We start from the raw sequence: 107,861 nt of genomic DNA, 5'->3' as shown, positions 1-107,861 counted from the left end.
ATTATTATTATTATTATTATTATTATTATTATTATTATTATTATTATTATTATTATTATTATTATTATTATTATTATTATTATTATTATTATTATTATTATTATTATTATTATTATTATTATTATTATTATTATTATTATTATTATTATTATTATTATTATTATTATTATTATTATTTTATTTTCCAGTACTATTGTATACTGCTATATTGCACAGGCTATTTGACTAGTGAGTGTCTTGACTGTACCTCGTCATTACTCCACCGAGGTTAGTCTTGATACTTACTGGGTACCGACCGTAGTGTACTCATACTACACTTCTGCATATTTTTGTGCAGAGCCAGGTATTGGAGATATCGTATTCGGACAAAGTTAAAGTATGATTGCAAGGATTCAAGGTAGAGCTGCTTGGTCGTCGCAGTCCCTTGAAGTCTTTTCATTTTATTGTACTATTAATTATTAATCAAACAGTATTGAGTATTCGATCCTTGAGATCATTTCATGTATTCAGTTAGAGTTTGTGACTCAGTACTACCAGTCTTGGGAGCTTGTTATATTCATGTTTGTTCCGCTGTTAGTTTTGATTATCTATTTAATTCAGTTTCATTAAAAAAAGAAAGGCTTCGAAATGTAATGGAAATCGGCTTACCTAGTCTTAGAGACTAGGTGTCATCACGACGCCTGTGGTGGGATTTTGGGTCATGGCAGTGCCTTGCCTTAGCCTCGTCACTACTTCGTCGAGGTTAGGCTTGACACTTACCAGTACATGGGGTAGGTTGTACTGATGTTGCACTCTGCACTTTCTGTGCAGATTTTGATACCGACTCATGTTGATTGAGATTTTGTTATTGATCCGCTGTCCGGAGACTCAAGGTAGATCTATTGGCGTTCACAGACCTTGAAGTCCCCGTCTATTTTTTATGCCCTACTATTTTCTTTCATTAAGACAGTTGTATTTCTTTCAAACTATTACTTGTAGTAAATTCTAGAATGCTTGTGAATTGTGACTCCAGATCAGGGTGGCAGTAATTAATATAGTTTTATGATATTACGCACTTATTATATTTCATCTTAGTTAATTATTATTAATTACTGAATGAGAATAAGGAATTGGTTTAATAATTCTCTAACGTTGGCTTGCCTAGCGAGTGAAATGTTAGGCGCTATCACAGTCCCGTCGGTGGGAAATTTCGGGTTGTGACAGTTGGTATCAGAGCACTAGGTTGCCTAGGTCTCACGATTCACGAGCAAGCTTAGTAGAGTCTGGAGGATTAGTACAGAGACGTCTGTGCTTATCTTCCAGAGGCTATGAAGTTTAGGAACAAGTTTCACTTCAATTCTTCTCTGTCGTGCGAATTTTCTTTCTCAATACTGATTGAAATCTTCTACTCTTATTCTCTCGCAGATGGCGAGAACACGTACCGCTTCCTCAGTTGAGCAGCATCCAAAGCCTCCAGTGACAGCTCCTACGCGGGGCAGAGGTCGAAGCCGAGGCCGAGGCAGGGGCAGGGCTCAGCCTAGGGCCCGAGCAGCAGCCCCAATAGTGGAGCCTCAGATAGAGCTTGACGAGGAGGTTCCAGCCAGACTGTTCCTGCCGGACCAGCTCAGGTTTCGGAGGGGTTCATTGTTACCGTAGTACTTCAGGATGCTTTGGTCCGTTTGGTGGGCCTTATGGAGAGTGTGGCCCAGACTGGCGCATTTCCCATGGCACCGGCAGTCTCCCAGGCTGGAGGAGGAGCCCAGACTCCCACCACTCCCGCTCCAGAGCAGATAGCTCCCCAGTATCAGGCTCCAGCAGCTCAGCCAGTCGGATTAGTTCAACCGGTTATTGCGGTACAGGCGGAGATGGGCCAGCTATGTCTTCTGAGGCTTTATGGAGATTGGACAGGTTTACCAAGATCTTTCCTGTTCACTTCAGTGGTGCTCCTTTAGAGGATCCCCATGAGTATCTTGACAGATTTCACGAGATTCTACGGAACATGGGTGTAGTAGATACCAATAGGGTCGATTTTGCTGCATTTCAGATGACTGGTTCCGCCAAGAAATGGTGGAGAGATTACTTGTTGACCAGACCAGCTGGGTCGCTTGCTCTTACTTGGGACCAGTTCTATCAGCTCTTTATAGAGAAGTTTTTTCTTATCACATTGAGAGAGGAGCGTCGCCGTTAGTTTGAGCGTCTCCAGCAGGGCAGTATGACTGTTACTCAGTATGAGACCTGTTTTGTGGATTTGGCATTCCTCTGCTTCCCACCGAGAGAGAGAGAGGGTGAGGAGGTTTATTGATGGACTTGCTCAGCCTATCAGATTGTAGATGGATAAGGAGACTGGGAGTGAGATTTCTTTTCAGGCGGCTGCTAATGTCGCCAGACGAGTCGAAATGGTTCTTACTCAGGGAGGTCAAGGGTCTAACAAGAGACCTCGTCATTCTGGTGAGTTCAGCGGTGCCTCATCTACAGGCAGGAGTACTTTTGGTAGAGGCCATCCTCCCAGGCCATTTCATTCAGCGCTCCAGGCATCCCATGGTGCCTCAGGTGGTCGTGGCCCTCAGATGCATTATTCCGACCACCTAGCCTACAGTGCACCACCAGCTCCTATTAGTGCACCTCCACTCCAGAGTTATCAGGGTGGTTATTCAGGTTTTCAGGGTCAGTTTTAGGGTCAGCAGTCACAGCAGCGGGGGTTACATTATACTTGTGGTGATCCGAGGCACATTGCTAGATTTTTCCCTCGGGCAACGGGCAGCTCACAACATCAAAGTTCTCGTGCCATGGTTCCGGCACCAGTTGCTGCACCACCTGCTCAGCTAGCCAGAGGCATGGGTCAGGCATCCAGAGGTAGAGGCCAGACTGTTAGAGGTGGAGGTTAGGCCGTTAGAGGTGGAGACCAGCCAGTTAGAAGCCGTCCCAGGGACGTAGTTCAGGTTATTGCGGCACAGGTCGGAGATGGGCCAGCTATGTCTTCTGAGGCTTTATGGAGATTGGACAAGTTTACCAAGATCTTTCCTGTTCACTTCAGTGGTGCTCCTTCAGAGGATCCCCAGGAGTATCTTGACAGCTGTCACGAGGTTCTACAGAACATGGGTATAGTAGAGACCAATAGGGTCAATTTTGCTGCATTTCAGATGACTGGTTCCGCCAAGAAATGGTGGAGAGATTACTTGTTGACCAGACCAGCTGGGTCACCTGCTCTTACTTGGGACCAGTTCTCTCAGCTCTTCATAGAGAATTTTCTGCCTATCACATTGAGAGAGGAGCGTCGCCATTAGTTTGAGCGTCTCCAGCAAGGCAGTATGACTGTTACTTAGTATGAGACCCATTTTGTGGATTTGGCATTCCTCTGCTTCCCACCGAGAGAGAGAGAGGGTGAGAGGTTTATTGATGGACTTGCTCAGCCTATCATATTGCAGATGGATAAGGAGACTAGGAGTGAGATTTCTTTTCAGGCAGCTGCTAATGCCGCCAGACGAGTCGAAATGGTTCTTACTCAGGGAGGTCAAGGGTCTAACAAGAGACCTCGTCATTCTGGTGAGTTCAGCGGTGCCTCATCTAGAGGCAGGAGTACTTTTGGTAGAGGCCATCCTCCTAGGCCATTTCATTCAGCGCTCCAGGCATCCCATGGTGCCTCAGGTGGTCGTGGCCCTCAGATGCATTATTCCGACCACCTAGCCTACAGTGCACCACCAGCTCCTATTAGTGCACTTCCACTCCAGAGTTATCAGGGTGGTTATTCAGGTTTACAGGGTAAGTTTCAGGGTCAGCAGTTATAGCAGCCGGGGTTATATTATACTTGTGGTGATCCGAGGCACATTGCTAGATTTTTCCCTCGGGCAACGGGCAGCTCACAGCATCAGAGTTCTCGTGCCATGGTTCTGGCACCAGTTGTTGCACCACCTACTCAGCTAGCCAGAGGCACGGGTCAGGCATCCAGAGGTAGAGACCAGACTGTTAGAGGTGGAGGCTAGGGCGTTAGAGGTGGAGACCAGCCAGTTAGAGGCCATCCCAGGAATGTAGTTCAGGGTAGTGGGGCCCAACCCCGGTGTTATGCTTTCCCAGCCAAGCCTGAGGATGATCATCTGATGCTGTTATCATAGGTATTGTTTCAGTTTGCAGTAGAGATGTTTCATTTCTATTTGATCCGGGATCTACTTACTCCTATGTGTCATCCTATTTTGCTTCCTATTTGGTTGTGCCCCGTGATTCTTTGAGTGCTCCTGTGTATATGACCACACCAGTGGGAGATGCTATTGTTATAGATCATGTTTATCGTTCGTGTGTGGTCACCATTGGGAGTCTTGAGACTCGTGTAGATCTTCTACTTCTCGACATGGTTGATTTTGATGTCATACTGGGTATGGATTGGTTGTCACCTTATCATGCTATATTAGATTGACACGCCAAGATGGTGACCTTAGCCTTGCAGGGGTTGCCTCGATTAGATGGAGAGGGAATCTTGGCCATTCTGCCAGTAGAGTTATCTCTTATGTGAAGGCTCGGCATATGGTCGAGAAGGGGTGTCTAGCTTATTTGGCTTATGTCCGCGATTCTAGTGCGGAGGTTCCTTCCATAGATTCAGTGCCGATTGTTCGTGAGTTTACAGAGGTATTTCCTGTAGACCTGCCGGGGATGCCACCCGACAGGGATATTGATTTCTGCATTGATTTGGCTCCAGGCACTCAGCCTATTTCCATTCCGCCATATCGCATGGCCCTGCCAGGGTTAAAAGAATTGAAGGAGCAGTTGCAGATTGCTTGATAAGGGCTTCATTAGACCTAGTGTCTCGCCCTGGGGTGCACCTATGTTGTTTTTTAAGAAGAAAGATGGATCGATGAAGATGTGTATAGATTATCCGCAGTTGAACAAAGTCACCATCAAGAACAAATATCCATTGTCGAGGATTGATGATTTATTTGATCAGCTTCAGGGTGCCAAGGTGTTTTCAAAGATTGATTTGAGATCTAACTACCATCAGTTAAGGATTAGGGCATCCGATGTGCCTAAGACAGCTTTTCGGACTCGGTATGGGCATTTTGAGTTTCTAGTGATGTCATTTGGGCTGACAAATACCCCAGCAGCATTCATGGATTTGATGAACCGAGTGTTCAAACCCTACTTGGATTCCTTTGTGGTTGTATTTATTGATGATATCTTGATCTACTCCCACAGTCGAGAGGAACATGAGCAGCACCTTCGGATCGTTCTTCAGACTCTGAAAGACAGCCAACTATATGTTAAGTTCTCAAAATGAGAGTTTTGGTTGAGTTCAGTTGCTTTCTTGGGTCACATTATATCAGCAGAGGGTATTCAGGTGGATCCTAAGAAAATTGAGGCAGTCCAAAACTGGCCTAGACCCACATCAGCTACAGAGATCCGTAGTTTTCTGGGTTTGGCGGGTTATTACCGTCGATTTGTGGAGGGGTTTTCATCCATAGCAGCCCCATTGATCAGATTGACCCAGAAGGGTGCCCCGTTTAGGTGGTCAGACGAGTGTGAAGCAAGCTTTCAGAAGCTCAAGACTGCTTTGACCACGACAACGGTATTGGTGATACCCACAGGTTCAGGATCTTATACAGTATATTGTGATGCATCTCGTATTGGTCTGGGTGCGGTATTGATATAGGGTGGGAGGTTATTGCATATGCTTCGCGGTAGCTAAAGGTTCACGAGAAGAATTACCCTGTTCATGATCTAGAGCTGGCAGCCATTGTTCACGCGCTGAAGATTTGGAGGCACTATCTTTACGGCGTGCCATGTGAGGTATTCACTGATCATCGAAGTTTGCAGTATTTGTTCAAGCAGAAGGAACTCAATTTGAGGCAGAGTAGGTGGCTGGAGCTATTGAAAGACTATGATATCACCATATTGTATCATCCCGGGAAGGCCAATGTGGTGGCTGATGCTTTGAGTAGAAAGTCAGTCAGTATGGGTAGCCTTACATATATTCCAGTTGGTGAGAAACCGCTTGCATTGGATGTTTAGGCCTTGGCCAACCAATTCGTGAGGTTAGATGTTTCTGAGCCCAGCAGTGTTCTAGATTGTATAGTTACTCGGTCTTCTTTGTTTGAGCGCATCAGAGATCGGTAGGATGACGATCCTCATTTACTTGTCCTTAGAGATACAGTGCAGCACGGTTGTGCCAAGCAGGTTACTATTGGAGATGACGGAGTTTTGAGGATGCAGGGTCGTATTTGTGTGCCTAATGTGGATGGACTTCGTGAGTTGATCCTTGAGGAGACCCACAGTTCCCGATATTCTATTCATCCGGGCGCCGCCAAGATGTATCAGGACTTGAGGCAGCATTATTGGTAGAGGCAAATGAAGAAGGACATAGTTGCCTATGTAGCTCGGTGCCTAAATTGCCAGCAGGTAAAGTGTGAGCATTAGAGACCTGGTGGTTTACTTCAGAGGTTAGATATTCCTGAGTGGAAGTGGGAGCGTATCACTATGGATTTTGTTGTTTGACTCCCACGGACTCAGAGGAAGTTCGATGCAGTTTGGGTTATTGTGGACAGGCTGACTAAGTCAGCGCATTTCATTCCTGTAGCAGTTACCTATTCCTCGGAGCGGTTGGCAGAGATTTACATTCGTGATATCGTTTGTCTTCCCGGTGTGCCAGTGTCTATCATTTCTGATCGAGATACGCAGTTTACCTCGCACTTTTGGAGGGCAGTTCAACGTGATTTGGGTACGCGGGTTGAGTTGAGCACATCATTTCATCCTCAGACGGACGGGCAGTCCGAGCATACTATTCAGATCTTGGAGGATATGCTCCACGCTTGTGTTATAGACTTCAGAGGATCGTAGGATTAGTTCTTGCCCCTTGCAGAGTTCGCCTACAACAATAACTACCACTCGAGCATTTAGATGGCTCCCTATGAGGCATTATATGGTAGGTGATGTCGGTCGCCAGTTGGGTGGTTCGAGCCGGGAAAGGCTCGGTTTTTGGGCACAGACTTAGTACAAGATGCCTTGGATAAGGTCAAGATTATTCAGGATCGACTTCGCATAGCTCAGTCCAGTCAGAAGAGTTATGCCGGCCGTAGAGTTCATGATATTGCATTCATGGTCAGAGAGAGAGTGTTACTTCGGGTATCACCCATGAAGGGTGTAATGAGGTTCGGAAAGAAGGGCAAGTTGAGCCCTAGGTATATCAGAACTTTTGAGATTCTAGAGAGAGTGGGAGAGGTGGCTTACAGGCTTGCGTTTTCACCTAGTTTAGTAGTTGTTCATCCGATATTCCATGTGTCCATGCTTCAAAAGTATCACGGTGATCCGTCCCATGTGTTAGATTTCATATCTGTCCAGTTGGACAAGGATTTGACTTACGAGAAGGAGCCGGTGGCAATTCTATCCCGGCAAGTTCGCCAGTTGAGATCAAAGAATTACCCTTCAGTTCGAGTGCAGTGGGGAGGTCAGCCTATTGAGGCAGCTACTTGGGAGTCCGAGTCGGATATGCGGAGTAGATATCCCCACCTTTTCACCAGCCTAGGTACTTTTCTATGTTCGTTCGAGGACGAACGATTGTTTTATAGGTGGAGAATGTGATGACCCAAAAGGTCATCTTATGTTTTAGAACTCGAATCTGCGCTCTTAAGCCTTAAAAATCTCATTTTTACCCTCCTCGATTTGCGTGTGCCGTCCGGGTAGGTTTTTCGAAAACCTTTTTGGTAAACAGGCTCAGATCTGTATTTTGATGTTCTCGGTGGGTCCGTATTGAATTATGGGACCTGGGCGTATGCCCGGAATCAAATTCGGAGGTCCCTAGCTCAAGTTATGAATTGTTTATGAAAATTAATAGTCTGGAAATTATTTGTTTTTAAGAATTGATTGATGTTTGGCATTGTTAGTACCGGGTCCGTATTTTTGTTCTGGATTCCGGTACAGGTTCATTATGATATTTAAGACTTGTCTGTGAAATTTGGTGAGAAACGGAGTTGATTTGACGTGATTCAGACCTTCGGTTGAGAAAATAGTAACTTTAAAGTGTTCTTGAGGATTTCATTTGATTTGGTGCTAAATTTAGAGTTCTAGGTATTTTTTTGGCGATTTGATCACGCAAGCAGATCCGTATGATGTTTTTAGACTTGTGTGCATGTTTGGTTTGGAGCCCCGAGGGCTCGGGTGAGTTTTAGATAGGCCACGGGATGTTTTGGACTTTGGAAATCTAGTTTTTTCTGCAAAGTCTGGGTTCTGGCATGTCCTTCTTCGCGTTCGCGAAGGTCCTCTCGCGAACGCGAAGAGTAAACGGATGAGGCAGGGATTTCTTCTTCGCGAACGCAAAGGCTTGGTCGCGAACGCGAAACGATAGGGGCATTAGCCTTCGCGAACGCGACAATCCCATCACGAACGGGTAGTGTTAGGCACTGGGGAGGGGGAGTCAGCCTTTACTTCATCTCGAACGCGAACACTGTCTCACGAACGCGAAGACCAGGGAAGTGTAGCCTACGTGAATTCGAGCACTGTCTCGCGAACGCGAAGGCTTGGCAGCCTATACTCTTCGCGAATGCGACAGTGCTCTCGCGAACGCGATGAACACTGTCGCCCAACACTTAACAAAATCCAAACACGGGATTTAGCCAAAAATTTATTTTTCTCAAAAACCAAATGGTGTGAGGCGATTTTTCAAGAGTCATTTCTTCCCCAAAGTGTTGGTAAGTGATTCTAAACCATTTTCTTTCAATTACCCATTACATTTCTTGAACTTTCAACCTAAAATCTAGAGTTTTTATGGTAGAATTAGGGGTTAGGATAGAAACTAGGGATTTCGGGAATTTGGGGATTTAGACCTCAATTTGAGGTTGGATTCCAAAACCAATTATATACTCGGGCTCGGGGATGAATGGGTAAATAAATTTTGGTCAAAACCTCGAGTTTTGACCAAGCGAGCCCGGGGTCGATTTTTCGACTAATATTTTGAGGAAAATTTGGGAAATTTAAATTATGCAATATAATTGATTCCTTTAGCAATATATGATATTATTGAGTCATTTTTGAATAGATACGAGCAGTTTGGAGGTGAATTCCAAAGGAAAAGCTGTGATTGAGAATTAAGTGGCCTTCGGAGCGAGGTAAGTGTTGTGTCTAACCCTGACTTGAGGGAATTAGGAACCTTAGATTACTTTATAAGTGAAATCCATGTGAGCGGCGTATATGTGAGGTGACGAGTACTTATGCGCAGCCAATTTACCTGTTTTTCATGTTTCTCTGTTTTTCTTATATTGTCTCTTTCCTATGCCAAATTGCTATGAGTTATACTAGTGTTGTTCAATTTATTGTTCTTATCATGTTTACGGATTTTTTGGTGACAATTGAGTTTTTATTTCAAAGTTAGGATTGATATTATGGAATCAAATGTTGAAGTAAGGTTTGTACTTGTTATTCTATCTCCTTATTGTTATTTATGCATTGCATTATGGTAAGGGAGAGTGTTAATGCACGAAGGGTGATACCGTGCCATATTGTAAATGTTAATGCACGAAGGGTGATGCCGTGCCATATTGTGAGTGTTGATGCACGAAGGGTGATGACGTGCCATGATATGAGAGTTAATGCACGAAGGGTGATGTCGTGCCGTTTCTATTAATTTTATGGTGAGATTGAGAGTAAAAGCACGAAGGGTGATGCCGTGTATTTTTCCTTACTGTATTTACTAATCCTGTTGATTCATGGTATATTGACTGATCCGGTGATCATTCTGTTGTAGTTATTTATCTTTTATTCCCCTCAGTATGTTCCCCTCCCGACAATTCTTGTTTAGTTCTTCATTTCTGTTATTTGTATATACACTGTTAAATTATACAGGTTGATTTGTAGGTGCCTGTAACGACTCGACTTGTCATTTTAAGAACTAATGCATCGTTCAGTGACTTAGGTCTCGAGCAACTTCGTAATAAGTATTATGACCCGCGGGTGTGGTCGAGTTTGATTTTTCGGAAGATTCGAATTATTAAAATAAACAATCCTTAATTTGAAGCTTAAATAGAAAGAGTTGACCAGAAAGTTAACTTTTGAGCAAACGACTCCGGAATGGAATTTTAATGATGTCAATAGCTCCGTATGGTGATTTTGGACTTAGTAGCGTATCCGGAAAATTATTTGGAGGTTCGTAGTGAAATTAGGCTTGAAATGCTAAAAGTTGATTTTTTGGGAAGTTTGACCGGGTGGTTAACTTTTTGATATCGAGGTCGGAATCTGATTCTGAAATTGGAATAGGCCTGTTATGTCATTTATGATTTGTGTGCAAAATTTGAAGTCATTCCGAATTGATTTGATGTGTTTCGGCACAAGATATAGAATTTGAAAGTTCAAAATTCATAGATTTTGATTTGAGGTGCGATTCGCCGTTTTGATGTTGTTTGATATGGTTTGAAGCCTCGACTAAGTTTGTATTGTATTTTGGGATATGTTGGTATAATTGGTTAAGGTCCCGAGGGCGTCGGGTGAATTTCGGAAGGTTAACGGAATGGATTCAGACAAAAAGGAGCTGTTGGAATTTTTCTGCTACAGAAGCTGTTTTGGACAGCAACTGGTACAATCGAAGAGTCGATTTTGGAAGCTTATATCTAGAAATGTATAAGAAATCAGAAAATTATCAAAACATGAAAGTTGTAGTATTTTGATTCTAGTTTCCAGAATGTTAAGCCACTTATCATTTGGACATTTGTACAGAAAGTTATGATAGATTGAATAAAGGCTGGTAGGGCAGTTTTGCCAGAAATTTCTGATGGGTGGAGCCGACTTTGGAAGCTTATATCTCGCAATTCATAAGGAATCAAAAATATTATCGAAACATGAAAGTTGTAGTATTTTAATTCGAGTTTCCAGAATGTTAAACCACTCATCGTTTGGATATTTGTACAGAAAGTTATGATGGATTGAATGAAGGCTGGTAGGGCAATTTTGTCAGAAATTTCTGATGCGTGGAGCTGACTTTGGAAGCTTATATCTCGCAATTCATTAGGAATCAGAACATTATCAATACATAAAAGTTGTAGTATTTTGATTCTAGTTTTCAGAAAGTTAAACCATTCATCATTTAGACGTTTGTACAGAAAGCTATGATCGATTGAAAGAAGGCTGGTGCAAGCAAGTTCTGGTGTGGACTTTTAGTGATGGAAAATAGACTTTTAGTGACAGATGGGCAGAAACTTAAGGAGCAAAAATGGTCGTTTCCTTCATTTTGTTTTGGATTTTTGGAGCACGGTTCTTGGGCGATTTTTGGGCGATTTTCACGGGAAAATATTGGGGTAAGTGTTCCTTATCCTATATTGATTATATTTCATGATTTCATACTCATTTACATCATGATCATGTGGATCTTATATACATTGATATTATTGGCACGTGAGTTATCCATGCAGTTGTGATAGAAATATGAGCACGAGGTGCCATGAAAATATGGAAGTGGGTTGAGACACGTATTATTCATAATTATGAAATGAGGTGTCACACGATGACTTTTATTTGAAGGAATTATATTCCAAAAATATTATTTGAAAGAATTATAGTTGAAAGAAATTTATTTGAAGGGAGTATATTCGAAATATATATTTATTTGACAAGGTTATATTCTAAGGATTTTTATTGAAAAACTTATATTTGAAAGATTTATACTTGAAGTACTTACATTGGAAAGACGTATATTTGAGGGACTTGGATTGATTAGTTGTATTTGTGTTCCTTATTCGTTTGAGAAATATTTATGGTGTTCTTGTTGACTTGTGGTTTACATCATTTATTTATTCTTGTTATCATCATTGCCATTTGTTTCTATTATTATTATTATATACTGCTACATTGCACAAGTTAATTGATTAGTGAGTGTCTTGACTGTACCTCATCACTACTCCACCGAGGTTAGTCTTGATACTTACTGGGTACCGACCGTGGTGTACTCATACTACACTTCTACACATTTTTTATGCAAAGCTAGGTATTGAAGCTATCAGACTCGGACAGAGTTAAAGTGTGATCGCAAGGATTCAAGATAGAGTTGCTTGGTCGTCGCAGTCCCTTGAAATCTTTTTATTTTATTGTACTGTTAATTATTAATCAAACAGTATTGAGTATTCGATCCTTGAGATCATTTCATGTATTCAGTTAGAGTTTGTGACTCAGTACTACCAGTCTTGGGAGGTTTCTATATTCATGTTTGTTCCGCTGTTGGTTTTGATTATCTATTTAATTCATGTTTGTTCCGCTGTTGGTTTTGATTATCTATTTAATTCAGTTTCGTTAAAAAAAGAAAGGCTTCGAAATGTAATGGAAATCAGCTTACCTAGTCTTAGAGACTAGGTGCCATCACGACGCCTGTGGTGGAATTTTGGGTCGTGACAGTTCCTTGTCATAGCCTCGTCACTACTTCGTCGAGGTTAGGCTCGACACTTACCAGTACATGGGGTCGGTTGTACTGATGCTGCACTCTGCACTTTCTGTGCAGATTTTGATATCGGCTCAGGTTGATCGAGATTTTGTTATTGGTCCGATGTCGGGAGACTCAAGGTAGATCTGTCGGCGTTCACAGACCTTGAAATCCCCGTCTATCTTTTATGCCCTACTATTTTCTTTCGGCGTTCACAGACCTTGAAATCCCTGTCTATCTTTTATGCCCTACTATTTTCTTTCATTCAAACAGTTATATTTCTTTGAGACTATTACTTGTAGTAAATTCTAGAATGCTTGTGAATTGTGACTCCAGATCCGGGTGGCTGTAATTAATACAGTTTTATGATATTTTGCACTTATTATATTTCATCTTAGTTAATTATTGCTAATTACTGAATGGGAATAAGGAATTGGTTTAATGATTCTCTAACGTTGGCTTGCCTAGCGAGTGAAATATTAGGCGCCATCACGGTCCCGTCGGTGGGAAATTTCGGGTCATGACACTCAACCTCAACATCTGAAATAAATAAGAACTGTGATTCAAAATAGTTACAACTCCCAAAATCCGGTAGAAATAAGCCACAAGCTCCAAAGAGAAAAAAATACTAAATATCTATATACATTAGAGAACACATCAAATAGAGATAAACAATAGGGGCACTCCCAAGGTATCGCCTCATAGTCCTAAAAGTAAATACACGACAAGGGCACTCCCGAGGTACCGCCTCATAGTCCCAGAAGTAAATATGCAACAGGGACGCTCCCAAGGTACCGCCTCGTTGTCCCAAAAGTAAATATGCAACAGGGGCACTTCCAAAGTACCGCCTCGTAGTCCCAAAGTAAATATACAACAGGGTCGCTCCAGAGGTATCGTCTCATAGTCCCAAAAGTAAATATGCAACAGGGCCACTCCCTAGATACCGCCTCGTAGTCCCAAAAGTAAATATGCAACAGGGGCACTCCTGAGGTACCACCTCGTAGTCCCAAAAGTAAATACACAACAAGGGCACTCCCGAGGTAACGCCTCAGAGTCCCAAAAGTAGATATGCAACAGAGGCGCTCCCGAGGTACCGCCTCGTAGTCCCAAAAGTAAATACACAACAGGGGCGCTCCCGAGGTACCGCCTCGTAGTCCCAAAAGTAAATACACAATATGTGACCAATGGGACAATAAAATTACAACAAGGAATCCTAGAGTTAAAGCCTGAATACAAAATCAAGGAAGCAGGTAATTCAACTAAGCATATTGCACAAATTGCAAATAAGAGATAAGACACATAGACATGTGACATTAGGCTAAACATGACGACTACACGTACTAGAGTAACTCAATTAAAGGAATAAAAGGAACTATTTAGCAAAAATCAGATTTTTCAACATTTAGCCCGAGTACGCACTCGTCACCTCGCGTACACGGCCTTCACATATTGCAAATACCATAATAGTACCAAATCCTAAGGTGAATTTCCCACCACACAAGGTTAGATAAGTCACTTACCTCAAACCTCACTCAATCAATCAATAAGAAGACCTTGCCTCCATTTTCCAACTCCGATCGGCTCGAATCTAGCCAAAACAATTACATACTATAAATATAACTATAAAAAATTAATTTAAATATGAATCTACGAATATAGAAAGAATTGAAAAATCGCCCCAAAAAGTCGACCTGACCCCACATCTCGGAGCCCGACGAAAATTTACGAAATCCAAACACCCATTCCGATACAAGTTCAACCATACCAAAATTATTATATTCCAACAACGAATCGTCCTCCAAATCTCCAATTTACACTTTAGGAAGATTTCACAAATTTTTCACAATTCTTTCCATTAAATTCAAAATAAATGATGAATATAACCGTGGATTTATGAGATATAATTACTTTTGGATATAGAACACTTACCCAAGTCGAGGATGTGAAGAACTCCTCCAAAATCGCCCAAACCCGAGCTCCAAAAGTCCAAAACGAAATGAGGAAAGTGACCAAGTTCGATCTCTCTATAATCTACCCAGTTTCGCTTTTGCGGACGAATTAGCGCACCCGCGACATCGCTTCTGCGACTCCATCTCCGCTTCTGCAAAGCCCACTGCCCAGTCGCACTCTCACACATGCGGAAATAATTTCTCTTCTGCGCCATCATAGGTGCGAGTCCCATTTGCACATCTGTGAAGCCAGCTGCTTCTGAGCTTCCCGACTCCGCAGGTGCGGTCCTGCTTCTGCGGCGACACGACCTCTTCTGCGGTCCCAGCACTAAAGAACCAGAATCGCTCCTACGCTTGCCTGGCCGCTTTTGCGGCATCACATATGCGACACTTTTTTCGCTGGTACGATTGCACCAGTACCCGGGCTCTTTAGCAATACAACAAAGCTCCAAAGTGATTAGCGACTCGTCCGAAACACATCTGAGGCCCCCGGGACCCCATCTGAAATTACCAACAAGTTCCATAACATAATACGGACCTTTTCGGGGTCTCAAATCACACCAAACAACATCAAAATTGCGAACCGACGATCGAAACCTTTCTTTAAACTTTTAAACTTCGACGAACGCGTCCAAATCATACCAAAATATTCCGGATTGACGCCAAATTTTGTGTACAAGTCATAAATCACAATGCGAACCTATTCCAAGGCTGAAATCTCGAACGAACATCAATAACACCTGAATCCATTTCAAACCAAACTTAGGAAATTCAAAAACTTTCAAAATGCCAACTTTTCACAATAAGCGTTGAAATGCTTCCGGCCACCCGATACTCAACTCGAACACACGCCCATGTTCGAAATCATCATACGAATCTACTGGAATATTCGAATTCCGATTCTGGGGTTGTTTACTCAAAAGTCAAACCTTAGTAAATTCTTCCAACTTAAAGCTTCCGAAATTAAAATTTTCTTTCCAAATCAACTCTGAACTTCCCGAAATTCAATTTCGACCACACGTATAAGTCATAATACCTGAAGTGATGCTACTCAAGGTCTCAAACCGCTGATCGACATGGTAGAGCTCAAAATGACCGGTCAGATCGTTACAGGTAGTTGCGTAAAGTAAGAAGAAAGTCCTCTTTCAGACTAAATAGTAGTAAATCCTATTTTTCAGGATTAAAAATGGTTATTTGAATATGTACAAAGTCTTATTTCGATCAATTTTAAAATATAAGTTGTTATAGAATACTGAGTAAAGAAGGATTTAAATACTAACCTAGATCAAAGGAAGGATTTGAGTTAGCAAGTCTTATTTGAATATTAAGTAAGGAATGATTTTAAATTAATTTTCAATTAGAAATTTCTTATTTGAATACGTAGAATGTCCGATTTTCAATTAATTTTAAAATTGAGTAAAATTTTATTTAAAAATTCAAAAGTGAGATATCAAATTGACTTTTTTTACCATTTCAAAATAGAATTCTTAATGAATAATATTTTAATTACAATTAAACATTTAAAGCATATGATGAACTAATATTAATAATTTGAATCAATAAAAGATAATTTATTTCCTTTAATATTGAGAATAAATAATTAAGTATTTGAATTAACTGATTAGCAAAAATTCATTCAATTCTTTTTCAAATTAATCATATAAGAAAAAATTATTTTTTAAGTTGAAAAAACTCTTAGAATATATAAATATGTTCTCATTAGAAGAGCACTGCAGTGAGAGAAATAAAAAAAAAACAAAGCAAAAATTAGTTGTATTATTGTATAAAAAGTCAAATTGATAAAAATTCAAATTTGAAGCACTGGGGATCAAATAGTAGAATACAAAAGGTTTCTAAATGAGTTATTATTAATTATTATTATTTTTACATTCATTTAAATAAATGACAACTTTTTATTTTTTAATGTATTAAAAATTGATTGTAAAATATTAACTAAAGATCATTGGTTATGTTTTTTTTTACATTCATTTCAATAAATGACAAATTCCTATTTCTTAAATACATTAAGCTATTTATTGTAAAATATTAACTAGATATTAGTTATTTTTAGAGTTAACATTGTTGCTTAGCAATTTTTTTCTAGGAACAACGTAGCCAACCTCTCATCCCCAATCTCTAATAGCCCACAAGACTCAGTTTTTCAATTAGTATTACTTGATAAATCAATGAAGAATTTTGATAAATGTATTTTTTTTGTGTTACTTATTTATTTTTAGTATTAAGTCATAAAATAACAATTTTCATAAGATATTCACATAGAAACTCTCACAAATCACAATAAGGCAGCAGAGAACTTTCATGGGACATGATTTCTTCAGTTATTGAACTTGTTAAATTGGGATCTAACATTCATAATTTTCAAGAACTTATATTTCTTTTATTTAATTGGTACTTTCTAACTTAAAATTAAGTAAATTTATTATTTAAAATTATTGATGTAATTTTTAAAAATTATGTACACATTAATGTAGGTACCCGCGCAAAGTGTGTGCCCTAAGTTTATTGTAATGATAAACAAAGGTGATAATATATATTAAGCTATATGTATACTATATTAAAAGCATGAATCCCTTAGCGAAAAATCGTTCTCCCTTTTCTACCCTTCGTAAGTATATTCTACTTTGGATAAAATTATAACTATAAACTCAAAAAAAAAATCCTATGGAATAAAACTAAAAATAGCCGTTTGTTTCCGTTTTAGTTGCATACGGCCTTTTATTTATTTAGGTTTAGGTTTCACTTTAAGTTTAGAATTCTTTTACCAATATATATTTACTTATGTCTCTTCTTTGTTTAGGTTTAGGATTTACTTTAGATTTAGGATCCTTTATCAAAATTTCCTTATGCTACAGATCTTTTGTAACAACTTTGTTTTCGTTTTAATTATTGTATGTAGCTTTATTTTGTTAACGACTTTTATTTTCATTTTAACTGTTGTAGGTATCTTACAATTGATCATTGGAAGAAGTTCTTAAAATTCGTGGGTTTGGATACGCCAGTAACAACGTCTCTAGAGGCAAAATTTATTTATATTTGAAGTAAACCTTTTAATCTTTAGTGTATTTTTGAAGTTAAGTAACAATAACGGCTCATGTATTCTTGACATACTATTACAAATTTAAAAGTTGTTAGTTTTGTGTTTTTTTTTTTACAATTTTTCATATATGATTATCAGTTTAATGACCTATTTACAGATTTTGTACAAGTTGTTTAGACTTTAGATCATTGCATTCCGTAACAAAAAAATAGTTGGGCATTCTAACTCATAATATAAATTCAAGATCTTATTATTTCAAGATTATTTTACCTTATGTTTTATAATTAAAATTATTAATTATTGTGTCAGCTCAAGTTGCTCAGTATATCAAATTCGAAACACGTGACTTGAGTATATTCAGGTGGACCAATTAAACTTTATAAGGAAAATATTACAAGATATAACTGGTAGTATCATGACTAGAAAATATAGAAGAGATAAAGTTGGTTAGATAAAGTAATACTTTCATCTTCCAAAGTAAGTTGTGCGAAGGATAACTAGGAAGATATAACGGATAAAAGTTTCAAGAGACAAATATTTCAGTTGTTGTTAATCAATCATAGTAATAATTATCATGAATTATATGTTCTTTATTCAAGTTCCATAACAAGGAACAAAGTTTGTTAAAGTGATTTGAATAGTATTTGTACTGAGTTGGCTGGACTTGGTAACCAAAATGTCCTAAATGACATAACTATGGTCTGTAATATTCCTAAACAATGTATATTTTAATATACGTAATTTCCTTTTTTCCGCTAAAAATAGTGCCATATAAAGATAGAACGACATTCTTTCAACACTATCCCCCTTATAATATTTTGATATAATGAAATAGGTACTGGAAGAAACTATAAAAATACAAGACTAGACTCAATTAAACCCCTAAATATATTTTATATTTATCTTCTTTTTTTAAAAAAAAAACTTGCAATTTTGTCTTAATTTTTATTATTTTATAATACAGACACATATTTTGAATATTACTTACATATTTTAAAAAACATTTCTCATTGACACGAAATACACGTGCAACGCGCGTACCGATAGACTAGTTATAATTAATAATAATGTGATGACCCAATATGTCATATTGAATTTTAAACATTCATTTCTGTGTTCTGAGACCTCGAATAACACCTTTCAACATTTATCGACTTGCGTGCGTAGTCCGTAAATTTTTTCGAAAAGTTTCTATGTGAAAAATTTATTAAAATGTAAAATGAAGCTTTAAAACTCACTTGAGCTGACTTCGGTCAACATTTTGAGTAAACGGACTCGAATCAGTATTTTAACGGTTTCGGTGGGTATGTATGATAATTTTGGACTTAGGAGCGTGTCCGAAGAATTATTTGGAGGTCTGTAGTTAAATTAGGCTTGAAATAGCAAAAATAAAAATTTAAGTGTGGAAGTTTGATCGAGGAGTTGACTTTTAGATATCGGGGTCGGAATCCGATTTTGAAAATTTGAATAGGTCTGTTATGTGAATTATGACTTGTGTGCAAAATTTGAGATCAATCGGACTTGATTTGATAGGTTTCGGCATCGAATGTAGAAGTTGAAAATTCTTAAGTTTCCTTAAGCTTGAATTGGGGTATGATTCGTGGTTCTAGCATTGTTTAATGTAATTTGAGGTTTCGACTAAGTTCATATGATGTTTTAGGACTTGGTGGTGTATTTGGTTGAGGTCCCGGGGGTTTCGGGTGGATTCCGGATGGTTAACGGATCAAAATTTGGACTTAAGGAAAATCTAAAATTTTGGCCTTCTGGTGCAATCGCACCTGCAGATTTCTGACCGCAGGTGCGAGCTCGCTAGGGGCAGGGGTCAGACAACTAGTGGTGGAGGTCATGTCGTTAGAGGTGGAGGCCATCCAGCTAGAGGTCGTCCCAGGGACGCGATTCAGAGTGGTGGGGCCCAACCTCGATTTTACGCTTTTCTAGCTAGGCTTGAGGCAGAATCATCTGATGCCATGGCCGAATCATCTGATGTCGTGATCATAGGTATTGTTCCAGTTTGCCATAAAGATGTTTCAGTTCTATTTGATCCAGGATCTACTTATTCCTATGTGTCATCTTATTTTGCTTTATATCTGGTGATGCCTCGTGATTCTCTGAGTGCTCCTGTGTGTGTGTCCACTCCGGTGGGAGATTCTATCGTGGTAGATCATGTCTATCATTCATGTGTGGTTACTATTTGGAGTCTTGAGACTAGTGTAGATCTTCTACTACTTGATATGGTAGATTTTGATGTCATATTGGGTATGGATTAGCTGTCACTTTATCATGCTATATTGGATTATCATGCCAAAACGGTGACCTTAGCCATGCCGAGATTGCCTCAGTTAGAGTGGAAAGGGATTCTTGGCCATTCTACCAGCAGGGTTATCTCTTATGTGAAGGCTCGACGTGGTCGAGAAGGGCTGTCTAGCTTATTTGGCTCATATTCGCGATTCTAGTGCGGATGTTCCTTCTATGGATTCAGTCTAGTTGTCCGTGAGTTTCCTGATGTATTTCCTGCAGATTTGCCGGGATGCCACCCGATAGAGATATTGACTTCTGTATTGATTTGGCTCCGGGAACCATGCCCATTTTTATTCCACCATACCGTATGGCCCCGCCGGAGGTAAATGAATTGAAGGATCAGTTACAAGACTTGCTTGATCAGGGATTTATTAGACCTAGCGTCTCGCCCTGAGGTGCACCAGTATTATTTGTAAAGAAGAAAGATGGTTCAATGCTGATGTTTATAGATTATCGGCAGTTGAACATAGCTACTATCAAGAACAAGTATCCGTTTCCAAGAATTGACGACTTATTCGATCAGCTTCAGGGTGCCAAGGTATTTTCAAAGATTGATTTGAAGTCTGGTTACTATCAGTTGAAGATCATGGCATCTGATGTCCCTAAGACAACTTTTCGGACTCGGTATGGGCATTACGAATTCCTATTGATGTCATTTGGGCTGACAAATGCCCCAGCAGCATTTATGGATTTGATGAACCGGGTATTCAAACCCTATTTGGATTCTTTTATAGTTGTATTTATTTATGATATCTTGATTTACTCCAGCAGTCGAGAGGAGCATGAGCAACATAATTGTGCTTCAGACTTTGAAAAATAATCAGTTATATGCCAAATTTTTAAAATGCAAATTTTGGTTAGACTCAGTTGCCTTTTGGGGGCATGTTGTATCGGTAGAAGGCATAAAATGGATCCTAAGAAGATTGAGGCTGTTCAGAATTGGCCTAGACCTACTTCAGCTACAGAGATTCGTAGTTTCCTCGGTTTGGCAGGTTATTATCGCCGATTTGTGGAGGGTTTTCATCTATAGCATCTCCATTGACCAAATTGACCCAGAAGTGTGACCCATTCAGATGGTCAGACGAGTGTGAGTTAAGATTTCAGAGGCTCAAGACTGCTTTGACTACGACGCCAGTGTTGGTATTGCCCATAGGTTCAGGATCTTATACGGTGTATTGTGATACATCTTGCATTGGGCTTAGTGCAGTATTAATGCAAGATGGCAGAGTGATTGCATATGCGTCATGGCAGTTGAAGGTTCATGAAAAGAATTACCCTATCCATGACTTACAATTGGCAACCATTGTTCATGCACTGAAGATTTGGAGGCACTGCCTTTACGGTGTCTCGTGTGAGGTATTCACTAATCATCGTAGTCTATAGTATCTTTTCAAACAAAAATATCTCAATTTGAGGCAGCGAAGATAGTTGGAGTTGTTGAAAGACTATGATATCACCATTTTGTATCACCCCGGAAAGGCCAATATGGTGGCCGATGCCTTGAGTAGAAAGATTGTGAGTATGGGAAGCTTTACGTATATTCCGGTTGGTGAAAGGCCATTAGCTGCAGATGTTCAGACTTTGGCTAATCAGTTCTTGAAGTTAGATGTTTCAGAGTCCAATCGGATTCTAGCTTGCACAGTCGCCCGGTCTTCCTTGTATGAACGTATCAGAGAGCGACACTATGATGATCCTCATTTGCTTGTCCTTAAGGACACGGTGTAGAACGGTGGTGCCAAGCAGGTTGTTGTGGGGGAAGATGGAGTTTTGCGGATGCAGGGTCGTATATGTGTTCCTAATGTGGATGGGTTTCGTGAAATAATTCTTGAGGAGGCCCACAGTTCCCGGTATTCTATTCATCCGGGTGCCGCCAAAATGTATCAAGATTTGCGGCAATATTATTGGTGGAGGAGAATGAAGAAAGATATAGTTGCATATGTAGCTCGGTGTCTAAATTGTCGGCAAGTCGAGTACGAGCATCAGAGGCCTAGAGGTTAGATATTCCTGAGTGGAAGTAGGAGCGTATCACTATAGATTTTGTTGCTGGGCTCCCATGGACTCAGAGAAAGTTTGATGCAGTAGGGATCATCGTGGACAGGTTGACCAAGTCAACACATTTCATTCCAGTAGCAGTTACATATTCTTCAAAGCGGTTAGCTGATATTTACATCTGCGATATTGTCCGCCTTCACGGTGTGCCCGTGTCTATCATTTCTTATCGAGGTACACAGTTCACCTCGCACTTCTGGAGGGCTGTACAGTTGAGTTAGGCACACGGGTTGAGTTGAGTACAATATTTCACCCACATACAGACGGACAGTCAGAGCGCACTATTCAGATATTGGAAGATATGTTTTGCGCTTGTGTTATAGACTTTGGAGGTTCTTGGGATCAGTTTTTGCCCCTTGGGGAGTTTGCCTATAATAACAGCTACCAGTCTAGCATTCACATGGCTCCGTATGAAGCATTATACGGGAGGCGATGTCGTTCGCTAGTTGGCTGGTTTGAACCGGGAGAGGCTCGGTTATTGGGTACCGATTTGGTACAAGATGCCTTGGATAAGGTCAATGTTATTCAAGATTGACTTCGCACAGCTCAGTCTAGGAAAAAGAGTTATGCCGACCGTAAAGTTTGTGATGTTGCATTCATGGTTGGAGAAAGAGTATTGCTCCGGGTTTCACCTATGAAGGGTGTAATGAGGTTCGGAAAGAAGGGCAAGTTGAGTCCTAGGTATATCGGACCCTTTGAAATTCTTGAAAGGGTAGGTGAAGTAGCCTACAAACTTGCATTATCACCTAGTTTATCAGTAGTTCATCAGGTGTTCCATGTGTCTAATATCATGGTGATGCGTCCCATGTGTTAGATTTCAACTCAGTCCAATTGGACAAGGATTTGACTTATGAAGAGGAGTCGGTAGCTATTCTAGCCTGGCAGGTCCAACAGTTGAGGTCTAAGAGTTATCCATCAGTTCGAGTGCAATGGAGAGGTCAGCCAGTAGAAGCAGCTACTTGGGAGTCCAAGTCGGACATGCGGAGTAGATACCCATACCTTTTCACCAGCACATGTACTTTTTCTAATTCCGATCGAGGACGAACGTTTGTTTTAGAGGTGGAGAATGTGATGACCCAATATGTCATTTTAATTTTAAACATTCATTTCTGTGTTCTAAGACCTCGAATAGTACCTTTCAGGATTCCTCAACTTGCGTGCGCAGTCCGTAAATTTTTTCGAAAAGTTTTTATGTGAAAAATTGATTAAAATGTGAAATAGAGCTTTAAAACTCACTTGAGTTGACTTCGGTCATCATTTTGAGCAAACGGACCCGGATCAGTATTTTAACGGTTCCGGTGGGTACGTATAGTAATTTTAGACTTAGGAGTGTGTCCGAAATATTATTTGGAGGTCCGTAGTTAAATTAGGATTGAAATGGCTAAAATAAAAATTTAAGTTTGTAAGTTTGACCGGGGAGTTGACTTTTTGATATCGGGGTCAGAATCCGATTCTGGAAATTTGAATAGGTCTGTTATGTGAGTTATGACTTGTGTGCAAAATTTGAGGTCAATCAGACTTGATTTGATAGGTTTCGGCATCGAATGTAGAAGTTGAAAATTCTTAAGTTTTCTTAAGCTTGAATTGGGGTATGATTCATGGTTCTAGCATTGTTTAATGTGATTTGAGGTTTCGACTAAGTTCGTATGATGTTTTAGGACTTGTTGGTGTATTTGGTTGAGGTTCCGGGGGCCTCAGGTGGATTCCGGATGGTTAACGGATCAAAATTTGGACTTAAGAAAAATCTAAAATTTTGGCCTTCTGGTGCAATCGCACCTGCGGATTTCTGACCGCATGTGCGAGCTCGCAGAAGCGGATGGACCGCATAAGTGGAAGGCACATCGCAGAAGCGCGACCACAGAAGCGACGCAATAGTCGCAGATGCGGCATGGGCTAAGGGGGCCTTGGACCGCAGAAGCGGATGCTTCTTCGCATAAGCGGACTATTGTCCGCAAAAGCGAGCCAACCGCAGAAACGACCTCCACCCTTGCATCTGCGAGACAGCTGATGCGGCCAAGTGCATCGCAGATGCGGAAACAGTGGCAGTGTTAAAAAACAAAAGGGTTCTGAGATTTTTCTCATTTTTGGAAATTTTAAGTATGGGTTGGGGCAATTTTTGAGCAAGAATTCACAGAAAAACTTGAAGTAAGTCACTTGTGGTCATTGTTAGTCAATAATATTGAATTACCATCAATTATTCCAACTAGATTACGTGTTTTTGAGGTGATATTCGAGGATTTGGGAGGGATTAGAAAATAAGATTTGGGGATTTGAAGGTCGAGTTGATGTCGGAATTTGATAAAATTTATATGATTAGACTAGTGTTTGAGTGGACTTTCGTATTTTGTAACTTGTATCGGGTTCCGAGACGTGGGCCCCACGAGCGATTTTTGAGTACAATTTCATATTTTTGTTGGAAAATTAATATTTTCATATGGAATTAATTCCTATAATTTGTATTGACTAGATAGAATTAATTGTGACTAGATTTGAGGCGTTCGGGCACTAATTCATGAGGCAAAAGTGTATTGGAATCTAAAGTTGGTTGCAAATCGAGGTAAGTGTCGTGGTTAACCTTGACTTGAGGGAATAAGACTTGTTTGTCTATTTGCTACTTGATTTAATGTGCGGGTATAACATATATATGAGGTGACGAGTACTTATACATTGTGGTTGAGGCAAAGCATGCGGGTGGAATTTGTTTATTGTGAATAATTACCTATTTAATTAAGATATTCCTGTTTAAGTTATTATTGTTTATTTGATCATTTTTCATGAAATTATTGCCAATTTAATTATTGTTGAATATTTTGGAAGGTGAGGTCGGTATTCTGGTATTGAATTGATTGATAAGTATATATCCCCGCATTTTAATACTCTTCCGAATTTATATCATTATTTTCATGGTAAGGAAGAGTGTAAAAGCACGAAGGGTAATGCCGTGTCATTTATATTATTTATATTATCCTTAACATGGTGAGAAAGAGTGTAAAAGCACGAAGGGTGATGCCGTTCCATAAGAGAGTTAAAGCACGAATGGTTATACCGTGCCAGAAGAGAGTTAAAGCACAAAGGGTGATCCTCTGCCAATCTTATTATTTATTTATAAATTTATGGGAAGAATGAGAGTAAAAGCACGAAGGGGTGGTGCCGTGCCATTTTCATATTATCAGCTGCTCATTTTATTATTGATGAATTAATTGGTTGCTACGTGACACTTTTCCTACTGAAATTTCTATATCAATCTCCTTCGCATGTTCCCTCCCAAATTTATAAATTGTTAATTATTGTGTTATTGTTGCTTCGTATTTATATATGCTTGTACATGTTGTTTACGTACGTGTCTCGTCATAGCCTCGTCACTACTTCGTCGAGGTTAGGCTCGACACTTACAGAGTACATGTGGTCGGTTGTACTCATACTACAATATGCTCTTCTTGTGCAGATTTTGGAGTTGGTCCCAATGGCGTACCATAGACTTGCTCGGATTCAGCTACCCAGATGAGACTTGAGGTATAACTGCACAGCGTCCGCAGTTCTGAAGTCCCCTTCTATCTTATCTTAGCTGTGTATTATCTTTCAAATAACTTGAATTTTATTCAGACCTATATTTGTATTTTTCTAGTAGCTCGTGCACTCGTGACACCAGATTCGAGATGTATTTTGATGATTCGGTAGTTATGGTCTTCCGCACTTTATTTCAGTAATTAACTTCCGTTTAATTTAATTTTTTTTAAAATAATTAAGATTATTCTAACGTTGGCTTGCCTAGCAAGTGAAATGTTAGGCGCCATTACCGTCCTGAAGGTGAGAATTTCAGATCGGGACAAATAAGAATGCATACATTATGTGTTCATTAATTTGTTATAAATACTTTTGTTTCATCGTGGTTTGATATAAATACATAATATGGATAATTTTTATTTTTTTATTTTTTTATTTTTTATAATCTCCTCTTCTTTGATTTTCCTTTGATCCCGTTGTTAGAGCTATTGCTCCTTTGAAGATTCATACACACGACCTGGAATTATAAATGGGGGATGCTGACCATCTAAGTAACTCCTCTCGTCAATATGGACAATTGATATCCATAGACTTTCGCTCTTATCCTATCCATTCTCTTTTTGATTACTGAAATGAAAGCTTTGCCCTATCGTTTTATGCTCTTAACATGGCAACATTCGACGCACAATTTGATTACCGAAAGCTATTCGTTTTTAATGGAATTAATTTAGAGATTAGGGGAAATAATAAAAAATATTGAAGTTTATCATTTAAGGATTCAACCTTCGGCAAAAAATAGGAGTTTTAAAGGAGGCGTATACACTAGACACGTCATATTAGAAGCTTGCTCAAAATCTAAAAAGGATATACGTAATTAGTTGAGATGTACGCAAGCCGGTTCGGATATCAACTTTATAAATGAAAAAAGGAATATTTTCTAATTTTGACGTGATTGCGCTCGTCAAATGTCGACAATTAGTTGGATTGTAGTCAGTACCACCGAAAGATGATGAAATTCAAAGTGCCTGACCTCAAATTAAGTCTAAGCTTGTTTACCCTTAAAAATAGATAATAATTGAATTTATATGCTATTTTGAGGATACGTGGACTAATTAAATAGAAGTGATCAATGATGTTAGATAAGCAAATAAAAGATAGAGTAAATAGCCAAACCAATGATGATAATAAGTCCGAGTTCGGTTAAAGGCTTAACAAGAAATCTGCCATCTGTCCGAGCCAACACTTATGAAGAACTTATGAACGAAAGCAAGAACTTTGAATAACTTTTAGAAATAGAGAGAACAAATATATATTGCCTTGGTATGCGTGTTATAAAAGTGTTTAATGAATAGTCAGCTGCCCCTTTATATAGAATGAAAGTTTTACCCTAAGTACAATTCTAAAAAAGGTAAAAATCCTTTTTTTCGCTAATTACTGATATACTGCTGATACGGACCGAGATTCACGTTGTGATATCCGGTTGGCACAGATATCACGGCCCTTTGTTAATCGTGTGCGGTTGTTTGGCAATGCTTTCTGAGGTCTCATTATTCGAATCAGGTCCTGGGACATGATCTCGATGGCTCCGGGGGCAGGTGTTTTGTCCGGGCTATGATACGGGCGACTCCCGGCTTCGATCTCGACTACACACAGTTATGTCCTCTCTTCATTCGCCCCACCGGAAAATCGGGGTGCTCATTACCTCTAGTTTTACCCGTATACATCCCCTCATTTCTCACAGGGTAGATTTGCCAAAACGATGAGAAACGACATATGTTTTCCGGTTCCTTCTTCCGTATGTTATAACGAAAACGACAAAGAAGCCGAAATGTCCCGTTAATCGCATCATTCTGACTTTGGACACGTGTCAACCATCGGCTGGTTGCCTCCGAATGCGAAGCAACATGAATTTTTTCTATAAAAGCTCATATCCTTTGTTTTTTTCCTACTTTCCGACCAAGCTTCTACCTTCGATCTTTTAAGTTATTACCAACTTTCTTTAAACTTTCACATCTTCATCCTTCTTCTTCAAGTTTTCCTAGCAATTTCTAGGTTTTTACCCAGATTTTCCCAAATCATTACACTCAACTCTTTATCTATCCATTTTTCTTCAAATCCTCAAACATTTCCAGATAGAAATGGCAAAAACATCTAAATCAGTTCCTCAACAGGCTGCTTCTTCTTCCCACCGACTGCTGATATCGAGGTGGTCACTCTCGAAATAGTTACCCTCGAGACGGCTGCTCCTGATGTTCCTATCGACAAACCGGCCCCTGAGCCCCCCATGAAAATGTTTATTCACGGGGGCAACTCGACTGTAGACGACTTTAAGGTCGAAGAACCCTCATGCAAACAAGACCGGGGTGAATGGGCATCAAGGTACATATGCTCCTTGACCGAAGATGTCCTTCCCATAGTCTGAAGGGACTGTAATTGGGAAGGTAAGGATGTAGTAGTCCCCGGGACCGAGGATGCCATTACTACCCACGTAGAGGGGTACTTAAGTGTTTACACTTACCCTTTCACACTCGATCCGGTGGACCCGATTGTTTTGGATTTTTACAGGAGGTGAGAAGTATGCCTCGGGCAAATCCATCCGTCTCTGTGGAGGATCGTGATCCTCCTTCGTTACTTCGTGAACAAGACTAAATCTCGTCGATTCACCATCGATCATCTGCTCCATTTATACATTCCCCAAATTTTCCGAGGGGAACTGAAAAAGCTTGCTCGTCGGGCCAGCAAGGCCCCATTTTCGAGCATTGTTGAAGACTGGGGCTGGCAGGGACGCTTCGTTTGAGTGAAGACCGAAGACTTGATCCCTCCTGAGTCCATGCCATTCCCTGAGAAATGGAATGTATGTCGTAAGTACAGTCTCTTCTTAAGCATTAATTTTTTATTCATTTCCTTTCTTCCCATTTGCACTTGTGGTTGTGCAGCCGTTGATCGGGTTCCAAATGCTATCCCCCGGTTCAAGGATGGATCGAGGGTATCTGCACACATATGACGTACTCCGAGCGTGCATGGCGCAAACTCTCGAAGGGCCGATGGGAGGTCCGTTCTCATGATAAGATCTCTCTCTCAATAGTTAATACCATGCTCCTAACTTTCGTCATACTGATTTTCCTTCCCCATTTGTTTTTGTAGGTTTTCCTAATACCACTGAACTTAGGCCTTTGGAAGGGGACGAGGGCGTGTCTTTGTCCGTTGATCCCTCCTTTACGGGATATCCCGGGGCTTCTGTGGACGAAAAGTAGAAGAAGAAAAGAAAGGCTTCGAGCTCCCTGACCTCCGTGGTAAAGCCAAAGAAAAGAGTGGCCCGTAAGCCCAAGAAGAGCTCCAATTCTTGGGTGTTGGATTCTGATTCGCTTATTCAGATCAGGGACGAACCCGAAGAAGACGACATTTTCATTGCCCATGGATCGACTCCACATGGGGAGGAGGCGACAGCCGAGGGGGAGATTCGTGAGGTCGACCTCCCTCAGATGTGAGAGGTCGATGTGAAGACAGGGGATGAGACCCCACGGGACGCTGGCTCCGCTCGAAAGGAAGCTCCCGGTATAATAAAGATTGCGGGGATGCCCTCCTACACTGAGTCCATGCTCGAGGAGGCTCAAGCAGGAAAGGAGAAGTCCAATGAAGGTTTTCATAGCGCGGACGATCCCCTTCATTCCTTTTTTGATGGTGTGGACTCGCCCGCTTTAGAAGCTTTTTTCCGGCTGGTCGACCTGGAAGTTCTGAAGAAGGACACACCCTTGGAAATCGGTGGGCCAAGTTCGAACCCGAAATTGATCAATCAGTTTCCTGCTTCGAGTGTGGACCCCGGTCGCAAGAGATCGGTTAATTTTTACCATCCCGGGTTCTTTCTGCTCATGTGGGGATAGCCAGCTACCTCCAATGCCTGGTGACTAAGGAGGACTATGCAAAAATGAATGAGTTGAACATTTCGTGCCTTTTCAACGAGGCGCAACAGGCGCTGAATTGGGTAAGGCATCACTACATTCTTTGAATTTCACTAGGTTTTGATATTTCTCACGTTTTTCACTGTTTGGTAGGCTTCGGTACTTCACCATGAGAGCTCCTCTGGTTATGGGTCGAGGTCAATCAGAGTGTGGGAACATTGGTCACATCAGGAGTTATTGCCCTAGATTAGCGAGTAACAGATCTCGGCAAGATTCCCGTGCCATCATACCGGCACCGGTTGCTTCATCGCCTGCTCAGCCAGCTAGAGGTAGGGGTCAGGCAGCTAGAGGTGGAGGTCAAGCCATTAGAGGTGGAGGTCAGCCATTAGAGGTGGAGGTCAGACCGTTAGAGGTGGAGGCCAGCCTGTTAGAGGCCGTCCCAGAGACGCAGTTTAGAGTAGTGGGGCCTAGCCCCGGTTTTATGCTTTTACAGCTAGGCCTGAGGCCGAGTCATCTGATGCTGTGATCACAGGTATTATTCTAGTTTGCCATAGAGATGCTTCAGTTCTATTTGATTCAGGATCTACTTATTCCTATGTGTCCTCCTATTTTTCTTCATATTTGGTTGTGCCTTGACATTCTCTAAGTGCTTCTGTGTGTGTATCTACACCGGTGGGAGACTCTGTTGTAGTAGATCATGTCTATCATTCGTGTATGGTTACTATTGGTAATCTTGAGACTAGTGTGGATCTTCTACTTCTTGATATGGTAGATTTTGATGTCATCTTGAGTATGGATTGGCTGTCTCCTTATCATGCTATATTGGACTGTTATGCCAAGACAGTGACCCTAGCTATGCCGGGGTTACCTCGGTTAGAGTGGAAAGGAACTCCTGGCCATTCTGCCAGCAGGGTTATTTCTTATATGAAAGCTCGGTGTATGGTAGAGAAAGGGTGTCTAGCCTATTTGGCTTATATTCGCGATCCCAATGCGAATGTCCCTTCTATGGACTCAATACCAGTTGTTCGTGAATTTTCAGAAGTATTTCCTGCAGATCTGCTAGGGATGCCACCCGATAGAGATATTGACATTTGTATTGATTTGGCTCCGGGCACTCAGCCCATTTCTATTCCACCATACCGTATGGCCCCGCCAGAGTTGAAAGAATTGAAAGAGCAGTTACAAGCCTTGCTTGATCAGGGATTCATTAGACCCAGTGTCTCGCCCTGGGGTGCACCAGTATTATTTGTAAAGAAGAAAGATGGCTCGATGCGGATGTGTATAGATTATCGGCAGTTGAACAAGGCCACTATCAAAAACAAATATCCGCTGCCAAGAATTGATGACTTATTTGATCAGCTTCAGGGCGCCAAGGTATTTTCGAAGATTGATTTGAGATCTGTTTACCATCAGTTGAAGATTAGGGTATCTGATGTCCCTAAGAAAGCTTTTCGAACTCGGTATGGGCATTACGAATTCCTAGTGATGTCATTTGGGTTGACAAATGATCTAGCAACATTTATGGATTTAATGAATCGGGTATTCAGGCCTTATTTGGATTCTTTTGTGGTTGTATTCATTGATGATATCTTGATTTACTCTAGCAGTCGAGAGGAGCATGAGCAGCATCTTCGAAGTGTGCTCCACACCTTGAAGAATAATCAGTTATATGCCAAATTTTCAAAATGCGAGTTTTGGTTAGACTCAGTTGCTTTTTTGGGGCATGTTGTATCGGCAGAAGGCATAAAGGTGGATCCTAAGAAGATTGAGGCTGTTCAGAATTGGCCTAGACCTACTTCAGTTACAGAGATCGGAGTTTTCTGGGTTTAGCATGTTATTATCGTCGGTTCGTGGAAGGGTTTTCATCTATAGAAAGCACATTGACCAGACTAACCTAGAAGGGTGTTCCATTCAGATGGTTAGACGAATGTGAGTTGAGCTTTCAGAAGCTCAAGCCCGCTTTGACTACGGCGCCAGTATTGGTATTACCCACAGGCTCAGGATCATATACGGTATATTATGATGCATCTCACATTGGGCTTGGTGCAGTATTAATGCTAAATGGCAAGGTAATTGCATATGTGTCGCGTCAGTTAAAAGTTCACGAGAAGAATTATCCTGTTCATGACTTAGAATTGGCAGCCATTGTTCATGCACTGAAGATTTGGAGGCATTACCTCTACGGTGTCTCGTGTGAGGTATTTACTGATCATCATAGCCTCCAGTATCTGTTCAAACAAAAGGATCTTAATTTGAGGCAAAAAAGATGGATGGAGTTGTTGAAAGACTATGATATTACCATTTTGCATCACCCCGGAAAGGCCAATGTAGTGGCCGATGCTTTGAGTAGAAAGACTATGAGTATGGGCAGTCTTGCGTATATTCCGGTTGGTGAGAGACCATTAGCTGCAGATGTTCATACTTTGGCTAATCAGTTCGTGAGGTTAGATGTTTCAGAACCCAGTCGGGTTCTAGCTTGTACAGTCGCTCGGTCTTCTTTATATGAGTGCATCAGAGAGAGGCAGTATGATGATCCTCATTTACTTGTCCTTAAGGACATGGTGCGGCACGGTGATGCCAAACAGGTTGCTATGGGGGAAGATGGGGTTCTGCGAATGCAGGGCCATATTTGTGTGCTTAATGTGGATGGGCTCCGTGAATTAATTCTTGAGGAAGCACACAGTTCCAGGTATTCTATTCATCCAGGTACCGCTAAAATGTATCAAGATTTGCGGCAACATTATTGGTGGAGGAGAATGAAAAAGGATATAGTTGCACATGTAGCTCGGTGTCTGAATTGTCAGCAAGTTAAGTACGAGCATCAGAGACCTGGTGGTTTGCTTCAGAAGTTAGAAATTCCTGAGTGGAAGTGGGAGCGTATCACTATGGATTTTGTTGTTGGGCTCCCACAGACTCAGAGAAAATTTGACGCAGTTTAGGTCATTGTGGACAGGTTGACCAAGTCAGCCCATTTCATTCCAGTGGCAATTACCTATTCTTCAGAGAGGTTAGCTGAAATTTACATTCGTGAGATTGTCCGCCTTCACGGTATGCCCGTGTCTATTATTTCAAATCGAGGTACGCAGTTTACCTCACATTTCTGGAGGGCTGTACAGCATGAGTTAGGCACGCGGGGTGGAGTTGAGTACAACATTTCATCCACAAACAGACGGACAATCAGAGCGCACTATTCAGATATTGGAAGATATGCTTCGCGCTTGTGTTATAGACTTTGGAGGTTTTTGGGATCATTTCTTGCCACTTGCGGAGTTTGCTTATAATAATAGCTACCAGTCGAGCATTCAGATGGCTCCATATGAGGCATTATACGGAAGGCGATGCCGATCGCCAGTTCGTTGGTTTGAACTGGGAGAGTCTCAGTTGTTGGGTACCGATTTGATATGGGATGCCTTGGAAAAGGTCAAGATTATTCAGGATCGACTTCGCACAACTCAGTCTAGGCAAAAGAGTTATGTCGACCATAAAGTTCGTGATATTGCATTCATGGTTGGAGAAAGAATATTGCTCCAGGTTTCACCAATGAAAGGTGTAATGAGATTCGGAAAGAAGGGCAAGTTAAGCCCTAGGTATATCGGACCCTTTGAAATTCTTGAAAGGCTGGGTGAAGTAGCCTACACGCTTGCATTACCACCTAGTTTATCAGCGGTTCATCTGGTGTTCCATGTGTCTATGCTCCGGAAATATCATGGTGATCCGTCCCATGTGTTAGATTTCAGCTCACTCCAATTGGACAAAGATTTGACTTATGAGGAGGAGCCGGTGGCTATTCTAGCCTGGCAGGTCCGACAGTTGAGGTCAAAGAATTATTCTTCAGTTCGGGTGCAATGGAGAGGTCAGCCGGTAGAGGCATCTACCTGGGAGTCCGAGTCGGACATGCAGAGTAAATATCCACACCTTTTCTCCAACTCAGGTACTTTTTCTAACTCCGTTCGAGGACGAACATTTGTTTTAGAGGTGGAGAATGTGATGACCCAAAATGTCATCTTTAAATTTAATAAGTAATTCTGTTTTCTAAAACCTCGAAAAGCACCATTTATCATTTCTCGACTTGCGTGTGCAGTCCGTACATTTTTCCGAAAAGTTTTTATGTGAAAAATAGATTAAAATTGGAAATAGAGCTTTAAAACTCAACTAAGTTGACTTTGGTCAACATTTTGAGCAAACAGATCCGGATCAGTGTTTTGAAAATTCCCGTAGGTCCGTATCATGATTTGAGACTTGGGCGTATGTCCGGAATCTAATTCCGAGGTCCCTAGCTCGAGATATAGAATTTTGATGAAAAATTAAAAGCTTGAAAGCTTAATGATTTTTAAGAAATTACTGATATTGAATTTATTGACATCGGGTCCATATTTTAGTTCTGGAGCCCGATATAGGTCCACTATAATATTTATGACTTGTATGCCGAATTTGGTGAGAATCGGAGTTGATTTGACATCATTCGGACGTCCGGTAGTAAAAATATAAGTTTTAAAGTTTTCTTAAAAATTTCCTTTGATTTGGTGTCTGATTCGTAGTTCTAGGTATTATTTTGGCGATTCGATCGCGCGAGCAAGTTCGTATGATGTTTTAGAACTTGTGTACATGTTTGGTTTGGAGCCCCGAGGGATCGGGTGAGTTTCAGATAGGCTACGGGATGATTTCGGACTTAGGAAATCTGGTTTTCTGCAAACTTCAGATTTTTGGTGTGTTCTTCTTCGCGTTCGCGAAGGTACTCTCGCGAACGCGAAGAGCGAATTGGGCTGGCACGTTTTGTGCTTCGCGTTCGCAACATAGTAATCGCGTTCGTGAAGGTTTGAGGTCCAAAGCTTCGCCTTCGTGATAGAAGCCTCGCGTTCGCGAAGGGAAAGAGACTGGCCAGGAAACATTAGCCTTCGCGTTCGCGTAGGGCATCTCGCATTCGCGAAGGCCAAGCCAGGCATGCATCGCGTTCGCGAGGTAGCCCTCGCGTTCGCGAAGAGTAAAATTTGACAGCACATAATTGTGCTTCGTGAACGCGAGGCACTGACCACGTTCGCGAAGGGTAAAAATCCCAGAAACAGAACTTAAGTTCTCGAAATGGGGTTTCGATCCATTTTCAATTCTTTCCCATTTTTGAGCTCGGGTAAGGCGATTTTTGGACGATTTTCACGGAAAAATATTGGGGTAAGTGTTCCTTATCCTATATTGATTATATTTCATGATTTCATACTCATTTATATCATGAATCCGTGAATTTATGGAAGAAAAATCAGATTTTTATAAAATCTTCCAAAAATAAAAAATTAAGATTTGAAGGTCCATTTGATATCGGAATTGGACAAATTTGGTATGGTTGAACTCGTATCGGAACGGGTGTTCGGATTTCGTGAGTTTTTCCGGGATGTGAGACATGAGTCCCACTGCCGAATATTTTAATGAATTTTCGATTTTTATCCGAAAAATTTGTAAATTCATATGGAATTAATTTCTATGATTAGTATTGAATATATTGAATTGTTTGTAAATAGATTTGAAGCTTTCGGAGGCAAATTTAAAAGGAAAAGTTGTGGTTAAATAATTGATTGGAATTTGCAAAGCGAGATAAGTGTCGGGGTTAACCTTGACTTGAGGGAATAGAACCCTTACATTGTTTGTTATGTGAATTGCATGTAAACGACGTATAAGCGAGGTAACGAGTGTCTATACGTCGTCAAATTAATTGTTTGTCTACTTACTTGAAAAATCATAAATTATTTGTAATCATAAATTAATTATTATAATAATTATTTCTCTCTTATTCTTTGCAAATATAAATTCTTGAATTCCTGCATTAATTGTTACATGCTATTTGAATTATGTGCCTTAATTGTTATTTGACATTTACCATAATAAATATTAAACTACCTATTTGCTCCCTGATTTCCATAATAATTTGCTATTTGTCATTGTTTGCTTCATAATTAAACCATAATTATTGTATGCTTGTTGTCTTGTAATTTTATATTAATTGTTACATTTATTGGGAAAATTTCTTCTATAAGAATTGGTAAATGAAAATGTTGGAGGAGCGGGTTGCACGCCGCATCATGATTGATTATAATGAATATATTGGAGGATCGGGTTGCACGCCGCAACAGACTTATTAAAAGTCTATATTGGAGGATCGGGTTGCACGCCGCAACAGACTTATTAAAAGTCAATATTGGAGGATCGAGTTGCACGCCGCAACAGACTTGTTAAAAAATTAATATTGGAGGATCGGGTTGCACGCTGCAACAGACTTGATTAAAATGAATATGTTGGAGGAGCGGATTGCATGCCGCAACAGAATTGAATGTGAATATATTGTGAGAGCGAGTTGCACGTTGCAACAGAATTAGTGAAAATGATAATTGGTTATGACTGCTGAGTTGCCTTCAATTATTGTAAATGAATTACCTGATTTATTTCTATTATTGTTGTTGTTACTAATATTGCGTACAGGTTAATATAAGTGAACCGCCTTAGCCTCGTCACTACTTCGTCGAGGTTAGGCTCAGCACTTACTAGTACATGGGGCCGGTTGTACTGATACTACACTCTGCACTTCTTGTGCAGATTTTGGAGTTGGTCCCAGTGGTGTACCATAGACTTGCTCGGATTTCAGCTACCAGAGGAGACTTGAGGTATAACTGCATGGCGTCCGCAGTTCTGAAATCCCCGTCTATTGTACTTTAGCTGTGTGTTTATTTCCAGACAGCTTTATTTTATTCAGACTTTTATTTGTATTTACTCTAGAAGCTCGTGCACTTGTGACACTAATTCTGGGATGGTATTTAGACACTGTTATTATTATGGATTATTTCAAAATTGCTTCCGTATTTGCTTCCTTGTTATTAATAAATTTAAAAATTATTTTAAAAATAGATAATGTTATTCTAACGTTGGCTTGCCTAGCAAGTAAAATGTTAGGTGCCATCACGGTCCGAAGGTAGGAATTTCGTGTCGTGACATAGGCACATGTTCGTATTTGGATTTGGAAGTCTGTAGGACAATTCGGTGCATTTTGGCGAAAGTTGAAAAATATAAGATTTTTGGAAAGTTTGACCGGGAGTTGACTTTATTGATATCGGGGTCGGAATACGATTCTGAAAATTGGAACAGCTCCATTCTGGAAATTGACTTTACTCTAAGTACAATTCTAAAAAAGGTAAAAATCTTTCTTTTTACTAATCACTGATCTACTGCTGATACGGGCCAAGATTCACGCCGTGATATCCGGTTGGGCACGGATATCACGGCCCTTTGTTAATCGTATGCAGTTATTTAGCAATGCTTTATGAGGTCTCATTATTCGAATCAGGTTCGGGGGCATGATCTCGATAGCTCCGGGGGCAGGTATTTTTTTTCGGGTTGTGATACGGGTGACTCCCGGCTTCGATCTCGACTACACGCAATTATGTCCTTTCTTTGTTCGCACCATCGGGAAATCGGGGTGCTCATTACCCCGGTTTCACCCGTATACAAAGCTTTTTCCAATTTTAAAATATTTGCTATGTCAAAGGTCATTTGTCACTACTTAGCAAGTGCATGATGCTATTAGCGCTTCATGTGAAATTAATACTTTTCCACGTTTCAAAAGTTTTAACCTATAGAGCCGGCACGAAAAAAATAGTTTAATGGTATATACTTAGTAGGTGTTTGGACATAAAAATTATAATCAAAAAAAAGTATTTGGAGCTAATTTAAAAAATAATATTTGAAATTAGAAATTATGTTTGGACATGTATTTCACTTGAGAAAATGTTTCAATTTTATAAGTTGAGACCAAAATTTCTGAAATTTTTAAAAAGTGGTTTTTGGAAAACTCATTTTTGAATTTTTTTAAAAAAATTTACAAATTTTCATGGACAAACATATTTTAAAAAAAAATCAAAAATTTGAAAAAAAATATCTATGGACAAATGGGTCCTTAATATGTATTTTATAAATAAATAATTATGGTTTAAATTTGTAATATTGCGATTAAAATTGTTTTATGTTCACTAGCCAACTATGTTTGTGGATACGCAAAACCTTCGAAGCTTGAAGAGCTAATTAACCATCTTATTTATAAACTGTTAGGATCGGAAATCCGGGTAGTGCGAAATTTAGCCAAACAACGGTATAATGATAATAACAAAGACAATGGAAGTTGATAATAACGGCAATTAAAGAATATAAAAAAGACACAAATTTAACGTGGTTCGGTCAAGGTGACCTACGTCCACAAGCGGAGATGAGCAATTTCACTATACCAATAAGAGTACAAAAGAGAGAATAAAATTAGAGTAAATATTCTAATTAATCCCAAATACCCCAAGAGAATAACATCACAAGATCACTCCAAAGAAAAGGTTCATACAAGTGTTTCCCAATACTCACTCTCTTACAAAATACTCTATAATGAAATAAAGGAGGAGAAAGAAAGACAAGAGTGAAAAGCTCTTGAATTGGTGTGTTTGCAAATGAGGAGAAACTCCTCTATTTATAGCAAGAAATCCTTGGCCTAATAATGGATATTATGTCATGACAAATGTCATGATCCACAAATTTATTATAATGGATATTATATCATGACAAATGTCATGAAATTATGGCATAATTTAGACATACTTTTTGGGTTGGTATATTACAAATCTCCACCTTGGCCTAATTTTGGCTTATAGTAAATTTGCTCCACTTTCTCCGCAAAAACCCCAATGGGCAAAATCATTCTTCATAAATGCCAATCAAGTTCAGGCAAAGCTTGAACTTGGATACTGGAAGAGGTTTTGTGAACATGTCAGCAAGATTGTCTCTAGTGTTGATCTTCTGAACAGAGACTTTTCTTTCAGTAATGGTTTCTCAGATGAAATGATACTTTATATCAATGTGCTTCGTCCTCTCATGATACATTTGATCTTTAGTCAAGTGAATGGCACTTTGACTATCACAGAAAATGGTAATACCACCTTGGTGTAAACTGAGTTCCGCAAATAGACCCTTCAACCATAAAGCTTCTTTGATCGCCTCGGTCACTACCATATATTCTGCTTCAGTAGTAGATAAAGCTACTACATGTTATAATGTAGCTTTCCAACTAATAGCGCAACCCCCGGTGCAAAATACATAGCCTGTCAGTGATCTTCTTTTGTCAAAATCACCTGCATAATCTGAGTCTACAAAACCAACCAAAGTGTTAGTATTTCTCCCAAACTCCAAACATGTGTTTGAAGTACCTCGCAAGTATCTGAGAATCCATTTCACAGCATGCCAATGTGCTTTACCAGGGCAAGACATATACCGGCTTACCACGCTCACTGCTTGTGAAATGTCTGGACGTGTACAAACCATTGCATACATAATACTGCCGACTGCACTGGAATAAGGAACCTTTGCCATGTACCTCTCTTCTTCCTCTGACTGTGGGAACTGAGCAGCTGATAACTTAAAATGAGCAGCAAGAGGGGTACTAACTGGTTTAGCATCTTTCATGCCAAACCTCTCCAAAACTTTCTCCAAGTACTTCTTCTGGGTCAGAAATAGCCTATTGGCTTTTCGATCTCTTTTGATCTCTATGCCAAGGATTTTCTTAGCTGCTCCCAAATCTTTCATCTCAAATTCACTTTTCAGCTGACTTTTCAAATTGTGAATTTCAGTTAAATCCTTAGCAGCAATGAGCATGTCATCAACATATAATAATAGGTACACAAATGAACCATCATTTAACTTCCAGAAGTAAACACAACTATCATACATGCTCCTCGAATAACCATGACCCAACATAAAGGAATCAAACCTTTTATACCATTGCCTTGGAGACTGCTTTAATCCGTACAAGGATTTCTTCAACAAGCAAACATGATCTTCTTTTCCTTCAATTTCAAATCCTTCGGGTTGATGCATGTATATTTGTTCCTCAAGTTTGCCATGTAAGAAAGCTGTCTTAACATCAAGTTGTTCTAATTCCAAATCATACATGGCAACGAAGGCAAGCAAGACACGAATAGAGCTATGTTTAACAACAGGTGAGAAAATATCATTAAAATCAACTCCTTGTACCTGACTATAGCCCTTTGCAACTAATCGTGCCTTATACCTCGCATCTTCAACCCCTAGAATGCCATCCTTTTTCTTGAAGACCCATTTGCAACCAACAATTCGTTTTCCTGATGGCAGCTTCACAAAAGACCAAGTACCATTCTTGTGGAGAGACTCAATTTCTTCATTCATTGCAATCATCCCACTTGGCTGAGTCAGCACCAGAAACTGCTTCTGAATATTTTGATGGTTCTCCAATTTCTTCAGTTTCCTGTGCAACTAAAAAAGCAAATGCAACATAATCTCCAAACCTTAATGGTTGTTTACCTTCTCTTCTTGGTCTATGTTTGGCTATAGAATACTCCTCTTCTTATGGTTCAACTTCAGGAGTCTCAACTTCAGGAATTTCAGCTTCTGTCTCAACTTCAGGAGTTTCAACTGTATTTTGCTCCAAAGTTGATGAGCTTGGCTCAGAAGGAATGCCAATCTCAATCTCCACCTGGTTCTATGTACTCTTTCCTTTATCTGTATTACAAGAACTAGAAGACTCTTTTCTAGAATGTAACATAGAGGATTCATCAAAGGTTACATCTCTGCTAATTATAAATTTTGGTGCCGTGGGATCAGGATACCATAGTCGGTATCCTTTTACCCCAGATGCATACCCAAGGAAAATGCACTTTTTAGCCCTTGGCTCTAATTTTCCATCATTTACATGCATGTATGCAGGGCAACCAAATATTTTTAAATCAGAATAATTAGCAGGAGTACCTGACCACATTTCCTCTGGAGTCTTAAAGTTCAAAGGTGCAGAAGGAGCTCGGTTGACAATATAACAAGCTGTAGAGATAGCTTCTGCCCAAAAGGCGTTTGTCAACCCAGCATTTGAAATCATGCAACGAGCCCTTTCCAAAAGAGTTCTATTCATCCTTTCTGCCACACCATTTTGCTGATGTGTCATTCTCACAGTACGATGTCGAGCAATTCCTTCATTCTTGCAAAATTCGTTGAATTCATCATTACAAAATTCCAAGCCATTATCTGTTCTAAGCCGCTTAACCTGTTTTCCTGTTTGCTTCTCAATCAAAACTTTCCATTGTTTGAAATTTAAGAAAACATCACTTTTATTTTTCATGAAATAAACCCAAACTTTTCTTGAATAATCATCAATGAAAGTTAACATATACCTGGCACCACCTTTTGATGGGGTACGTGAAGGACCCCAAAGATCTGAATGAATGTAATCCAAAGTACCTTTTGTTCTATGAATCGCTGGAGATTTGAAGTTGACTCTTTTCTGCTTTCCGAACACACAATGTTCACAGAACTCCATATTTTCGGTACTTTGGCCACATAAGAGACCTCTTTTACTGAGGATGGAAAGACCTTTTTCACTCATATGCCCCAATCGCATATGCCACAATTTGGTGATGTCAGAATCTGATTTATCTGATATTGAAACTGCAGCAGCACCTGTAACAGTAGATCCCAAAAGAGTATACAACGTACCAGATCTGCGTGCTTTCATGATCACAAGAGCACCATGAGAAATTTTCAGAACTCCACCTTCACCTGTGTACTTGCACCCAAGAGATTCTAGAGTGCCCAAAGAGATGAGATTTTTCTTCAAGTTAGGAATATGTCTAACATCGGTGAGAGTTCTCACCACACCATCGTGCATTTTGATTCGGACTGTACCTTTTCCAATAACTTTGCAGGCAGCATTGCTGCCTATCAAGACAACTCCACCTCCAATAGATTCATATGTGGTAAATAAATTCTGACTGGGACACATATGATAAGAACGACCCGAATCTAAAATTCACTCATTGTTAGATTTGAAATTATTATTAGTTGCTAAAAAAATAGTTCACTCAGTCTCATCAGCAGCTACACTTGCTTCGGCAGTGTCAGTATTTTTGTGCTCATTTTTTTTTCTGTATGCTTTTCTTTGTTTTTCAATTTAAAGCATTCAAAAATAATGTGACCTTTCTTATGACAATATTTGCACATGACATTTCTGTATCTGGATTTTGACCTTGATTTAGGTTTCTCACTAATTGAATCTTTCTTATTGGATCTACCTCTTATGAATAAGCCTTCCCCTTGGTTCCCACTAGTTTTCCCAGTAATATCTCTATCTGTTTGTTCTTTTGATTTCAAAATAGATTTGATATCTTTATAAGAGATATTATCCTTTCCATAAAGCATAATATCTCTTATATGTTTAAACGACTGGGGTAAAGAAACAAGCAATAACACAGCTTGATCCTCATCTTTGATTCAGCATCTATGTTACTTAAATCCATAAGAAGAGAATCAAAAGTATCAAGATGAGTAAGTATAGAGGTACCTTCAGCCATACGAAAAGTGTAGAGTTTTTGCTTTAGGTAAAGCCTATTTTCTACTGTTCTTTTCATATATAGGGTTTTAAGTTTTTCCCATATGCCTTTGGCTGAGCTTTCTGTTGCAACTTCACGCAAAACCTCATTTGAAAGATTTAAAATAATACCTGCTTTTGCCTTTTTGTCTATGACGGTAAACTCCTCGTCCGTCATTTTATCCGGCATCTTCTCCTTTCCTTGCAGTGCCAAATCTAAGTCATCCTGAATTAGGATAGCTTCCATCTTTAATTGCCACATTCCGAAATTTGCACTTCGGCCAAATTTCTCAACATAAGACTTTGTTAGAGTCATTTTGGCTATTTAAAATAACCCGGTTAGATCTGGCTCTGATACCAATTTGTTAGGATCGTGAATTCGGGTAGTGCGAAATTTAGCCAAACAACGGTATAATGACAATAACAAAGACAATGGAAGTTGATAATAACGGCAATTAAAGAATATAAAGAAGACACAAATTTAACGTGGTTTGGTCAAGGTGACCTACGTCCACAAGCGGAGATGAGCAATTTTACTATACCAACAAGAGTACAAAATTAGAGTAAATACTCTAATTAATCTCAAATACCCCAAGAGAATAACCTCACAGAATCACTCCAAAGAAAGAGTTCACACAAGTATTTCCTAACACTCACTCTCTTACAAAATACTCTATAATGAAATAAAGGAGGAGAAAGAAAGACAAGAGTGAAAAGCTCTTGAATTAGCGTGTTTGCAAATGAGGAGAAACTCCTCTATTTATAGCAAGAAATCCTTGGCCTAATAATGAATATTATGTCATAGCAAATGTCATGAACCACAAATTTGTTATAATGGATATTATGTCATGGCAAATGTCATGAAAATTTGGCCATATTACATAAACCTAACTTGTGAGACTAATTAAGGTGAGATACAAACACAAAATAATAGTTTCTTTTACAAGTTTTTTGAGAATCTAAAAGTGTTTATTCCATTCAATATAAAAGTAGTACTACTTAGTTTGGAGACCTAATGTAATTCTAGGAAATTTAAGTAGTAGGAAGATGGCGGTAATGATAGTATCTTATACGGTGACGATGTTTTTTCATTAGGGAGAAAAAGTTAAAATTTAAGCAAAGCATAAAGAGATACTTTTATTTATTTTTTCTTGGAGAAGATATTCATGTCAGCATTTTATATTTATCAAACTATATTCCCACAGTAAGCATAAACTAATAATAAGCATTGTCGATACTACGTCAATGATCGAAGTCTCATAAACCTGCTTTATCTTTTTTCTCACGATACAACTTTATAAATCATCATATAATGATATAAATATTTACTAATTGTATAATATGTTCAATATTATTACTTAGGTTTAACTATATTAATATTGGTTAAAATTTTGGATGTACTTTGGGATTTTTTTACATCTTAATTATATAAAAATGAAAAACTTAATTAAGACCTCCCATAATAAATATTTAAAATAACTTATCGATAATAATACTACTAATTGTAAAGTAATTTTTTAATATACTTTTTCTTAATCTGCCATTCAAATTAAAAAATATAGGCTATAAACTGCTCCTCTAGCGCTAAATGAAGTGATTTTCAAATAAATGAATAATCGGACAAAACACAAATTGCTACTTCTCCTAAAATACTTTTATTCTTTCGGAACTCAACATTACCACATTCCCAAGTAAGCTGGTTTAATTATAATCATCATTCTATATGTCATTTTATTAAAGTATGTTCCAGCCTAGTATTATGTAATTCTTGTTTAGGTGTATACATCATAATATATTTTGTTTTATGAGTATTCATCGTACGTTAACTAATTTTGAACTAGATGTCCACTTACCACCGGGGACAGAGCTAATATTAATATTATGAGTTCAGTTGAATCCAATAATTTTGGTTTAAACTGTATATTTATCTTAAGAAATTTATTGAATATGTACAAAATATTGATTTAGAACTCAATAACTTAAAATGATTATAATTACAAACTCATAAGCTTTAAATTTTTGCTCCGCTTATGCTTACCACAATACTCTTTCTTTATTTGTGTTTGTAACTCCATGGGATAAAAATGGCTTCTCAACGTAAGGTGACTTTAGTAGAAATGACACCAGGTAGTCACTCTAAGGGCTACTATTTAGAAATTAGCCAGTGCATCCTGAATTTCAGTTCAAATTTTCAGAACAAAAATGTCCTGAATTATCCTGAAGTTACGATTTTTAGTTTAAAATTTCAGGACAAAATAAGCATTGGCTAATCTCTAAATAGCATCCCTGAGAATAACTATATGTGCACTTGCCCCGTGATTTTAGGGATTTTTACCTATCTGGCCTACATATGAAGCTTATTTACCCTCCCTAATCAAGTTTTAACTTAATCACATGGGCATATACAATTTATCAATTATATACAAATAAGTATTAATGAGTATCCATTTATATTAGGAATTGAATAGGAAATCAGTCATTTCCCCATCTCCGCTCCCTCTCTCTCTATCTTTATCTCTGTCTCTCTTTCTCTCTTTCTCTGTTCTTTCACCAATTTGTCTTCCTTTGTTTTTCTCTACTTGTTATCCTCTTTTTTATCAATGAAATTCAATTGTTTAATATAGAGTAAAACTTCGCAAATTCCTTTTATGTTGCACAATTAGTGATCGAATTGAAATTGTCCATCGATAAATTTTGAAGGTATTTGATTCTCCACCATTAACAACCATTAAAAAACTTCAAAGCTTTAAATTCGAATTTGAGTTTTCAAAAACTATTGTTTGTTTGGATTGGGTATTGTTGCAAACAATCAGGAATATTTTTTGGAGTTTATATCTCAATTTTGAGGGTGTTTGGTGAAGATTAGATTTGATTTTGGCTAAATTTTAGATTGAACATGATATACAATATACTTACGAAATTGTATTAAAGTTGTATTTAAGTTGTATTTTGTTGTAATTATATAAAAAAAAATTATTTGAATGTTGTATCAAAATTGAAAAATAGTTGTATAATGTATGAATCGTTGTATGAAATTTGTATTTAAGTTATAAATACTATATTTTTACATAAAGTTGTTGATATGTATAAAAAATATATTAAGAGAGAGTTTTGATTGGAATTTCAGAGAAGAAGAAGAACATACCACTTACAAAATATATACAAATCATATACAAAAGACATATTATATAAAATTTGTATGAAATTGTATTTAAGTTGTATGATATTGTAGTTATATTTAACTGGGTAGAAATGATGTATGAAAATTATAGATAAGTTGTAAATAAGTTGTATACTATATAATTAGTTGCATGAAATTTATTTTTCGTATGTATAATGTTGCAGATATTTAAATTTGTACGAAATTTATTTCTAATTTGTACGTTGTAGTATCATACATTATTCTTTTCTTAGGTAAAATAAGTATGCATTTTTTCAAGAACCCAATATTATAACCCATCCTCAAAAGACCAAAATTGGGTTCGATGGTTATTCAACACTAAAATCTGCACTCTAATTTTTATGTCCGAAACTATTTTTCTTGGATCTTAAAAGTTTTGACAATAAATAAATTTATTCTCAAATGGACAAGCAATAGTATGAATGATTTGTCGATATATGCCGAATATTGCTTTGATACTTCAAACATAAAATTGTCTGGAAATTCCTATTTTCCTAGCTACTAGTTACTACATAGTAAAATATGTAGCTTGGCTTCACTACCCACATATTTTGATACTCAATTAAGGGAGTTTTGAGTGGAGATAAGCGACAAGGAATAGGGAAAGAGGAGAGGAGAAAATAAAAAAGAAAGTAATTGAATTTCTATTTAAGACGCTAATAATTGATTATATATAAATTGTAAGTAAACCTTAGTTAGGACGGATAATATATAAAATTATGACAATTTTAATAAATAAGTTTTAAATATTGTGTAGGAAAGAAAAAATCTCTTATATTTTAAAAGATTGGGCTGTTGCCTCTTGTGCTCTCCCGAACTGATTAACATAATTAATTACAATTGCCCCAAAATACGATTATCCCAAGAGCGTGAGGTCACTTACCAATAACATAGTAGTAGTGACTACGGAGACATTGCACGCGCGTTTGTGGTTTGAGAAAATTAATTTTTTATTCTTATACACTATTTGAAAGGTTCTCAATCCATTATTAGTGTCTTCAATCAAAGGATTTAGTTATACTTTTTTTCCTTTTTTCTCTCCTCAAATATCTCTATTTTCTCTCTCTGCCATCAACGACCTACTCATACACGAGTTACAAATTCTCCATAGTTTCTTAAAATACAACGATATTATCAAGCTTTAAAACACACTAATTTTGTTGCAAAGTATTGAAATCACGATGATTTAGATAAATAGCTTCGTTTTTTACTTCAATGGCGGCAATGGCAGCCATGCTTCAACATAATAGTCGATGGGATAGCAGTAGTCGATGTGTTAATTTCAATGTCGACAAAATTGTGATAAACTCGGAGTCAAGTTACGACGCATTACTTTCAGCCATTACAGAGCATTTATCAATTGTTATATAATTACAATTTTCATACATTATTTCTATCCAGTTATATACAACAACAATATCATGCCGCTTAAATACAATTTTTATACAAATTTTATACAATATGTCTTTTGTATATTTTGTATCTGATTTATACATAGTAAAAACAAATTTCATACAATTAATTATATATTATACAACTTATCTACAACTTTCATACATTATTTCTACCTAGTTATATACAACTACAATATCACACCACTTAAATACAATTTTTATACAATATGTTTTTTGTATATTTTGTATCTGATTTATACATAGTAAAAATAAATTTTATACAACTAATTATATATTATACAACTTATCTACAACTTTCATACATTATTTCTACCTAGTTATATACAGCTACAATATCATACAACTTAAATATAATTTTTATATAATTTTTATACAATATGTCTTTGTATATATTTTGTATTTGATTTGTATATATTTTTGTCTGTGGTGTGTGCTTCTTCCTCTCTAAAATTCCAATCAAAACTTACTCTTTTAATACAACTTTACTACAATTTCGTAAGTATAATGTATGTCATGTCTTCTTCTTCATCTTCGAGTTTCAATCTTAAATTCAGCCAAAATCAAGTTTAATCTTCATCAAAACACCCTCAAAATTGAGATATAAGCTCCAAACAATATTCCTAATTATTTACAACAATATCCAATCAAAACAAATAATGATTTTTGAAAACCCAAATTCGAATTCAAAGCTTCAAAACCTTTTAATGGTTGTCAATGGTGGAGAGCCAAACACCTTCAAAATTTATTGATTGACATTTTCAATTTGAACACCAATTGTGCAACATTACTGGAATCTGAACACCAATTGTGCAACACATTCAACTCTACATTAATGGAATTTCAATAAGCATGGAATTGCTGCCCTCTTTTTCTTTGATCTACATTATTGAAATTAGGGATTGAGAGATAAAGAGAGACGTAGAGAGAGAGAGCGCAGGAGAGAAAGGGACAGAGAGAGAGAGAGCGCATGAGGGAGAGAGAATAAAGATGAGAAATAATTTGATTCATAATATAAAGAAATACTCATAAAGTGTATATAATTGATAAATTGTATATATGATGTAATTAAATTAAAATTTGAGTAGGGAGGGTAATAAAGTTTCAAATAATGTATAACAATGTAAAAATTACTTGAGAAAACAAGACGATCCGACCCATAAACCCGGAACCGACCCTATAAGGATTGGAGAGAATATTTGTACGGTACGCCGGTGCTGGTGTGGTATAAGAAAATGAAAAAAAAGAAAAGAAAAGGAATCTTTGTTCAGTAGCTTTAAAACCCGCAATTAAATTCACTTCTCTAACTACAGCCAAACACTACTTTAATTATTAACTTTTCTACTCCAATTTAATGAAAAATTCAGATGCTTTAAATAGCAGTGGGGAAATTTGTTCATTGAATGTAAGCTTTGTGGATAATTGGAGAGATAAGTGGGACCATCAATAATTATAGGGGTTGTTTGGTTGTAAATAAGTTATTCCATAAGTAATTATTTCGGAATTAGTTATATCGAGAATAATTATTTCATTATCTCATAAGGATAAAAAATACTATAATCTCGGGATAACTAATTTCAGAATTAGTTATAATACGATTTTATCCCAACCAAACATGGGTTAAATTCATATCAAGTTTAATCCGGGACTAATTATCCATGCACCTTTAATCCAAGGTATTGGTTCAAAGTCCTAACAATAAAAGTTTATGATGGAAAGCGTTTCTTATTTAATTGAACATTACACGCGTGTAAATTCGAATTAATTAGCTCCAAACTAGATATTAATACTAAGGTGGGACCCAGTCTTTGTGAGATGATAAAATGCAGAAAGGTTGGGCCCCACCCTCACTTCCACACCGTCCATGCTTTCGGCATTTAAAGTAGCTGCTAACTGCTCGTTACCAATTTTAACAAGGTTCCGATTTCTCACTTAATTATTCGATCAACTAATTGTGTTTTAATTCTAAACTACTTTGATAAATAATACGAATCCTCGTACTTTTAAAGTTAAAACAAAAGCTATTTAATTACGATATAAACATATTTTTTTCAAATAAATTACAAGTATTATAAATATCAGACAGATTTTATGCTAACATACTTTACCTCTTATTTTAAATATTAGTTATTTTAATAGATTGAAGTTGTTTTAATATATTTGATATTATAAAGGAGAAGTCCAAATGCGAGAAGCGAGGTTTAGATAATTCGGACATATTCAAAGGAGAAGCTCAGATGCTCCGGTATGGAGGTGTGAGCGGCTGGTCGTGGAGGACACGCGAAGAGGCAGAGGGAGGCCTAAAAAGTATTGGGGAGAAATGATCAGACGGGATATGGCGAGACTTCAGATTTTCGAGGACATGACACTTGATAGGAAGATGTGGAGGTCGAGTATTAAAGTTGTAGGTTAGGATGTAGTTGAGTCTTGACTTACTTCGTACCATTGTGGGACTAGCCAGGTAAGGTTTTTGTCTAAGATAGCTAGTGACAATGTTGTGTTTTACTACTTCGCTTTTCAGTGCATGTCCTATATACTAGCTATCGCTTTTGCTTTGCATATTTCTTCTGCATTTCATGGTGTTCCTATTTTTCCTATGATTGTTGTGGTGATACTAATTAATATTATCTCCTTTTGTCCTTTTGTCCTTTTGTTTTCTTGAGCCGAGAGTCTTTCGGAAATAACCCCTCTACTCCTTTTAGGGTAGGAGTAAGATCTGCGTACACACTACCCTCCCCAAACCCCATTAGTGGAATTTTATTGGGTTGTTGTTGTTGTTGTTGATATTATAAAAACATATGGAGTCAATTATAGTTCTTTTTTGTAAATCTATCCTTACCGTTCAATTAATAAAGTGGTAACTAAATGACGTGATTATAATTTATTGAGAGAAAAAAAATTATTTATACAAATATCTTATGCTCCCTCTCATTCTTCTTGGTTGTCATGGTTATTAAAAATAACTGATTCAAAATACTTGTCATTTTAAAAAATCAAGAAAGAATTAATTAATTTTTCACATCTACCGTTATTCTAATAAATATGGAGACAAATTAACGTTATGAAATAAATTAAGATAGGAGTAACAAATAAGTAAAAATAATTTAATCAAAATAATTTATTAATTAATATCTTCTCACGAAAGAACGCGAGGTGAGGGAGTAATTATTAATACTGTTAGATATCATTGTTAAAAAGTGTAAAAATCTCAAAAAGACATATAGTATGTCTCGAATAAAACCAAAAGAGTTCCAATAAACACCAGATTCGACGTAAGTATTATAAGAATAAAAACAAAAATCTTAATTATGAAACCTTATTTTTAATAATGAAAAAATGTCCGCACTTGGTCACACATTCACACAGTCACTCGGAACTACACTACTTTATTTGGACAAAATTTCTCTCTCTTTCTTTATTCTTTCCCTTACTCTGCACTAGAAGGGAAAGTATGTTATTAAAAAAAAAAAAAAAAAAAAACTAAAGACAACAAAAACAGCTGTTTCTCTTCACCACTCTCCCAATACTATTTATTACTTATTATAGTAGTACATTTTCTCTCCCTACATAATGCAAGAATAGAATAAAGTGCGACTAAAAAAGAAGGAATAAAGTTAAGTGCCTTGCAAAAGGCACAAGAACTTGAGGTACAAGGGGAGCTGAATGCTCAATGCTGACCAACATGGGTTGTTCTTGGATTGCAATGTGGAATGTATTGTTGATTTTATTGGTGTTATTGAGTTCATGGGTTTCTTGTGGAACTGCTTCAGTGTCATATGATCATAAGGCTATCATTGTAAATGGACAAAGAAAAATCCTCATTTCTGGATCCATTCATTACCCAAGAAGCACACCTGAGGTATAATTCATGTGAACAATTTACTTTACATGTTGATTTCATGTTCCATGTTTTATTCAAGATTTTTTTTTTTAGCAAATGGGCGTCTTGATTAGTTGCTCAGTCCCTATCTAACTGAGCTTTTAATTTTTATTGTTTAAAGATTGGATTTTTATAAGCTTATGTTATCTTTCTCATTGTTTTGGTGTTTACTTCAAAATGTTGATTTCATGTTCCATGTTTTTTTCAAGATTTTGTTTTTAGCAAAAGGGTGTCTTAATTAATTGCTCTCTTCCTCTCTAACTCAACTTTGAATTTTTATTGTTTAAAGATTGGATTTTTATAAGCTTATGTTATCTTTCTCATTGTTTTGGTGTTTACTTCAAAATGTTGATTTCTTGTCCCATGTTTTTTCAAGATTGTTTTTTTAGCAAAAGGGTGTCTTAATTAGTTGCTCACTTCCTCTCTAACTGAACTTTTATTTTTTTCTGTTTAAAGATTGGATTTTTATAAGCTTATGTTATCTTTCTCATTGTTTTGGTGTTTTCTTCAAGATGTTGATTTCATGCTCCATGTTTTAGTCAAGATTGTTTTTTTGGCAAATGGGTGTCTAAATTAGTTGCTCTCTCACTCTCTGAATAAACTCTTAATTTTTATTGCTTAAAGATTGGGTTTTTAGACAATCTTTTGTTATGATGATCACATGAGTTGAGTATAAATGAAGCAGTGAGGATTCATATAGCCGACTGTTGACTTGTTTAGGACTAAGGCATAGTTGTTGTTTTTGTTTGTAAAGATTGGATTTTTATAAAGTTATTATCTTTATCCTTGTTTTTGGGTTACACAGATGTGGCCAGATCTTATTCAGAAGGCAAAAGAAGGAGGAGTGGATGTGATACAGACTTATGTTTTCTGGAATGGACATGAGCCTGAAGAAGGGAAGGTGAGTAAAGTAGACTCCTTTCTTCAAATTTTTATTGTTTTCATCATTTGCTGTTATTTAGCTAACTCTTTTGTTTCATTTTCCAGTATTATTTTGAAGGGAGGTATGATTTAGTGAAGTTCATTAAAGTGGTGCAAGAAGCAGGACTTTATGTCCATCTCAGGATTGGACCTTATGCATGTGCTGAATGGAATTTTGGGTAATGTTCAAAATTATTGTCATATCTGCCAAAATAATGATACCCCATATAGACATAAAGTTAAGTTCTTGATCATATTACCTGTTTCAATTTCAGGGGTTTTCCAGTTTGGCTAAAGTATGTTCCAGGTATCAGTTTCAGAACAGACAATGAGCCTTTCAAGGTTAGATTGAGCTGCCAAATGAAAAATTCTTCATTGCAACAATTTTTGGTACTAGTCTTACTTTGATGTGATTGGTTTCTAATAATGGTGTTATTCTTTTTATCTAAAATGCTGTAACTTAGGCTGCAATGCAAAAGTTCACTACCAAGATTGTTGAAATGATAAAGTCAGAACGGTTGTATGAATCTCAGGGTGGTCCAATTATTCTATCTCAGGTTGTTAAAACTTTTCAATCTTGCAAATTTATAGTTCTTCCTACAGCTAAAGCTAAGAGGTAAAATGGGTAACTAAATGTCTTTGAATTTTTTTAACAGATTGAAAATGAGTATGGACCTATGGAGTGGGAACTAGGTGAACCAGGTAAAGCTTACTCAGAGTGGGCAGCCAAAATGGCAGTAGATCTTGGCACAGGTGTCCCTTGGATCATGTGCAAGCAAGATGATGTCCCTGATCCTATAGTAAGTGGATTCTATAGCATTTCATTGATTTTCTATTTTCATTGTCTGTATATTTTCTTCTTGTTCTTGGCATCTTTCCTGCTATGTTCCCATTTCTAGTGGGGTTCTTATGCAACAATTATTGTCAGTTGTCAGTTGTCACCATGTATAGTCATGAATTAAATAGAATACTTTTAACTCCTGCACATGTGGTGGCTTATGTTCCCACTCCTTTCTGTTTTCATGTCTCTTAAAAAAATATTCAGTTGCCTTTGACTCTTGTAGTCACCGACTTGTGACTATGTTTGCTTTTTAGTGGTCTGTAAAAGAACATTCTTTTACCTGTTTGAATCAAACTTACAAACAAAGGGATACTGTACTTGCTCTATTTGTGATAACTAACTTTACTAAAACTTAAAACATCCAGTAAAAAAGCTTGTATTGGCATGTCTTCTGTTATTTTTTTTTAAAAATTAAATTTACTTTGGTACTTTATGTTAATGTATATCTTCCCCTGGGCAGATTAATACTTGCAATGGTTTCTACTGTGACTACTTCTCACCAAATAAGGCTAATAAACCCAAGATGTGGACTGAGGCCTGGACAGCTTGGTAAATTTCATATGCATCTCTCGTAAGCTATAGCTTAATATCTTATTTTACATCTTTGCTAGAGTTCATGACAGGATAATTTTCTGCTTTGATAATCTTGGCAGGTTTACTGAATTTGGAGGTCCAGTTCCTTACCGTCCTGCAGAGGATATGGCATTTGCTGTCGCAAGATTTATACAAACAGGAGGCTCCTTTGTCAATTACTACATGGTACTTCATTGGAATTTGACTTTAATAAGTTTAAGTGTTTAATATGAATCCAAGGAGGATTCTATGACTTTTTCCCCCCCTATTTTGGTCAGTATCATGGAGGAACAAACTTTGGAAGGACTGCTGGTGGCCCATTTATTGCTACTAGTTATGACTATGATGCACCTCTTGATGAATTTGGTATGTGCTTTCTTAGAATCAATATTTGGATTGAATTTCGTAGTTTAAGGAGAAGGTTAAGGATCAAAATACCACTCCTGTTTAGTTCCATAAACCATTTGAATTTGAATAGGGAGAAGCAGAATTTTCTTGGTCAACTCTTCTATTTGATTCTTTGGTTTACCTTTTTTTTCCTGTTAGCCCCTGGCTTCGTTAGTACACTGCTTTCCGTTAAATTTTTCACATCACCCACGAGAGTCAGCTCTTTCATTTCACAGCCGCAGAAAAGGGCAACTCCATGACCAAATGATCTGTGCTTCTGTTTGGATGGAGGAAAATTTTACCTGTTGTATGACTTACTTACCCAAAAACAAATCGTTGTTTTATTTGTTCCGAACACTGTGATCAAATTTTAAGTCAATCTAGTTCAGAAGGCAATGCATGTGTTATAGTAGGTCATGCAAGCTGCATTTAAAGCAAAAGCGGCTGACATCTATGCCTACTGGTTACTATTAAGTTCAACCAGCTGATATTAATAATTCCATCAAATTAATTATTTCATCATAAATGATATTGTGTTTCTCAGTTAGTTTATTGCTGTTGATAAACTTACATGATATAATGTTGTTCAGTTAGTCACACTGCTATTGAGTAAAGCTTACTATGAGGTTTCTTTACTATCAAATCCATGATTAGAACTAGGACGAAGATGTAAAAGATAAGAAAAAGAGCAGCTGAAGTGGAAATCATTGTTTAACCAAAGTGTTTTTTCCCCCCTTTGATCTTCAGGGTTATTACGGCAACCTAAATGGGGTCATTTGAAAGATCTGCATAGAGCAATAAAGCTTTGTGAGCCAGCTTTAGTATCTGCTGATCCAATTGTGACACCCTTGGGAAACTATCAAGAGGTGACATTCATTTGAATTCTTCTTAAACCAGTCAGCATTGCCAAATTGGAAGCGAGATCAAACTTTTTATTTTTCTCTTACAGGCTCGTGTTTTTAAGTCGGAATCTGGAGCCTGCGCTGCCTTCCTTGCAAATTACAACCAGCACTCTTTTGCTAAAGTGGCATTTGGGAACATGCATTATAACTTGCCACCCTGGTCTATCAGCATTCTTCCCGACTGCAAGAACACTGTATATAATACTGCGAGGGTGAGAAAAAGACACCTCCTGAATTACTTATGCTATTAGTGCACAATAATGAAAATGTCTCACACTCTTAATTTAATGTGAAGGTTGGTGCTCAAAGTGCACAGATGAAGATGAGTCCAGTCATTAGAGGATTCTCTTGGCAGTCATACAACGAAGACGCAGCATTGTATGAAGACAATACTTACACAGTTGTTGGGTTATTGGAGCAGATAAATACCACAAGAGATGTATCTGATTATTTGTGGTACATGACTGAGTAAGTTCTCTTTAGTTTCTTACTTTCTGGTATTGCTTCACAAACAAACAAAGGAAGTTAATTACACTCGAACAACTTTAGATTGCTCACATGTTTAGGATTGATTATGTTTACCCGCAGCGTCGAGATTGATCCAACAGAAGGATTTTTGAATAGCGGAAATTGGCCTTGGCTTACAGTCTTCTCTGCTGGCCATGCATTGCATGTGTTCGTGAATGGTCAATTAGCAGGTCTGTGATGTTTTTCATTACAAACAATTGCAATTGTGGCTTTTTTTTTTTTTTTTAATCAGAGATTTCATGCTTTTTGTTGTATGCAATTTACGACCCAATTGAGGGAACAATTTGGTTTAATAAGAAAAACTGATGTCCCGGTCAATTGCACATTGTTATTTAACATTTCTGTACATCCATACATTTTGCAGGAACTGTGTACGGAAGCTTAGAAAACCCAAAACTAACTTTCAGCAATGGTATTAATCTGAGAGCTGGCGTCAACAAGATTTCTCTGCTAAGCATTGCTGTTGGTCTTCCGGTTTGTCCCTCCTCTTTCTCTATTCCACGTGCATATATCATACATATGCCTGTTTATCTCCTCATGGCAGCTGCATGACTCTTTGTGCTGCATTCGAGTAAAACTGATTTTGAGAGTTACACCCGCCGGAAAGGAAAAGCCGGAATAGAATGAAGGAATGATTCAATCTTCCATCATTTCAGAGCCGACGCCTCCTTTTCTGCCTTTCTATCTATACTTCCCATCCCAGAATACTTCAGTAATTCCAAAATATGCTCATCATTTGGTTTGCTTCTACATGTGCTTGAATGCAGAATGTTGGCCCTCATTTTGAGACATGGAATGCTGGTGTTCTTGGACCAGTTTCACTTAGTGGTCTTAACGAGGGGACAAGAGATTTAACATGGCAGAAATGGTGCTACAAGGTTTGTCTTTTTAGATTTTTGAAAAAAAGAATTGTTTGCTTAAATGTCCGTCTATCTGACTGTTCATTTCTTTGACCAGGTTGGTCTAAAAGGAGAAGCCCTGAGTCTTCATTCGCTCAGCGGTAGCCCATCTGTTGAGTGGGTTGAGGGCTCTTTAGTGGCTCAGAAACAGCCACTCTCTTGGTATAAGGTGCATAACTCATATCTTCTCTTTCATGGTTAGTTACAAAAGTAAAGTTGTCCTTCTATAAGTCAGGAATATTAGGTTCTTCTAAAGCTCAGTATATTAACATAGGTGACGGGCATCACCAAGAGGAGTTAGCTTTATGGTGCAGTGCTTACATTTACATATCAAGAATTCAAATCTCTGCCTTCAAAAGACCTGAGTAAAAGCCAGCCACTAAAATCCCTTTGCTGTGTTTGCAGAGTACATTCAATGCTCCAGCTGGAAATGAGCCTTTGGCTTTAGATATGAACACCATGAGCAAAGGTCAAGTATGGATAAATGGTCAGAGCCTCGGACGCCATTGGCCTGCATACAAATCATCTGGTAATTGTACTGCCTGTAACTATAAAGGCTGGTTTGACGAGAAAAAGTGCCTAAGTAACTGCGGAGAGGGCTCACAAAGATGGTAAGTCATGACAAACCTTGGTGGATTTTCCTCTTTATGTAACATGAAGCTCCAATTAGTTAACAGAGTAGCATAAATTCAGGTACCATGTTCCCCGGTCGTGGCTGCATCCTACTGGAAATTTGTTAGTTGTATTTGAGGAATGGGGAGGAGATCCTTATGGAATCACTTTAGTCAAAAGAGAAATAGCAAGTGTTTGTGCTGATATATATGAGTGGCAACCACAGTTGTTGAATTGGCAGAGGCTAGCATCTGGTAAATTTGACAGACCTCTCCGACCTAAAGCCCATCTTCGGTGTGCACCTGGTCAGAAGATTTCTTCAATCAAATTTGCAAGCTTTGGAACACCAGAGGGAGTTTGTGGAAGCTTCCAGCAGGGAAGTTGCCATGCCCGACGCTCATATGACGCTTTTGAAAAGGTATTTAAGAATCATAGTTTGATGAGTTTTGACCTTCATGATTGGAATCAAAATTGAGTTTCTCACTTTGTATAAACATGAGAAACCTACTTGCATCTTTAATTATTGTTATTATTATTTTGCAGAATTGTGTTGGGCAAGAGTTTTGCTCAGTAAGTGTGACACCAGAGAATTTCGGAGGTGATCCATGTCGAAATGTATTGAAGAAACTTTCAGTGGAAGCCATTTGCAGTTGATCACCATGACGGTATTACTGGTTTTCAGTGATTTTTCTTAAACACCGCGATAGAAATAGTTTGAATATTCAACATTTCTCGAAGAAGCTACTACACATCCAAAAATCGGCACCTATCATTTTTTGGCTTTGCTGGGGGTGAAGTTGTACAGTTAAGCAACACACCTCTTTGATCAAAGCTCCCCTGATTCTGTACATGTTAGTTACTGAGATTGGTATTGGCCTGCTACTGTAAAACAAGAATTTGAGGTTTGGTCCAAGTGCACATAGGGATGATTAGTGATGAGTCTATGTGCAAAATTTTGTTTGCGTTAGACTTGGTAAGCATTTCACTTCCATGAACTTCCATTGTATAATCTATGTAAGAAAGCAATTATTCATTGCTTTGGACATTAATAGTTTAACGATGTTGCAGTAACAACAGGCTCCTTTTTCTCATCTTATTCACCTGCATGTCTCTATATCGGAAACAACCTCTCTATCTCTATAAGGTAGGGGTAAGGTCTGCGTACACACTATCCTCCCCATACCCCGTTTATGGAAATACATTGGGTTTTTTGTTGTTGTTGTTGTATTCATCTGCATGTGTTGTCTGTCAAGATACCTAGTGTTGCATTCTGTGCTTGCATTGTTTAGCACTTGGTGTTGTTCTTGACAACTATGCAATGGCCTAGAGAGACTAACATAAAATGCTATCTTAATCACATGCAGAAGTATAGCATAAATGTTTCTCATGGATTTCAATTTGCTAATCGAAAGGACAAGCTTGTACACATTTGTAGATGCATCATCATAAGTTTTCAAGACAGAACAAAATTTCTGGTAACATTCTACCATATGTATTGTTTTAAAAAGGTACAATTAATGTTGCAATAATGTAACCAACAAAACAAAATGAAATAAACTTAAATGACAAGAAACAAGTCAAGCCTGTGAACAGACACAAAACAGTCGTTGGCAGGCAGACTTCAGCCTTAGTCCTATGCAGCACGAAAATCTGCTACTTTCTATATATCAAAATCATCAGAATTCAGACCTCTATACAGGTATGGACTTATGGCTATGTCTCGGTCAGTCCATCTTCAATGAGGAATGTATTTTCTGAACAAAGCAAAAGCAAGCATAGAAGCCAATTGTTCCTGTTAGCGCAAAGAAGGCATATGATGCAATCCACATGACCTTTCTTACTAAATCTCAAAATCATCAGAACACCAGACCATTTTCACTATACTTGCAACAACTTATGAGCTATCTCTTCATCAGTCAATCTTCACCGAGGAGTAGATCTTCCGGACAAACCAGAAGCAAGCATAGAAACCAATTGTTCCCGTTAACACAAAGAAGGCATACGATGCAATCAACATGTAACCAAAATACAAGATGCCTGAAACCAGCTTTGTGATTTCCAGCTTGGTGAAGAAATAGAAAACAGAGTAGACAAAGAAGTATAAAGCCGAGGATCCAGCAGTCAGATAAGCTCTCCACCACCAATAATAGTCTTCACTGCACAACTGGAAGTAGCACAGAACGATAGTTATCTCCGCACATGTGATTATCAAGATCAGAAAAACTATAAATAGGAAGCCAAAGATGTAGTAGAACTGGTTCAGCCATATGGAAGTCAAAATGAAGAACAGCTCAATGAAAACAGCCCCAAATGGAAGAATTCCACCGATAAGAATTGAAAAGGCCGGTTTCATGTACCACGCCAGCTCCGGTATTTGTCTAGGTATTTTGTTTGTCTTAACTGGCTCTTCACGGGCCGCTTTCTTATTGCCGAGGTAGCTGCCAACAAACACTAAAGGTACTGAGATTCCAAACCATAAGCACACAAGAGCAAACATAGTTCCAAAAGGTACTGCTCCGGAAGATTTCTCTCCCCAGATGAGGGCGTTCAGCACAAAGAAGACAGCAAAAAGTATACCGGGGAACATAAAAGCAGTTCTCAAGGTAATCCTCTTCCACTCTGTTCCCCTGAATGTTTTGTAAAGACGTGCAGAAGAATAGCCAGCAAACAAGCCCATGAAAACCCAGAGCAGAACCATGGCAGTCATAAGTCCACCACGGTTAGAAGGTGACAAGAAACCCAACAGAGCAAAGATCATTGTCACTAGTGTCATCGCAAATATCTGGACGCCAGTCCCAACATAAACACATAGTAATCCAGAATTAATAGGAGGGCGGAAAACATCGCCATGAACAAGTTTCCATCCTGTTTCTTCCTGAGCTTCATCTTGTGTTTCCAGTTGGTTATAGTTAGCAATATCTCTGTACAAAGTTCTCATCATGATCATCGCAACCATACCAGAAAGGAAGAAGACAATCATAAGAGAGTTTATGATGGAAAACCAGTGAATCTGATCATCATTCATGAGAAGGTATGTATCCCAACGAGAAGCCCACTTTATATCACTCTCCTGCAGAAACAAAAGAAGATAAGAAATCAACAAACAAATAAATACTGTGTCACATCTGAAGTAGGAGAGAGAACGGTTCAGTAAGAGAATACCTTGAAGGAAACATCATAGGTGAATACAACACCTTTATCTGTATCTACTTCTTGGGGTACAACGCCACCTAGAATTAAATTTTTTGTATTGTGGTTGCACGTCATCACTTGAGGGTTCTTCTCATTCCAATCCTTGTACTCATGATTAATGCTGTTGCGAAAAATCAAGTGAGAAAAGAACAGCCCTCCCAAGAACAAAGAGTGTGAAAACAATAGCAAGGAACAGGTTAGCATTGAAACCTATTTGGAGTGACTTCAAACCCAACAATACGCGCAGTATCAGTTTCAGGGTCCTTGTGGTACATGACACGAAAGCTTAAATGGTTGTTGATAAAATACTTCTCCTCTTTACGCTGGCAGAAGAAAGTAAAACATTAAGGGTTAGATTACTTAGCAAGGATTAAGTCACCATTCTATAGCAATTCAGTGCTGCACTAACCCCAGCATAATTTCCCTTGAACCCAACACGGAAACCATGCTCATAAGTAGTTGACTGACTTCCATCTCGCCTTTGTCTAAGAACAGCAACAGGAAGGTTGTCCAAAATCCTGCATAATTATTTGAATAATCCATGTTTAATTTTTGTGGCGGAGCAAAAAGATGAGCAAAGATATCATGCTGTGGTGGGACTGAACTGGAACAAAACTACACTAGATTAATCTTACATATTGATTCTGTATTCATCATCAATCTTTTCCTTGAAGTTCTTTGCAGATTCAGCATCAAGTTTTTGTCGACAGACCACTTGGCATGTCTGTTCTTGTCTCATTTGGAACTGTGTATTAGTTCACAAGATATAACCAATTCAGCTTGTTCACTCGTAAGTACATGAACAAACATATTTTTAATGCCAATTTCAAGCTAGAAGGAAAAAGCATATATCCTTACAGTATAAACTGAATTCTCTATGCGGTCCCCTCGAAGAACCTCCCCCAAATTCTCCGCACTATTCAAAATTTCAGCAGGTTTGCAATACTTCAAGTAGTAATAGTCATATGGTAGTTGTGTCTTTGTAGATGTTAGCTTGTTTACTTTGACATTAAGTGGATCACCCTGTACAGACATATATAAGAACAGGTTTGTTATAGACAATTATAAATAACAGAGAAAACAGTAGGTTGCATAGAGTTGCCCCTTTTTTCCAGGCACTTTGTTCTTTTCCTCTAGAAGGGGGAAGAATCAAACAGTAACCAGAAACACATATCACAGATAGCAACAATCAAACAAAGCAAAAATGGTATCTTTCAATTGATCTTCTTTCTGATATTTCTACCTGAGCAACTAGTACAAAGTGTTCAATTCTGACCAGATGAAACTGGGAAAATGAAATCACTGCAATGCCCAATGTTTCTTGCACAGGATATTCAAGACATAAACCAATAGACAAATTTATAAAGATTTCAAGACAAGCGGATTCAATTAAAAGAAACATCAAGAAGGCCTCCTCCTCATAAGCAAGGAGATTTCAGAGCTTTAGAATATACAGCATTTCTACATTGAGTTCACACTGAATTAGTCACTGTTTTTTTAATCTTTTCACACACATTCGCTATGAATTAAATGTATTCTGCCAAAGGCATTCATTCAAGCAGACCAACACAAAAACCACAAAGGCCCCAAAGAAAACTCCTAAAGAAGCAGAAGACGATCCAGCAATCAAAATTAGGTAGTAGGTGCACACACATTCACAGTCTCAAACTTGGTCTTCATATAGGTATTAAAAAATTTAAGGACAACAACGACAACAACCCAGTATAATCCCACAAGTGGGGTCTGGGGAGGGTATGATATACGCAGCCTTACCCCTACCCTGGCAGGGCAGAGAGACTGTTTCCGAATATATATATAGCAGGTGCAACACAATGACCTGAATCCTGGAACTGCTAATGAAATGACCTGTAACAAAGGGTTGAAATGATATCATATAAGACACTAAACATGCCTATCCAGCAAATAATCAACTTCAGCAGAAGTAATACATATGTGACTTATTTTCCCTGGACTTGTCTAGCAATAGAGGAGATCAATTATCACATCCATTTTATAAATCAATCAGCCAATCAACTACGCCTTCATATGAAATCATTCCACTCTATATAGGCCATTTCATTAGCAGGGGGCGGATGCAGCATAGCAGTAGTAGGTTCATCTGAACCTAGTACTTTTGACTTGGTGCATAATTTTATGCGTAAAAAATTCACTAAAAAATAGTAGATATGAAACCCTAACTTTAGAAGTACAATAGTTTAATGCTAAGAACCTTAAAAGTCTCATAGAGTTTAAATTGTGGATCCGTCTGTGTTCATTAGTCATTATATTCACAATCATTTTACAAGCCAAACATTTTTGCTAGTAACCCCTTATAAGAAAACATGGTAATGTAAGAGCTTCAGCAGTAGATGAAAATCAATAGATCCAAACCACTATGATTCACAAGAACACAAAAAAAGTTATAAACTCTTGAAATTTATAGACTCCCAAAATAGTAAAATATCTAAATTATTCAAGAAAAATGAACATGGGTAGAAATTACGGAACACCCAAAACTAAAAAATGTCTAAATTAGTCATAAAATTGAACATGGGTAGAAATTAGTGGACACCCAGAATCGACATGCCTGAATTATTCAACAAATAAAAGGGCAGGCAGTGCACAAAACATCTCGCATTCACGTAGGTTCCGAAAAAAGACCGCACCCAATGGTGTGATGTAGGCAATCCAACCGTGCGTCAGTAACCTATAAGACACACGGAGATAACTTGAACTTGCTTCAAGACTCCCCTTCTGAATTATTCAAGAAATGATTATGGATAAAAATTATTGGCCACCCAGAAATTATTATGAATGATTGTGGGTAGATATTAGTGGACACACAAAATCGAAAGATATCAAATTTATTCAAAAATTGATTATGGGAATTATTATCTGGTCCCAATACTATTCATTTTTGCATGCATACCACAAAAATAGAAAAAAGAAAAGCGAAAATGGTTACCGATTGAAAATCGCGAGGAGCAACCCCAGGAAGATAGAACGAATGCGTAGACGATATGAGGAAGACGAAGAAGGTGGTTGTAAGCTGGCATGATCTTCGTCGATCCATCTGAAATTCCATGCTTCACTTTTATTAGTCAGGTCGAAGCTTTTATACAAATTCCCAAGGTTCCACCTTTTTGATAAGTACACTTCTTTAATGTCATCTTTTTTTTTTCTTTATATTTTGGTTAATTGAAACTTTTTTCCCCCACAGTTAATTAAACAACTATAAGGAACTGTGGTGTATAAGGGTTATTAGGGATATGGAGGGAGGGGCCCAGTGGAGGAGTAATTGAGACCGAGATGATTCGGGCATGTAACTATCTTGGTATATAAAAAGGCTAGACATAACTATCTTGGTTAGGACGCGTGAGAGGTTGACCATGGCTGGTACGAAGAAGGGTAGGCGTAGGCTAAAGAAGTACTGAAGTGAGGTGATTAGGCAAACATGTCATTGCTTCAGTCCAGGGGCGGACCTAGAGCATTGACTACGGGTTTTCGGGAACCCAGTAGCTTTTACGTAGACCCTGTATTTATATTAAGAAATTTACTAAATATTTGTAAATATCTAATTATGAACCCATATATTATTGTATATTAATTTGAAGTTACGGTAGGAACCCATAAGTCTCAAATCCTGGATCCGCCTCTGCTTCAGCCTACCGAAGATATGACCCTCGATAAGAAGGTGTGGATGTCGAGTATTAGAGTTGAAGGCTGACAGATAGTTGCGAGTCTCTTCTAGGCTTACCAGTAGCACTGGTACTATTGTTGTATTTTCTTATTCCTAGTTCGTTATTAGTACATGTTGTGCATTCACTTCTGTTACCCTGTTATCTTGTTGTTGCAATTTTTGTTGCTTTATTTTCACAATTTCTTGAGCCGAAAGTCTACCAGAAACAACATCTCTATCTTCACAAGGTAGGTTAAGTTTTGCGTACACATTAATTTTTTCATACTTCACTTGTGAGATTACATTGAATTTGTTATTATTGGTAGTTGGTGGTGTATAAGGGTTATAAATTGCAATCCAATTCCAACATTGGCTCCTTGATTTTTAATAAAACTCTTATGATTTAAAATTCATTATCTTTATATCCTAGCGTAATGTGTGTCAGAAAACTACATATTTAAGTGAAAAAGATTGAGGAGCAGATCCATTATTTATTGAATTAAATTTTGAATGATGCAATTACTAACCTTTTGAAAATTTTCGCTTATAAAAAAACTCTTTTTTCCGGATAATGTAGTGTTAAACCAAGCTTGCACACACCTCGATTATTTTATTGAATACTTGTTATTTTCTATCAGCACATGCATTAGATAACTTCACCCATAAAAAGTTAGGCAACTATGAAGATGATATTTATAAAAGGAATCGCTATAACATTAAAAAGATGTGTATTTATAGTCATTTGTTTGATGTTAAAAGAAATATAATTATTTTTTCACCAACAGAAGAACCACTAATCTTGATTATTAGTGATATGCGACAGAGTTAGTATTTAAAATTTATGAGTTTATGTGATCTGAATTTGCCACGGAACTGTAGCTCTTCTTAGTTATATGTTCGCAATTTTTTATATATATATAAAAAATGAGTAGGGATTCGGCTAAACCCGTACCTAATAGGCTAGCTCCGCATGTGTCATATGTTCATATGTCATAATCTAGCTATCATAATAGAACTTTGATAACGAATTCTTGAATTCACATATATAATTAGTAATCTGTTATAAATAGAATTGTATTTAATATTTTTGAGAGATTTTAGGGTTTGTTACTTTGTGGCTAAGTCACTTTTTCTCTATAAATAGATGGGTTCTATTCCATTGTAATTCATCCCAAATCAATAAGAATTCTCTCTCTAATTTTCTCTGCAATACTCTTTTTTTTTTATTGTTTTATAATACGTTATCAGCATGAGACTCTAACCAATTGAGTAGAGGCATATGCTTTGGTCGCTAGGATTTGGGATACGTGCATGATGCTCAACTTCTACATAATATTGAGCATAATGATTGTCAATTGATCCATGAACTTCCTTCAGGAATAAATTCTGGATTTAAGGTAAGTATTTTATCATATTTTTCTCTTTTAAATTTTTGAAATTCTATAATTTGATTTTAAATACAAGAAAAGATAATAAATTTTTATTATAACTCTAATAGAGTTTGTGAGAAATTATAACCACCCGAAGTGGTAAAATTTCTATGTCTTGCCATGATCAAATTCATATATGATTATGAGCACAAGAAGTGAAAACTCGTCCCAATGGATTTGCTTCATTCTCGTTCCCTTAAGAAAATGTAGTAGCAATATGCAATAAGTCTGAAGGAAGACAAAATTATTATTGTGAAGGTATCAATGGATGTGGACGTGGCAATAGACGAAATTATAATTGTCATCGTTGTGTTAATGAGAATAATAAGGATTCTCAAATAATCCTTCACTCTGTAAAAATAATGTTTGTCATCGATTTGACATGAGATTAGATGTTTATAGTCCATTCATGATATGAATGTGACAACATCTCATTTATGAATACATATTCATTCTTGAAAGAATATGAACGTGCTAGTGGTAGTGGATATACTACATTAATCTCTAGAAAGAGGTTTGAGATAAAATAAGAAAATAATTTCATTATTGTGGCATGAATTATCATTGATCAAGTACCTATTGTGATTATGCCAAAATATTATGGCAATGTGATTATTACAGGGTAAAAGTAATAGAAGCAACATATCTTGCCTATAATGATTTTGACCATGACTATAATGGTATAACTTTCTCCTTGAAAGAGATATTCACCACATGGATGTTGATGAATATGTGGTAGTACAGAATCAATCGAAAGCTCTAGAAGAGCCAATTATATTATTTTGAAGAAATAAAATTGATAATCAATAAGGTATTATGTTGTAGTAAGTCTCAAAGAAACTTATATAGTATCTAAAGTATTCGCGAAAACGGTTGGTTATATTGAGACTATAAATAAAAGAAAGATATAATATCTTTTTTTACTACAACTTGTAGCGAGGTAATATGTATGTGAAAAACTACTTGCTTTGTTCTCCCGTTTGTACTACACAAACAAAAGAATATCACAATAAAATAGAAGTTATTGATATAAAAATTCATATCATAATAAACTTGGAGTTTATTGATAATTGCACATGTCATGGTGTAAACCTAAAATTTATCAATATTGATAATTTATTCAGTTGACATAATTAATTTTAGCCATATTAATTTAAGTATGATCTGCAAGCAAAAAAAAAAAAAGAGAGAAAGAGAATTCACATGGGTAAATATTAAAGAACTAGAAAGTTCTTTATGAATTCTCTTATGTTGTTTATTCTCATTAATTAATAGACCAACTAAAATTGTGATTGAATCCCATGAATGCTGAAAACATCAAAGGTGAATATGGGCTTATTCACCTGTCATGTATACCACATAAGATGCATTTATGAGATGGTTACATGTGCGATTATTATTAACCCGCAACTTAATGTTTGCGAGGTAACTTGTTCAATAATTTAATTTCGAGCATAATTCTCATATTTTCTATTCAGGACAGTTCATCTTGATAAGTTGGTTTACATCACAATTGGTTTAGCAAAATGATTTATTGAGTGCCTCCACTTAATAATTAAACTATTGCTTCTGAGAACAAAGTTATCTATATCAGTTTAATATACGTTATATACGAAGTATAATACATTCTCCCCTCACAAGTGATTCAGGGTCAAGAACCAAATAATTTTATCTTATTATTATTGATGTGCGATATATATTTTAAATAACACCATAACGCATAATGGTATTTTTATAAAGTTGAGGAAGCAAGTTAGTTTTTTTAACATGAGGGGGAGATATGATAAACAATTGAGAAAAAAGTTACATAGTATGAATTATCATTTGTACACCTAGATCCTAGAATAAAACAATATGAACTTGAAATTCATAAAAAGATAATTCATCTGCAATATATTTCAAAGCATGCCATACACATTTGCTGACCCAAAGAAAGTAACTATATTCTCACTGCAAATGCTCTTATTAGAATAAGTCCTAGAAGGACAAAGTCTATGGTACACTTAAAACGTATAGACAAATCGGTTTCAAATAATATTCTTGATAAAGAAGATGAGCAAATGATCAAACTGATCATAATAAGGAGGCAAGTGATCTAGAAGATCACATGACATAACACTTCATAAAATCTCAGGAGAGATTCAGGTACCTGAAAATATGAATGAAGAGATCTCTATGTTATGTCTTTATGAAAAATAAGGAGGTTGAAACCGATATAAAATGTTCGTCAACGACGTCTATGATAACACTAAATATATATGAGGATTTTAAGTCTGGAGAAACAATTCAAGTAGAATTGGTTTCATATGAAAGACATGTAGTTTTGGACATATAGTTCAAACACTCGAAAGTATAAAGTCAATAGGTGTGTGCAATCACTTTCATGTATTTTATATGTCGTCATGACATGAAAACTTGATATAAATCTAAAGTCTATTTATATGGCTTATTTGGCTATACTTATATGACAATCCCTGAAGGATTTAAATTGCTCCATATAGATTTCTTGGTCATGAAGTACTACATCCTAAGTGCAATTTGTGCACATTTGTATCTTGCTATAACTATAAGCACGATAATGTGATAGCGAAAATCTTTACCCATATGTGAAGATATTGAAATGACGATTCCAACAAGATCATACGAAGATAATACATCTCTATCAGAAATGATGATTTCAAGGTGAAACAAATTCGTTCAAGTTAACGTGGCTGATTTGTTTATCGAATCTCTACCAACAATTTTTTGAAGATGGTGCACAAGATTGAAATGCGAAGGCTCAAAGATGTGAATTGATTGTCTCATCAAGGGGAGTTAATACGCGTTGTACTCTTTTTTCCTCACAAGGTTTTATCCCACTGAGTTTTCCTTGCAAGGTTTTTAACGAGGCACCCAATAAGTGTATTGTTAGATATGTGTACTCTTTTTCTTCACTAGAATTTGTTTTTCCACTGGGTTTTATTTTAGTTAAAATTTTAATGAGACACATTATCTGTTGAATAAACATTCAAGGGGGAGTGCTATAAACAGAATTGTATTTAAGGTGAATGTCTATATTTTTTAGAGATTTTAGAGTTTATTACTTTGTGGCTAAGTCACTTTTCCCTATAAATAAAGGAATTTTATCATCCCAAATCAATAATAATTCTCTCTTTACTTTTGTTTGCAATACTCTTCTTATTCTTTTATTGTTTTATAACGTAATCAAAGTCATTTGATATTTGTATGGATGAAAGTTACTCCATAAGTATCCGGTTACTAATCAAATTTACAATAATTTAACATAATTAGGCACGTTGACAAAAATTCTCCGTACATGAAGTACATTTCTTTAACTAATTTTGAACATTTGGCGTGTCCCTTTGTAGGAACATCCGATGGAAAAGGGGAAGATTTTCATAAAACGACATGGGATCCGATCCATGCACGTCCTATTCATAAGATTATTTGTTTTTTCCCCCAGTTTTTCACCTGGTTGGTTACATGGAAATTGTGAATGCTAAAAGTTAAAATAACTGGTTTAATGTAAATATTGCATAAATTCTTTCGTCTATAGAAATCGCACAGCAACACTGGCTTCGATCATATAATTGTACATTCCAATCTACAAGCATTGATCAAGCTTTGAGTTTTCACGAATGGGTATGCCTTCAACGTTTTTATTTTATTTTTTATTTTTATGCTCTGATCCATTTCTTATTCATGGTTCTTTATTATTACACGACGTGTTATTCGTTTTTGTTAGGATATTACATTCTTGTTACTATTGTTTGTTGCTTGGTTGCTTTATTTTCACTGTTCCTTGAGCCGAAGGTCTATCAAAAACATACTCTCTATCAATATTAGGTAGGCTAAGGTATGCTATTAGGTAGGCTAAGGTATGCGTTCACACTAACCTCCCCATACTCCATTTACGGGATTACGCTAGATTTTTTGTTGCTGTTGATGTTGTTGTTATCTGGAACCCCTCATTTAGCTTTTAATATCAATCCCATTAATTCGACCTTGTCATTGCTCTGTATATGTAATCCAATGCTAGTTAATTGTTCTTGTGTTATTATCATTTTCTTCCCACGGGTTAGCCACCCCCCCCCCCCCCTATTTTTTTTCTGGCCTATGTGTTGTAACTATAAAGATTAAATTTTTATTTATTGCTTGGTACTTTGGATGATTGATTTATGTCAATTTGATGTTGATTTTGTCAGGGTTAGTGAGTTTCCTTCAATTGTCGATTTTCTTTTTGTGAAACTTGCCTAAGACAGGGGCTGCAATTCTGAAATACCTTAATTATGATGATTTAGTTAATGTAAATGCTTTCCTTGTTGTGCATGTTTTCACATCTGACTGTTTGAATGTTTAGGATAAACTACTTTAAGGAGTGTTAGGGAAAGATGACCTCCATATGCTTTGGGGGTAGTTTGGTTCGCAAACTAGTTACATAGTGATGATAAATGTGGATTGCTATCATGCTATGCCTTAAATTGTTAATTATAATACAAATATAGTTATGCAGGCTGCGACACCAAAAGGATTAGTTTTATTAATTAGTAAACATGTACATGATTTACTTTAACTAATTTAAATAAAAATTGTTAAGAACTTTTTCTATATAGAATATTGTCATGTTTTATTTTTAGAATGCCCTTGTAGTCTTCACCCAGGTGCACAAATACCCTCCGTTAAATATTGAGCCCATATGTGTCCCTACCGTTACCCAAACTGTGGTATTATTGCCCCTCTTGGCTAATGGATGTATCTTTTGGTTAACATTAATTGAGACTTATTAATGGTGGCAGGAGGCTAAAGATACGTCTGTTAGCCTAGAGGGGCAATAATACCACAGTTTAGGTAAAAGGTAGGGACACATATGGGCTCAATATTTAACGGAGGGTATTTGTGCACCCGGGCAAAGACTACATGGGCATTTTAGGCCCTTTTCCGTAGATACTTTTAAGATTATTTTTTTGTTATTTTAGCTGCTCTTCTTCAGGTATTGCGGACAAATTTATTCTTATTCTTTCACATTCTATCTCACAACATAGATTTTCCCATAATTTATGTCAGACTGTGAGTAGTACTTATACTACAAACGAAAACGAAAATGGTAACCAAACGTTGCCTTAGAGATGTAGATTTCTATGTTGGGAACTAAACGTTGTATTGACAATGCAGAGTTTTATGCCAGACATATATTTTATGTGGTAAACCAATACGGGGTCCTTTATTTACTGCCTTACTGGTTAGAGTTATGCAGGTATTAATAAGTCTTGAGTGTTCTTACTTAGGTTGCTTTACTTCTTCTTCTCTGGTGGTAAAAATGTGGTGGAGCTCGAGCGTGTGTACATTGTTTGAACTGATAAAGAAGAGCATAATCTTTTTTCCTATTTATGGATGGATGTACCTTCTTACTTAAGAGCTTGACTCTGTGGCCTTCAGCTTTTGGATGAAATGTGGACTCTTTTCTCTTTTCTATCTTGCTATGAATAATTATGGATTTCATTTGTTTCCAAAGGCACCTTTAGAAGTTGGGCTCTTGCTGACTTTATTACTGATCGATGCTTTCAGATAAAAGTGATGGATGTTGTTCCACACACCTCATTGATGGGGATGGGGTCTTCAATGTTGCTGGAGTTGAAAATTTCATAAAGGAAGTTAAACTGGCAGAATGTGGTCTTTCATATGCTATAGTATCCATTATGGGTCCACAAAGTAGTGGTAATAATTCTTTCTAGATAAACTCAATTGCTATCATCCATTTTCCAGTTTGTAATGTACTAACGTAAATTTATCTTGTTGTTCCGTATGCTTAAATGACTCAACTATCATTCCCCTCCCTATATCAGGATTCCCTTACTGCTTCATTTGAGCTCTACCTATCGTCATGCTAGCACTTCTAACACAGTTTAACTGAGATTATGCCAGGGAAAAGTACACTGTTAAATCATCTATTTGGTACTAACTTTAGAGAGATGGATGCTTATAAAGGAAGGTATGGTTTAGTGATTTAGCTTATCATAATAATTCTGTGTATCCTATTGAAAGCATGCATTCTTGATGTTCTTTTCAGGTCACAAACCACAAAAGGTATCTGGATGGCTCGATGTGTTGGGATTGAGCCGTGCACCCTTGTTATGGATTTAGAGGGCACCGATGGGAGAGAGCGTGGAGAGGTTCGTTGAAATGACTTTCACAATGATGATTTACTTTCCTGTACTCCTTTTCGCCCATTGCTTGGTTTCAATGCCTTCGACTGTTTATACATAAAGCACCATATGTGTTTTTCCCGAAGTATTGTACCTTTCTGTGTGGCTGGATATGTAACAGCATCCTAATATGGACACTGTCCTTTTTCTTTCTTGTTTTATGCTTTTTAAAATTTAATATATCCTAATAGTTTTCCTTATAAAGTGACCTATTCCAATTTAGTATCCACAATCTTCAGCTTCCTTAATTTTTGCCGCAATGCTTCGCTGAGATAACTTTGGAACAACTTTCAGTGATTTGCTTGTCTATGAGATCTTTTACATTCCACTTTCCCTGATCTTTGTAATTGTCAAATTTCACTAATTGATTTGTATCACCGAGTTTCCTGCTACCAATGTTCATTGAATGCTCCCTGCCTCATTCAATTTTGATGTTTTGTTTAGGATGACACTACATTTGAGAAGCAAAGTGCCCTATTTGCCCTTGCTGTTTCTGATATAGTGCTAATCAATATGTAAGTTCCCTTTTAGTGTGTGAATTACATGTACTTAAGCTAAATTGATACCTTAAAACGTATCCAAAGGGACAAGTTATTAATAAAATTTAAAGTACAGGTGGTGTCATGATATTGGCCGTGAGCAAGCTGCTAATAAGCCTCTTCTGAAGACTGTCTTTCAGGTATAATACAAAGTGTTATCTTGTCTGAATATTCGGTATCACTTTTAAACTGCTTAATCTTAACAGGTTATGATGCGGTTATTTAGCCCTCGTAAAACGACATTGATGTTTGTTATACGCGATAAAACAAGGGTAGGTTCCTTCTTCTCTCATATATGGTTTCCCAGTTGAAGATATTCCCACATTTGATTATACCTGCAGATCTTGTCGAAAATATTGCCTAACTTTTTGAATTTCCTATAATATTTGTTAGACTCCGCTTGAAAATTTGGAGCCTGTTTTAAGGGAAGACATTCAGAAGGTAACATATGCATGTTTCTTCATTTTATACATATTATTATAGACTCAATTATTGGTTCTTAGTTGCTTCCCTTTGACTGTAGATATGGGATTCCGTCCCAAAGCCGCAAGCTCATGCGGAAACACCTTTAGGTGAATTTTTTAATGTAAGTCTCTTAAGTTAAGATCTCTGTAGCCTTCTTATTAGCTGGTTTTCTCTAATGCATATACATGTAATGATATTGAATAATATGTGTCCAGGTTGAGGTTGTTGCACTTTCTAGTTATGAAGAGAAGGAAGAGCAATTTAAAGAGCAGGTAGAGACAAATCAATTACTTGAACTTCGTTGATCGTTTTATTCTCTCTCTCTCTCTCTCTCTTATTATTTTAAATCTGTTTACTTTGACTCTCTCTCTCTCTCTCTCTCTCTCTCTTTTATTATTTTAAATCTGTTTACTTTGACATATAGTGTTTTCCGACATACTCAAATAATTAACTCTTCTGTTTAGTGAGCTTTGGGTTTAGATTATGTTTATGCTTGTTATCCTTGTAAAGGTGGCTAGTCTAAGACAGCGATTCTTTCATTCTATTGCACCTGGGGGTCTTGCTGGAGATAGGCGGGGAGTTGTTCCTGCTTCTGGTTTTTCGTTTAGTGCACAGCATATGTGGGAGGTTATAAAGGAGAACAGGGACCTTGACCTCCCTGCCCATAAGGTTACGCCCCCGGAATCTGCTCAAGTGAAGTTTCAGTTGATCATTTATATCCTCATTGATGTGCTTGTTGTAATCCAAGTGCAGGTTATGGTAGCTACCGTACGCTGTGAAGAAATTGCCCATGAAAAATATGACTCTTTCACTGCAAATGAGGTATTTGCATTTTATTAAATATTTTTAGTATTACACATTTTTCGTTTTTATTGACCAATTTTGAACATCGGTATTTAATTATAGGTAATGATTTATCTTTTGTTATAGGAGTGGTGTCAATTAAAAGAGGCAGTGCAATCTCATCCTGTGGGTGGCTTCGGGAAGAAGCTTAGCACAATTTTGAACACTTGTTTATCAGAGTAAGAACACCTATCTCATACATTATAGTATGCATGCTTTATAGCTGTATGGATAAATCTTTTCATACATCTATACGATTTTGCTCAACTTTCTCCTTCTTTCTTATACACTCCAAAGTAGTTTCAGATGCCAAATGACGTTTGAGAGGAGTATCTTTATGTCTGTAGTGAAGCATATCTATATGCTGATGTTTTTTAAGTCTATTAAGCAAAGTTGGATTCTGCAGAATTCATCTTCACATAGGCATAATTCTATGCTCTTCTTCCTTGAAATACATGTTATGAACTTGTATGGATATTGTCAATAATAAGCCCATATTCACCAGGGCTATAACATTTTTTTCTTTTCAGATATGATGCAGAGGCTACATTCTTTGATGAAGGAGTGAGATCTACAAAACGAAAGCAGTTGGAAGAGAAATTGCTTCAGGTAAGTTAGCTAGACAATGCTCTCCCCTAAACTTGTTTCCCCGTGTACACCTATCATTGTATATGCACTGAATTCACCTTTCGACTTTTGATTATTTGACCAATAAAACTTGGTGGATTCCTTTCGATTGATGACAGCTACTAGGACTTCCTAGACCCAACGAATTCAGTGCTAATTTAGTAGTTACCCCCTGAACTGCTGATCTCTGATGTCATTTCATTTTCCCTCCTCCTAGAAAATTTATACTACCTACATTGCGTTTATATGAAGGTGTTTGACTAGGCACATTAAAGATAATTATTTTGACTTATGTGTTATAGAAGTGGAAAACATAGCAAAACAATAGTAGAAAGTTTGTTTGATAGAGAAAACTTCACATCAAAGTTTTAAAAAACTCTTCCATGAGTTTCATCTGCACTCCTAACAATTTTTCTGTCATTTCTGCATTCAAATGTCACTGTGTTGATATGAATGTCTGAAATGGAGAGAATTTTTTTGTTATTAATATACTAAATTTAGAGACTAAGCTAAGAAATCCTGATGACAGACTTCGATAGTAAATGTACTTTCTACTGTTGTGTCTAAGTTGTGTAGTGGTGGTGGTTGTATATTGAGTTTGTCCCTTGGAACGATGTATCAACTAGCTGCAAACATCATGTCCCCTCTGAGCTGGGCGTGTTTTCTAACCAAGGAAAGATACTTTCTTTAACTAACCTTGTTATTCATTCTTTTTTCTGTTGTAGTTTGTCCAACCAGCCTACCAATCTATGCTGGGACGCATACGATCTGATACTTTGGAAAGATTCAAAGAAGCATTTGATAAGGAACTGAAGGGAGGTATAGGGTTTGCAATGGCCGCTCATGAGTGCACTGTGTCTTTTATGTCCCAGTTTGATGAGGAATGCGCAGGTACAGGATATAACCTTCCATTCTGTAGCTCCACTCGATTTAATCTATTCGCGAGACTGTCAGTACTGATCATGTTTACTAGGGGTGTGTACCATAAAAATACAGCTGCTGTTGCTATATGATAAACTTGCAAAACTGACAAATCTTTAGCGAGTAGTGTTCATAACAATTTTTCTTCTAAAGATCTTGCTGAACATTGTTGTTGGGCTAAAACGGCTCAAAGATACTCTTAACATGGTGTGATATTGTCCGCTTTAGGCCAAGGCTACACAGTTTTTTTTCCAAAAGGCCTCACACCATTAAGAGTATCCAACTCCTTATAAGTAGCTTATGTTTCTTTTCTACTTTCCATGTGGGACTTTGTTCCTACACTCCCAACAATTGCGTTAACAAAGTGGAGTAAGACAAAGCATTAGTGACTGATAAATTGTGCTGAGCGTGAAATGTTGAGCTTAGTCCCAGCAGATTGCTCTTTGAAACTTGAAGGCTGATACATTATTTTGCAGATGCTGTTATTGATCAAGCAAAATGGGACTCATCCAGAGTTAGGGATAAGCTCAAGCGTGATGTAGATGCTCATATTTCCGAAATTCGTACTGCCAAGCTGGCTGAAGTTACTACTCTTTACGAGGTACGGAGTTTAATGACCTATATATTTTGGTTCTTTTGTAGTAAGTATCAGAAATTATTGAAACTTGGTTTTATCATTGGCTAGTGTTAGATACTAGGATTTTGAGATCCAAGTAATCTGGCATTTGCTGGAATAAAAGTTCAATATGACGAAACATCGTCACCTGACAGCTGAACGGCTCTTACAACATTCATAATGTCAATAGATTTTTCCTTGTTATAATTGGATCTTTTGAGATTGATCGTGTCTTTAAATGTAGTCACACTGGCACTGAAATTTCTCGAGTTTTTGTCTAGACCAAATTAAATGATGCTTTAGCTGGACCTGTGGAGGGTCTTTTAGATGGAGCTGCTGATGATACATGGCCAGCAATAAGAAAACTGCTTCAGCGTGAGACTGACACAGCACTCTCTGGGTTTTCGGCTGCACTTTCTGGTTTTGAAATGGATGAACAAACAAGGGAAAATATGGTTTTGAGATTGAAGGATTATGCACGCGGAGTGGTTGAAGCAAAGGCGAAGGAAGAGGCTGGAAGGGTTTTGATTCGTATGAAGGACAGGTAGTATATTGGTTATCTTGTTCAGAAGTTCTGACATGGGAATATTTTCGATATATAATGCTACTGACCTAAAAATCGTTGACAGGTTTTCAATGTTATTTAGCTATGATTCTGATTCAATGCCACGAGTTTGGATTGGAAAGGAAAATATTCGAGCTATTACCAAAACTGCCAGATCAGCTGTATGACTGACTGAATTAATTTTTCTTTCTCGGCTGTCTGTTTAAAGTTCGAATATCACATAAATCTCTGTTCTTTTAATGTGCTCCTCAGTCTCTGAAGCTCCTGTCAGTTATGGCTGCAATTCGTTTGGAAGATGAACGTGATAGCATAGAGAATACACTCACTATTGCTCTTTCGGATGGAGGTGCTTCAACCAAAAAAGGCATTGCATCTCTTGATCCTCTGGCCTCTAGCACTTGGAATGAGGTAACTCGCTTAGTCGATAAGATGGTTTGTCTTAGATGTTAATTACAAGAAGAGAAGCACGGTCAAAGAAAAAGGAGAAGCATTCAAGTACTGGCCAAAGTGATTTCGTAGAGTTCATACAATGTGAATATTTATTGAACCATCAACAAAGTTATCACTTTTTATCGGTGCAGTACTATATACACCCTTCTATGTAACCTTGCCGCTTGGTCTAACGTTTGCATTTATTTACCTTTCTCATTTTGGTAATTAGACTTGCAAGATCAGAAAGTTGCATGCAAAAGTTCATCTCTTGAACTTACACTTCTATTGAGTAACCTTTTTTTTTTCTTTTTCCATATTTGACCTGTCATGAGCCGAGGGTCTATTGGAAACAGCCTCCCTACCTTCACAAGTTAGGGGTAAGGTCTGCATACACATTACCCTCCCCAGACCCCGCTTGTGGGATTACACTGGGTTTGTTGTTGTTGTTGTTGTATATTTGACCTATCATATCTATCATCTTTTCTGGTTAACTCTTTATTGCAGGTCTCTGCATCAAAAACTTTAATCACACCTATCCAATGCAAGTCGTTGTGGAAGCAATTTAACACTGAGACTGAATACATTGTTACACAAGCCATTGCTGCTCAGGCACGTTATCTTACATCTTGCACATAACTTTGTGCTTTTTAGGACTTCATTCCTTGTATATTTAATTTTTACCATCGCACAGACATATAGTAATATTTTATATATTATTAATTTTGCACCTTTTTAACTAAAGCTCACACGTTAATTGCACATTGCACTTAAAGTCCCAATCAACCTTGGTTCTTCTTTTATGATTTTCACCATTGACAACACTTTTCAGTACATTTGAATCAGACAAATATAAAAGTGTGACTCACGTTACACTGCTGCTTTATAATTTGATTCCAGCGATTCTCTGAGCCTGTCAATTGTATGTTAACATAGCAGTTTTTCTTACCATCTGCGGTGACATCTCTATTTGATATATTCATCAGGATAAAAATTCTCTTCACGGTTGTAATATTTGTAGACTCCTTTGTTAGCTTCTGACCATCCGTTTTTTTTTTAACTTCAGGAGGCTAGCAGGAGAAATAACAATTGGCTTCCACCTCCATGGGCAGTTGTCGCGTTGCTTATTCTGGGGTTCAATGAATTCATGACACTGTTGAGGTACCATTTCCTACTTATGGATCAAGATTGGGTTCGGATTGCGCGAGTCAAAACAGTTTTTAAAATTATGGCTGTGACCAACTCGTTTAAAATTTATTTGGGTAAACATGAGTCGAGCCAACTATATGTTCAATAGCAGGTCATAACCCAACCTTCTCCACTTATGACCACCTCTCAATTTCTTGTTAGAATTGGGTAAACGTTTCTCTATCCATTTTGTTTCATTCTCTTGGAGTAATTTTTATACTCTTAGTCATGATACCCCTTAGCCGAGGGTCTTTCGGAAACAACCTATTTATCTTCCACGGTAGGAATAAGGTCTGCGTACACACTACCCTTCCCAAACCTCACGTGTGGGATTTCACTGGGTTGTTGTTGTTGTTGTTAGTCATGATACCCCTTAGTTTGACGAATAGAGGCTTTTATATCCACTTGATGATAGGATGTATCCACTGTATTCACATATCTCACATTGGTTTTTTACTCTTTTCAGAAATCCTTTGTATTTGGGAGTCATATTTGTTGCCTTTCTACTAGTGAAAGCCCTCTGGGTGCAACTTGACATCTCGGGCGAATTCCGCAATGGCGCTGTAAGTGTTGAATATGATTTGTTAAAATTTCAGTTTTGTTGCATCAGAAGCATTTGACCAAATAACTGTATGAACTCTTGGTCTTTGCTCATTCATAAAATCTTCTTGTTAAACTTCCTCCATTGTCCTAAAGTATGACACTTCCTACCATTTTCTTTTGTAACGTTCTAGAATGTTATTGAGTCGAGGGTCTATCGGAAACAGCCTAGCCTCCCCCTCCAGGGTAGGGGTAAGGTCTGCGTACACACTATACTCCCCAGACCCCACCTGTGAGACTATACTGGGTTGTTGTTGTTATGGTTGTAAAAATTCATGCAAAGCTAAAATTGCCAACACAAATAAGTTGTAACCTTTCAATGACGTTTCGATTCATCATAATCTTGGGAATGTTTTATGTGGGCTTTCAGGAGTTATTTCCTAATATAGTCTGCTAAGATGAAACACATTTGTACCTTCCTTTCTATTCTGAAACATTTTTAGAGTTAACTGTCTAGACTTGGACGAGAACAAACCGATGGGACATAAATGTGATTGCTGCACTTCATTTCTTCCATTACAATGATGAGAACTTTCAAAATAACAATCTATCTGTTACCTGATCTTGATACATGTGTTTACAGCTTCCTGGACTTCTCTCTTTATCCACAAAGTTCCTTCCTACAGTCACGAATCTTCTTAGACGACTAGCCGAGGCAGGCCAAAGGAAGGCAAATAATGAACCTCAACATAATACTACAAGTGCTTCATCTGAAGAAAACAGAGGGGAATACTCTAGCCCCTCAATGCATGACAGAATGAAGTAAAACTGCCGCGGATCTAACAATGGGTTCGCTGGTTCGGCTGAACTCAATGATTTGGGGGGTCGAACTCTATATATATGTGCGGAAAAAAATATAGATAGAATACGATATACATTTTAGAACCCATTGTCTCAACTCAGAACTCACAACATCTAAATTCCGGATCCACCACTGGAAGTAAGTCATGTTTATTGAGCACTCTTCCATTCTTTGGCAGCAAGTTTATGTTTATAGGATGTTTTGTGGTGCACAATCAAACGGCTTTCACCTTCCAAGGGAAGCATGTGAACAATCAGAGAGAGTTGATTTTTGTGCAGGACATGTATACTGGGATGTGGTTTCTAAGTGGAAGAAGTTCCCAAGTAACTTAGTTGTGGGATAAACTACAGAGGGTCCTCCCTGCTTTTTTTTCCTTGTTACATGTCACCAATTTTGTCTTTCAAGAAACTAAGTTACTGACGCAAGATATATAATGTATTCAATGTGATGTGACTATCTTTTTGCTGGTTTGTAATTTATAGACTATTGTAACTTATATTTCATTATTGACTCTCTCTCTCTCAAAATAAATATAAAAATGGGTGACATTTTTGTAGAAATCTTGCTTACCTAATAACCTTTTGTGAATTCACTGTTCTCTTTTTGCCCCTCGTATTCTAGGTTGAAATTCAAAAATAGTCAGATTTATAAGTGGTAATTGAAAAATAGCCACAGTTTCAAAAGTAATCGAAATTTAGCCATTTTTCATGTAAAAATAAATCTCAACAAAAGCATTGTTCAAAATCCGGAAAATATTGCAGCATAATATACTGGAGTTCGAATTTTTTACATGTGAACTTCCAGCTGGAAGTTCATACACAGATGCTCCAATCTCCAGTATATTATACTGGAACTTTCCGTGTGCTGGAGTTCCCAGTATAATATGCAAGTTCATACACAAGTGCACCAATCTCCAGTATATTATGCTGGAACTTTCCGTGTTGCAGCAAAATAGTGGCTACTTTTCAATGACTTTACAAACACTGGCTATTTTTCAATTTCCAGTCCGAAAACTGGCTAGCCCGTTCTATTTTTACCGTATTCTAAGATCCAACCTCACTTGCATGATTTACATGTGATTATAATTGAGAAAATGACCCTCTAGCCCCTCAAAATTTTAATAGCCCATGTTTTTCCCCATTGACACGAAATGGCCCTCCGGCCCAAACATATTACATCTAATAGCCCGAAATGTCTATTTTGTATATTTTTTGTATAGTGAGAGTCTATTTTGTATATTTTTTGTATAGTGATAGTGTATTTTATATATTTTTTGTATAGTGACAGTCTATTTAGTATACTTTTTATATAGTGACAGTCTATTATATATAAATTGTACAGTAACGGTCTATTTTGTATAGTGATATCTATTTTATATATTTTTTATATATTGACAGTCTATTCAGTATATAAATTGTATAGTGACAGTTTATTTTGTATATTTTTTGTATATCTTCTAAGATGACCGCGGCAAAAGGCTCGCTCCCATAGGTTAAATCATCTTGACAATTGACACATATAGGTTAAATACACTACAATTCTCTTTCTTTTACAAAAAAAAAAAAAGGAAAAAATGAAATACTGTAATGCAACGCTTTAAAATGTTCAAGATCTCGCAAATTTGATAAAAAGCTTTCAACTTCTTCCTCGTTATCATCTAATCCAGTAAGATCAAGAAATAATAAATCAAATAAAAGCAATTCTTGAATGGAGGAATTTGTATCCCAATCAGAGTTGTAAAACAAGCTTTTAACTTGCTTTTTGATGGGCAAAATAAATATAATCGTCCATAGAATCAGGAAAAGGCTTAGGACAAAAGGACTAGAAAATTCACGCAAGAATACTTACTTTACGAGTCGGGGTACTTGCTATAAAGTGCATATTGTAATTTATGGCCAGCGGATGATATTAGTTTCTAGCGAATGGCTAGTAATGAAATTTAACTAAAGCTCAAAGAAAATTTAGGGTCATTTGTTATTAATTATCCAAAGAAAGATAGTACGTAACAATTTTGGGAGAGTTTAAATTGAGGTATATTAAAATGTGAGATAAATGATAATTAAATTTTTCGTCTCTTTTCTAAAACATAAAAAATTTATTTAAACATTTTCTTTTAACTTTGAAATTAATAGTTCAAACATTATTGAAAATATAAAGTGATAACAAGAGATGATTAACTAACAAGTGATAGTGCAATGAATATTCTTATCATTTATGTGCTTTTGTAATGATATTGCTCGTGAGTATTTTGTTATTTTATGTTAATTTTAGTATAAAAGAAATTATCGCACAATATAATATAGATGTGGGCATTGTTAATACGGAACTAAAAGTGTATTACAGGTTGAAAGGATCAAAGAAAAGACAAGGTTTTGTAAACATTATTTTGGACTTGATGAAAGAGCTATATATTCATATAAGTCCGAAAACGATTAGGCAATAATACTGCAGTACGAGCAAAAAGTCTAAAACTTATTTAGGATAGTTTGACCATAGATTTTGTCAAAATATATTTGGGTTTTTCAAATACATATTTGTTCATAAATTTTATCCATATTTTGGCAAATTCCCAAAACCCAAATCCCAAAACCAGCTCAAGAGTTAGTTTTGGCCCAAAATATTACTATTACATTTTTTATTGCCCCAAATTTTTGTATTTTATAAAAAAGCATGCCATTTATTATTTTGTAACAATGTTGCTTCGTCTTCTCGGTCATCTGATAGTGTATTATGTAGTTCATTATAAAAATGATAATTTTGTACCAAATTTATTTATGTTCAGGACTATGGTTTGCGATCATATAATGAATGTTATTGATGAAGGTACTGGTGGATATTTGTGATAGTTTTTAGAACTTGTGGGTATAAGACATGTTTCAAGTTTTTTCAAAATCAAAAAAGTGAAATATGTTTTGAAGAATTTTCAATCTTCAAACCAAACTTCACGGACACACATAATTTGAGTTAAGACTTGAATAGGAGCAAAAACAAATATTTTAATCGCTAGAAGGAGGGTTTGAACCTCCGACCTTGTGGTTAACAGCCACACGCTCTAACCAACTGAGCTATTCCAGCTTTTGATTTCATTAACCACATAAAAAATTATTTATCACATGACTGTCTCTAATTAACCCTTTTATTGGGGGTAACTAGATATATTATATGATATTAAACAGAGTTTAGTACATGCTTAGATTTACTGGGATTACATAGTTCCCCTACAATCGTTGACGCAGAAGAAATTACAATAACTAGGAGGATTATGTTATGTCTCTAGTTCACTTGAATTGCTGTATTAGTGATTTCCCGGCCTCCCTTTCTTATATTCCCTCTTTATTCATGTACTCACCTTTCTTGAGCCCAAAAAAGAAAGAAGCGTCTCAATGCATTTCTTTTCTTGCTTGTTTGCGTGTTAGCTTGAAATGAGAGTGGAGCTTGAAGAAGCGAAGCTAGCCTAGAATAGCAGCCTATTATGTTTTTTGCGCTCCTTTAAGCCACACTATTAAAGTTTGGAAGAGGGGTAGAAATGGGGGTGAGGACGAGTGTGTCTATTTCCGAGAACCAATTCGAATTCATGCCGGGACAATCTACCACGGAAGTCATTCATATTATGAGGAGATTTGCGGAATAGTATAGGGAGAGGAAGAGAGACTTACATATGATATTTATTGACTTAGAAAAAACATATAACAAGGTCCCATGAGAGGTTTTATGAAAATATTTTTAGGCTAAAGGTATATCTATAGCATACACTAGGGCGATCAAGGACATGTATGATGAAACTAAGATCCGGGTAAAGATATTGGGAGGAGACTCGGGAAACTTTTCAGTCATGATGAGGTTACACCAGGGATCAACTCTTAGACCATTTTTATTTGCCTTGACGATGAATGTATTAACATGCCGTATTCAAAAGAAGTTGTCATAGTGCATGTTATTTGCAGATGACATAGTACTGATTGACAAGACGCAAGACGGAGTTAACGCTAGGCTGGAGGTTTAGAGACAAACTCTGGAGTCTAAGGTTTTAAGTTTGAGTAGGACTAAAATAGAGTACTTGCAATGCAAGTTCAGTGATGTAATTCAGGAGGTTGACGTCGAAGTGTGACTGGATTCATAAGGCATCCCAAACAAGTAAATTTCAGGTACCTTGGATCAGTAATCTAAGTCAAGGATCTATCGGAAACAGCCTATCTACCTGCATAAGGTAGGGGTAAGGTTGCGTACTCTCTGAGCTCCCCAAACCTCACGTGTGGGATTACACTAAGTATATTATTGTTGTTGTAGATAAGATTGACTCTGTCACATCTTTTGACTTATTTCCTCTATTTCTTTCTAATCTTGTACCCTAGGTAGGATCAAACAATGTCATTTCTTGATGTGGTTAAATTTCCTAACAAAAAATGATAAATCAGACTTCTCAATTCCCTAATTTTTGGTTCAGAATAGAGCTTCATTAAAACGAAACTGCATTAGCATGCCCTAATAAGACCACCAAAAACATTAGAAGTCATGGGTAATCATTGGTCTAATGATTCGGGAGGAACAATTACGCAAGGTATGATGGATGGTGTGTACAAAGCCAGGATACATATCCACGGAAGCGAATATCACTCATTATTATTTGTGTTAGTAGTCCTACGGTGGGATGGAAATTTATCTCCTTACCATCTTATATTATCCATGCTTTAGATGTCTAGTAGTGAGCGTTCACGGGGAGGGAAGGGAGGGGGTGCGTTGAGTCTAATATCGGCTGAGAAGGAAAATTGTACTCCTTATATGGTCTTAACAGTCATAGCCTCTGGAGCTAGCTTTTGCAGTTGAGTTAAGTCAAGGTCCATTTTCTTATCAGTTCGCCATTTTCCATCTACGCTTGTGTTATGCAAGACGAATCTATATAGGGTAAAATCGGTTCATATTAATTGCTCGAATGACAGAGTGACACGTGGAACCGGGGGAGGGGGGAGGCAGACGGAAGATGAAGCAAGTGAAAACCAAGACCGAGGACAACGGCTTCGGTTGACACCAGGTACATCCCGAAGGGAACATTATCAATGGGAGAAAACGAATATTTATCGCCATATGACATTCAATGAAGGCTCTTTGTGATGTTGAAGTCGGAGAACTTACATTCCGAGTTGGTGATGAAAAAGTTGTTTTTCATGTGTGTAAGTCCATGAGGCAACCAAATAGCAATGAGGTGTGCTCTTTTATGGACTTGGTGGCCGATGTTATTGTTGATGACACAAGTGCTACAATCAATGTTGGTGATATGTTGGAGTCCGTCTTGCTCAACTTTGATGATGACGAGATGGATGGCTTCATGGAATGTGTGAACTCTTTGCAAGGAATGGGGTCGTACAACTATTCACCCCGGAAATTATCTTTGGATCTTGAAAATAGGACAACTCCTCCTACAAAGCCTTCTATTGAAGAGCCTCCTACCTTGGAGTTGAAGCCATTGCCTCTACATCTTCGGTATGAATTTCTTGGCCCTTGTTCTACTTTACCGATTATTCTTTCCTCTTGTTTGGCTAACGTAGAGGTAGATTCCACATTGGCGGTGCTACAAAAGAGGAAGAAGGCTATTGGGTGGATATTGACGGATATTCCGGGGATAAGCCCCACCTTTTACATGCATAAGATCAAGTTTGAGGATGGTGCCAAACCATCTATTGAACATCAAAGGAGAGTTAATGAGGCTATGCAAGAAGTTTTCGAGAAGGAGATTATTAAGTGGTTGGATGACGGGGTTGTCTACCCCATCTCCAATAGTTCGTGGACTTCTCCGGTTCAATATGTCCCAAAGAAGGGGGCATGACGGTGTTCACCATTGACAAGAATGAGTTGATTCCTACAAGAACGGTGATCGTATGGAGGGTGTGTATGGACTTTCATAAGCTCAACAAAGCCACAAGGAAGGATCACTTTCTATTTCTTTTCTTAGATCAAATGCTTTATAGATTGGCCGACCGTGCTTTCTATTGCTTTCTTGATGGGTATTCGGGCTACAACCAAATTCTTATTGCTCCGGAAGATCAAGAGAAAACAACCTTTATATGTCCCTATGGTACTTTCACCTTCAAGTGGATGTCATTCAGTTTGTGCAATGCACCGATGACTTTTCAAAGGTGTATGATGGCTATCTTCACGGACATGGTGGAGGACTACCTTGAAGTTTTCATGGATGACTTCTCGATGGTTGGAGATTCTTTTGATGAATGTCTTACAAATTTGGATAAAGTATTGGCTAGATGTGAAGAAACAAATTTGGTTCTTAATTGGGAGAAATGCCATTTCATGGTCGTGGAAGGCATTGTCCTTGGCCACAAAATCTCAAAGAATGTAATTGAAGTTGATTAGACAAAGATTGAGGTAATTTCTAAACTTCCACCTCCAACTTCGTTGAAGGGTGTGCGGAGTTTCTTAGGCCACGTGGGGTTTTACTGGCGTTTCATCAAAGATTTCTCTGAGGTGGTGAACCCGTTGTGAAAGCTTCTTGAGAAGGATGCTAAGTTCAACTTCAATGATGATTGAATGAGAGCTTTTGAATTGTTGAAATCAAGTTGACAACTACTCCCATCATCACCGCTCTAAATTGGAGTGTCCCTTTTTGAACTTATGCGTGATGCAAGTGACATAGTGGTTGAGGCTGTTTTGGGGCAACACATCAACAAAAATTTTCATCCGGTCTACTATGCTAGTAATAACATGAATAGTGCCCAAGTAAACTATACCGTTGCGAAGAAAGAGCTCCTTGCCATTGTGTTTGTAATTGAGAAGTTCCACCCGTACTTGATGGGTGCAAAAGTCATTGTCCACACGAATCATGCGACGCTTCGTTATCTTATGAGCAAAAAGGACTCCAAATCTCGGTTTATGAGATGGGTGCTTTTATTGCAAGAGTTTGATATTGACATCCAAGATAGAAAAGGGAGTGAAAACCAAGTGGCATACCACTTGTCTCGTTTGGAGGATGGGAGGCTGCATGATGGTCTCGAAATCAATGACTCATTCCCCGATGAGAAACTCTTGTCTATTTCAATGAAAAATGTGCCATGGTTCGCGGATCTAGCAAATTGTCTTGGTTGTAGAATTATTCCTAATGAGTTCTCTTCAAACCAATGGAAGCGGCTCAAATGGGATTGTCAAGATTATTATTGGGATGAACCATACCTTTTCCGGATTTGTACGGATGGGGTGATTAGAAGATGTGTACCAGAAGAAGAGCAAGGTGAAATTCTTGGGGCTTGTCATTCTTCTCCATATGGTGGTCATCATGGTGGAGCAAGAACGAATGGCAAAGTGCTTAGTTGTTGGTTCTATTGGCCCACTCTTTACAAGGATGCAAGTGAGCTGGTAAAAAGATGTGGTGAATGTTAACAGGCCGGTGGAATCTCAAACAATAATGAAATGCCTCTCACAACCATCTTGGAGATTGATATTTTTTATGTGTGGGGTATTGACTTCATGGGCCCTTTTGCGAGTTCTTATGAAAACACCTACATCTTGGGCGCAGTTGATTATGTATCCAAATGGATTGAGGCCGTTGCTTTACCCAACAACGAGGCGAGAAGTGTGGTGTCTTTCTTGAAGAAGAATATTTTCACATGGTTTGGTACTCCACGTGCTATTATAAGCGATGAGGGGTCACATTTTTGCAACAAGGCTTTTGACACATTGCTTAGCAAGTATGGTTTTACTCACAAAGTCATGACTCTTTATCACCCATAAGCTAGTGGGCAAGTGGAAGTTTTTAATCGGGAGATAAAGAGTATCTTGTCCAAAACGGTGAATGCTAATCGGACGGATTGGTCCAAGAACCTTGATGATGCATTATGGGCTTATGGGACGGCTTACAAAACACCTTTCGGAATGTCTCCATGCCGGTTAGTGTTTGGAAAAGCTTGTCATCTTCCGGTGAAACTAGACCACAAAGCCATGTGGGCTCTAAAGAAGTTGAATCTTGATTGGGATGTAGTCGCTAACTTGAGAGTTGCACATTTGAATGAATTGGATGAGTTACGGTACCATGCTTATGCAAGTTCTTCCTTTTACAAAGAAAAGATGAAATATCTTCATGACAAATACATTTGGAATAAAGAGTTCAAGGTGGGCGATCTTGTATTGTTGTTTAACTTAAGGTTGAGAATGTTTTCCGGGAAGCTAAAGTCTAAATGGAGTGATCCTTTTGAAATTATGGGTGTGACACCTTTTGGTGCATTAGACTTGAAGAACAAAAACAGAGAAGTATTCTGAGTCAATGGTCACCGGGTGAAGCACTATTTGGGAAAGGTTGGAGATAGCTACGTCGTGGCGGTCTTTTATTTCAATTGATGGTATTTTGCGTGGTGCTGCGACATTAAATCATGCGCTTCTTGGGAGGCAACCCATGTTTCTTTTCCTTTTTCTTTTGTAGTTAGGTGTTATTTTTGTGCTAACTTAATTTGAAGTGTGTTACAGGGTTGAGTGTGACTTACAACAATTGTGTACATAAATCTGCTAAGTGTTGTAAGAATTGTGGGCCATAGTAGATTTGTGCGGACCGCACATTTATGGTTGTTGTAGCAAAAGTGCAATGTGGCCGCATAATCATCTTGCGGAGCACACAAATGAAAGGTTGAAAATGTCAACTCTCTGAAGTTTAGTCTGTCAAAGAAAAGGTCGAAGTGCGACCACAAAAAGAAATCTACGGTCGCAACATGAAATCTGCAGCCGCATACAAAATTGTGCGAACCACAGATGAGATGCTGAGTTAAGGTGACCAGGTAACAGAGTGCGGACCACACATGCAATTGTGTGGCCGCAGTCGCTCCTCTTTTCCTTAGCCAACCAACTAGTATAAATAGAGGAACATGTCCATTTGCTACGTTTTTCACTCTCTGACCATAGAAATACCGCCCTCTTGAAATTTCTTGATGATTTCATATGTCCACACACACAACATCCTTGATCAGTCACTCATTACACTCATTCATCTGGTATGCTTAGATTTCTTGTTAATCGTTTTCTTTTAATTTGTAGATTTATAGCTATTTTTAGGCCATTTGTCATTAGAATTCAATTGTGTATCCATGTGGGAGTAAATCTATAATGGGTTAAATAATACATGCTCTGTGGGGACTAGGTTAACATATTTTCATGCTTTTATGATGTTTCCATGTCAAATTATGCACGAAATTGAAAAACCTAGAATGAAACAACTGAATTATTCGTAATTTTTGAATTCTGTGGCCGCACCCGAATCACGAGGCATCACCAGATATGAAGCAAAATAAGATGACACATAGGAATAAGTAGATCCTGGATCAAATAGAACTGAAACATCTCTATGGCAAACTGGAACAATACCTGTGATCACGGCATCAGATGATTCGGCCATGGCATCAGATGATTCTGCCTCAAGTCTAGCTGGAAAAGCGTAAAATCGGGACTGGGTCCCATCACTCTGAATCGCGTCCCTAGGACGACCTCTAACTGGATGGACTCCACCTCTAACGACATGACCTCCATCACTAGTTGTCTGACCCCTGCCCCTAGCGAGCTCGCACCTGCGGTCAGAAATCTGCAGGTGCGATTGCACCAGAAGGCCAAAATTTTAGATTTTCCTTAAGTCCAAATTTTGATCCGTTAACCATCCGGAATCCAATCGAAACCCCTGGACCTCAACCAAATACACCACCAAGTCCTAAAACATCATATGAACTTAGTCGAAACCTCAAATTACATTAAACAATGCTAGAACCACGAATCATACCCCAATTCAAGCTTAAGGAAACTTAAGAATTTTCAACTTCTACATTCGATGCCGAAACCTATCAAATCAAGTCCGATTGATCTCAAATTTTGCACACAAGTCATAATTCACATAACAGACCTATTCAAATTTTCAGAATCGAATTCCGACCCCGATATCTAAAAAGTCAACTCCTCGATCAAACTTCCACACTTAAATTTTTATTTTTGCCATTTCAAGCCTAATTTAACTACAGACCTCCAAATAATTCTTCGGACACGCTCCTAAGTCCAAAATTACCATACGTACCCACCGGAACCATTAAAATACTGATCCGAGTCCGTTTACTCAAAATGTTGACCGAAGTCAGCTCAAGTGAGTTTTAAATCTTCATTTTACATTTTAATAAATTTTTCACATAGAAACTTTCCGGAAAAATTTATGGACTACGCACGCAAGTCGAGGAATATTGAAAGGTATAATTCGAGGTCTCAAAATACATAAATGAATGCCCACAGTGGCCGAGATGATATTATGGGATGCTCTCAGAGGTTTGATGATGTTATGAACGCATATACCTATGCATGGTATGATATTTATATGCACATGCATGACATTATAAATTTGAAATGATTCACAGAGCTATTGAAACTTACATGTTGAGTCTTTTACTCCATGTTTCTCTATGTCTTTTATTTACTGATTTTTATTCCTTACATACTCGGTACATTATTTGTACTGACATCCTTTTTGCCTGGGGACGTTGCGTTTCATGCCTGCAGGTCCCGATAGACAGGTTGAGAGTCCTCAAAGTAGGCTATCAACTCAGCGGAAGGTATTGGTGTGCTCCATTTGCTCCGGAGTTTCTTATTTGATCATGTATTAATTGGTATGGCGGGGCTCTATCCCGACCTTTATGGTGTTTATCTACTCTTAGAGGCTTGTAGACATATGTCATGTACGTGAAAGATTGTATGGCCTTGTCGGCCTATGTTTAGTATACGAGTGATCATTTTGGTCTTATACCATATGTCATATGTATAAGTTTGTATTACATGTTGGGTCGTCCTATGAAGAGTATTCCCTCATGTTTTATTCTAGTTATCTCACGGCAGCCTTTCTATCTCATTTACCTATAAGAGTATGATACAAAAAGATATGTTACATTGGTACTCGGTTGAGTAAGGTACCGGATGCCCGTCGCAGCCCATCGATTTGGGTCGTGACAGAAGTGGTATCAGAGCAGTTCTGTCCTAGGGAGTCTACAATCCGTGTCTAGTAGAGTCTTGTTTATGGGTATGTTATGCACCACACTTATAAGCAGGAGGCTATAAGGCATTTAGGACTGTTACTCTTTCTTCTTACTCTAGATCTTGTGGTAGAGCTCAGTTGTAAGAATTTAAACTACTAAATTCAATTTTATTCGTAATACAATGATCTACATCCAGAAAGACAGTTGGTAAAAGATTGAATGTGGCTGTGGAAGAGTTGAGTCAGAGGAACTCGATTTTGCATCATGCTTCTGATGAATAGATGTGAGGTCTTTAGCAGAACATGTGTCTACCAAGACGTGTAAGCTTCTTGATAGGGAGCCCTAAGCCAAGAATATCTATCCACCCATATGGTGAAAAGAAATGAGATATTTAAAAGGTAAATAAGAGTTTCAAAAAGTAAAAGAAACAAGGTGAAGAAGGGTATGAGGCACCCAGTTAATGAAGATTATCAGTATTTACAATTCAGGCAGAGAAATATAAGCCTTTTGAGTTACCCTCAACAGTAACAGAGGTATGTACAATCGGCCATACCCATATCAGTTATGCCCTGTGGGAGCTAACAGATATGGTTTAAGAGAAGGACGGGATATCAGGATCCGGCTGGGGTTAGAGTAACCCAAAATGCTGGATGGATTATTAGTATTAGTTGACATTTCCGAAGGATAGTTAGTGCAAACGTGGTAATAGATCTCCTTGTGAGACACCCAGATGGTGCACTCTAGAATAGTACAGCTAGATATGAATACTAGAGTGTTCAAACTTTTATTTATTTTATAAAGATAGGCACTGGAAGCCTAGAAGGGATAAATATTACCTTAGTGTGGCTTTCGTCCCTAGTAGAGCGAGAATGTTAGGCAACCCGAAGAGCCAGGGGATGGAGCAAGGAGAGATAAAAGCAAAATAATGTCTTGTTGAAGTTTTAGAATAAAGTGATAAACAGAAATATTAGCAGGGAAATAAGAAAAGAGTTATTGAAGCATTATGAGTAAGATGTGATACATAGATGACAACGGTAGATCAAAAAAATGACAGAATTACGGAGTCTATAGTCAAGTGAAGGAAACAAAATGAGAGGTGACAGGCCTTGAGACAACAAAAGAGTATAGGCCATAAAGTCATATCCTCATTTTGAGAAATAAGTTTGTGACTCTAGCATGATTACCAGAAGGAAAGGTTACACCCTAGAGTAATACAAATCAGTATGGGCTGGTGAACAAGACAAACTAAACATAAATTAGGGATTGAGTGATTTGATAACAGTCGACATCATGAGAATTTTAGAGATTGCATTCCGGTGATAATAGAATGTACGACAGAAGAATAACCTTCAAAGGTCATTCAGGAAGACGCTTCTCTAAAGCAAGCAATGTGAGCAAAGTTAAGCTTAAGGGACTATGTGTGCCAGTTATACTAGATGACACCCTCGTGAGTAAGGAATTTTGTTATCCTTGGTACAGAAGGATTACCGCAAGGCGAGTAAGGGTCATCGATGATATAAAAAGGCGCCAAAGATGAAGGGGTAAAACATCTATAGGTAGATTGTCGTAGAATTAAATCTTAGTACTCCCCTAAAGGAGGGAAATATGGAGTGATATGGCATTAAGTCAGAATTAAGTGGTTCTAGTAACTATGAAACAGTAAAGGAAGAATGCAATAAAAATGAGAAAGGGATGAAATTGTACTTATTCAAATCCTACAGATATGCTATGATTCCAGAACATTATGTAAACACGACATCAAGGAGAGGAAGTAAGGGTTCCTGTCCGAGATGTTATTGATAGATAAGGAGCCGGTGTGAGACATAAGTTAAGACGAAGGAAATAACCCAAGAAAGATTACGCGGAGTATTGATATGAGAATGGGCCAACAAATAATTAGTAGTTGATTCAGGAAGAGCCTAGTTATGGCGAGACAAGAGGATACAGACAAATCAGCAGATCGTGCAAGATAAACATAGTGAACCCCAACATAGTGAATCCAGTCTCGCAGCTAATGATATCGTGATCCTTGATAAATATTCAGATAGGAGTTGGGTAGTTAAAGGTACCGTATGAGTGTTACGGAAATAAAAGAGAGTACCACTAGGAAGACAGTCAAAATATCATTTCAGAAGCAACCCTACAAGCTCAAGGGCATGAAGGTAAGTAACTACGGATAATTATAGGCAAGGAAGGACATCAAAACAAATTCCGCCGAGTATACGATGTAATAAGCTCGCAGCTTTACAAGAGTCATAGGGTCCTCCCTAAGTACTACAATGAAAGACTAGCTGAGGAAATAAGGAAGAAGGCTTCAACTTAAACATAGTAATTTGAAGAGGAAATGGTCTTGTAACAACAGTCTCACAACAACAATGTATGCACTCCATAAGAAAGTGGCAGCTATCGTGGCTAATGAATGGGAAGAAGAAAAAAATCAAAAGGTGATATTCAAGATCGTATGGGTTGTATGAAATTCCAATATGTGTGAGCACTAAGATAAGCCAAATATTTGTGCAACAAGTGGCAAAATGACCAGGAAAAGTAATTGCTTACATTTAAAGAAAGTTGACAAGGAACGAAAGGAATTATTAGATCAATGATCCAGAGTTAGTTACATTATGAATGCACTTAAGATTTCGGAGTATTATCCATGCAGCATATATGTTGACAATCATACAAGCCGTAGAAGACTCAGGTATAAGTTAAAAGAAAGAATTGAGTCCAGGTCATAGACAAAAGATTGAATTGTTAGAAGATTGTATCATGTATATTCCATAGCGCCCATGAAAGGCTAAAGTAATAACTAATACCAGGAGTTGTAGATCGGAAGATAGCTTAAGCCTACATAAAGGCTGATCAGAAGGAAGAGGAAACTAAAGAGTTACATCAACCAAGTGAATCAGGAGTCTGATTATTAGACCTAGAAAATTATAGAAATCATGATTGAAAATATTGCAGAATCACTCTTAGTATCAGAAGTACAAGAGTACAATAACCATATTCTATGAAGAGTACCAGCCTTATAAGAAGTCAGTATGTGGATGTGAATTATACCTATGTGGAAAAAAGGTCATGAAAGAAATAGAAGATGTGATGCAAGATTTTAAGGCGAGTAAGGTAAAAGTGAAAAACGTACGAGATACTCAGGTGCAGAAGGTTGTGAATAATCTATACTTCAGATGGAGGGATAGCAATGTTGGGATTCAGTATCCAGGAATGATAGTGGTGTCATTAGTGGCATATTTTCTAGCCTATGGTTTCTAGGTATCGAGAAGTCGAATTAAGAGAGTAAAGAAGAGTTAGAGACGATGTGATGTCTCGCTTGATATTCCAGAATGACATAAGGATATCTATGATGCAAGCAAGTTGAAGGAATCTTGCGAGTAGTATAAATAGATATGTGTAGGTAGCAAGCTAAAGTATGGTAGAGTGACAAGGTTTTTGAAAGACAGGAGTAAGGATAAAAAAAAAGGGGCGAGTGAGAAGGTGACGACAATGGATAAATCCTCGGGATTAAGCCCATGAAAAAAAGAGAGCTAATGGTTTCTCTAAGTTATAGAAAAATCAGTATAGCCTGTATGAACTCAAAGGAGTCTAAGACTAATAGCATTTAAAAGAGATGGAATGCTACCCTGGTAGTAGAATAAGGGTGTAATTGTGATAGATAAAGGATGATGTTTGGGCCTTCGATTGAGTAATGATTTGAAAAAAAAAAGGATTTCATGGATGGCACGGGATTAGAGTACCCCCCATAAGATGAATCACGCTGGAATGCTATGAAAAAAATGGTTATTGAAGTTTAGTATAGCCCCTAGGTGGATTAGGCAAGTCACTTCAGGTATTCCCCGATGAGACGTAAGCCATAATGGCAATGTATTACGTAAGAAGTTTCAAGTTATCAGTGGTAAATTGTAGATCAACATTGAGGTGAATCAACAATGGATGGATAAAAGTTACAAAGTATGAGATGAGATTACGCCATCATTCCTAAGATGAACAGTAATGAGAAAGCATTGAAGGACTTAGATTTATATATATAGGATAAACAAAGAGAGTAACCTGGAGTTTGGTAGCAGACCTCAGCAACGATAAATCGAAGTAAGAGTTATGGTATAGTATGACCTACCTAGATGCAATAAAGTCATATGGATAGATAACTGGGTCTATGAAATAAGATATAGCAATATTCGTAAATTCGACAAAGTACCGAGCGAAGAACTTCAGTACACCTATAGATGACCAGAGCGACATCTAGTCAAGTTCTGTATATGTTCCCAAAGTGACGCCTAGAGATTGACTAAAAGCTGGAGGGAAGAGTCGCATAGGCACATATACAAGGAAAAAGTCGTACATGCTGCGTGACAGAAGGTAGCAAAAGTTACGAGATTGGAAGTATTCCGACCACATGCCGTGGTGTGAGAAAAAGGCCTAAATATGGGAATGCCCTGGCCTTTGGATTTATTCACAGAACAGTTGCCTAAATGGCAAGGAGAGTATTAAAGTATTCGCAAGAGCTATGGGTTATGATAATGATAAAGTGCATCAGTCAACATTCGAGGATGAATGTTCCAAAGGGGGAAATAATGTTACACCCCATGTTTTCGTGCATGAAAGCATGCCATAAGTAAATTGATGTAAGCTCGGAAATGAGATGTTACATCCCGCATTTTCTTACGTTAAAGTTTCGCCATAAGTTAATCGACGTAGACTCGGGAATGAGATTATTTTTGAGGTTATAAGCATTTATGCTATTTATAACAGGCAATAAGTAAGTGCCGTGAAAGTTAAAGGTTAAACGAATCAAAGAAAATGAGTTTGGTTGAAGATTGCCAATTTGGGATAAAATACGGTCCGAGCTATAATACCCGGTATTTATGAACTAGTGCCATACAAGGTACCACATGACCATGATAGTAGGGTACATAAAGTGTGTTAAAAGTGAGTTGTATTTTAAGTAATTTAGGATAATTCTTAATTATGTAGGTAATTGGTTAATGGGAGATTAACTAGTTAATTAAGGAATTTGTGGGTGATTAATTAAGGCTTTTTGATAAGCCTTAACGTGGCAGCCAAATTGTGACTCCTAAGTCCACATTATAAGGTGGCACATTAAGAGAGATTGGTGGCTTAGTCATCTTATCAAAGTGGGTCCCACCTAAAGGTTAAAGATAACCTTTCTAATTCACAATTGAATTGCTCACATCCTAAGAAGAAAGCTTCAGCAAAGATAATTCTTCAATAGAAACGTGATTGCTTCAAGCATTTCATACGAAGACTACCTAATACTATAGCAACATGGGATTTGCGATTCTAAGGGAGTACAGTACAATCTTTCTCAAGAATATCATACAGATTTTTCCCTACCTCGATCCGCCGTTACATGTTTTTCGCAAAAGATGTATATTAGAGAGATTGTCAAGAGAATCGGTTCAGGTATGTTAAGGCTATCCCTTCTTTCTTTTTGGCATGATTCATACAATACAAATGAAACAAGCAAACGCATAGCTTTAATAAATGACTCAATTCATAGAAGTATAGGGGTGCCTATGTTCTTGATTCCCCATGTGAATTATTATTATATCTTCTGTTCATGGGTCTCAAAAAAATATGTATATGATAAAGTTTATCCGAAAGGCATATTGATCTTATGACATTCCGAGAAATCTTATTAACGCACTTCTTATGCATTTCATGCATTTATACATATACATTGACCTATGACCAAATGGCGTTATATACGCATATATTATATGTATATAGGATATGGGAAAAGGATAAATTGTTATATATGCACCACCACCCGATCAGCTGGTATACGTTGATGATTTTTCCCACAGTGGCCGAGATGATATGATGGGATGCCCTCAGAGGCTTGATGATGTTATGAACGCATATACCTATGCATGGTATGAAATTTATACGCATATGCATGATATTATAAATATGAAATGATTCACAGGACTATTCACACTTACATGTTGAGTCTTTTACTCCATGTTTCTCTATATTTTTTATTTACTGATTTTTATTCCTTACATACTCGGTACATTATTTGTATTGACGTCCCTTTTGCCTGGGGACGCTGCGTTTCATGACTGCAGGTCCCGATAGATAGGTTGAGAATCCTCCAAGTAGGCTATTAGCTCAGCGGAAGGTGTTGGTGAACTCCATTTGCTCCCGAGTTTCTTATTTGATCAGTATGATTTGGTCATGTATTTATTGGTATGGCGGGGCTCTGTCCCTACCTTTATGGTGTTTATCTACTCTTAAAGGCTTGTAGACATATGTCATGTACATGAAAGATTGTATGACCTTGTCGGCCTATGTTCAGTATACGAGTGATCATTTTGGCCTTATACCGTGTGTCATATGTATAAGTTTATAGTACATGATGGGTTGTCCTATGATGAGTATTCCCTCATATTTTATTCTTGTTATCTCACGGCAGCCTTTCCATCTCATTTACCTATAATTGTATGATACGAAAAGATATGTTACGTTGGTACTCGATTGAGTAAGGTACTGGGTGCCCGTCGCGGCCCATCGGTTTGGGTCATGACATATGAGTCGGGGTCGAATCTACTAGGAGTTATGTGGAGTGTTAGGAGTATATATTGGAAACAAGCAAATGGGTTATCTAAGATTGCACTTCCATAACAAGATTTTTTTTTTCTATTTCTACTGTTACTCTAATAAATGCAAGCTAAAGAAAATAGATTATAGATAAATATTTTTGAGGTTTTTCCAATTAGATTAAAGGCCTAGGGTTGTGACCATAACCTAGGTGTTTGCCTAATGGTATAAAGATGTTTATACTTGTTTTGTTTATTGGGGTGTATTATAACTCTCAACTCCACGTTACCCACTCAATACCTCTCGGTCAGAGAGTGATTTTGCCCAATTTGGATTTCTCAAGTCCAAATGGGTATCAACCAAAATAGTTGATAAGAGCTCAAGCTGGGTTCTTACTATCTCTAGTTTGAACCCTTTAATTAAGTTAATCAATCTCTCATTTAACCCAATTCTTTATTAGCTAAGTTATCCTAGACTAGGTCCCTCTTTCTCAAGTAGAGACTGAGTCAATAGGCATAAATCAATCTTTGCAACCATTAATTCTAAAATTGATGCATGAACTAAGCTAAATAATCAACACTCAGTCATAAACAAGCATAAAATTAATCACCCATAAGGTTTACACACTAGGGTTGGGTCATAACCCTAGTAAAAATCTAGCTACTGATAATGGGATTTGAAGAAAATAAAGATGAAAAGCTAATTAAACTTATAATGGAAGATTAAAATGACGAAATCTAATGTTAAAATACTCAAATAAACTAAAACTTCCTAAATAGCAAAGAGAAATGGCTACAACAACTTTTGTGTGTTCAAACTTGACCTAATTTTGAGAAACTCGTCTATTTATACAGGATCAAAAATCGCATACAAAATGCCCCTCGAGAGGTTTTGCGGTCGCACAATTCCATGTGTGGTCTGCGGATTTCTTCAGTTGGCAGGAAGGTGAGTTCTGCGGCTGCACATTTCTAGATTACGGTCGCGAGGTAATTTTCTACGGCCGTACAATTCTTGTGTGGTCCGCATTTCACAAAGGCTCCTGGACTTGGTCTTTTTGCATACTCTCTGATATTTGACTCTTAAGCCCAGTTCTGCGGCCGCACATTGCTGAAAGTTATGTTAGATTTTTCTTTTTGGTTTGCGGCCGCAAATGGATTTTGCGGTCCGCAATTTCTTCTACTGCCGCAGAATTTCTTCTGCGGATCGCACATTTCTGCTTCTGCACCCTTTATTGCCTTGTGCTTTGGAACACTCCTTTTTGATTCGGATTTCATCTCGGGAGACCAAACTTCCAGGATTTCTGCAATTTGTACAATTTCATTAGTTTCGGGAACACAATTCAATATTTTCGGACTAAAACAAAAGTTAAAAGATACTAATAAGCAGTCTAAATCCCCACTTATCAACTCCCCCAAACTTAAGTCTTTGCTTGTCCTCAAGCAAATAAATTAGTTCCCATCTCTAAAAGTTACGAGTCATTTCAGCGAGTCAAATGTGAGCCATCCACACATCAGTTGGGACCAACAATTACCCACACTACTTATGTATTATCAACAAGGCGACAAGTTAAACATTCATGCGCATACAGTTCTAATGTGACATTTGAGCTTCAAGAATTGACTTTACTCATTAAGGACTCTTTCTTTATAATGTAGGTCATGGTGGACTCCAAACTCTTCCTCCTCTACTTTCCATTTGCCTAGCTCACTTAAGAAATTTAGCACTCATCCAAAGATTTATGAAAGGTTCACTCATCACTCTCAAGAGAATGTCACAATTACGGCTTCAAGTACCATAGGCTTGCCCCTCATGTAGATTGCCACTAATGTAAGCTCACTCGATTTGAAATCAAGTAGGACTTCTTTCAGGATGTAATGAAGTCTTTTGGATTAGGGTAGGATACCGTATGGGTAAGTGGTTACACCTTTCCTTAAGCACTCCATCTTTCATTTCTCGGCTCATACTTTGCCAATTCTTAGAGCCACTTTCTTTTCATTGCGTACTAGAGAGACTTAGCATCACTCTTTCTCGATCATTTCATTCTTTTTCTCCCTTTTTTATTTCTCCATGTTTAGGATCATTACCCATTTTTGAATCCCTTCAACCCGTTCACTTATTCACTTTTTGCATCTTTCTTTTTGTTCTTTTCTTTTCTTGCCTTTTCTTCCCATAGAGATCATTTTTTCTCTCTTTTTTTGCCTTGATACCTTTTCAAATTCCTCATCTCTCCCTCAAACTTACATTTTAAGCCATTTGTTTCACAAGAGTATTAAGGAAAGCTCGGGTGCCAAGAGAGGGTCACGACCAAACGGGTAAAGGCTTATAATATGGTTATCAAATAAGAAAGGCTAGAGGCTCAAAGGGATTGACTAGGGATAATGACATTGGTTGGCAATAGAAAACTCAAACAGGCCAAAGAGATCCTACAATCACTTCTCAAACTAAGCAAAACTTAGGATTTCGTCTTGAAACACATTCGGGGCAAGTTCTAGACCCTCCGCATGAATATTTGTACTAGCAACAATTCATCGCACCCCTCACGCAATCGGATTGTAAAAGAGGACATATTCGAGGGCCCACAACAACCACATTCAATTTTAAAGATCACAATGGTCCAATTAAACCACTCGATGATTGTCAAAGTCAACACAAGAGTCACAAAGTCACTAACTAGAGTTATTTCTTTCAAAAACCTTGTTTCTAACCATAAGCACGTAGTCAAGTGTGTTGGTACCAATTGAAGCATAGTTGTCTCTTCGAGCATGACTTAATTAGGTCTTTTTATTCATTACTACTACTATTATTACCTAAACACAAAAAAAACTGACTCATTCCCTTAAACATAAAAGGAAGCTACTAAATCAAACAAAGAAGCTACTAAATCAAATAAAGAACTAATAAAGAAACAAAAATAAAGAAGCTAATAAGCAAAAACTACTGAAGATAGAATGAATATATATAATGAGAGAAAGAGAGAGAATATATATACATAATAAGAAAAGAGAGAATAATATCAAGTTATTACAGGCCAAATATCTTAGAATGTATCAAATATAATAAATAAACTTCACCCTCGAATAAAGAGAAGCATTGTCCCTAATGCTTAACAAAATAAGAGTAAAAGAGGGGACAGAGTGAAGAAAAACTCCATATGGCTCCTTGGACATCTCTGTGTCCCCAACAATGTCATCACCCTCAGGCTCAGCCAACTGAATCTTATCATCCTCAACTTTGGGTGTGGCTGGGTTGGCAAATATCTGACGCACTGCCTCAGCAGTGTCGGCAGCAAGGTCTGCCTCTTCAGACTGGCCATCTGGTGTCACTGGTGCGGATGATGTTGTAGGATCCGGGACAGAATGGTCTGGGTCAAGAAACATGTCAAAGGGGAGATCTCCGGCTATAGCAAGCCTGGTCACTTATCTCCGAAGCTTATCCACTGACTTCTTGCTGGCCTGGGACTTTCTCATCTTCTTTACTTCTTTTCCCAGCTCTTCGATCACTGACCTGTGATATACTAAGGTAGCCATAATAGTGTTCTAGTTCTCTAGGAGCTTTTTCAATGTCTCTTCAACTATCGGGGGAAACTGAGGTGCCTGAATAGAAGACTGCGTTGCAACAGTAGTGGATAAGTAAGACAGCATTGCAGTGGCTGTCTGCATCCAGTTGTTGAGGCTCGCCAATGTCTGGGAGACTCGCAGTGCAGAAAGTGGGACAATAGGCATAAGAACTAGCTTCAACACCGAGGTTGTAGCTGTGGAAGGAGCTGCAGTAGGGCCTGTGGATGATGACGGAGGCATAGCTGCAGCACTGCAGGAAGGTTCCATAGCTGGCTCATCAGACTGGCCCGCGGTGGTAGGAGGCTGAACTTTCTTCTTCGGATTGTTCGCATCTATTAGTGAATACCAAGTAAAAGGCTTCTTCAACTTCACCTTTGTGTCATAATCCCTCGGCTCTACCCTTTCATCTGTGAGATTTTCTGTAATAGTGTTGGGATATGGGTAGGACGAGTCATGTTGCCAAGCAATCACTGAGATGTTGGCCAATATCACGGAACATTCATTGATAGGGTACCCGACCATAATAGAAGCAACCAGAACTGCCCGAGGAATCGGAAGGTAAGTCTCATTCTAGCTCAGGTCCAGTCTACTGCAGACAAAGGTTTGCCACCCCTTCACCTCGAAACTGAGAGTGCTCTAGTAGATAGGAACCCCATCGGCAATACATGGTGGTGGTGGCCCTGGTGCTGCTGGAATCTCCGCTAACCAAGGTCAGGCTGCGTCTCCCAATGCATACTTCTCCAAATATTCCTTTGGCTCAACATCTTCGAAGCCCAAGTACATGTTGAGTGTATGCTGGTCAAATCTCACTTTTAGGTTACGTACTTTAGTCACTTTTGTCCCCTTTTTCATGTGAGCCACATTAGTAGAGAATTCACAGACCAGGTACTCTTTGGCGTCTACTATACTTTGAGTGAACCACATCCACCCCTTGCGTTCCCTGAACTATCTCAACACTGTTGGGTTGTACCTCTCCAAATCTTTCAACTGAAACTGTCGCTCAAGAGTTAGCGACCTCACTGGCCACCATGTACGAAAGCTAGTGAAAGAGGCCAGGTTGACAAAGCGGTCCTCCCAAAACTGTTTCTTCTTTGATCATTCAGGACCAGCTGCTGTAGCATCTCCCCTTCTGTGATCATCGGGGATATCCTGAAATGATGTATCCTGTGCCTCAGGGACAGGTGTAGTCGATAGCTTAGAAGCCTGACTAGAATTCTATGATTCCTATGAAGTGTTATGCGATGAGGATGGCTCGTCCCTGAGTTGGTATCTCCCTGGCGGCATTGACTGTACGGCTGGCTGCTCCTGAACAGAGGTTGATTTACCCTCTAATGCTTCCGTAGACAAGACATATGAGCTTATGTCTGAGAGATCTGCACCTCTCCCCCTACCGGTTGTAGCTTTCTTTGTAATTGTCTTTTGTTGGCCAAGGGGCAAGGCACTCTTGCCTCGACCCCGAGAAGGTTCACCTCTCCCTTTAGATGTGTCGCCTCGTCCCCTAGATCAAATCATTGTCTGTATCAAGCAAATGTTATTGTTAGTTTCAATTCAATGTTCAAACATACCCAGGAGATATGTAAGTAGGATACAAACTAGAAGACACAGTGAAGGTACATAGTCAAACCAATTTCATATTTATAATGTCACGCATATGCATATAAATGTCATATCATGCATAGGTATATGCGTTCATAACATCATCAAGACTCTGAGGGCATCCCATCATATCATCTCGGCCATTGTGGGAAAAATCATCAACGTATACCAGTTGATCAGGTGGTGGTACGTATATAACGTCGTAACCTTTTCCCATATCCCATATACATATAATATATGCTTATATAATGCCATCTAGTCATGGATCAATGTACATGTATAAATGCATGAAATGCATAAAAAGTGCGTTAATAAGATTTCTTGGAATGTCATAAGATCAATATGCCTTTCGGATAAACTTTATCATATACGTATTTTTCTGAGACCCATGAACAGAAAATGTAATAATAATTCACATGGGGAATCAAGAATATAGACACCCCTAGTACTTCTTTGAATAGAGTCATTTATAAAAGCTGTGCGTTTGCCGTTTCGTTTGTATCGTATGAATCATGCCAAAAAGAAAGAAGGGATAGCCTTAACATACCTGAACCGATTCTCTTGGCAATCCCTCTAATACAAATCTTTTGCGAAAAATACCTAACGGCGGATCGAGGTAGGAAAAAATCCGTATGATATTCTTGAGAAAGATTGCACTGTTGCTATAGTATTAGGTAGTCTTTATATGAAATGCTTGAAGCAATCACATTGCTATTGCAAAATTATCTATGCTGAAGCTTTCTTCTTAGGATGTGAGCAATTCAATTGTGAATTAGAAAGGTTATCTTTAACCTTTAGGTGGGCCCCACTTTGATAAGATGACTAAGCCACCAATCTATCTTAATGTGCCACCTTATAATGTGGACTTAGGAGTCACAATTTGGCTTCCACGTTAAGGCTTATCAATAAGCCTTAATTAATCACCCACCAATTCCTTAATTAACTAGTTAATCTCTCATTAACTAATAATTAATTAGTTATACGCATAATTAAGAATTATCCCAAATTACTTAAAATACTACTCATTTTTAACACACTTTATGTACCCTACTATCATGGTCATGTAATACCTTGTATGGCACTACTCCATAAATACCGGGTATTATAGCTCGGATCGTATTTTATCCCGAATTGACAATCTTCAACCAAAATCATTTTCTTTGATTCGTTTAACCTTTACGGCACTTACATATCGCCTGTTATAAATAGCATAAATGCTTATAACCTCAAAAATAATCTTATTCCCGAGTCTACGTCGATTAACTTACGATGAAACTTTAACATACGAAAATGCGGGATGTAACATCTCATTTCTGAGCTTACATCAATTTATTTATGGCGTACTTTCACGCACGAAAACATGGGGTGTAAAATCATAGTTGGGTAATTATTATTGCATACGACCGTATCATATCTCCTATAGAGGTATGTTGTGGACGTCATCACATATTCATCAATGGCTCCCATTATTGTCATTTAAGAGGGTCTTCATCCTAGGACCATGTTCCCTAAGTATAGCTATAAATAGTGGCTTCAACAACCATTGTAACACACGAAAACTTTGACAAACTTATGCTACATGTTGTTCCCAAGATAAGTAATACTTTGTTTTTTGTCTAATGTTATTCTTATTGCTGCCTTCGGAAGCCTTGCTCCCAGAAACAAGCTATTTTCTATTTATCTCGATTTTAAGGCAAAGTCTTACATTTTATTTAATTTATTTATCATTTTGGGATCAAATCGATTTGCTAGTCTATAAACCACGCTATAAATTTAACTGTACCATTTTATGGGTAAACAGTTTGGTGCCCACCGTAGGGCTTAGACAACTGCATAATTGAGTTGATTCTTGCATTTATTACTAACCTGTTAGATTCTTTGTTTCTTAGCCAAAAATCATAAAAACATAGCAGCTAACAATGCCAACATCGCACACAATGTTGAGCCACAAGAAAATTTGCCTCAACACGAGAATTCGATCAGTGACACCCGCAATGAGGACGATGTAGCAACACCGGTCAATGGCGGGAGATATCCCCGACATGTACGGGAGGCGACTCTTGATGATTCTGAGGACGAGCACGTTGCGAAAACGGTAAGGATCTTGAGAGGACAGAAAAAGGCCATCACGGGCCATCTCTCACGGCAAGACCAGGTCATGACAGAACTGAGACAAGCGTTGCCAGGTGCTTCCAATAATGCGAACGTAAGAGGCCATATTCCCCCTGGTGCTCCCGCAAATTAAACAGCGTAAAGGGTTGATAACAACACCCCGAGGGGTGAGGTCGGCTTCAACGAATTCGGGGGGATCGGCAACCAGTACGGTAACGACAACTGCAATGATCCCTTCAAAACCGAACTTATGCGGTTCATGAGGGAAATGAACGAGCGGATGGACCATGACACAGAAGAATTCCATGCTCGAATGGACCAAATTCTGGGTGCACCACCAGTGCTAAATGGCCCGTACTCAAAGAAGTACACCCAGTTGCCATTCAAACCGAGCGCAGCACCAGAGTTGATTCTAAAGCGATTCAAAATGCTAGACGTACCGAAATATGATGGGACTTCGGACCCTCAAGAGCACATCACCACCTATACAATAACGGTAAAAGGGAACGACTTGGCTCAATATGAGATCGAGTCGGTCTTGCTGAAGAAGTTCGGAGAAACCCTCACGAAGGGTCCTTGACATGGTACTCACTCTTACATGAATACTCAATAGATTCCTTTGAGATGATCATAGATTCTTTCATCAAGGCACATGCCGAGGCCAGGAAGATCCAGGCCCGGAAGGCGAACAAATTCATAATTTCGCAAAGAGAGTCCTAGTTGCAGCGTGAGTTCGTGATTAGATTTCAGAAATAAAGAATGATGTTACTGGACGTGCTAGATGAATGGGCAGCTTAGACATTTACTAAAGGGTTGAAGCCGATGAGCTCCGACGCCTCCCAGAAACTACAAGAAAGCCTGCTTGAATTCCAAGCAACTACATGGACGGATGTCCATAACCGTTATAAATCAAAGATAAGGATAGAAGATAATCACTCGGATTCCCGGCATCAACTAAGGGTCGGGATCAAGAAAAGAACATGGATAAATCAAAATATGATTTTGATGCAGATCGGTGATCTTCTAAGGGCCGATTTTTGCCCTACGAAAGGGCCAAAGGCCGAGGCAACATAGGGTTCCTGTCAGTGGATAGGTTTGCTCACGATAGAAGAACTTACCGTGGTTTGAATAACAGGTCATTACAAGACAAAGAGGTATCGGTCTCCCAGGATTCCACCTACCAGGTAGTCAGAGTATAATTTCAACATCAGCGTAGCGGATCTGGTATCGGCAATGAGAAACATCAAGGAAGCTTGATTCTCAAAGCCAATAAGGTTTGTTTCTAGCCAGATGGATCCTAATTTATTGTGCGAATACCATGGGACTAATGGCCACCGAACTGGGGACTGCCGATATTTGCGCGAGGAGGTAGCAACGCTGTTAAAGAACGACCATCTCAGGGAATTCTTAAGTGACCGGGCTAATAAAAATTACGGCCGCAGTCGAGACAACACAGAGCCTTTAAATATAGGGGAAGACCCTCCTCGACTAACCATCAACATGATATTTGGGGGGAACAATATCAATGGTGTAACCTTCTCAGCAGCAAAAAAGATAAAGGTATCGGTGACTCATAGCAAGAGACTCCGAAAAGTCATCGAGAATGACATCACTTTCACAGAAGAAGACGTCATTGGACTTCTACTACCACACAATGATGCCCTGGTAATTTCTCTTAACGTTATAGATTTCAAGATTAAATGTGTTTTGGTTGACCCAAGAAGTTCAGCCAACATAATTCAATGGAGAGTGCTGGAACAAGCCAAGCTAACCGGAATTATCATTCTGACAACAAAACTCCTCGTCGGGTTCAACTTAGCTAGTGTGACAACCCGAGGGAAGATATTACTGCCCACAAACGCCGAAAGGGTCATGAAGACTACCTTATTTAAAGTAGTAGACGCCAACATGGGCTACAACAAAATTCTTAGCAGACCATGGCTACATGAGATGAAGGTCGTATTCCAGCAGTAAGAGGAGATCAACCGGCAGCAAGGGAGAAGAACGCGGTCTCGATTTCTAGCAGTAAAGGGAAGGAACACGAGGCATAGTAATTATGGGAACCGATGCATGCTCCCGAACCAAACGAAGATGACAAAGGGGAGGAGCCATCAGAATCCCATCAGGTACCAAAATATTTTTAGGTACCAGAAGAAATGGACGCGACCAAGTCCACGACGGAAGATCTCGAACAAGTGGTGTTATTCGAAAAAATTCTAGAGAGAAAATTTCACTTTGGGACAGGACTAAACCCTGAGCTCATGTCAGGATTTATTTTTCTTAAAATTAACATTGATTATTTTTCATAGTCGCACGCGGATATGACAGGTATCCCGCTGGAGGTGGTCGTGCACAAGCTAAGACTAGACCCAAGCATCATGCCGTTAAGGCAGAAGAAGCGCTTGATTGCCGAGGTCAGAAACAAGTTTGTTAAAGAAGAGGTAACTCGATTGATCGACATCGGTTCAATTTGTAAGGTAAAGTATCCCGACTGGATAGCTAGCGTAGTAGTAGTTCCGAAAAAGAATAATAAATTTTGTATGTGTGTAGATTATAAAGATTTGAATAAAGCGTGCCCAAAATACTCGTTCCCACTGCCAAACATCGATCAAATGATTAATGCACTAGCCGGACATGAGTTGATGAGTTTTCTTGATGCCTATTCTGGGTACAACCAAACTAAGATGAAACCCAGAGGATCAGGAAAAAACTTTGTTCATAATGAACTTTGGCACATATTGCTATACTGTGATACATTTCGAGCTTAAAAACACTGGAGCCACTTATCAGAGGCTCGTGAACAAAATGTTCAAAAAGCAAAAGTGTATAAAGATGGTATGTTGGTCAAGTCTTTGAGTGTAGGTGACCATCTAAAACTCCTTCAGGAAACCTTCAATATCCTAAGGAAGTATAACATGAAGCTCAACCCCGAAAAGTGTGCATTTGGAGTTAGCTTCGATAAATTTTTGGATTTCTTGGTGTCACAAAGGGAGATTGAAGTCAATCCCAATAATATTAAAGCTATCGACGACATTCTAGACCAGCAGACAAGCGCGAAACAAGTCCAAAGGCAAACCGAAAAACTGGACGCTCTAAGCAGGTTCATTTCTCAGTCTTCGGAAAAATTTCATCACTTCTTCTCACTTCTGAAGAATAACAACAACAACTTCGAATGGACTCCAGAATGACAACATGCCTTAAAAGACCTGAAATGGTATCTATCGAGCCCTCTGTTACTATCGAAATCAGAGGGAGGCGAACAATTACTAATATACTTAGTTGTCTCAGAGGTAGCAGTAAGTTTCGTTCTAGTTCGGGAGGACAAAGGTATGCAATCTCCTATCTATTATGTTAGAAATTTTTTATGGGGAACGGAAACTCGTTATCCGCACCTCAAAAAATTGGCCTTAGCTCTCGTAGTCGCCGCTCGAAAGCTTAGGCCTTATTTTCGGTGCCAGCCGATAGAAGCGGTGACAACTTTTCTACTGCAGAATATCCTTCACAAAACTGAGTTGTCAGGTTAATTGGCCAAATGGGCGGTTGAAATAAGCAAATTTGATTTTGAATATAAGCCCAGGACTGCGATCAAATCACAAGTTTTGGCCGACTTCGTGGCCGATTTTAGTCTCGAGCAACTACCTTTGGCCACAAAAAGAAGCGGTGATGGTGTCGGAAATGACATCAGGAGTTTGGACCTTGTTCATATACGGATCTTCCAACGTGAAAGGGTCCGGGCTCAAGGTGGTCTTAATCACACCCTTGGGAGAAATCTTGAGGCAAGCCATAAAAACTGTTCCCTTGACTAACAATAAAGCCGACTATGAGGCTTTGATTGCAGGAGTTGAACTGGTCCGAGGGCTAGACTCCGAGGTCATTGACATCAAATGTGATTCCCAACTAGTGGTAAATAAAGTATATGTAATCTTCGACACCGAAGAGGAGTGTATGCAACAATATGTGGTTAAAGTTTAATCTTTGCTCGTGCGGTTCAGGGAATGGTTGATCACCCATATCCCGAGAGAATAAAATGCAGAAGCGGATGCATTGGCCAATTTAGGATCGTCCACGAAAATGAAGGGATCATATTCTGGTACCTTCGTTCAGCTCATGCATTCGGTACTGGATGTGGATGGTTATTATGAAGTAGAGAGGAATGAGATCATCGACTACCTTGAGCATTGAAATCTGACTGAAGACCCGAAGGCATCCCAAGCACTCCGCACCAAAGCAACTCGTCACAACTTCTAGGGAGGACAGTTATACAGAAGGTCGTTCCAAGGCCCGTTGGCCCGATGTTTTGGAGCCTCGAAGGATAATTATGTCATGAGAGAGGTTCGTGAAGGAATTTGCAAGAATCATTCAGGTGTAGATTCGTTGGTCCTAAAATTAGTTTGGGTCGGATACTACTTGCCTTGGATGGAACAAGACGCGAAGGCATTTGTTCAGAAATGCGACAAGTGTCAACGTTATGCACCGTTGGTATACCAACCGGCAGAACTGTTACATTTGGTACTATCCCCATGGCCATTCATGAAATAAGGGATGGATATAGTTGGACCGTTGCCGCGGACTCTCGAGAAGGTAAGATTTTCTTTAATTTTAACTAATTACTTTACTAAATGTGTTGAAGCAAGTCCTTACCAGAAGATCGGTGAGCGCGAAGTGGTCGATTTCTTATGGGTGAAACTTAATTTTCCGGTTCGGAATACCGAAGAAGAATGCCTGCGACAACGGGCCACAATTCATAGGCTCTAAGGTCACAAAATTTCTTGAAGACCTGAAAATTAAAAAAATCACATCTTCGACATACCATCTAAGCGCAAATTGGCAGGCAGAATCCACCAATAAGGTAATTATTCAAAACCTCAAAAAGAGGTTGGAAGCAGCCAAGGGCAAGTGGCCCGAAGAGTTATCGAGGGTGCTTTGGGCATACAGAACGACGACCAAGTCGAGCACAGGGGAGACACCTTTCTCTCTCGTATACGGCACAAAATCTCTGATCCCGGTGAAAGTAGGAGAACCGACCTTGCGATACTTCCGGACGGATAAAGAAGCAAATAATGAAGCATTACTGGTCAAACTGGAGCTACTTGACGAACACAGGGACTTGGCACACATAAGCATGGTGGCCCAAAAACAAAGGATGGAAAGGTACTATAACCGGAGGGCCAATCTCCACTAGTTTAAAGTGGGGGACTTGGTTTTAAGAAAAGTGACTCAAAACACCCGGGAGCTCAATGCAGGAAAGATGGGTCCAACATGGGAAGGCCCCTACCGAGTTT

At 38.0% G+C, this 107,861-nt stretch overlaps 3 protein-coding genes and 1 non-coding gene across 4 annotated transcripts; 2 read left to right on the top strand and 2 right to left on the bottom strand.

Moving 5' to 3' along the window:
* Positions 1-49,630: 49,630 nt before the first annotated feature.
* On the top strand, positions 49,631-56,751 carry LOC107791267 (beta-galactosidase). The gene is made up of 19 exons (XM_016613295.2): positions 49,631-49,967; positions 50,794-50,889; positions 50,976-51,088; positions 51,185-51,251; positions 51,374-51,466; positions 51,566-51,709; positions 52,211-52,299; positions 52,404-52,509; positions 52,602-52,689; positions 53,458-53,576; positions 53,660-53,824; positions 53,908-54,080; positions 54,201-54,310; positions 54,505-54,614; positions 54,908-55,018; positions 55,098-55,208; positions 55,445-55,650; positions 55,733-56,069; positions 56,195-56,751. The coding sequence occupies exons 1-19, from the start codon at positions 49,779-49,781 to the stop codon at positions 56,303-56,305; spliced, it is 2,538 nt and encodes an 845-aa protein (XP_016468781.2). The 5' UTR covers positions 49,631-49,778; the 3' UTR covers positions 56,306-56,751.
* A 369-nt stretch (positions 56,752-57,120) lies between these two features.
* LOC107791268 (transmembrane 9 superfamily member 7-like) lies at positions 57,121-62,032 on the bottom strand. The gene is made up of 7 exons (XM_016613296.2): positions 61,809-62,032; positions 59,702-59,866; positions 59,479-59,588; positions 59,253-59,361; positions 59,054-59,166; positions 58,814-58,964; positions 57,121-58,721 (listed from the first exon to the last, which is right to left on the bottom strand). Exons 1-7 carry the CDS (start codon positions 61,926-61,928, stop codon positions 57,564-57,566), a joined length of 1,926 nt encoding a protein of 641 aa, XP_016468782.2. The 5' UTR covers positions 61,929-62,032; the 3' UTR covers positions 57,121-57,563.
* Positions 62,033-69,507: 7,475 nt separating this feature from the next.
* On the top strand, positions 69,508-78,246 carry LOC107791269 (protein ROOT HAIR DEFECTIVE 3-like). Its single transcript, XM_016613298.1, has 22 exons — positions 69,508-69,667; positions 69,875-69,941; positions 70,020-70,122; positions 70,600-70,670; positions 70,771-70,834; positions 70,901-70,966; positions 71,088-71,135; positions 71,218-71,280; positions 71,375-71,431; positions 71,670-71,828; positions 71,913-71,981; positions 72,090-72,181; positions 72,533-72,611; positions 73,355-73,520; positions 74,027-74,151; positions 74,448-74,710; positions 74,796-74,892; positions 74,984-75,139; positions 75,668-75,772; positions 76,227-76,321; positions 76,815-76,911; positions 77,532-78,246. The coding sequence occupies exons 1-22, from the start codon at positions 69,508-69,510 to the stop codon at positions 77,712-77,714; spliced, it is 2,385 nt and encodes a 794-aa protein (XP_016468784.1). The 3' UTR covers positions 77,715-78,246.
* A 2,505-nt stretch (positions 78,247-80,751) lies between these two features.
* On the bottom strand, positions 80,752-80,825 carry TRNAN-GUU (transfer RNA asparagine (anticodon GUU)). The gene has a single exon. It is a non-coding gene; the product is annotated as a tRNA-Asn (tRNA).
* Positions 80,826-107,861: the final 27,036 nt, after the last annotated feature.

Source organism: Nicotiana tabacum, chromosome 15 (assembly GCF_000715075.1).
Source record: "Nicotiana tabacum cultivar K326 chromosome 15, ASM71507v2, whole genome shotgun sequence".
In the NCBI taxonomy this organism is placed as follows: domain Eukaryota; kingdom Viridiplantae; phylum Streptophyta; class Magnoliopsida; order Solanales; family Solanaceae; genus Nicotiana; species Nicotiana tabacum.
This window is presented reverse-complemented; position numbering and strand designations above follow the sequence as displayed.

Coding starts and splice junctions, on each gene's coding strand:
- LOC107791267 (XM_016613295.2), top strand. CDS start 49,779: ATGCTGACCAACATGGGTTGTTCTTGGATTGCAATGTGGAATGTATTG. Junction 51,710..52,210: donor ATGATGTCCCTGATCCTATA/GTAAGTGGATTC, acceptor TCCCCTGGGCAG/ATTAATACTTGCAATGGTTT. Junction 52,300..52,403: donor ACTGAGGCCTGGACAGCTTG/GTAAATTTCATA, acceptor TAATCTTGGCAG/GTTTACTGAATTTGGAGGTC.
- LOC107791269 (XM_016613298.1), top strand. CDS start 69,508: ATGCTTTCAGATAAAAGTGATGGATGTTGTTCCACACACCTCATTGAT. Junction 71,281..71,374: donor CTTTAGGTGAATTTTTTAAT/GTAAGTCTCTTA, acceptor ATATGTGTCCAG/GTTGAGGTTGTTGCACTTTC. Junction 72,182..72,532: donor TTGAACACTTGTTTATCAGA/GTAAGAACACCT, acceptor TTTTCTTTTCAG/ATATGATGCAGAGGCTACAT.
- LOC107791268 (XM_016613296.2), bottom strand. CDS start 61,928: ATGGAATTTCAGATGGATCGACGAAGATCATGCCAGCTTACAACCACC. Junction 59,589..59,701: donor TAGAGAATTCAGTTTATACT/GTAAGGATATAT, acceptor ACTAATACACAG/TTCCAAATGAGACAAGAACA. Junction 58,965..59,053: donor TTTGAAGTCACTCCAAATAG/GTTTCAATGCTA, acceptor TTTTCGCAACAG/CATTAATCATGAGTACAAGG.